The sequence below is a fragment of the Stegodyphus dumicola genome, chromosome 5 (genome assembly GCF_044657685.1).
Source record: "Stegodyphus dumicola isolate Sdum_Otavi_A_Nest chromosome 5, ASM4465768v1".
Classification (NCBI taxonomy): domain Eukaryota; kingdom Metazoa; phylum Arthropoda; class Arachnida; order Araneae; family Eresidae; genus Stegodyphus; species Stegodyphus dumicola.
The window spans coordinates 2,910,411-3,054,589 of record NC_140772.1 but is presented as its reverse complement, the minus strand read 5'-3'; positions in this window follow the sequence as shown (position 1 = coordinate 3,054,589).

The window sequence follows — 144,179 nt, the reverse complement described above, 5'->3', positions numbered from 1 at the left end:
AAGCTTCTGTGATGATCCTCCTTGGAGCAGTTGGAACTACATTTCATATATCAGAACAGCGAAAACCTATTGACTCTAATACTGGTGCCCGAACAAAAAGGTTGTGTAAATAATTAGGCGGTTAAGGTTGGAAGATATCCTCCCTGGAGCAGTTATTGACTCTAACTCTGGCGCCCGAACTAAAAGGGTTTGTATAATAATTGGGCTAGCACCTTCGAAAGGTTTGTGATGTCTTCTCTGTAGCGGTTGGAACCACATTTCATATATCAGAACAGCAGAAAGTTATTGACTATAACACTGGCGCCCGAACTAAAAGGGTTTCTATAATAATTGTGTTTGTATTCTATAATATTTGGGTAAGGTTTGTGATGTCTTCTGTGGAGCGGTTGCAACCACATTTCATATATCAGAGCAGCAGAAAGTTATTGAATATAACACTGGCGCCCGAACTAAAAGTGTTTCTATCATAATTGGGCCAGCACTTTCGAAAAGTTTGTGATGTCCTATGTGGAGAAATTGGAACTACATTTCATATATCAGAACAGCAAAAACCTATAGACTCTAGCACTGGCGCCCGAAATAAAAGGTTGTGGATAACAATTAGGCTACTACCTTCGAAGGAAAAGCTTCTGTGATGATCCTCCTTGGAGCAGTTGGAACTACATTTCATATATCAGAACAGCAAAAACCTATTGACTCTAATACTGGTGCCCGAACTAAAAGGTTGTGTAAATAATTAGGCGGTTAAGGTTGTAAGATATCCTCCCTGGAGCAGTTATTGACTCTAACTCTGGCGCCCGAATTAAAAGGGTTTGTATAATAATTGGGCTAGCACCTTCGAAAGGTTTGTGATGTCTTCTGTGGAGCGGTTGGAACCACATTTCATATATCAGAACAGCAGAAATTTATTGACTATAACACTGGCGCCCGAACTAAAAGGGTTTCTATAATAATTGGGTTTGTGTTCTATAATATTTGGGTAAGGTTTGTGATGTCTTCTCTGGAGCGGTTGGAACCACATTTCATATATCAGAACAGCAGAATTATTGACTATAACACTGGAGCCCGAACTAAAAGGGTTTCTATAATAATTGCGCTAGCACCTTCGAAAGGTTTGTGATGTCCTATGTGGAGCAGTTGGAACTACATTTCATATATCAGAACAGCAAAAACCTATTGACTCTAATGCTGGCGGCCGAACTAAAAGGTTGTGGAAAATAATTAGGCGGTTAAGGTTGTAAGATATCCTCCCTGGAGCAGTTATTGACTTTAACTCTGGCGCCCGAACTAAAAGGGTTTGTATAATAATTGGGCTAGCACATTCGAAATGTTTGTGATTTCTTCTCTGGAGCGGTTGGAACCACATTTCATATATCAGAACAGCAGAAAGTTATTGACTATAACACTGGCGCCCGAACTAAAAGGGTTTCTATAATAATTGGGTTTGTGTTCTATAATATTTGGGTAAGGTTTGTGATGTCTTCTCTGGAGCGGTTGGAACCACATTTCATATATCAGAACAGCAGAATTATTGACTAAAACACTGGCGCCCGAACTAAAAGGGTTTCTATAATAATTGTGCTAGCACCTTCGAAAGGTTTGTGATGTCCTATGTGGAGCAGTTGGAACTACATTTCATATATCAGAACAGCAAAAACCTATTGACTCTAATACTGGCGCCAGAACTAAAAGGTTGTGGCAAATAATTAGGCGGAAAAGGTTGTAAGGTATCCTCCCTCGAGCAGTTATTGACTCTAACTCTGGCGCCCGAAATAAAAGGTTTTGTATAATAATTGGGCTAGCACCTTCGAAAGGTTTGTGATGTCCTATGTGGAGCAGTTGGAACTACATTTCATATATCAGAACAGCAAAAACCTATAGACTCTAGCACTGGCGCCCGAAATAAAAGGTTGCGGATAAATATTAGGCTACTACCTTCAAAGGAAAAGCTTCTGTGATGATCCTCCTTGGAGCAGTAGGAATTACATTTCATATATCAGAACAGCAAAAACCTATTGACTCTAATACTTGCTCCCGAACTAAAAGGTTCTGGAAAATAATTAGGCGGAAAAGGTTGTAAGATATCCTCCTTGGAGCAGATATTGACTCTAACTCTGGCGCCCGAACTAAAAGGGTTTGTATAATAATTGGATTAGCACCTTCGAAAGGTTTGTGAGGTCTTCTCTGGAGCGGTTGGAACCACATTTCATATATCAGAACAGCAGAAAGTTATTGACTATAACACTGGCGCCCGAACTAAAAGGGTTTCTATAATAATTGTGCTAGCACCTTCGAAAGGTTTGTGATGTCCTATGGGGAGCAGTTGGAACTACATTTCATATATCAGAACAGCAAAAACCTATTGACTCTAATACTGGCGCCCGAACTGAAAGGTTCTGGAAAATAATTAGGCGGAAAAGCTTGTAAGATATCCTCCCTGGAGCAGTTATTGACTCTAACTCTGGCGCCCGAACTAAAAGGGTTTGTATAATAATTGGATTAGCACCTTCGAAAGGTTTCTGATGTCCTATGTGGAGCAGTTGGAACTACATTTCATATATCAGAACAGCAAAAACCTAGAGACTCTAGCACTGGCGCCCGAAATAAAAGGTTGTGGATAACAATTAGGCTACTACCTTCGAAGGAAAAGCTTCTGTGATGATCCTCCTTGGAGCAGTTGGAACTACATTTCATATATGAGAACAGCAAAAACCTATTGACTCTAATACTGGCGCCCGAACTGAAAGGTTGTGGAAAATAATTAGGCGGAAAAGCTTGTAAGATATCCTCCCTGGAGCAGTTATTGACTCTAACTCTGGCGCCCGAACTAAAAGGGTTTGTATAATAATTGGATTAGCACCTTCGAAAGGTTTGTGATGTCCTATGTGGAGCAGTTGGAACTACATTTCATATATCAGAACAGCAAAAACCTATAGACTCTAGCACTGGCGCCCGAAATAAAAGGTTGTGGATAACAATTATGCTACTACCTTCGAAGGAAAAGCTTCTGTGATGATCCTCCTTGGAGCAGTTGGAACTACATTTCATATATCAGAACAGCAAAAACCTATTGACTCTAATACTGGCGCCCGAACTAAAAGGTTGTGGAAAATAATTAGGCGGTTAAGGTTGTAAGATATCCTCCCTGGAGCAGATATTGACTCTAACTCTGGCGCCCGAATTAAAAGGGTTTGTATAATAATTGGTCTAGCACCTTCGAAATGTTTGTGATTTCTTCTGTGGAGCGGTTGGAACCACATTTCATATATCAGAACAGCAGAAAGTTATTGATTATAACACTGGCGCCCGAACTAAAAGGTTTTCTATAATAATTGGGTTTGTGTTCTATAATATTTGGGTAAGGTTTGTGGTGTCTTCTGTGGAGCGGTTGCAACCACATTTCATATATCAGAGCAGCAGAAAGTTATTGACTATAACACTGGCGCCCGAACTAAAAGTGTTTCTATCATAATTGGGCCAGCACCTTCGAAAAGTTTGTGATGTCCTATGTGGAGCAGTTGGAACTACATTTCATATATCAGAACAGCAAAAACCTATAGACTCTAGCACTGGCGCCCGAAATAAAAGGTTGTGGATAACAATTAGGCTACTACCTTCGAAGGAAAAGCTTCTGTGATGATCCTCCTTGGAGCAGTTGGAACTACATTTCATATATCCGAACAGCAAAAACCTATTGACTCTAATACTGGCGCCCGAACTAAAAGGTTGTGGAAAATAATTAGGCGGAAAAGGTTGTAAGATATCCTCCCTGGAGCAGTTATTGACTCTAACTCTGGCGCTGAACTAAAAGGGTTTGTATAATTAGGCTAGCACATTCGAAAGGTTTGTGATGTCCTATGTGGAGCAGTTGGAACTACATTTCATATAACAGAACAGCAAAAACCTATAGACTCTAGCACTGGCGCCCGAAATAAAAGGTTGCGGATAACAATTAAGCTACTACCTTCGAAGGAAAAGCTTCTGTGATGATCCTCCTTGGAGCAGTTGGAACTACATTTCATATATCAGAACAGCAAAAACCTATTGACTCTAATACTGGCGCCCGAACTGAAAGGTCGTGGAAAATAATTAGGCGGAAAAGCTTGTAAGATATCCTCCCTGGAGCAGTTATTAACTCTAACTCTGGCGCCCGAACTAAAAGGGTTTGTATAATAATTGGATTAGCACCTTCGAAAGGTTTGTGATGATGCTCCATGGAGCAGTTGGAACTACATTTCATATAACAGAACAGCAAAAACCTATAGACTCTAGCACTGGCGCCCGAAATAAAAGGTTGTGGATAACAATTAGGCTACTACCTTCGAAGGAAAAGCTTCTGTGATGTTCCTCCTTGGAGCAGTTGGAACTACATTTCATATATCAGAACAGCAAAAACGTATTGACTCTAATACTGGCGCCCGAACTAAAAGGTTGTGGAAAATAATTAGGCGGAAAAGGTTGTAAGATATCCTCCCTGGAGCAGTTATTGACTCTAACTCTGGTGCTGAACTAAAAGGGTTTGTATAATTAGGCTAGCACATTCGAAAGTTTTGTGATGTCCTATGTGGAGCAGTTGGAACTACTTTTCATGTAACAGAACAGCAAAAACCTATAGACTCTAGCACTGGCGCCCGAAATAAAACGTTGCGGATAACAATTAAGCTACTACCTTCAAAGGAAAAGCTTCTGTGATGATCTTCCTTGGAGCAGTTGGAAATACATTTCATATATCAGAACAGCAAAAACCTATTGACTCTAATACTGGTGCCCGAACTAAAAGGTTGTGTAAATAATTAGGCGGTTAAGGTTGTAAGATATCCTCCCTGGAGCAGTTATTGACTCTAACTCTGGCGCCCGAACTAAAAGGGTTTGTATAATAATTGGGCTAGCACCTTCGAAAGGTTTGTGATGTCTTCTCTGTAGCGGTTGGAACCACATTTCATATATCATAACAGCAGAAAGTTATTGACTATAACACTGGCGCCCGAACTAAAAGGGTTTCTATAATAATTGGGTTTGTATTCCATAATATTTGGGTAAGGTTTGTGATGTCTTCTGTGGAGCGGTTGCAACCACATTTCATATATCAGAACAGCAAAAAGTTTTTGACTATAACACTGGCGCCCGAACTAAAAGGGTTTCTATAATAATTGGGCTAGCACCTTCGAAAGGTTTATGATGTCCTATGTGGAGCAGTTGGAACTACATTTCATATATCAGAACAGCAAAAACCTATAGACTCTAGCACTGGCGCCCGAAATAAAAGGTTGTGGATAACAATTAGGCTACTACCTTCGAAGGAAAAGCTTCTGTGATGATCCTCCTTGGAGCAGATGGAACTATATTTCATATATCAGAACAGCAAAAACCTATTGACTCTAATACTGGTGCCAGAACTAAAAGGTTGTGGAAAATAATTAGGCGGAAAAGCTTGTAAGATATCCTCCCTGGAGCAGTTATTGACTCTAACTCTGGCGCCCGAACTAAAAGGGTTTGTATAATAATTGGATTAGCACCTTCGAAAGGTTTGTGATGTCTTCTCTGGAGCGGTTGGAACCACATTTCATATATCAGAACAGCAGAAAGTTATTGACTATAACACTGGCGCCCGAACTAAAAGGGTTTCTATAATAATTGGGCTAGCACCTTCTAAAGGTTTATGATGTCCTATGTGGAGCAGTTCGAACTACATTTCATATATCAGAACAGCAAAAACCTATAGACTCTAGCACTGGCGCCCGAAATAAAAGGTTGCGGATAACAATTAGGCTACTACCTTCGAAGGAAAAGCTTCTGTGATGATACTCCTTGGAGCAGTAGGAACTACATTTCATATATCAGAACAGCAAAAACCTATTGACTCTAATACTTGCTCCCGAACTAAAAGGTTCTGGAAAATAATTAGGCGGAAAAGGTTGTAAGATATCCTCCATGGAGCAGATATTGACTCTAACTCTGGCGCCCGAACTAAAAGGGTTTGTATAATAATTGGATTAGCACCTTCGAAAGGTTTGTGATGTCTTCTCTGGAGCGGTTGGAACCACATTTCATATATCAGAACAGCAGAAAGTTATTGACTATAACACTGGCGCCCGAACTAAAAGGGTTTGTATAATAATTGGATTAGCACCTTCGAAAGGTTTGTGATGTCCTATGTGGAGCAGTAGGAACTACATTTCATATATCAGAACAGCAAAAACCTATAGACTCTAGCACTGGCGCCCGAAATAAAAGGTTGTGGATAACAATTAGGCTACTACCTTCGAAGGAAAACCTTCTGTGATGATCCTCCTTGGAGCAGTTGGAACTACATTTCATATATCAGAACAGCAAAAACCTATTGACTCTAATACTGGCGCCCGAACTGAAAGGTTGTGGAAAATAATTAGGCGGAAAAGCTTGTAAGATATCCTTCCTGGAGCAGTTATTGACTCTAACTCTGGCGCCCGAACTAAAAGGGTTTGTATAATAATTGGATTAGCACCTTCGAAAGGTTTGTGATGTCCTATGTGGAGCAGTTGGAACTACATTTCATATATCAGAACAGCAAAAACCTATAGACTCTAGCACTGGCGCCCGAAATAAAAGGTTGTGGATAACAATTAGGCTACTACCTTCGAAGGAAAAGCTTCTGTGATGATCCTCCTTGGAGCAGTTGGAACTACATTTCGTATATCAGAACAGCAAAAACCTAATGACTCTAATACTGGCGCCCGAACTAAAAGGTTGTGGAAAATAATTAGGCGGAAAAGGTTGTAAGATATCCTCCCTGGAGCAGTTATTGACTCTAACTCTGGCGCTGAACAAAAAGGGTTTGTATAATTAGGCTAGCACATTCGAAAGTTTTGTGATGTCCTATGTGGAGCAGTTGGAACTACATTTCATATAACAGAACAGCAAAAACCTATAGACTCTAGCACTGGCGCCCGAAATAAAAGGTTGCGGATAACAATTAAGCTACTACCTTCAAAGGAAAAGCTTCTGTGATGATCCTCCTTGGAGCAGTTGGAACTACATTTCATATATCAGAACAGCAAAAACCTATTGACTCTAATACTGGTGCCCGAACTAAAAGGTTGTGTAAATAATTAGGCGGTTAAGGTTGTAAGATATCCTCCCTGGAGCAGTTATTGACTCTAACTCTGGCGCCCGAACTAAAAGGGTTTGTATAATAATTGGGCTAGCACCTTCGAAAGGTTTGTGATGTCTTCTCTGTAGCGGTTGGAACCACATTTCATATATCAGAACAGCAGAAAGTTATTGACTATAACACTGGCGCCCGAACTAAAAGGGTTTCTATAATAATTGGGTTTGTATTCTATAATATTTGGTTAAGGTTTGTGATGTCTTCTGTGGAGCGGTTGCAACCACATTTCATATATCAGAGCAGCAGAAAGTTATTGAATATAACACTGGCGCCCGAACTAAAAGTGTTTCTATCATAATTGGGCCAGCACCTTCGAAAAGTTTGTGATGTCCTATGTGGAGAAATTGGAACTACATTTCATATATCAGAACAGCAAAAACCTATAGACTCTAGCACTGGCGCCCGAAATAAAAGGTTGTGGATAACAATTAGGCTACTACCTTCGAAGGAAAAGCTTCTGTGATGATCCTCCTTGGAGCAGTTGGAACTACATTTCATATATCAGAACAGCAAAAACCTATTGACTCTAATACTGGTGCCCGAACTAAAAGGTTGTGTAAATAATTAGGCGGTTAAGGTTGTAAGATATCCTCCCTGGAGCAGTTATTGACTCTAACTCTGGCGCCCGAATTAAAAGGGTTTGTATAATAATTGGGCTAGCACCTTCGAAAGGTTTGTGATGTCTTCTGTGGAGCGGTTGGAACCACATTTCATATATCAGAACAGCAGAAATTTATTGACTATAACACTGGCGCCCGAACTAAAAGGGTTTCTATAATAATTGGGTTTGTGTTCTATAATATTTGGGTAAGGTTTGTGATGTCTTCTCTGGAGCGGTTGGAACCACATTTCATATATCAGAACAGCAGAATTATTGACTAAAACACTGGCGCCCGAACTAAAAGGGTTTCTATAATAATTGTGCTAGCACCTTCGAAAGGTTTGTGATGTCCTATGTGGAGCAGTTGGAACTACATTTCATATATCAGAACAGCAAAAACCTATTGACTCTAGCACTGGCGCCCGAAATAAAAGGTTGCGGATAACAATTAGGCTACTACCTTCGAAGGAAAAGCTTCTGTGATGATCCTCCTTGGAGCAGTAGGAATTACATTTCATATATCAGAACAGCAAAAACCTATTGACTCTAATACTTGCTCCCGAACTAAAAGGTTCTGGAAAATAATTAGGCGGAAAAGGTTGTAAGATATCCTCCTTGGAGCAGATATTGACTCTAACTCTGGCGCCCGAACTAAAAGGGTTTGTATAATAATTGGATTAGCACCTTCGAAAGGTTTGTGATGTCCTATGTGGAGCAGTTGGAACTACATTTCATATATCAGAACAGCAAAAACCTATAGACTCTAGCACTGGCGCCCGAAATAAAAGGTTGCGGATAACAATTAGGCTACTACCTTCGAAGGAAAAGCTTCTGTGATGATCCTCCTTGGAGCAGTAGGAACTACATTTCATATATCAGAACAGCAAAAACCTATTGTCTCTAATACTTGCTCCCGAACTAAAAGGTTCTGGAAAATAATTAGGCGGAAAAGGTTGTAAGTTATCCTCCTTGGAGCAGATATTGACTCTAACTCTGGCGCCCGAACTAAAAGGGTTTGTATAATAATTGGATTAGCACCTTCGAAAGGTTTGTGATGTCTTCTCTGGAGCGGTTGGAACCACATTTCATATATCAGAACAGCAGAAAGTTATTGACTATAACACTGGCGCCCGAACTAAAAGGGTTTCTATAATAATTGTGCTAGCACCTTCGAAAGGTTTGTGATGTCCTATGGGGAGCAGTTGGAACTACATTTCATATATCAGAACAGCAAAAACCTATTGACTCTAATACTGGCGCCCGAACTGAAAGGTTGTGGAAAATAATTAGGCGGAAAAGCTTGTAAGATATCCTCCCTGGAGCAGTTATTGACTCTAACTCTGGCGCCCGAACTAAAAGGGTTTGTATAATAATTGGATTAGCACCTTCGAAAGGTTTGTGATGTCCTATGTGGAGCAGTTGGAACTACATTTCATATATCAGAACAGCAAAAATCTATAGACTCTAGCACTGGCGCCCGAAATAAAAGGTTGTGGATAACAATTAGGCTACTACCTTCGAAGGAAAAGCTTCTGTGATGATCCTCCTTGGAGCAGTTGGAACTACATTTCATATATGAGAACAGCAAAAACCTATTGACCCTAATACTGGCGCCCGAACTGAAAGGTTGTGGAAAATAATTAGGCGGAAAAGCTTGTAAGATATCCTCCGTGGAGCAGTTATTGACTCTAACTCTGGCGCCCGAACTAAAAGGGTTTGTATAATAATTGGATTAGCACCTTCGAAAGGTTTGTGATGTCCTATGTGGAGCAGTTGGAACTACATTTCATATATCAGAACAGCAAAAACCTATAGACTCTAGCACTGGCGCCCGAAATAAAAGGTTGTGGATAACAATTATGCTACTACCTTCGAAGGAAAAGCTTCTGTGATGATCCTCCTTGGAGCAGTTGGAACTACCTTTCATATATCAGAACAGCAAAAACCTATTGACTCTAATACTGGCGCCCGAACTAAAAGGTTGTGGAAAATAATTAGGCGGTTAAGGTTGTAAGATATCCTCCCTGGAGCAGATATTGACTCTAACTCTGGCGCCCGAAATAAAAGGGTTTGTATAATAATTGGTCTAGCACCTTCGAAATGTTTGTGATGTCTTCTGTGGAGCGGTTGGAACCACATTTCATATATCAGAACAGCAGAAAGTTATTGATTATAACACTGGCGCCCGAACTAAAAGGTTTTCTATAATAATTGGGTTTGTGTTCTATAATATTTGGGAAAGGTTTGTGATGTCTTCTGTGGAGCGGTTGCAACCACATTTCATATATCAGAGCAGCAGAAAGTTATTGACTATAACACTGGCGCCCGAACTAAAAGGGTTTCTATAATAATTGGGCTAGCACCTTCGAAAGGTTTGTGATGTCCTATGGGGAGCAGTTGGAACTACATTTCATATATCAGAACAGCAAAAACCTATTGACTCTAATACTGGCGCCCGAACTGAAAGGTTGTGGAAAATAATTAGGCGGAAAAGCTTGTAAGATATCCTCCCTGGAGCAGTTATTGACTCTAACTCTGGCGCCCGAACTAAAAGGGTTTGTATAATTAGGCTAGCACATTCGAAAGGTTTGTGATGTCCTATGTGGAGCAGTTGGAACTTCATTTCATATAACAGAACAGCAAAAACCTATAGACTCTAGCACTGGCGCCCGAAATAAAAGGTTGCGGATAACAATTAAGCTACTACCTTCGAAGGAAAAGCTTCTGTGATGATCCTCCTTGGAGCAGTTGGAACTACATTTCATATATCCGAACAGGAAAAACCTATTGACTGTAATACTGGCGCCCGAACTAAAAGGTTGTGGAAAATAATTAGGCGGAAAAGGTTGTAAGATATCCTCCCTGGAGCAGTTATTGACTCTAACTCTGGCGCTGAACTAAAAGGGTTTGTATAATTAGGCTAGCACATTCGAAAGGTTTGTGATGTCCTATGTGGAGCAGTTGGAACTTCATTTCATATAACAGAACAGCAAAAACCTATAGACTCTAGCACTGGCGCCCGAAATAAAAGGTTGCGGATAACAATTAAGCTACTACCTTCGAAGGAAAAGCTTCTGTGATGATCCTCCTTGGAGCAGTTGGAACTACATTTCATATATCAGAACAGCAAAAACCTATTGACTCTAATACTGGTGCCCGAACTAAAAGGTTGTGTAAATAATTAGGCGGTTAAGGTTGTAAGATGTCCTCCCTGGAGCAGTTATTGACTCTAACTCTGGCGCCCGAACTAAAAGGGTTTGTATAATAATTGGGCTAGCACCTTCGAAAGGTTTGTGATGTCTTCTCTGTAGCGGTTGGAACCACATTTCTTATATCAGAACAGCAGAAAGTTATTGACTATAACACTGGCGCCCGAACTAAAAGGGTTTCTATAATAATTGGGTTTGTATTCAATAATATTTGGGTAAGGTTTGTGATGTCTTCTGTGGAGCGGTTGCAACCACATTTCATATATCAGAACAGCAAAAAGTTATTGACTATAACACTGGCGCCCGAACTAAAAGGGTTTCTATAATAATTGGGCTAGCACCTTCGAAAGGTTTATGATGTCCTATGTGGAGCAGTTGGAACTACATTTCATATATCAGAACAGCAAAAACCTATAGACTCTAGCACTGGCGCCCGAAATAAAAGGTTGTGGATAACAATTAGGCTACTACCTTCGAAGGAAAAGCTTCTGTGATGATCCTCCTTGGAGCAGATGGAACTATATTTCATATATCAGAACAGCAAAAACCTATTGACTCTAATACTGGTGCCAGAACTAAAAGGTTGTGGAAAATAATTAGGCGGAAAAGCTTGTAAGATATCCTCCCTGGAGCAGTTATTGACTCTAACTCTGGCGCCCGAACTAAAAGGGTTTGTATAATAATTGGATTAGCACCTTCGAAAGGTTTGTGATGTCTTCTGTGGAGCGGTTGGAACCACATTTCATATATCAGAACAGCAGAAATTTATTGACTATAACCCTGGCGCCCGAACTAAAAGGGTTTCTATAATAATTGAGTTTGTGTTCTATAATATTTGGGTAAGGTTTGTGATGTCTTCTCTGGAGCGGTTGGAACCACATTTCATATATCAGAACAGCAGAATTATTGACTATAACACTGGCGCCCGAACTAAAAGGGTTTCTATAATAATTGTGCTAGCACCTTCGAAAGGTTTGTGATGTCCTATGTGGAGCAGTTGGAACTACATTTCATATATCAGAACAGTAAAAACCTATTGACTCTAATGCTGGCGCCCGAACTAAAAGGTTGTGGAAAATAATTAGGCGGTTAAGGTTGTAAGATATCCTCCCTGGAGCAGTTATTGACTTTAACTCTGGCGCCCGAACTAAAAGGGTTTGTATAATAATTGGGCTAGCACCTTCGAAATGTCTGTGATGTCTTCTCTGGAGCGGTTGGAACCACATTTCATATATCAGAACTGCAGAACGTTATTGACTATAACACTGGCGCCCGAACTAAAAGGGTTTCTATAATAATTGTGTTTGTGTTCTATAATATTTAGGTAAGGTTTGTGATGTCTTCTCTGGAGCGGTTGAAACCACATTTCATATATCAGAACAGCAGAATTATTGACTAAAACACTGGCGCCCGAAATAAAAGGGTTTCTATAATAATTGTGCTAGCACCTTCGAAAGGTTTGTGATGTCCTATGTGGAGCAGTTGGAACTACATTTCATATATCAGAACAGCAAAAACCTATTGGCTCTAATACTGGCGCCAGAACTAAAAGGTTGTGGCAAATAATTAGGCGGAAAATGTTGTAAGATATCCTCCCTGGAGCAGTTATTGACTCTAACTCTGGCGCCCGAACTAAAAGGGTTTGTATAATAATTGGTCTAGCACCTTCGAAAGGTTTGTGATGTCTTCTGTGGAGCGGTTGGAACCACATTTCATATATCGGAACAGCAGAAAGTTATTGACTATAACACTGGCGCCCGAACTAAAAGGGTTTCTATAATAATTGTGCTAGCACCTTCGAAAGGTTTGTGATGTCCTATGGGGAGCAGTTGGAACTACATTTCATATATCAGAACAGCAAAAACCTATTGACTCTAATACTGGCGCCCGAACTGAAAGGTTCTGGAAAATAATTAGGCGGAAAAGCTTGTAAGATATCCTCCCTGGAGCAGTTATTGACTCTAACTCTGGCGCCCGAACTAAAAGGGTTTGTATAATAATTGGTCTAGCACCTTCGAAAGGTTTGTGATGTCTTCTGTGGAGCGGTTGGAACCTTATTTCATATATCGGAACAGCAGAAAGTTATTGACTATAACACTGGCGCCCGAACTAAAAGGGTTTCTATAATAATTGTGCTAGCACCTTCGAAAGGTTTGTGATGTCCTATGGGGAGCAGTTGGAACTACATTTCATATATCAGAACAGCAAAAACCTATTGACTCTAATACTGGCGCCCGAACTGAAAGGTTGTGGAAAATAATTAGGCGGAAAAGCTTGTAAGATATCCTCCCTGGAGCAGTTATTGACTCTAACTCTGGCGCCCGAACTAAAAGTTTTTGTATAATAATTGGATTAGCACCTTCGAAAGGTTTGTGATGTCCTATGTGGAGCAGTTGGAACTACATTTCATATATCAGAAAAGCAAAAACCTATAGACTCTAGCACTGGCGCCCGAAATAAAAGGTTGTGGATAACAATTATGCTACTACCTTCGAAGGAAAACCTTCTGTGATGATCCTCCTTGGAGCAGTTGGAACTACATTTCATATATCAGAACAGCAAAAACCTATTGACTCTAATACTGGCGCCCGAACTGAAAGGTTGTGGAAAATAATTAGGCGGAAAAGCTTGTAAGATATCCTCCCTGGAGCAGTTATTGACTCAAACTCTGGCGCCCGAACTACAAGGGTTTGTATAATAATTGGATTAGCAGCTTCGAAAGGTTTGTGATGTCCTATGTGGAGCAGTTGGAAGTACATTTCATATATCAGAACAGCAAAAACCTATAGACTCTAGCACTGGCGCCCGAAATAAAAGGTTGTGGATAACAATTAGGCTACTACCTTCGAAGGAAAAGCTTCTGTGATGATCCTCCTTGGAGCAGTTGGAACTACATTTCATATATCAGAACAGCAAAAACCTATTGACTCTAATACTGGCGCCCGAACTAAAAGGTTGTGGAAAATAATTAGGCGGAAAAGGTTGTAAGATATCCTCCCTGGAGCAGTTATTGACTCTAACTCTGGCGCTGAACTAAAAGGGTTTGTATAATTAGGCTAGCACATTCGAAAGTTTTGTGATGTCCTATGTGGAGCAGTTGGAACTACTTTTCATATAACAGAACAGCAAAAACCTATAGACTCTAGCACTGGCGCCCGAAATAAAACGTTGCGGATAACAATTAAGCTACTACCTTCGAAGGAAAAGCTTCTGTGATGATCTTCCTTGGAGCAGTTGGAACTACATTTCATATATCAGAACAGAAAAACCTATTGACTCTAATACTGGTGCCCGAACTAAAAGGTTGTGTAAATAATTAGGCGGTTAATGTTGTAAGATATCCTCCCTGGAGCAGTTATTGACTCTAACTCTGGCGCCCGAACTAAAAGTGTTTGCATAATAATTGGGCTAGCACCTTCGAGAGGTTTGTGATGTCTTCTCTGTAGCGGTTGGAACCACATTTCATATATCAGAACAGCAGAAAGTTATTGACTATAACACTGGCGCCCGAACTAAAAGGGTTTCTATAATAATTGGGTTTGTATTCTATAATATTTGGGTAAGGTTTGTGATGTCTTCTGTGGAGCGGTTGCAACCATATTTCATATATCAGAACAGCAAAAAGTTATTGACTATAACACTGGCGCCCGAACTAAAAGGGTTTCTATAATAATTGGGCTAGCACCTTCGAAAGGTTTATGATGTCCTATGTGGAGCAGTTGGAACTACATTTCATATATCAGAACAGCAAAAACCTATAGACTCTAGCACTGGCGCCCGAAATAAAAGGTTGTGGATAACAATTAGGCTACTACCTTCGAAGGAAAAGCTTCTGTGATGATCCTCCTTGGAGCAGATGGAACTATATTTCATATATCAGAACAGCAAAAACCTATTGACTCTAATACTTGCTCCCGAACTAAAAGGTTCTGGAATATAATTAGGCGGAAAAGGTTGTAAGATATCCTCCATGGAGCAGATATTGACTCTAACTCTGACGCCCGAACTAAAAGGGTTTGTATAATAATTGGATTAGCACCTTCGAAAGGTTTGTGATGTCTTCTCTGGAGCGGTTGGAACCACATTTCATATATCAGAACAGCAGAAAGTTATTGACTATAACACTGGCGCCCGAACTAAAAGGGTTTGTATAATAATTGGATTAGCACCTTCGAAAGGTTTGTGATGTCCTATGTGGAGCAGTAGGAACTACATTTCATATATCAGAACAGCAAAAACCTATAGACTCTAGCACTGGCGCCCGAAATAAAAGGTTGTGGATAACAATTAGGCTACTACCTTCGAAGGAAAACCTTCTGTGATGATCCTCCTTGGAGCAGTTGGAACTACATTTCGTATATCAGAACAGCAAAAACCTATTGACTCTAATACTGGCGCCCGAACTGAAAGGTTGTGGAAAATAATTAGGCGGAAAAGCTTGTAAGATATCCTCCCTGGAGCAGTTATTGACTCTAACTCTGGCGCCCGAACTAAAAGGGTTTGTATAATAATTGGATTAGCACCTTCGAAAGGTTTGTGATGTCCTATGTGGAGCAGTTGGAACTACATTTCATATATCAGAACAGCAAAAACCTATAGACTCTAGCACTGGCGCCCGAAATAAAAGGTTGTGGATAACAATTAGGCTACTACCTTCGAAGGAAAAGCTTCTGTGATGATCCTCCTTGGAGCAGTTGGAACTACATTTCATATATCAGAACAGCAAAAACCTATTGACTCTAATACTGGCGCCCGAACTAAAAGGTTGTGGAAAATAATTAGGCGGTTAAGGTTGTAAGATATCATCCCTGGAGAAGATATTGACTCTAACTCTGGCGCCCGAACTAAAAGGGTTTGTATAATAATTGGTCTAGCACCTTCGAAAGGTTTGTGATGTCTTCTGTGGAGCGGTTGGAACCACATTTCATATATCAGAACAGCAGAAAGTTATTGATTATAACACTGGCGCCCGAACTAAAAGGTTTTCTATAATAATTGGGTTTGTGTTCTATAATATTTGGGTAAGGTTTGTGATGTCTTCTGAGGAGCGGTTGCAACCACATTTCATATATCAGAGCAGCAGAAAGTTATTGACTATAACACTGGCGCCCGAACTAAAAGTGTTTCTATCATAATTGGGCCAGCACCTTCGAAAAGTTTGTGATGTCCTATGTGGAGAAATTGGAACTACATTTCATATATCAGAACAGCAAAAACCTATAGACTCTAGCACTGGCGCCCGAAATAAAAGGTTGCGGATAACAATTAAGCTACTACCTTCAAAGGAAAAGCTTCTGTGATGATCCTCCTTGGAGCAGTTGGAACTACATTTCATATATCAGAACAGCAAAAACCTATTGACTCTAATACTGGTGCCCGAACTAAAAGGTTGTGTAAATAATTAGGCGGTTAAGGTTGTAAGATATCCTCCCTGGAGCAGTTATTGACTCTAACTCTGGCGCCCGAACTAAAAGGGTTTGTATAATAATTGGGCTAGCACCTTCGAAAGGTTTGTGATGTCTTCTCTGTAGCGGTTGGAACCACATTTCATATATCAGAACAGCAGAAAGGTATTGACTATAACACTGGCGCCCGAACTAAAAGGGTTTCTATAATAATTGGGTTTGTATTCTATAATATTTGGGTAAGGTTTGTGATGTCTTCTGTGGAGCGGTTGCAACCACATTTCATATATCAGAGCAGCAGAAAGTTATTGAATATAACACTGGCGCCCGAACTAAAAGTGTTTCTATCATAATTGGGCCAGCACCTTCGAAAAGTTTGTGATGTCCTATGTGGAGAAATTGGAACTACATTTCATATATCAGAACAGCAAAAACCTATAGACTCTAGCACTGGCGCCCGAAATAAAAGGTTGTGGATAACAATTAGGCTACTACCTTCGAAGGAAAAGCTTCTGTGATGATCCTCCTTGGAGCAGTTGGAACTACATTTCATATATCAGAACAGCAAAAACCTATTGACTCTAATACTGGTGCCCGAACTAAAAGGTTGTGTAAATAATTAGGCGGTTAAGGTTGTAAGATATCCTCCCTGGAGCAGTTATTGACTCTAACTCTGGCGCCCGAATTAAAAGGGTTTGTATAATAATTGGGCTAGCACCTTCGAAATGTTTGTGATTTCTTCTCTGGAGCGGTTGGAACCACATTTCATATATCAGAACAGCAGAAAGTTATTGACTATAACACTGGCGCCCGAACTAAAAGGGTTTCTATAATAATTGGGTTTGTGTTCTATAATATTTGGGTAAGGTTTGTGATGTCTTCTCTGGAGCGGTTGGAACCACATTTCATATATCAGAACAGCAGAATTATTGACTAAAACACTGGCGCCCGAACTAAAAGGGTTTCTATAATAATTGTGCTAGCACCTTCGAAAGGTTTGTGATGTCCTATGTGGAGCAGTTGGAACTACATTTCATATATCAGAACAGCAAAAACCTATTGACTCTAATACTGGCGCCAGAACTAAAAGGTTGTGGCAAATAATTAGGCGGAAAAGGTTGTAAGATATCCTCCCTGGAGCAGTTATTGACTCTAACTCTGGCGCCCGAAATAAAAGGTTTTGTATAATAATTGGGCTAGCACCTTCGAAAGGTTTGTGATGTCCTATGTGGAGCAGTTGGAACTACATTTCATATATCAGAACAGCAAAAACCTATAGACTCTAGCACTGGCGCCCGAAATAAAAGGTTGTGGATAACAATTATGCTACTACCTTCGAAGGAAAAGCTTCTGTGATGATCCTCCTTGGAGCAGTTGGAACTACATTTCATATATCAGAACAGCAAAAACCTATTGACTCTAATACTGGCGCCCGAACTAAAAGGTTGTGGAAAATAATTAGGCGGTTAAGGTTGTAAGATATCCTCCCTGGAGCAGATATTGACTCTAACTCTGGCGCCCGAATTAAAAGGGTTTGTATAATAATTGGTCTAGCACCTTCGAAATGTTTGTGATTTCTTCTGTGGAGCGGTTGGAACCACATTTCATATATCAGAACAGCAGAAAGTTATTGATTATAACACTGGCGCCCGAACTAAAAGGTTTTCTATAATAATTGGGTTTGTGTTCTATAATATTTGGGTAAGGTTTGTGATGTCTTCTGTGGAGCGGTTGCAACCACATTTCATATATCAGAGCAGCAGAAAGTTATTGACTATAACACTGGCGCCCGAACTAAAAGTGTTTCTATCATAATTGGGCCAGCACCTTCGAAAAGTTTGTGATGTCCTATGTGGAGCAGTTGGAACTACATTTCATATATCAGAACAGCAAAAACCTATAGACTCTAGCACTGGCGCCCGAAATAAAAGGTTGTGGATAACAATTAGGCTACTACCTTCGAAGGAAAAGCTTCTGTGATGATCCTCCTTGGAGCAGTTGGAACTACATTTCATATATCCGAACAGCAAAAACCTATTGACTCTAATACTGGCGCCCGAACTAAAAGGTTGTGGAAAATAATTAGGCGGAAAAGGTTGTAAGATATCCTCCCTGGAGCAGTTACTGACTCTAACTCTGGCGCTGAACTAAAAGGGTTTGTATAATTAGGCTAGCACATTCGAAAGGTTTGTGATGGCCTATGTGGAGCAGTTGGAACTACATTTCATATAACAGAACAGCAAAAACCTATAGACTCTAGCACTGGCGCCCGAAATAAAAGGTTGCGGATAACAATTAAGCTACTACCTTCGAAGGAAAAGCTTCTGTGATGATCCTCCTTGGAGCAGTTGGAACTACATTTCATATATCAGAACAGCAAAAACCTATTGACTCTAATACTGGCGCCCGAACTGAAAGGTCGTGGAAAATAATTAGGCGGAAAAGCTTGTAAGATATCCTCCCTGGAGCAGTTATTAACTCTAACTCTGGCGCCCGAACTAAAAGGGTTTGTATAATAATTGGATTAGCACCTTCGAAAGGTTTGTGATGATCCTACATGGAGCAGTTGGAACTACATTTCATATAACAGAACAGCAAAAACCTATAGACTCTAGCACTGGCGCCCGAAATAAAAGGTTGTGGATAACAATTAGGCTACTACCTTCGAAGGAAAAGCTTCTGTGATGATCCTCCTTGGAGCAGTTGGAACTACATTTCATATATCCGAACAGCAAAAACCTATTGACTCTAATACTGGCGCCCGAACTAAACGGTTGTGGAAAATAATTAGGCGGAAAAGGTTGTAAGATATCCTCCCTGGAGCAGTTACTGACTCTAACTCTGGCGCTGAACTAAAAGGGTTTGTATAATTAGGCTAGCACATTCGAAAGGTTTGTGATGGCCTATGTGGAGCAGTTGGAACTACATTTCATATAACAGAACAGCAAAAACCTATAGACTCTAGCACTGGCGCCCGAAATAAAAGGTTGCGGATAACAATTAAGCTACTACCTTCGAAGGAAAAGCTTCTGTGATGATCCTCCTTGGAGCAGTTGGAACTACATTTCATATATCAGAACAGCAAAAACCTATTGACTCTAATACTGGCGCCCGAACTGAAAGGTCGTGGAAAATAATTAGGCGGAAAAGCTTGTAAGATATCCTCCCTGGAGCAGTTATTAACTCTAACTCTGGCGCCCGAACTAAAAGGGTTTGTATAATAATTGGATTAGCACCTTCGAAAGGTTTGTGATGATCCTACATGGAGCAGTTGGAACTACATTTCATATAACAGAACAGCAAAAACCTATAGACTCTAGCACTGGCGCCCGAAATAAAAGGTTGTGGATAACAATTAGGCTACTACCTTCGAAGGAAAAGCTTCTGTGATGATCCTCCTTGGAGCAGTTGGAACTACATTTCATATATCAGAACAGCAAAAACCTATTGACTCTAATACTGGCGCCCGAACTAAAAGGTTGTGGAAAATAATTAGGCGGAAAAGGTTGTAAGATATCCTCCCTGGAGCAGTTATTGACTCTAACTCTGGCGCTGATCTAAAAGGGTTTGTATAATTAGGCTAGCACATTCGAAAGTTTTGTGATGTCCTATGTGGAGCAGTTGGAACTACTTTTCATATAACAGAACAGCAAAAACCTATAGACTCTAGCACTGGCGCCCGAAATAAAACGTTGCGGATAACAATTAAGCTACTACCTTCAAAGGAAAAGCTTCTGTGATGATCTTCCTTGGAGCAGTTGGAACTACATTTCATATATCAGAACAGCAAAAACCTATTGACTCTAATACTGGTGCCCGAACTAAAAGGTTGTGTAAATAATTAGGCGGTTAAGGTTGTAAGATATCCTCCCTGGAGCAGTTATTGACTCTAACTCTGGCGCCCGAACTAAAAGGGTTTGTATAATAATTGGGCTAGCACCTTCGAAAGGTTTGTGATGTCTTCTCTGTAGCGGTTGGAACCACATTTCATATATCAGAACAGCAGAAAGTTATTGACTATAACACTGGCGCCCGAACTAAAAGGGTTTCTATAATAATTGGGTTTGTATTCTATAATATTTGGGTAAGGTTTGTGATGTCTTCTGTGGAGCGGTTGCAACCACATTTCATATATCAGAACAGCAAAAAGTTATTGACTATAACACTGGCGCCCGAACTAAAAGGGTTTCTATAATAATTGGGCTAGCACCTTCGAAAGGTTTATGATGTCCTATGTGGAGCAGTTGGAACTACATTTCATATATCAGAACAGCAAAAACCTATAGACTCTAGCACTGGCGCCCGAAATAAAAGGTTGTGGATAACAATTAGGCTACTACCTTCGAAGGAAAAGCTTCTGTGATGATCCTCCTTGGAGCAGATGGAACTATATTTCATATATCAGAACAGCAAAAACCTATTGACTCTAATACTGGTGCCAGAACTAAAAGGTTGTGGAAAATAATTAGGCGGAAAAGCTTGTAAGATATCCTCCCTGGAGCAGTTATTGACTCTAACTCTGGCGCCCGAACTAAAAGGGTTTGTATAATAATTGGATTAGCACCTTCGAAAGGTTTGTGATGTCTTCTCTGGAGCGGTTGGAACCACATTTCATATATCAGAACAGCAGAAAGTTATTGACTATAACACTGGCGCCCGAACTAAAAGGGTTTGTATAATAATTGGATTAGCACCTTCGAAAGGTTTGTGATGTCCTATGTGGAGCAGTAGGAACTACATTTCATATATCAGAACAGCAAAAACCTATAGACTCTAGCACTGGCGCCCGAAATAAAAGGTTGTGGATAACAATTAGGCTACTACCTTTGAAGGAAAACCTTCTGTGATGATCCTCCTTGGAGCAGTTGGAACTACATTTCATATATCAGAACAGCAAAAACCTATTGACTCTAATACTGGCGCCCGAACTGAAAGGTTGTGGAAAATAATTAGGCGGAAAAGCTTGTAAGATATCCTTCCTGGAGCAGTTATTGACTCTAACTCTGGCGCCCGAACTAAAAGGGTTTGTATAATAATTGGATTAGCACCTTCGAAAGGTTTGTGATGTCCTATGTGGAGCAGTTGGAACTACATTTCATATATCAGAACAGCAAAAACCTATAGACTCTAGCACTGGCGCCCGAAATAAAAGGTTGTGGATAACAATTAGGCTACTACCTTCGAAGGAAAAGCTTCTGTGATGATCCTCCTTGGAGCAGTTGGAACTACATTTCATATATCAGAACAGCAAAAACCTATTGACTCTAATACTGGCGCCCGAACTAAAAGGTTGTGGAAAATAATTAGGCGGTTAAGGTTGTAAGATATCATCCCTGGAGCAGATATTGACTCTAACTCTGGCGCCCGAACTAAAAGGGTTTGTATAATAATTGGTCTAGCACCTTCGAAAGGTTTGTGATGTCTTCTGTGGAGCGGTTGGAACCACATTTCATATATCAGAACAGCAGAAAGTTATTGATTATAACACTGGCGCCCGAACTAAAAGGTTTTCTATAATAATTGGGTTTGTGTTCTATAATATTTGGGTAAGGTTTGTGATGTCTTCTGAGGAGCGGTTGCAACCACATTTCATATATCAGAGCAGCAGAAAGTTATTGACTATAACACTGGCGCCCGAACTAAAAGTGTTTCTATCATAATTGGGCCAGCACCTTCGAAAAGTTTGTGATGTCCTATGTGGAGAAATTGGAACTACATTTCATATATCAGAACAGCAAAAACCTATAGACTCTAGCACTGGCGCCCGAAATAAAAGGTTGTGGATAACAATTAAGCTACTACCTTCGAAGGAAAAGCTTCTGTGATGATCCTCCTTGGAGCAGTTGGAACTACATTTCATATATCAGAACAGCAAAAACCTAATGACTCTAATACTGGCGCCCGAACTAAAAGGTTGTGGAAAATAATTAGGCGGAAAAGGTTGTAAGATATCCTCCCTGGAGCAGTTATTGACTCTAACTCTGGCGCTGAACAAAAAGGGTTTGTATAATTAGGCTAGCACATTCGAAAGTTTTGTGATGTCCTATGTGGAGCAGTTGGAACTACATTTCATATAACAGAACAGCAAAAACCTATAGACTCTAGCACTGGCGCCCGAAATATAAGGTTGCGGATAACAATTAAGCTACTACCTTCAAAGGAAAAGTTTCTGTGATGATCCTCCTTGGAGCAGTTGGAACTACATTTCATATATCAGAACAGCAAAAACCTATTGACTCTAATACTGGTGCCCGAACTAAAAGGTTGTGTAAATAATTAGGCGGTTAAGGTTGTAAGATATCCTCCCTGGAGCAGTTATTGACTCTAACTCTGGCGCCCGAACTAAAAGGGTTTGTATAATAATTGGGCTAGCACCTTCGAAAGGTTTGTGATGTCTTCTCTGTAGCGGTTGGAACCACATTTCATATATCAGAACAGCAGAAAGTTATTGACTATAACACTGGCGCCCGAACTAAAAGGGTTTCTATAATAATTGGGTTTGTATTCTATAATATTTGGGTAAGGTTTGTGATGTCTTCTGTGGAGCGGTTGCAACCACATTTCATATATCAGAGCAGCAGAAAGTTATTGAATATAACACTGGCGCCCGAACTAAAAGTGTTTCTATCATAATTAGGCCAGCACCTTCGAAAAGTTTGTGATGTCCTATGTGGAGAAATTGGAACTACATTTCATATATCAGAACAGCAAAAACCTATAGACTCTAGCACTGGCGCCCGAAATAAAAGGTTGTGGATAACAATTAGGCTACTACCTTCGAAGGAAAAGCTTCTGTGATGATCCTCCTTGGAGCAGTTGGAACTACATTTCATATATCAGAACAGCAAAAACCTATTGACTCTAATACTGGTGCCCGAACTAAAAGGTTGTGTAAATAATTAGGCGGTTAAGGTTGTAAGATATCCTCCCTGGAGCAGTTATTGACTCTAACTCTGGCGCCCGAATTAAAAGGGTTTGTATAATAATTGGGCTAGCACCTTCGAAAGGTTTGTGATGTCTTCTGTGGAGCGGTTGGAACCACATTTCATATATCAGAACAGCAGAAATTTATTGACTATAACACTGGCGCCCGAACTAAAAGGGTTTCTATAATAATTGGGTTTGTGTTCTATAATATTTGGGTAAGGTTTGTGATGTCTTCTCTGGAGCGGTTGGAACCACATTTCATATATCAGAACAGCAGAATTATTGACTATAACACTGGCGCCCGAACTAAAAGGGTTTCTATAATAATTGCGCTAGCACCTTCGAAAGGTTAATGATGTCCTATGTGGAGCAGTTGGAACTACATTTCATATATCAGAACAGCAAAAACCTATTGACTCTAATGCTGGCGGCCGAACTAAAAGGTTGTGGAAAATAATTAGGCGGTTAAGGTTGTAAGATATCCTCCCTGGAGCAGTTATTGACTTTAACTCTGGCGCCCGAACTAAAAGGGTTTGTATAATAATTGGGCTAGCACCTTCGAAATGTTTGTGATTTCTTCTCTGGAGCGGTTGGAACCACATTTCATATATCAGAACAGCAGAAAGTTATTGACTATAACACTGGCGCCCGAACTAAAAGGGTTTCTATAATAATTGGGTTTGTGTTCTATAATATTTGGGTAAGGTTTGTGATGTCTTCTCTGGAGCGGTTGGAACCACATTTCATATATCAGAACAGCAGAATTATTGACTAAAACACTGGCGCCCGAACTAAAAGGTTGTGGAAAATAATTAGGCGGAAAAGCTTGTAAGATATCCTCCCTGGAGCAGTTATTGACTCTAACTCTGGCGCCCGAACTAAAAGGGTTTGTATAATAATTGGATTAGCACCTTCGAAAGGTTTGTGATGTCTTCTCTGGAGCGGTTGGAACCACATTTCATATATCAGAACAGCAGAAAGTTATTGACTATAACACTGGCGCCCGAACTAAAAGGGTTTGTATAATAATTGGATTAGCACCTTCGAAAGGTTTGTGATGTCCTATGTGGAGCAGTAGGAACTACATTTCATATATCAGAACAGCAAAAACCTATAGACTCTAGCACTGGCGCCCGAAATAAAAGGTTGTGGATAACAATTAGGCTACTACCTTCGAAGGAAAACCTTCTGTGATGATCCTCCTTGGAGCAGTTGGAACTACATTTCATATATCAGAACAGCAAAAACCTATTGACTCTAATACTGGCGCCCGAACTGAAAGGTTGTGGAAAATAATTAGGCGGAAAAGCTTGTAAGATATCCTTCCTGGAGCAGTTATTGACTCTAACTCTGGCGCCCGAACTAAAAGGGTTTGTATAATAATTGGATTAGCACCTTCGAAAGGTTTGTGATGTCCTATGTGGAGCAGTTGGAACTACATTCCATATATCAGAACAGCAAAAACCTATAGACTCTAGCACTGGCGCCCGAAATAAAAGGTTGTGGATAACAATTAGGCTACTACCTTCGAAGGAAAAGCTTCTGTGATGATCCTCCTTGGAGCAGTTGGAACTACATTTCATATATCAGAACAGCAAAAACCTATTGACTCTAATACTGGTGCCCGAACTAAAAGGTTGTGTAAATAATTAGGCGGTTAAGGTTGTAAGATATCCTCCCTGGAGCAGTTATTGACTCTAACTCTGGCGCCCGAATTAAAAGGGTTTGTATAATAATTGGGCTAGCACCTTCGAAAGGTTTGTGATGTCTTCTGTGGAGCGGTTGGAACCACATTTCATATATCAGAACAGCAGAAATTTATTGACTATAACACTGGCGCCCGAACTAAAAGGGTTTCTATAATAATTGGGTTTGTGTTCTATAATATTTGGGTAAGGTTTGTGATGTCTTCTCTGGAGCGGTTGGAACCACATTTCATATATCAGAACAGCAGAATTATTGACTATAACACTGGCGCCCGAACTAAAAGGGTTTCTATAATAATTGCGCTAGCACCTTCGAAAGGTTAATGATGTCCTATGTGGAGCAGTTGGAACTACATTTCATATATCAGAACAGCAAAAACCTATTGACTCTAATGCTGGCGGCCGAACTAAAAGGTTGTGGAAAATAATTAGGCGGTTAAGGTTGTAAGATATCCTCCCTGGAGCAGTTATTGACTTTAACTCTGGCGCCCGAACTAAAAGGGTTTGTATAATAATTGGGCAAGCACCTTCGAAATGTTTGTGATTTCTTCTCTGGAGCGGTTGGAACCACATTTCATATATCAGAACAGCAGAAAGTTATTGACTATAACACTGGCGCCCGAACTAAAAGGGTTTCTATAATAATTGGGTTTGTGTTCTATAATATTTGGGTAAGGTTTGTGATGTCTTCTCTGGAGCGGTTGGAACCACATTTCATATATCAGAACAGCAGAATTATTGACTAAAACACTGGCGCCCGAACTAAAAGGTTGTGGAAAATAATTAGGCGGAAAAGCTTGTAAGATATCCTCCCTGGAGCAGTTATTGACTCTAACTCTGGCGCCCGAACTAAAAGGGTTTGTATAATAATTGGATTAGCACCTTCGAAAGGTTTGTGATGTCTTCTCTGGAGCGGTTGGAACCACATTTCATATATCAGAACAGCAGAAAGTTATTGACTATAACACTGGCGCCCGAACTAAAAGGGTTTGTATAATAATTGGATTAGCACCTTCGAAAGGTTTGTGATGTCCTATGTGGAGCAGTAGGAACTATATTTCATATATCAGAACAGCAAAAACCTATAGACTCTAGCACTGGCGCCCGAAATAAAAGGTTGTGGATAACAATTAGGCTACTACCTTCGAAGGAAAACCTTCTGTGATGATCCTCCTTGGAGCAGTTGGAACTACATTTCATATATCAGAACAGCAAAAACCTATTGACTCTAATACTGGCGCCCGAACTGAAAGGTTGTGGAAAATAATTAGGCGGAAAAGCTTGTAAGATATCCTTCCTGGAGCAGTTATTGACTCTAACTCTGGCGCCCGAACTAAAAGGGTTTGTATAATAATTGGATTAGCACCTTCGAAAGGTTTGTGATGTCCTATGTGGAGCAGTTGGAACTACATTTCATATATCAGAACAGCAAAAACCTATAGACTCTAGCACTGGCGCCCGAAATAAAAGATTGTGGATAACAATTAGGCTACTACCTTCGAAGGAAAAGCTTCTGTGATGATCCTCCTTGGAGCAGTTGGAACTACATTTCATATATCAGAACAGCAAAAACCTATTGACTTTAATACTGGCGCCCGAACTAAAAGGTTGTGGAAAATAATTAGGCGGTTAAGGTTGTAAGATATCATCCCTGGAGCAGATATTGACTCTAACTCTGGCGCCCGAACTAAAAGGGTTTGTATAATAATTGGTCTAGCACCTTCGAGAGGTTTGTGATGTCTTCTGTGGAGCGGTTGGAACCACATTTCATATATCAGAACAGCAGAAAGTTATTGATTATAACACTGGCGCCCGAACTAAAAGGTTTTCTATAATAATTGGGTTTGTGTTCTATAATATTTGGGTAAGGTTTGTGATGTCTTCTGAGGAGCGGTTGCAACCACATTTCATATATCAGAGCAGCAGAAAGTTATTGACTATAACACTGGCGCCCGAACTAAAAGTGTTTCTATCATAATTGGGCCAGCACCTTCGAAAAGTTTGTGATGTCCTATGTGGAGAAATTGGAACTACATTTCATATATCAGAACAGCAAAAACCTATAGACTCTAGCACTGGCGCCCGAAATAAAAGGTTGTGGATAACAATTAAGCTACTACCTTCGAAGGAAAAGCTTCTGTGATGATCCTCCTTGGAGCAGTTGGAACTACATTTCATATATCAGAACAGCAAAAACCTAATGACTCTAATACTGGCGCCCGAACTAAAAGGTTGTGGAAAATAATTAGGCGGAAAAGGTTGTAAGATATCCTCCCTGGAGCAGTTATTGACTCTAACTCTGGCGCTGAACAAAAAGGGTTTGTATAATTAGGCTAGCACATTCGAAAGTTTTGTGATGTCCTATGTGGAGCAGTTGGAACTACATTTCATATAACAGAACAGCAAAAACCTATAGACTCTAGCACTGGCGCCCGAAATATAAGGTTGCGGATAACAATTAAGCTACTACCTTCAAAGGAAAAGTTTCTGTGATGATCCTCCTTGGAGCAGTTGGAACTACATTTCATATATCAGAACAGCAAAAACCTATTGACTCTAATACTGGTGCCCGAACTAAATGGTTGTGTAAATAATTAGGCGGTTAAGGTTGTAAGATATCCTCCCTGGAGCAGTTATTGACTCTAACTCTGGCGCCCGAACTAAAAGGGTTTGTATAATAATTGGTCTAGCACCTTCGAAAGGTTTGTGATGTCTTCTCTGTAGCGGTTGGAACCACATTTCATATATCAGAACAGCAGAAAGTTATTGACTATAACACTGGCGCCCGAACTAAAAGGGTTTCTATAATAATTGGGTTTGTATTCTATAATATTTGGGTAAGGTTTGTGATGTCTTCTGTGGAGCGGTTGCAACCACATTTCATATATCAGAGCAGCAGAAAGTTATTGAATATAACACTGGCGCCCGAACTAAAAGTGTTTCTATCATAATTGGGCCAGCACCTTCGAAAAGTTTGTGATGTCCTATGTGGAGAAATTGGAACTACATTTCATATATCAGAACAGCAAAAACCTATAGACTCTAGCACTGGCGCCCGAAATAAAAGGTTGTGGATAACAATTAGGCTACTACCTTCGAAGGAAAAGCTTCTGTGATGATCCTCCTTGGAGCAGTTGGAACTACATTTCATATATCAGAACAGCAAAAACCTATTGACTCTAATACTGGTGCCCGAACTAAAAGGTTGTGTAAATAATTAGGCGGTTAAGGTTGTAAGATATCCTCCCTGGAGCAGTTATTGACTCTAACTCTGGCGCCCGAATTAAAAGGGTTTGTATAATAATTGGGCTAGCACCTTCGAAAGGTTTGTGATGTCTTCTGTGGAGCGGTTGGAACCACATTTCATATATCAGAACAGCAGAAATTTATTGACTATAACACTGGCGCCCGAACTAAAAGGGTTTCTATAATAATTGGGTTTGTGTTCTATAATATTTGGGTAAGGTTTGTGATGTCTTCTCTGGAGCGGTTGGAACCACATTTCATATATCAGAACAGCAGAATTATTGACTATAACACTGGCGCCCGAACTAAAAGGGTTTCTATAATAATTGCGCTAGCACCTTCGAAAGGTTAATGATGTCCTATGTGGAGCAGTTGGAACTACATTTCATATATCAGAACAGCAAAAACCTATTGACTCTAATGCTGGCGGCCGAACTAAAAGGTTGTGGAAAATAATTAGGCGGTTAAGGTTGTAAGATATCCTCCCTGGAGCAGTTATTGACTTTAACTCTGGCGCCCGAACTAAAAGGGTTTGTATAATAATTGGGCTAGCACCTTCGAAATGTTTGTGATTTCTTCTCTGGAGCGGTTGGAACCACATTTCATATATCAGAACAGCAGAAAGTTATTGACTATAACACTGGCGCCCGAACTAAAAGGGTTTCTATCATAATTGGGTTTGTGTTCTATAATATTTGGGTAAGGTTTGTGATGTCTTCTCTGGAGCGGTTGGAACCACATTTCATATATCAGAACAGCAGAATTATTGACTAAAACACTGGCGCCCGAACTAAAAGGGTTTCTATAATAATTGTGCTAGCACCTTCGAAAGGTTTGTGATGTCCTATGTGGAGCAGTTGGAACTACATTTCATATATCAGAACAGCAAAAACCTATAGACTCTAGCACTGGCGCCCGAAATAAAAGGTTGCGGATAACAATTAGGCTACTACCTTCGAAGGAAAAGCTTCTGTGATGATCCTCCTTGGAGCAGTAGGAATTACATTTCATATATCAGAACAGCAAAAACCTATTGACTCTAATACTTGCTCCCGAACTAAAAGGTTCTGGAAAATAATTAGGCGGAAAAGGTTGTAAGATATCCTCCTTGGAGCAGATATTGACTCTAACTCTGGCGCCCGAACTAAAAGGGTTTGTATAATAATTGGATTAGCACCTTCGAAAGGTTTGTGATGTCCTATGTGGAGCAGTTGGAACTACATTTCATATATCAGAACAGCAAAAACCTATAGACTCTAGCACTGGCGCCCGAAATAAAAGGTTGTGGATAACAATTATGCTACTACCATCGAAGGAAAAGCTTCTGTGATGATCCTCCTTGGAGCAGTTGGAACTACATTTCATATATCAGAACAGCAAAAACCTATTGACTCTAATACTGGCGCCCGAACTAAAAGGTTGTGGAAAATAATTAGGCGGTTAAGGTTGTAAGATATCATCCCTGGAGCAGATATTGACTCTAACTCTGGCGCCCGAACTAAAAGGGTTTGTATAATAATTGGTCTAGCACCTTCGAAAGGTTTGTGATGTCTTCTGTGGAGCGGTTGGAACCACATTTCATATATCAGAACAGCAGAAAGTTATTGATTATAACACTGGCGCCCGAACTAAAAGGTTTTCTATAATAATTGGGTTTGTGTTCTATAATATTTGGGTAAGGTTTGTGATGTCTTCTGAGGAGCGGTTGCAACCACATTTCATATATCAGAGCAGCAGAAAGTTATTGACTATAACACTGGCGCCCGAACTAAAAGTGTTTCTATCATAATTGGGCCAGCACCTTCGAAAAGTTTGTGATGTCCTATGTGGAGAAATTGGAACTACATTTCATATATCAGAACAGCAAAAACCTATAGACTCTAGCACTGGCGCCCGAAATAAAAGGTTGTGGATAACAATTAAGCTACTATCTTCGAAGGAAAAGCTTCTGTGATGATCCTCCTTGGAGCAGTTGGAACTACATTTCATATATCAGAACAGCAAAAACCTAATGACTCTAATACTGGCGCCCGAACTAAAAGGTTGTGGAAAATAATTAGGCGGAAAAGGTTGTAAGATATCCTCCCTGGAGCAGTTATTGACTCTAACTCTGGCGCTGAACAAAAAGGGTTTGTATAATTAGGCTAGCACATTCGAAAGTTTTGTGATGTCCTATGTGGAGCAGTTGGAACTACATTTCATATAATAGAACAGCAAAAACCTATAGACTCTAGCACTGGCGCCCGAAATATAAGGTTGCGGATAACAATTAAGCTACTACCTTCAAAGGAAAAGTTTCTGTGATGATCCTCCTTGGAGCAGTTGGAACTACATTTCATATATCAGAACAGCAAAAACCTATTGACTCTAATACTGGTGCCCGAACTAAAAGGTTGTGTAAATAATTAGGCGGTTAAGGTTGTAAGATATCCTCCCTGGAGCAGTTATTGACTCTAACTCTGGCGCCCGAACTAAAAGGGTTTGTATAATAATTGGGCTAGCACCTTCGAAAGGTTTGTGATGTCTTCTCTGTAGCGGTTGGAACCACATTTCATATATCAGAACAGCAGAAAGTTATTGACTATAACACTGGCGCCCGAACTAAAAGGGTTTCTATAATAATTGGGTTTGTATTCTATAATATTTGGGTAAGGTTTGTGATGTCTTCTGTGGAGCGGTTGCAACCACATTTCATATATCAGAGCAGCAGAAAGTTATTGAATATAACACTGGCGCCCGAACTAAAAGTGTTTCTATCATAATTGGGCCAGCACCTTCGAAAAGTTTGTGATGTCCTATGTGGAAAAATTGGAACTACATTTCATATATCAGAACAGCAAAAACCTATAGACTCTAGCACTGGCGCCCGAAATAAAAGGTTGTGGATAACAATTAGGCTACTACCTTCGAAGGAAAGGCTTCTGTGATGATCCTCCTTGGAGCAGTTGGAACTACATTTCATATATCAGAACAGCAAAAACCTATTGACTCTAATACTGGTGCCCGAACTAAAAGGTTGTGTAAATAATTAGGCGGTTAAGGTTGTAAGATATCCTCCCTGGAGCAGTTATTGACTCTAACTCTGGCGCCCGAATTAAAAGGGTTTGTATAATAATTGGGCTAGCACCTTCGAAAGGTTTGTGATGTCTTCTGTGGAGCGGTTGGAACCACATTTCATATATCAGAACAGCAAAAACCTATAGACTCTAGCACTGGCGCCCGAAATAAAAGGTTGCGGATAACAATTAGGCTACTACCTTCGAAGGAAAAGCTTCTGTGATGATCCTCCTTGGAGCAGTAGGAATTACATTTCATATATCAGAACAGCAAAAACCTATTGACTCTAATACTTGCTCCCGAACTAAAAGGTTCTGGAAAATAATTAGGCGCAAAAGGTTGTAAGATATCCTCCTTGGAGCAGATATTGACTCTAACTCTGGCGCCCGAACTAAAAGGGTTTGTATAATAATTGGATTAGCACCTTCGAAAGGTTTGTGATGTCTTCTCTGGAGCGGTTGGAACCACATTTCATATATCAGAACAGCAGAAAGTTATTGACTATAACACTGGCTCCCGAACTAAAAGGGTTTCTATAATAATTGTGCTAGCACCTTCGAAAGGTTTGTGATGTCCTATGGGGAGCAGTTGGAACTACATTTCATATATCAGAACAGCAAAAACCTATTGACTCTAATACTGGCGCCCGAACTGAAAGGTTCTGGAAAATAATTAGGCGGAAAAGCTTGTAAGATATCCTACCTGGAGCAGTTATTGACTCTAACTCTGGCGCCCGAACTAAAAGGGTTTGTATAATAATTGGATTAGCACCTTCGAAAGGTTTCTGATGTCCTATGTGGAGCAGTTGGAACTACATTTCATATATCAGAACAGCAAAAACCTATAGACTCTAGCACTGGCGCCCGAAATAAAAGGTTGTGGATAACAATTAGGCTACTACCTTCGAAATAAAAGCTTCTGTGATGATCCTCCTTGGAGCAGTTGGAACTACATTTCATATATGAGAACAGCAAAAACCTATTGACTCTAATACTGGCGCCCGAACTGAAAGGTTGTGGAAAATAATTAGGCGGAAAAGCTTGTAAGATATCCTCCCTGGAGCAGTTATTGACTCTAACTCTGGCGCCCGAACTAAAAGGGTTTGTATAATAATTGGATTAGCACCTTCGAAAGGTTTGTGATGTCCTATGTGGAGCAGTTGGAACTACATTTCATATATCAGAACAGCAAAAACCTATAGACTCTAGCACTGGCGCCCGAAATAAAAGGTTGTGGATAACAATTATGCTACTACCATCGAAGGAAAAGCTTCTGTGATGATCCTCCTTGGAGCAGTTGGAACTACATTTCATATATCAGAACAGCAAAAACCTATTGACTCTAATACTGGCGCCCGAACTAAAAGGTTGTGGAAAATAATTAGGCGGTTAAGGTTGTAAGATATCCTCCCTGGAGCAGATATTGACTCTAACTCTGGCGCCCGAATTAAAAGGGTTTGTATAATAATTGGTCTAGCACCTTCGAAATGTTTGTGATTTCTTCTGTGGAGCGGTTGGAACCACATTTCATATATCAGAACAGCAGAAAGTTATTGATTATAACACTGGCGCCCGAACTAAAAGGTTTTCTATAATAATTGGGTTTGTGTTCTATAATATTTGGGTAAGGTTTGTGATGTCTTCTGTGGAGCGGTTGCAACCACATTTCATATATCAGAGCAGCAGAAAGTTATTGACTATAACACTGGCGCCCGAACTAAAAGTGTTTCTATCATAATTGGGCCAGCACCTTCGAAAAGTTTGTGATGTCCTATGTGGAGCAGTTGGAACTACATTTCATATATCAGAACAGCAAAAACCTATAGACTCTAGCACTGGCGCCCGAAATAAAAGGTTGTGGATAACAATTAGGCTACTACCTACGAAGGAAAAGCTTCTGTGATGATCCTCCTTGGAGCAGTTGGAACTACATTTCATATATCCGAACAGCAAAAACCTATTGACTCTAATACTGGCGCCCGAACTAAAAGGTTGTGGAAAATAATTAGGCGGAAAAGGTTGTAAGATATCCTCCCTGGAGCAGTTATTGACTCTAACTCTGGCGCTGAACTAAAAGGGTTTGTATAATTAGGCTAGCACATTCGAAAGGTTTGTGATGTCCTATGTGGAGCAGTTGGAACTACATTTCATATAACAGAACAGCAAAAACCTATAGACTCTAGCACTGGCGCCCGAAATAAAAGGTTGCGGATAACAATTAAGCTACTACCTTCGAAGGAAAAGCTTCTGTGATGATCCTCCTTGGAGCAGTTGGAACTACATTTCATATATCAGAACAGCAAAAACCTATTGACTCTAATACTGGCGCCCGAACTGAAAGGTCGTGGAAAATAATTAGGCGGAAAAGCTTGTAAGATATCCTCCCTGGAGCAGTTATTAACTCTAACTCTGGCGCCCGAACTAAAAGGGTTTGTATAATAATTGGATTAGCACCTTCGAAAGGTTTGTGATGATCCTCCATGGAGCAGTTGGAACTACATTTCATATAACAGAACAGCAAAAACCTATAGACTCTAGCACTGGCGCCCGAAATAAAAGGTTGTGGATAACAATTAGGCTACTACCTTCGAAGGAAAAGCTTCTGTGATGATCCTCCTTGGAGCAGTTGGAACTACATTTCATATATCAGAACAGCAAAAACCTATTGACTCTAATACTGGCGCCCGAACTAAAAGGTTGTGGAAAATAATTAGGCGGAAAAGGTTGTAAGATATCCTCCCTGGAGCAGTCATTGACTCTAACTCTGGCGCTGAACTAAAAGGGTTTGTATAATTAGGCTAGCACATTCGAAAGGTTTGTGATGTCCTATGTGGAGCAATTGGAACTACATTTTATATAACAGAACAGCAAAAACCTATAGACTCTAGCACTGGCGCCCGAAATAAAAGGTTGCGGATAACAATTAAGCTACTACCTTCGAAGGAAAAGCTTCTGTGATGATCCTCCTTGAAGCAGTTGGAACTACATTTCATATATCAGAACAGCAAAAACCTATTGACTCTAATACTGGTGCCCGAACTAAAAGGTTGTGTAAATAATTAGGCGGTTAAGGTTGTAAGATATCCTCCCTGGAGAAGTTATTGACTCTAACTCTGGGGCCCGAACTAAAAGGGTTTGTATAATAATTGGGCTAGCACCTTCGAAAGGTTTGTGATGTCTTCTCTGTAGCGGTTGGACCCACATTTCATATATCAGAACAGCAGAAAGTTATTGACTATAACACTGGCGCCCGAACTAAAAGGGTTTCTATAATAATTGGGTTTGTATTCTATAATATTTGGGTAAGGTTTGTGATGTCTTCTGTGGAGCGGTTGCAACCACATTTCATATATCAGAACAGCAGAAAGTTATTGACTATAACACTGGCGCCCGAACTAAAAGGGTTTCTATAATAATTGGGCTAGCACCTTCGAAAGGTTTGTGATGTCCTATGTGGAGCAGTTGGAACTACATTTCATATACCAGAACAGCAGAAAGTTATTGACTATAAGACTGGCGCCCGAACTAAAAGTGTTTCTATAATAATTGGGCTAGCACCTTCGAAAGGTTTATGATGTCCTATGTGGAGCAGTTGGAACTACATTTCATATATCAGAACAGCAAGAACCTATAGACTCTAGCACTGGCGCCCGAAATAAAAGGTTGTGGATAACAATTAGGCTACTACCTTCGAAGGAAAAGCTTCTGTGATGATCCTCCTTGGAGCAGTTGGAACTACATTTCATATATCAGAACAGCAAAAACCTATTGACTACTGGCGCCCGAAATAAAAGGTTGTGGAAAATAATTAGGCGGAAAAGGTTGTAAGATATCCTCCCTGAAGCAGTTATTGACTCTAACTCTGGCGCTGAACTAAAAGGGTTTGTATAATTGGGCTAGCACATTCGAAAGGTTTGTGATGTCCTATGTGGAGCAGTTGGAACTACATTTCATATATCAGAACAGCAAAAACCTATAGACTCTAGCACTGGCGCCCGAAATAAAAGGTTGTGGATAACAATTAGGCTACTACCTTCGAAGGAAAAGCTTCTGTGATGATCCTCCTTGGAGCAGTTGGAACTACATTTCATATATCAAAACAGCAAAAACCTATTGACTCTAATACTGGCGCCCGAACTAAAAGGTTGTGGAAAATAATTAGGTGGAAAAGGTTGTAAGATATCCTCCCTGAAGCAGTTATTGACACTAACTCTGGCGCCCGAACTAAAAGTGTTTGTATAATAATTGGGCCAGCACCTTCGAAAGTTTTGTGATGTCCTATGTGGAGCAGTTGGAACTACATTTCATATATCAGAACAGCAAAAACCTATAGACTCTAGCACTGGCGCCCGAAATAAAAGGTTGTGGATAACAATTAGGCAACTACCTTCGAAGGAAAAGCTTCTGTGATGATCCTCCTTGGAGCAGTTGGAACTACATTTCATATATCAGAACAGCAAAAACCTATTGACTCTAATACTGGTGCCCGAACTAAAAGGTTGTGTAAATAATTAGGCGGTTAAGGTTGTAAGATATCCTCCCTGGAGCAGTTATTGACTCTAACTCTGGGGCCCGAACTAAAAGGGTTTGTATAATAATTGGGCTAGCACCTTCGAAAGGTTTGTGATGTCTTCTCTGTAGCGGTTGGACCCACATTTCATATATCAGAACAGCAGAAAGTTATTGACTATAACACTGGCGCCCGAACTAAAAGGGTTTCTATAATAATTGGGTTTGTATTCTATAATATTTGGGTAAGGTTTGTGATGTCTTCTGTGGAGCGGTTGCAACCACATTTCATATATCAGAACAGCAGAAAGTTATTGACTATAACACTGGCGCCCGAACTAAAAGGGTTTCTATAATAATTGGGCTAGCACCTTCGAAAGGTTTGTGATGTCCTATGTGGAGCAGTTGGAACTACATTTCATATATCAGAACAGCAGAAAGTTATTGACTATAAGACTGGCGCCCGAACTAAAAGTGTTTCTATAATAATTGGGCTAGCACCTTCGAAAGGTTTATGATGTCCTATGTGGAGAAATTGGAACTACATTTCATATATCAGAACAGCAAAAACCTATAGACTCTAGCACTGGCGCCCGAAATAAAAGGTTGTGGATAACAATTAGGCTACTACCTTCGAAGGAAAAGCTTCTGTGATGATCCTCCTTGGAGCAGTTGGAACTACATTTCATATATCAGAACAGCAAAAACCTAATGACTCTAATACTGGCGCCCGAACTAAAAGGTTGTGGAAAATAATTAGGCGGAAAAGGTTGTAAGATATAGTCCCTGGAGCAGTTATTGACTCTAACTCTGGCGCTGAACAAAAAGGGTTTGTATAATTAGGCTAGCACATTCGAAAGTTTTGTGATGTCCTATGTGGAGCAGTTGGAACTACATTTCATATAACAGAACAGCAAAAACCTATAGACTCTAGCACTGGCGCCCGAAATAAAAGGTTGCGGATAACAATTAAGCTACTACCTTCAAAGGAAAAGCTTCTGTGATGATCCTCCTTGGAGCAGTTGGAACTACATTTCATATATCAGAACAGCAAAAACCTATTGACTCTAATACTGGTGCCCGAACTAAAAGGTTGTGTAAATAATTAGCCGGTTAAGGTTGTAAGATATCCTCCCTGGAGCAGTTATTGACTCTAACTCTGGCGCCCGAACTAAAAGCGTTTGTATAATAATTGGGCTAGCACCTTCGAAAGGTTTGTGATGTCTTCTCTGTAGCGGTTGGAACCACATTTCATATATCAGAACAGCAGAAAGTTATTGACTATAACACTGGCGCCCGAACTAAAAGGGTTTCTATAATAATTGGGTTTGTATTCTATAATATTTGGGTAAGGTTTGTGATGTCTTCTGTGGAGCGGTTGCAACCACATTTCATATATCAGAGCAGCAGAAAGTTATTGAATATAACACTGGCGCCCGAACTAAAAGTGTTTCTATCATAATTGGGCCAGCACCTTCGAAAAGTTTGTGATGTCGTATGTGGAGAAATTGGAACTACATTTCATATATCAGAACAGCAAAAACCTATAGACTCTAGCACTGGCGCCCGAAATAAAAGGTTGTGGATAACAATTAGGCTACTACCTTCGAAGGAAAAGCTTCTGTGATGATCCTCCTTGGAGCAGTTGGAACTACATTTCATATATCAGAACAGCAAAAACCTATTGACTCTAATACTGGTGCCCGAACTAAAAGGTTGTGTAAATAATTAGGCGGTTAAGGTTGTAAGATTTCCTCCCTGGAGCAGTTATTGACTCTAACTCTGGCGCCCGAACTAAAAGGGTTTGTATAATAATTGGGCTAGCACCTTCGAAAGGTTTGTGATGTCTTCTGTGGAGCGGTTGGAACCACATTTCATATATCAGAACAGCAGAAATTTATTGACTATAACACTGGCGCCCGAACTAAAAGGGTTTCTATAATAATTGGGTTTGTGTTCTATAATATTTGGGTAAGGTTTGTGATGTCTTCTCTGGAGCGGTTGGAACCACATTTCATATATCAGAACAGCAGAATTATTGACTAAAACACTGGCGCCCGAACTAAAAGGGTTTCTATAATAATTGTGCTAGCACCTTCGAAAGGTTTGTGATGTCCTATGTGGAGCAGTTGGAACTACATTTCATATATCAGAACAGCAAAAACCTATTGACTCTAATACTGGCGCCAGAACTAAAAGGTTGTGGCAAATAATTAGGCGGAAAAGGTTGTAAGATATCCTCCCTGGAGCAGTTATTGACTCTAACTCTGGCGCCCGAAATAAAAGGTTTTGTATAATAATTGGGCTAGCACCTTCGAAAGGTTTGTGATGTCCTATGTGGAGCAGTTGGAACTACATTTCATATATCAGAACAGCAAAAACCTATAGACTCTAGCACTGGCGCCCGAAATAAAAGGTTGCGGATAACAATTAGGCTACTACCTTCGAAGGAAAAGCTTCTGTGATGATCCTCCTTGGAGCAGTAAGAATTACATTTCATATATCAGAACAGCAAAAACCTATTGACTCTAATACTTGCTCCCGAACTAAAAGGTTCTGGAAAATAATTAGGCGGAAAAGGTTGTAAGATATCCTCCTTGGAGCAGATATTGACTCTAACTCTGGCGCCCGAACTAAAAGGGTTTGTATAATAATTGGATTAGCACCTTCGAAAGTTTTGTGATGTCCTATGTGGAGCAGTTGGAACTACATTTCATATATCAGAACAGCAAAAACCTATAGACTCTAGCACTGGCGCCCGAAATAAAAGGTTGTGGATAACAATTAGGCTACTACCTTCGAAGGAAAAGCTTCTGTGATGATCCTCCTTGGAGCAGTTGGAACTACATTTCATATATGAGAACAGCAAAAACCTATTGACTCTAATACTGGTGCCCGAACTAAAAGGTTGTGGAAAATAATTAGGCGGTTAAGGTTGTAAGATATCATCCCTGGAGCAGATATTGACTCTAACTCTGGCGCCCGAACTAAAAGGGTTTGTATAATAATTGGTCTAGCACCTTCGAAAGGTTTGTGATGTCTTCTGTGGAGCGGTTGGAACCACATTTCATATATCAGAACAGCAGAAAGTTATTGATTATAACACTGGCGCCCGAACTAAAAGGTTTTCTATAATAATTGGGTTTGTGTTCTATAATATTTGGGTAAGGTTTGTGATGTCTTCTGAGGAGCGGTTGCAACCACATTTCATATATCAGAGCAGCAGAAAGTTATTGACTATAACACTGGCGCCCGAACTAAAAGTGTTTCTATCATAATTGGGCCAGCACCTTCGAAAAGTTTGTGATGTCCTATGTGGAGAAATTGGAACTACATTTCATATATCAGAACAGCAAAAACCTATAGACTCTAGCACTGGCGCCCGAAATAAAAGGTTGTGGATAACAATTAGGCTACTACCTTCGAAGGAAAAGCTTCTGTGATGATCCTCCTTGGAGCAGTTGGAACTACATTTCATATATCAGAACAGCAAAAACCTAATGACTCTAATACTGGCGCCCGAACTAAAAGGTTGTGGAAAATAATTAGGCGGAAAAGGTTGTAAGATATCCTCCCTGGAGCAGTTATTGACTCTAACTCTGGCGCTGAACAAAAAGGGTTTGTATAATTAGGCTAGCACATTCGAAAGTTTTGTGATGTCCTATGTGGAGCAGTTGGAACTACATTTCATATAACAGAACAGCAAAAACCTATAGACTCTAGCACTGGCGCCCGAAATAAAAGGTTGCGGATAACAATAAAGCTACTACCTTCAAAGGAAAAGCTTCTGTGATGATCCTCCTTGGAGCAGTTGGAACTACATTTCATATATCAGAACAGCAAAAACCTATTGACTCTAATACTGGTGCCCGAATTAAAAGGTTGTGTAAATAATTAGCCGGTTAAGGTTGTAAGATATCCTCCCTGGAGCAGTTATTGACTCTAACTCTGGCGCCCGAACTAAAAGGGTTTGTATAATAATTGGGCTAGCACCTTCGAAAGGTTTGTGATGTCTTCTCTGTAGCGGTTGGAACCACATTTCATATATCAGAACAGCAGAAAGTTATTGACTATAACACTTGCGCCCGAACTAAAAGGGTTTCTATAATAATTGGGTTTGTGTTCTATAATATTTGGGTAAGGTTTGTGATGTCTTCTCTGGAGCGGTTGGAACCACATTTCATATATCAGAACAGCAGAATTATTGACTAAAACACTGGCGCCCGAACTAAAAGGGTTTCTATAATAATTGTGCTAGCACCTTCGAAAGGTTTGTGATGTCCTATGTGGAGCAGTTGGAACTACATTTCATATATCAGAACAGCAAAAACCTATTGACTCTAATACTGGCGCCAGAACTAAAAGGTTGTGGCAAATAATTAGGCGGAAAAGGTTGTAAGATATCCTCCCTGGAGCAGTTATTGACTCTAACTCTGGCGCCCGAAATAAAAGGTTTTGTATAATAATTGGGCTAGCACCTTCGAAAGGTTTGTGATGTCCTATGTGGAGCAGTTGGAACTACATTTCATATATCAGAACAGCAAAAACCTATAGACTCTAGCACTGGCGCCCGAAATAAAACGTTGCGGATAACAATTAGGCTACTACCTTCGAAGGAAAAGCTTCTGTGATGATCCTCCTTGGAGCAGTAGGAATTACATTTCATATATCAGAACAGCAAAAACCTATTGACTCTAATACTTGCTCCCGAACTAATAGGTTCTGGAAAATAATTAGGCGGAAAAGGTTGTAAGATATCCTCCTTGGAGCAGATATTGACTCTAACTCTGGCGCCCGAACTAAAAGGGTTTGTATAATAATTGGATTAGCACCTTCGAAAGGTTTGTGATGTCTTCTCTGGAGCGGTTGGAACCACATTTCATATATCAGAACAGCAGAAAGTTATTGACTATAACACTGGCGCCCGAACTAAAAGGGTTTCTATAATAATTGTGCTAGCACCTTCGAAAGGTTTGTGATGTCCTATGGGGAGCAGTTGGAACTACATTTCATATATCAGAACAGCAAAAACCTATTGACTCTAATACTGGCGCCCGAACTGAAAGGTTCTGGAAAATAATTAGGCGGAAAAGCTTGTAAGATATCCTCCCTGGAGCAGTTATTGACTCTAACTCTGGCGCCCGAACTAAAAGGGTTTGTATAATAATTGGATTAGCACCTTCGAAAGGTTTGTGATGTCCTATGTGGAGCAGTTGGAACTACATTTCATATATCAGAACAGCAAAAACCTATAGACTCTAGCACTGGCGCCCGAAATAAAAGGTTGTGGATAACAATTAGGCTACTACCTTCGAAGGAAAAGCTTCTGTGATGATCCTCCTTGGAGCAGTTGGAACTACATTTCATATATGAGAACAGCAAAAACCTATTGACTCTAATACTGGTGCCCGAACTAAAAGGTTGTGGAAAATAATTAGGCGGTTAAGGTTGTAAGATATCATCCCTGGAGCAGATATTGACTCTAACTCTGGCGCCCGAACTAAAAGGGTTTGTATAATAATTGGTCTAGCACCTTCGAAAGGTTTGTGATGTCTTCTGTGGAGCGGTTGGAACCACATTTCATATATCAGAACAGCAGAAAGTTATTGATTATAACACTGGCGCCCGAACTAAAAGGTTTTCTATAATAATTGGGTTTGTGTTCTATAATATTTGGGTAAGGTTTGTGATGTCTTCTGAGGAGCGGTTGCAACCACATTTCATATATCAGAGCAGCAGAAAGTTATTGACTATAACACTGGCGCCCGAACTAAAAGTGTTTCTATCATAATTGGGCCAGCACCTTCGAAAAGTTTGTGATGTCCTATGTGGAGAAATTGGAACTACATTTCATATATCAGAACAGCAAAAACCTATAGACTCTAGCACTGGCGCCCGAAATAAAAGGTTGTGGATAACAATTAGGCTACTACCTTCGAAGGAAAAGCTTCTGTGATGATCCTCCTTGGAGCAGTTGGAACTACATTTCATATATCAGAACAGCAAAAACCTAATGACTCTAATACTGGCGCCCGAACTAAAAGGTTGTGGAAAATAATTAGGCGGAAAAGGTTGTAAGATATCCTCCCTGGAGCAGTTATTGACTCTAACTCTGGCGCTGAACAAAAAGGGTTTGTATAATTAGGCTAGCACATTCGAAAGTTTTGTGATGTCCTATGTGGAGCAGTTGGAACTACATTTCATATAACAGAACAGCAAAAACCTATAGACTCTAGCACTGGCGCCCGAAATAAAAGGTTGCGGATAACAATAAAGCTACTACCTTCAAAGGAAAAGCTTCTGTGATGATCCTCCTTGGAGCAGTTGGAACTACATTTCATATATCAGAACAGCAAAAACCTATTGACTCTAATACTGGTGCCCGAACTAAAAGGTTGTGTAAATAAATAGCCGGTTAAGGTTGTAAGATATCCTCCCTGGAGCAGTTATTGACTCTAACTCTGGCGCCCGAACTAAAAGGGTTTGTATAATAATTGGGCTAGCACCTTCGAAAGGTTTGTGATGTCTTCTCTGTAGCGGTTGGAACCACATTTCATATATCAGAACAGCAGAAAGTTATTGACTATAACACTGGCGCCCGAACTAAAAGGGTTTCTATAATAATTGGGTTTGTGTTCTATAATATTTGGGTAAGGTTTGTGATGTCTTCTCTGGAGCGGTTGGAACCACATTTCATATATCAGAACAGCAGAATTATTGACTAAAACACTGGCGCCCGAACTAAAAGGGTTTCTATAATAATTGTGCTAGCACCTTCGAAAGGTTTGTGATGTCCTATGTGGAGCAGTTGGAACTACATTTCATATATCAGAACAGCAAAAACCTATTGACTCTAATACTGGCGCCAGAACTAAAAGGTTGTGGCAAATAATTAGGCGGAAAAGGTTGTAAGATATCCTCCCTGGAGCAGTTATTGACTCTAACTCTGGCGCCCGAAATAAAAGGTTTTGTATAATAATTGGGCTAGCACCTTCGAAAGGTTTGTGATGTCCTATGTGGAGCAGTTGGAACTACATTTCATATATCAGAACAGCAAAAACCTATAGACTCTAGCACTGGCGCCCGAAATAAAAGGTTGCGGATAACAATTAGGCTACTACCTTCGAAGGAAAAGCTTCTGTGATGATCCTCCTTGGAGCAGTAGGAATTACATTTCATATATCAGAACAGCAAAAACCTATTGACTCTAATACTTGCTCCCGAACTAAAAGGTTCTGGAAAATAATTAGGCGGAAAAGGTTGTAAGATATCCTCCTTGGAGCAGATATTGACTCTAACTCTGGCGCCCGAACTAAAAGGGTTTGTATAATAATTGGATTAGCACCTTCGAAAGGTTTGTGATGTCTTCTCTGGAGCGGTTGGAACCACATTTCATATATCAGAACAGCAGAAAGTTATTGACTATAACACTGGCGCCCGAACTAAAAGGGTTTCTATAATAATTGTGCTAGCACCTTCGAAAGGTTTGTGATGTCCTATGGGGAGCAGTTGGAACTACATTTCATATATCAGAACAGCAAAAACCTATTGACTCTAATACTGGCGCCCGAACTGAAAGGTTCTGGAAAATAATTAGGCGGAAAAGCTTGTAAGATATCCTCCCTGGAGCAGTTATTGACTCTAACTCTGGCGCCCGAACTAAAAGGGTTTGTATAATAATTGGATTAGCACCTTCGAAAGGTTTCTGATGTCCTATGTGGAGCAGTTGGAACTACATTTCATATATCAGAACAGCAAAAACCTATAGACTCTAGCACTGGCGCCCGAAATAAAAGGTTGTGGATAACAATTAGGCTACTACCTTCGAAGGAAAAGCTTCTGTGATGATCCTCCTTGGAGCAGTTGGAACTACATTTCATATATGAGAACAGCAAAAACCTATTGACTCTAATACTGGCGCCCGAACTGAAAGGTTGTGGAAAATAATTAGGCGGAAAAGCTTGTAAGATATCCTCCCTGGAGCAGTTATTGACTCTAACTCTGGCGCCCGAACTAAAAGGGTTTGTATAATAATTGGATTAGCACCTTCGAAAGGTTTGTGATGTCCTATGTGGAGCAGTTGGAACTACATTTCATATATCAGAACAGCAAAAACCTATAGACTCTAGCACTGGCGCCCGAAATAAAAGGTTGTGGATAACAATTATGCTACTACCTTCGAAGGAAAAGCTTCTGTGATGATCCTCCTTGGAGCAGTTGGAACTACATTTCATATATCAGAACAGCAAAAACCTATTGACTCTAATACTGGCGCCCGAACTAAAAGGTTGTGGAAAATAATTAGGCGGTTAAGGTTGTAAGATATCCTCCCTGGAGCAGATATTGACTCTAAATCTGGCGCCCGAATTAAAAGGGTTTGTATAATAATTGGTCTAGCACCTTCGAAATGTTTGTGATTTCTTCTGTGGAGCGGTTGGAACCACATTTCATATATCAGAACAGCAGAAAGTTATTGATTATAACACTGGCGCCCGAACTAAAAGGTTTTCTATAATAATTGGGTTTGTGTTCTATAATATTTGGGTAAGGTTTGTGATGTCTTCTGTGGAGCGGTTGCAACCACATTTCATATATCAGAGCAGCAGAAAGTTATTGACTATAACACTGGCGCCCGAACTAAAAGTGTTTCTATCATAATTGGGCCAGCACCTTCGAAAAGTTTGTGATGTCCTATGTGGAGCAGTTGGAACTACATTTCATATATCAGAACAGCAAAAACCTATAGACTCTAGCACTGGCGCCCGAAATAAAAGGTTGTGGATAACAATTAGGCTACTACCTTCGAAGGAAAAGCTTCTGTGATGATCCTCCTTGGAGCAGTTGGAACTACATTTCATATATCCGAACAGCAAAAACCTATTGACTCTAATACTGGCGCCCGAACTAAAAGGTTGTGGAAAATAATTAGGCGGAAAAGGTTGTAAGATATCCTCCCTGGAGCAGTTATTGACTCTAACTCTGGCGCTGAACTAAAAGGGTTTGTATAATTAGGCTAGCACATTCGAAAGGTTTGTGATGCCCTATGTGGAGCAGTTGGAACTACATTTCATATAACAGAACAGCAAAAACATATAGACTCTAGCACTGGCGCCCGAAATAAAAGGTTGCGGATAACAATTAAGCTACTACCTTCGAAGGAAAAGCTTCTGTGATGATCCTCCTTGGAGCAGTTGGAACTACATTTCATATATCAGAACAGCAAAAACCTATTGACTCTAATACTGGCGCCCGAACTGAAAGGTCGTGGAAAATAATTAGGCGGAAAAGCTTGTAAGATATCCTCCCTGGAGCAGTTATTAACTCTAACTCTGGCGCCCGAACTAAAAGGGTTTGTATAATAATTGGATTAGCACCTTCGAAAGGTTTGTGATGATCCTCCATGGAGCAGTTGGAACTACATTTCATATAACAGAACAGCAAAAACCTATAGACTCTAGCACTGGCGCCCGAAATAAAAGGTTGTGGATAACAATTAGGCTACTACCTTCGAAGGAAAAGCTTCTGTGATGATCCTCCTTGGAGCAGTTGGAACTACATTTCATATATCAGAACAGCAAAAACCTATTGACTCTAATACTGGCGCCCGAACTAAAAGGTTGTGGAAAATAATTAGGCGGAAAAGGTTGTAAGATATCCTCCCTGGAGCAGTTATTGACTCTAACTCTGGCGCTGAACTAAAAGGGTTTGTATAATTAGGCTAGCACATTCGAAAGGTTTGTGATGTCCTATGTGGAGCAGTTGGAACTACATTTCTTATAACAGAACAGCTAAAACCTATAGACTCTAGCACTGGCGCCCGAAATAAAAGGTTGCGGATAACAATTAAGCTACTACCTTCGAAGGAAAAGCTTCTGTGATGATCTTCCTTGGAGCAGTTGGAACTACATTTCATATATCAGAACAGCAAAAACCTATTGACTCTAATACTGGTGCCCGAACTAAAAGGTTGTGTAAATAATTAGGCGGTTAAGGTTGTAAGATATCCTCCCTGGAGCAGTTATTGACTCTAACTCTGGCGCCCGAACTAAAAGGGTTTGTATAATAATTGGGCTAGCACCTTCGAAAGGTTTGTGATGTCTTCTCTGTAGCGGTTGGAACCACATTTCATATATCAGAACAGCAGAAAGTTATTGACTATAACACTGGCGCCCGAACTAAAAGGGTTTCTATAATAATTGGGTTTGTATTCTATAATATTTGGGTAAGGTTTGTGATGTCTTCTGTGGAGCGGTTGCAACCACATTTCATATATCAGAACAGCAGAAAGTTATTGACTATAACACTGGCGGCCGAACTAAAAGGGTTTCTATAATAATTGGGCTAGCACCTTCGAAAGGTTTATGATGTCCTATGTGGAGCAGTTGGAACTACATTTCATATATCAGAACAGCAAAAACCTATACACTCTAGCACTGGCGCCCGAAATAAAAGGTTGTGGATAACAATTAGGCTACTACCTTCGAAGGAAAAGCTTCTGTGATGATCCTCCTTGGAGCAGTTGGAACTACATTTCATATATCAGAACAGCAAAAACCTATTGACTCTAATACTGGCGCCCGAACTAAAAGGTTGTGGAAAATAATTAGGCGGAAAAGGTTGTAAGATATCCTCCCTGGAGCAGTCATTGACTCTAACTCTGGCGCTGAACTAAAAGGGTTTGTATAATTAGGCTAGCACATTCGAAAGGTTTGTGATGTCCTATGTGGAGCAATTGGAACTACATTTTATATAACAGAACAGCAAAAACCTATAGACTCTAGCACTGGCGCCCGAAATAAAAGGTTGCGGATAACAATTAAGCTACTACCTTCGAAGGAAAAGCTTCTGTGATGATCCTCCTTGGAGCAGTTGGAACACATTTCATATATCAGAACAGCAAAAACCTATTGACTCTAATACTGGTGCCCGAACTAAAAGGTTGTGTAAATAATTAGGCGGTTAAGGTTGTAAGATATCCTCCCTGGAGCAGTTATTGACTCTAACTCTGGGGCCCGAACTAAAAGGGTTTGTATAATAATTGGGCTAGCACCTTCGAAAGGTTTGTGATGTCTTCTCTGTAGCGGTTGGACCCACATTTCATATATCAGAACAGCAGAAAGTTATTGACTATATCACTGGCGCCCGAACTAAAAGGGTTTCTATAATAATTGGGTTTGTATTCTATAATATTTGGGTAAGGTTTGTGATGTCTTCTGTGGAGCGGTTGCAACCACATTTCATATATCAGAACAGAAGAAAGTTATTGACTATAACACTGGCGCCCGAACTAAAAGGGTTTCTATAATAATTGGGCTAGCACCTTCGAAAGGTTTGTGATGTCCTATGTGGAGCAGTTGGAACTACATTTCATATATCAGAACAGCAGAAAGTTATTGACTATAAGACTGGCGCCCGAACTAAAAGTGTTTCTATAATAATTGGGCTAGCACCTTCGAAAGGTTTATGATGTCCTATGTGGAGCAGTTGGAACTACATTTCATATATCAGAACAGCAAGAACCTATAGACTCTAGCACTGGCGCCCGAAATAAAAGGTTGTGGATAACAATTAGGCTACTACCTTCGAAGGAAAAGCTTCTGTGATGATCCTCCTTGGAGCAGTTGGAACTACATTTCATATATCAGAACAGCAAAAACCTATTGACTACTGGCGCCCGAAATAAAAGGTTGTGGAAAATAATTAGGCGGAAAAGGTTGTAAGATATCCTCCCTGGAGCAGTTATTGACTCTAACTCTGGCGCTGAACTAAAAGGGTTTGTATAATTGGGCTAGCACATTCGAAAGGTTTGTGATGTCCTATGTGGAGCAGTTGGAACTACATTTCATATATCAGAACAGCAAAAACCTATAGACTCTAGCACTGGCGCCCGAAATAAAAGGTTGTGGATAACAATTAGGCTACTACCTTCGAAGGAAAAGCTTCTGTGATGATCCTCCTTGGAGCAGTTGGAACTACATTTCATATATCAAAACAGCAAAAACCTATTGACTCTAATACTGGCGCCCGAACTAAAAGGTTGTGGAAAATAATTAGGTGGAAAAGGTTGTAAGATATCCTCCCTGAAGCAGTTATTGACACTAACTCTGGCGCCCGAACTAAAAGTGTTTGTATAATAATTGGGCCAGCACCTTCGAAAGTTTTGTGATGTCCTATGTGGAGCAGTTGGAACTACATTTCATATATCAGAACAGCAAAAACCTATAGACTCTAGCACTGGCGCCCGAAATAAAAGGTTGTGGATAACAATTAGGCAACTACCTTCGAAGGAAAAGCTTCTGTGATGATCCTCCTTGGAGCAGTTGGAACTACATTTCATATATCAGAACAGCAAAAACCTATTGACTCTAATACTGGTGCCCGAACTAAAAGGTTGTGTAAATAATTAGGCGGTTAAGGTTGTAAGATATCCTCCCTGGAGCAGTTATTGACTCTAACTCTGGCGCCCGAATTAAAAGGGTTTGTATAATAATTGGGCTAGCACCTTCGAAAGGTTTGTGATGTCTTCTGTGGAGCGGTTGGAACCACATTTCATATATCAGAACAGCAGAAATTTATTGACTATAACACTGGCGCCCGAACTAAAAGGGTTTCTATAATAATTGCGCTAGCACCTTCGAAAGGTTTGTGATGTCCTATGTGGAGCAGTTGGAACTACATTTCATATATCAGAACAGCAAAAACCTATTGACTCTAATGCTGGCGGCCGAACTAAAAGGTTGTGGAAAATAATTAGGCGGTTAAGGTTGTAAGATATCCTCCCTGGAGCAGTTATTGACTTTAACTCTGGCGCCCGAACTAAAAGGGTTTGTATAATAATTGGGCCAGCACCTTCGAAATGTTTGTGATTTCTTCTCTGGAGCGGTTGGAACCACATTTCATATATCAGAACAGCAGAAAGTTATTGACTATAACACTGGCGCCCGAACTAAAAGGGTTTCTATAATAATTGGGCTAGCACCTTCGAAAGGTTTGTGATGTCCTATGTGGAGCAGTTGGAACTACATTTCATATATCAGAACAGCAGAAAGTTATTGACTATAAGACTGGCGCCCGAACTAAAAGTGTTTCTATAATAATTGGGCTAGCACCTTCGAAAGGTTTATGATGTCCTATGTGGAGCAGTTGGAACTACATTTCATATATCAGAACAGCAAGAACCTATAGACTCTAGCACTGGCGCCCGAAATAAAAGGTTGTGGATAACAATTAGGCTACTACCTTCGAAGGAAAAGCTTCTGTGATGATCCTCCTTGGAGCAGTTGGAACTACATTTCATATATCAGAACAGCAAAAACCTATTGACTACTGGCGCCCGAAATAAAAGGTTGTGGAAAATAATTAGGCGGAAAAGGTTGTAAGATATCCTCCCTGGAGCAGTTATTGACTCTAACTCTGGCGCTGAACTAAAAGGGTTTGTATAATTGGGCTAGCACATTCGAAAGGTTTGTGATGTCCTATGTGGAGCAGTTGGAACTACATTTCATATATCAGAACAGCAAAAACCTATAGACTCTAGCACTGGCGCCCGAAATAAAAGGTTGTGGATAACAATTAGGCTACTACCTTCGAAGGAAAAGCTTCTGTGATGATCCTCCTTGGAGCAGTTGGAACTACATTTCATATATCAAAACAGCAAAAACCTATTGACTCTAATACTGGCGCCCGAACTAAAAGGTTGTGGAAAATAATTAGGTGGAAAAGGTTGTAAGATATCCTCCCTGAAGCAGTTATTGACACTAACTCTGGCGCCCGAACTAAAAGTGTTTGTATAATAATTGGGCCAGCACCTTCGAAAGTTTTGTGATGTCCTATGTGGAGCAGTTGGAACTACATTTCATATATCAGAACAGCAAAAACCTATAGACTCTAGCACTGGCGCCCGAAATAAAAGGTTGTGGATAACAATTAGGCAACTACCTTCGAAGGAAAAGCTTCTGTGATGATCCTCCTTGGAGCAGTTGGAACTACATTTCATATATCAGAACAGCAAAAACCTATTGACTCTAATACTGGTGCCCGAACTAAAAGGTTGTGTAAATAATTAGGCGGTTAAGGTTGTAAGATATCCTCCCTGGAGCAGTTATTGACTCTAACTCTGGCGCCCGAATTAAAAGGGTTTGTATAATAATTGGGCTAGCACCTTCGAAAGGTTTGTGATGTCTTCTGTGGAGCGGTTGGAACCACATTTCATATATCAGAACAGCAGAAATTTATTGACTATAACACTGGCGCCCGAACTAAAAGGGTTTCTATAATAATTGCGCTAGCACCTTCGAAAGGTTTGTGATGTCCTATGTGGAGCAGTTGGAACTACATTTCATATATCAGAACAGCAAAAACCTATTGACTCTAATGCTGGCGGCCGAACTAAAAGGTTGTGGAAAATAATTAGGCGGTTAAGGTTGTAAGATATCCTCCCTGGAGCAGTTATTGACTTTAACTCTGGCGCCCGAACTAAAAGGGTTTGTATAATAATTGGGCCAGCACCTTCGAAATGTTTGTGATTTCTTCTCTGGAGCGGTTGGAACCACATTTCATATATCAGAACAGCAGAAAGTTATTGACTATAACACTGGCGCCCGAACTAAAAGGGTTTCTATAATAATTGGGTTTGTGTTCTATAATATTTGGGTAAGGTTTGTGATGTCTTCTCTGGAGCGGTTGGAACCACATTTCATATATCAGAACAGCAGAATTATTGACTAAAACACTGGCGCCCGAACTAAAAGGGTTTCTATAATAATTGTGCTAGCACCTTCGAAAGGTTTGTGATGTCCTATGTGGAGCAGTTGGAACTACATTTCATATATCAGAACAGCAAAAACCTATTGACTCTAATACTGGCGCCAGAACTAAAAGGTTGTGGCAAATAATTAGGCGGAAAAGGTTGTAAGATATCCTCCCTGGAGCAGTTATTGACTCTAACTCTGGCGCCCGAAATAAAAGGTTTTGTATAATAATTGGGCTAGCACCTTCGAAAGGTTTGTGATGTCCTATGTGGAGCAGTTGGAACTACATTTCATATATCAGAACAGCAAAAACCTATAGACTCTAGCACTGGCGCCCGAAATAAAAGGTTGCGGATAACAATTAGGCTACTACCTTCGAAGGAAAAGCTTCTGTGATGATCCTCCTTGGAGCAGTAGGAATTACATTTCATATATCAGAACAGCAAAAACCTATTGACTCTAATACTTGCTCCCGAACTAAAAGGTTCTGGAAAATAATTAGGCGGAAAAGGTTGTAAGATATCCTCCTTGGAGCAGATATTGACTCTAACTCTGGCGCCCGAACTAAAAGGGTTTGTATAATAATTGGATTAGCACCTTCGAAAGGTTTGTGATGTCTTCTCTGGAGCGGTTGGAACCACATTTCATATATCAGAACAGCAGAAAGTTATTGACTATAACACTGGCGCCCGAACTAAAAGGGTTTCTATAATAATTGTGCTAGCACCTTCGAAAGGTTTGTGATGTCCTATGGGGAGCAGTTGGAACTACATTTCATATATCAGAACAGCAAAAACCTATTGACTCTAATACTGGCGCCCGAACTGAAAGGTTCTGGAAAATAATTAGGCGGAAAAGCTTGTAAGATATCCTCCCTGGAGCAGTTATTGACTCTAACTCTGGCGCCCGAACTAAAAGGGTTTGTATAATAATTGGATTAGCACCTTCGAAAGGTTTCTGATGTCCTATGTGGAGCAGTTGGAACTACATTTCATATATCAGAACAGCAAAAACCTATAGACTCTAGCACTGGCGCCCGAAATAAAAGGTTGTGGATAACAATTAGGCTACTACCTTCGAAGGAAAAGCTTCTGTGATGATCCTCCTTGGAGCAGTTGGAACTACATTTCATATATGAGAACAGCAAAAACCTATTGACTCTAATACTGGCGCCCGAACTGAAAGGTTGTGGAAAATAATTAGGCGGAAAAGCTTGTAAGATATCCTCCCTGGAGCAGTTATTGACTCTAACTCTGGCGCCCGAACTAAAAGGGTTTGTATAATAATTGGATTAGCACCTTCGAAAGGTTTGTGATGTCCTATGTGGAGCAGTTGGAACTACATTTCATATATCAGAACAGCAAAAACCTATAGACTCTAGCACTGGCGCCCGAAATAAAAGGTTGTGGATAACAATTATGCTACTACCTTCGAAGGAAAAGCTTCTGTGATGATCCTCCTTGGAGCAGTTGGAACTACATTTCATATATCAGAACAGCAAAAACCTATTGACTCTAATACTGGCGCCCGAACTAAAAGGTTGTGGAAAATAATTAGGCGGTTAAGGTTGTAAGATATCCTCCCTGGAGCAGATATTGACTCTAAATCTGGCGCCCGAATTAAAAGGGTTTGTATAATAATTGGTCTAGCACCTTCGAAATGTTTGTGATTTCTTCTGTGGAGCGGTTGGAACCACATTTCATATATCAGAACAGCAGAAAGTTATTGATTATAACACTGGCGCCCGAACTAAAAGGTTTTCTATAATAATTGGGTTTGTGTTCTATAATATTTGGGTAAGGTTTGTGATGTCTTCTGTGGAGCGGTTGCAACCACATTTCATATATCAGAGCAGCAGAAAGTTATTGACTATAACACTGGCGCCCGAACTAAAAGTGTTTCTATCATAATTGGGCCAGCACCTTCGAAAAGTTTGTGATGTCCTATGTGGAGCAGTTGGAACTACATTTCATATATCAGAACAGCAAAAACCTATAGACTCTAGCACTGGCGCCCGAAATAAAAGGTTGTGGATAACAATTAGGCTACTACCTTCGAAGGAAAAGCTTCTGTGATGATCCTCCTTGGAGCAGTTGGAACTACATTTCATATATCCGAACAGCAAAAACCTATTGACTCTAATACTGGCGCCCGAACTAAAAGGTTGTGGAAAATAATTAGGCGGAAAAGGTTGTAAGATATCCTCCCTGGAGCAGTTATTGACTCTAACTCTGGCGCTGAACTAAAAGGGTTTGTATAATTAGGCTAGCACATTCGAAAGGTTTGTGATGCCCTATGTGGAGCAGTTGGAACTACATTTCATATAACAGAACAGCAAAAACCTATAGACTCTAGCACTGGCGCCCGAAATAAAAGGTTGTGGATAACAATTAGGCTACTACCTTCGAAGGAAAAGCTTCTGTGATGATCCTCCTTGGAGCAGTTGGAACTACATTTCATATATCAGAACAGCAAAAACCTATTGACTCTAATACTGGCGCCCGAACTAAAAGGTTGTGGAAAATAATTAGGCGGAAAAGGTTGTAAGATATCCTCCCTGGAGCAGTTATTGACTCTAACTCTGGCGCTGAACTAAAAGGGTTTGTATAATTAGGCTAGCACATTCGAAAGGTTTGTGATGTCCTATGTGGAGCAGTTGGAACTACATTTCTTATAACAGAACAGCTAAAACCTATAGACTCTAGCACTGGCGCCCGAAATAAAAGGTTGCGGATAACAATTAAGCTACTACCTTCGAAGGAAAAGCTTCTGTGATGATCTTCCTTGGAGCAGTTGGAACTACATTTCATATATCAGAACAGCAAAAACCTATTGACTCTAATACTGGTGCCCGAACTAAAAGGTTGTGTAAATAATTAGGCGGTTAAGGTTGTAAGATATCCTCCCTGGAGCAGTTATTGACTCTAACTCTGGCGCCCGAACTAAAAGGGTTTGTATAATAATTGGGCCAGCACCTTCGAAAGTTTTGTGATGTCCTATGTGGAGCAGTTGGAACTACATTTCATATATCAGAACAGCAAAAACCTATAGACTCTAGCACTGGCGCCCGAAATAAAAGGTTGTGGATAACAATTAGGCAACTACCTTCGAAGGAAAAGCTTCTGTGATGATCCTCCTTGGAGCAGTTGGAACTACATTTCATATATCAGAACAGCAAAAACCTATTGACTCTAATACTGGTGCCCGAACTAAAAGGTTGTGTAAATAATTAGGCGGTTAAGGTTGTAAGATATCCTCCCTGGAGCAGTTATTGACTCTAACTCTGGCGCCCGAATTAAAAGGGTTTGTATAATAATTGGGCTAGCACCTTCGAAAGGTTTGTGATGTCTTCTGTGGAGCGGTTGGAACCACATTTCATATATCAGAACAGCAGAAATTTATTGACTATAACACTGGCGCCCGAACTAAAAGGGTTTCTATAATAATTGCGCTAGCACCTTCGAAAGGTTTGTGATGTCCTATGTGGAGCAGTTGGAACTACATTTCATATATCAGAACAGCAAAAACCTATTGACTCTAATGCTGGCGGCCGAACTAAAAGGTTGTGGAAAATAATTAGGCGGTTAAGGTTGTAAGATATCCTCCCTGGAGCAGTTATTGACTTTAACTCTGGCGCCCGAACTAAAAGGGTTTGTATAATAATTGGGCCAGCACCTTCGAAATGTTTGTGATTTCTTCTCTGGAGCGGTTGGAACCACATTTCATATATCAGAACAGCAGAAAGTTATTGACTATAACACTGGCGCCCGAACTAAAAGGGTTTCTATAATAATTGGGCTAGCACCTTCGAAAGGTTTGTGATGTCCTATGTGGAGCAGTTGGAACTACATTTCATATATCAGAACAGCAGAAAGTTATTGACTATAAGACTGGCGCCCGAACTAAAAGTGTTTCTATAATAATTGGGCTAGCACCTTCGAAAGGTTTATGATGTCCTATGTGGAGCAGTTGGAACTACATTTCATATATCAGAACAGCAAGAACCTATAGACTCTAGCACTGGCGCCCGAAATAAAAGGTTGTGGATAACAATTAGGCTACTACCTTCGAAGGAAAAGCTTCTGTGATGATCCTCCTTGGAGCAGTTGGAACTACATTTCATATATCAGAACAGCAAAAACCTATTGACTACTGGCGCCCGAAATAAAAGGTTGTGGAAAATAATTAGGCGGAAAAGGTTGTAAGATATCCTCCCTGGAGCAGTTATTGACTCTAACTCTGGCGCTGAACTAAAAGGGTTTGTATAATTGGGCTAGCACATTCGAAAGGTTTGTGATGTCCTATGTGGAGCAGTTGGAACTACATTTCATATATCAGAACAGCAAAAACCTATAGACTCTAGCACTGGCGCCCGAAATAAAAGGTTGTGGATAACAATTAGGCTACTACCTTCGAAGGAAAAGCTTCTGTGATGATCCTCCTTGGAGCAGTTGGAACTACATTTCATATATCAAAACAGCAAAAACCTATTGACTCTAATACTGGCGCCCGAACTAAAAGGTTGTGGAAAATAATTAGGTGGAAAAGGTTGTAAGATATCCTCCCTGAAGCAGTTATTGACACTAACTCTGGCGCCCGAACTAAAAGTGTTTGTATAATAATTGGGCCAGCACCTTCGAAAGTTTTGTGATGTCCTATGTGGAGCAGTTGGAACTACATTTCATATATCAGAACAGCAAAAACCTATAGACTCTAGCACTGGCGCCCGAAATAAAAGGTTGTGGATAACAATTAGGCAACTACCTTCGAAGGAAAAGCTTCTGTGATGATCCTCCTTGGAGCAGTTGGAACTACATTTCATATATCAGAACAGCAAAAACCTATTGACTCTAATACTGGTGCCCGAACTAAAAGGTTGTGTAAATAATTAGGCGGTTAAGGTTGTAAGATATCCTCCCTGGAGCAGTTATTGACTCTAACTCTGGCGCCCGAATTAAAAGGGTTTGTATAATAATTGGGCTAGCACCTTCGAAAGGTTTGTGATGTCTTCTGTGGAGCGGTTGGAACCACATTTCATATATCAGAACAGCAGAAATTTATTGACTATAACACTGGCGCCCGAACTAAAAGGGTTTCTATAATAATTGCGCTAGCACCTTCGAAAGGTTTGTGATGTCCTATGTGGAGCAGTTGGAACTACATTTCATATATCAGAACAGCAAAAACCTATTGACTCTAATGCTGGCGGCCGAACTAAAAGGTTGTGGAAAATAATTAGGCGGTTAAGGTTGTAAGATATCCTCCCTGGAGCAGTTATTGACTTTAACTCTGGCGCCCGAACTAAAAGGGTTTGTATAATAATTGGGCCAGCACCTTCGAAATGTTTGTGATTTCTTCTCTGGAGCGGTTGGAACCACATTTCATATATCAGAACAGCAGAAAGTTATTGACTATAACACTGGCGCCCGAACTAAAAGGGTTTCTATAATAATTGGGTTTGTGTTCTATAATATTTGGGTAAGGTTTGTGATGTCTTCTCTGGAGCGGTTGGAACCACATTTCATATATCAGAACAGCAGAATTATTGACTAAAACACTGGCGCCCGAACTAAAAGGGTTTCTATAATAATTGTGCTAGCACCTTCGAAAGGTTTGTGATGTCCTATGTGGAGCAGTTGGAACTACATTTCATATATCAGAACAGCAAAAACCTATTGACTCTAATACTGGCGCCAGAACTAAAAGGTTGTGGCAAATAATTAGGCGGAAAAGGTTGTAAGATATCCTCCCTGGAGCAGTTATTGACTCTAACTCTGGCGCCCGAAATAAAAGGTTTTGTATAATAATTGGGCTAGCACCTTCGAAAGGTTTGTGATGTCCTATGTGGAGCAGTTGGAACTACATTTCATATATCAGAACAGCAAAAACCTATAGACTCTAGCACTGGCGCCCGAAATAAAAGGTTGCGGATAACAATTAGGCTACTACCTTCGAAGGAAAAGCTTCTGTGATGATCCTCCTTGGAGCAGTAGGAATTACATTTCATATATCAGAACAGCAAAAACCTATTGACTCTAATACTTGCTCCCGAACTAAAAGGTTCTGGAAAATAATTAGGCGGAAAAGGTTGTAAGATATCCTCCTTGGAGCAGATATTGACTCTAACTCTGGCGCCCGAACTAAAAGGGTTTGTATAATAATTGGATTAGCACCTTCGAAAGGTTTGTGATGTCTTCTCTGGAGCGGTTGGAACCACATTTCATATATCAGAACAGCAGAAAGTTATTGACTATAACACTGGCGCCCGAACTAAAAGGGTTTCTATAATAATTGTGCTAGCACCTTCGAAAGGTTTGTGATGTCCTATGGGGAGCAGTTGGAACTACATTTCATATATCAGAACAGCAAAAACCTATTGACTCTAATACTGGCGCCCGAACTGAAAGGTTGTGGAAAATAATTAGGCGGAAAAGCTTGTAAGATATCCTCCCTGGAGCAGTTATTGACTCTAACTCTGGCGCCCGAACTAAAAGGGTTTGTATAATAATTGGATTAGCACCTTCGAAAGGTTTCTGATGTCCTATGTGGAGCAGTTGGAACTACATTTCATATATCAGAACAGCAAAAACCTATAGACTCTAGCACTGGCGCCCGAAATAAAAGGTTGTGGATAACAATTAGGCTACTACCTTCGAAGGAAAAGCTTCTGTGATGATCCTCCTTGGAGCAGTTGGAACTACATTTCATATATGAGAACAGCAAAAACCTATTGACTCTAATACTGGCGCCCGAACTGAAAGGTTGTGGAAAATAATTAGGCGGAAAAGCTTGTAAGATATCCTCCCTGGAGCAGTTATTGACTCTAACTCTGGCGCCCGAACTAAAAGGGTTTGTATAATAATTGGATTAGCACCTTCGAAAGGTTTGTGATGTCCTATGTGGAGCAGTTGGAACTACATTTCATATATCAGAACAGCAAAAACCTATAGACTCTAGCACTGGCGCCCGAAATAAAAGGTTGTGGATAACAATTATGCTACTAGCTTCGAAGGAAAAGCTTCTGTGATGATCCTCCTTGGAGCAGTTGGAACTACATTTCATATATCAGAACAGCAAAAACCTATTGACTCTAATACTGGCGCCCGAACTAAAAGGTTGTGGAAAATAATTAAGCGGTTAAGGTTGTAAGATATCCTCCCTGGAGCAGATATTGACTCTAAATCTGGCGCCCGAATTAAAAGGGTTTGTATAATAATTGGTCTAGCACCTTCGAAATGTTTGTGATTTCTTCTGTGGAGCGGTTGGAACCACATTTCATATATCAGAACAGCAGAAAGTTATTGATTATAACACTGGCGCCCGAACTAAAAGGTTTTCTATAATAATTGGGTTTGTGTTCTATAATATTTGGGTAAGGTTTGTGATGTCTTCTGTGGAGCGGTTGCAACCACATTTCATATATCAGAGCAGCAGAAAGTTATTGACTATAACACTGGCGCCCGAACTAAAAGTGTTTCTATCATAATTGGGCCAGCACCTTCGAAAAGTTTGTGATGTCCTATGTGGAGCAGTTGGAACTACATTTCATATATCAGAACAGCAAAAACCTATAGACTCTAGCACTGGCGCCCGAAATAAAAGGTTGTGGATAACAATTAGGCTACTACCTTCGAAGGAAAAGCTTCTGTGATGATCCTCCTTGGAGCAGTTGGAACTACATTTCATATATCCGAACAGCAAAAACCTATTGACTCTAATACTGGCGCCCGAACTAAAAGGTTGTGGAAAATAATTAGGCGGAAAAGGTTGTAAGATATCCTCCCTGGAGCAGTTATTGACTCTAACTCTGGCGCTGAACTAAAAGGGTTTGTATAATTAGGCTAGCACATTCGAAAGTTTGTGATGCCCTATGTGGAGCAGTTGGAACTACATTTCATATAACAGAACAGCAAAAACCTATAGACTCTAGCACTGGCGCCCGAAATAAAAGGTTGTGGATAACAATTAGGCTACTACCTTCGAAGGAAAAGCTTCTGTGATGATCCTCCTTGGAGCAGTTGGAACTACATTTCATATATCAGAACAGCAAAAACCTATTGACTCTAATACTGGCGCCCGAACTAAAAGGTTGTGGAAAATAATTAGGCGGAAAAGGTTGTAAGATATCCTCCCTGGAGCAGTTATTGACTCTAACTCTGGCGCTGAACTAAAAGGGTTTGTATAATTAGGCTAGCACATTCGAAAGGTTTGTGATGTCCTATGTGGAGCAGTTGGAACTACATTTCTTATAACAGAACAGCTAAAACCTATAGACTCTAGCACTGGCGCCCGAAATAAAAGGTTGCGGATAACAATTAAGCTACTACCTTCGAAGGAAAAGCTTCTGTGATGATCTTCCTTGGAGCAGTTGGAACTACATTTCATATATCAGAACAGCAAAAACCTATTGACTCTAATACTGGTGCCCGAACTAAAAGGTTGTGTAAATAATTAGGCGGTTAAGGTTGTAAGATATCCTCCCTGGAGCAGTTATTGACTCTAACTCTGGCGCCCGAACTAAAAGGGTTTGTATAATAATTGGGCTAGCACCTTCGAAAGGTTTGTGATGTCTTCTCTGTAGCGGTTGGAACCACATTTCATATATCAGAACAGCAGAAAGTTATTGACTATAACACTGGCGCCCGAACTAAAAGGGTTTCTATAATAATTGGGTTTGTATTCTATAATATTTGGGTAAGGTTTGTGATGTCTTCTGTGGAGCGGTTGCAACCACATTTCATATATCAGAACAGCAGAAAGTTATTGACTATAACACTGGCGGCCGAACTAAAAGGGTTTCTATAATAATTGGGCTAGCACCTTCGAAAGGTTTATGATGTCCTATGTGGAGCAGTTGGAACTACATTTCATATATCAGAACAGCAAAAACCTATACACTCTAGCACTGGCGCCCGAAATAAAAGGTTGTGGATAACAATTAGGCTACTACCTTCGAAGGAAAAGCTTCTGTGATGATCCTCCTTGGAGCAGTTGGAACTACATTTCATATATCAGAACAGCAAAAACCTATTGACTCTAATACTGGCGCCCGAACTAAAAGGTTGTGGAAAATAATTAGGCGGAAAAGGTTGTAAGATATCCTCCCTGGAGCAGTCATTGACTCTAACTCTGGCGCTGAACTAAAAGGGTTTGTATAATTAGGCTAGCACATTCGAAAGGTTTGTGATGTCCTATGTGGAGCAATTGGAACTACATTTTATATAACAGAACAGCAAAAACCTATAGACTCTAGCACTGGCGCCCGAAATAAAAGGTTGCGGATAACAATTAAGCTACTACCTTCGAAGGAAAAGCTTCTGTGATGATCCTCCTTGGAGCAGTTGGAACACATTTCATATATCAGAACAGCAAAAACCTATTGACTCTAATACTGGTGCCCGAACTAAAAGGTTGTGTAAATAATTAGGCGGTTAAGGTTGTAAGATATCCTCCCTGGAGCAGTTATTGACTCTAACTCTGGGGCCCGAACTAAAAGGGTTTGTATAATAATTGGGCTAGCACCTTCGAAAGGTTTGTGATGTCTTCTCTGTAGCGGTTGGACCCACATTTCATATATCAGAACAGCAGAAAGTTATTGACTATATCACTGGCGCCCGAACTAAAAGGGTTTCTATAATAATTGGGTTTGTATTCTATAATATTTGGGTAAGGTTTGTGATGTCTTCTGTGGAGCGGTTGCAACCACATTTCATATATCAGAACAGAAGAAAGTTATTGACTATAACACTGGCGCCCGAACTAAAAGGGTTTCTATAATAATTGGGCTAGCACCTTCGAAAGGTTTGTGATGTCCTATGTGGAGCAGTTGGAACTACATTTCATATATCAGAACAGCAGAAAGTTATTGACTATAAGACTGGCGCCCGAACTAAAAGTGTTTCTATAATAATTGGGCTAGCACCTTCGAAAGGTTTATGATGTCCTATGTGGAGCAGTTGGAACTACATTTCATATATCAGAACAGCAAGAACCTATAGACTCTAGCACTGGCGCCCGAAATAAAAGGTTGTGGATAACAATTAGGCTACTACCTTCGAAGGAAAAGCTTCTGTGATGATCCTCCTTGGAGCAGTTGGAACTACATTTCATATATCAGAACTGCAAAAACCTATTGACTACTGGCGCCCGAAATAAAAGGTTGTGGAAAATAATTAGGCGGAAAAGGTTGTAAGATATCCTCCCTGGAGCAGTTATTGACTCTAACTCTGGCGCTGAACTAAAAGGGTTTGTATAATTGGGCTAGCACATTCGAAAGGTTTGTGATGTCCTATGTGGAGCAGTTGGAACTACATTTCATATATCAGAACAGCAAAAACCTATAGACTCTAGCACTGGCGCCCGAAATAAAAGGTTGTGGATAACAATTAGGCTACTACCTTCGAAGGAAAAGCTTCTGTGATGATCCTCCTTGGAGCAGTTGGAACTACATTTCATATATCAAAACAGCAAAAACCTATTGACTCTAATACTGGCGCCCGAACTAAAAGGTTGTGGAAAATAATTAGGTGGAAAAGGTTGTAAGATATCCTCCCTGAAGCAGTTATTGACACTAACTCTGGCGCCCGAACTAAAAGTGTTTGTATAATAATTGGGCCAGCACCTTCGAAAGTTTTGTGATGTCCTATGTGGAGCAGTTGGAACTACATTTCATATATCAGAACAGCAAAAACCTATAGACTCTAGCACTGGCGCCCGAAATAAAAGGTTGTGGATAACAATTAGGCAACTACCTTCGAAGGAAAAGCTTCTGTGATGATCCTCCTTGGAGCAGTTGGAACTACATTTCATATATCAGAACAGCAAAAACCTATTGACTCTAATACTGGTGCCCGAACTAAAAGGTTGTGTAAATAATTAGGCGGTTAAGGTTGTAAGATATCCTCCCTGGAGCAGTTATTGACTCTAACTCTGGCGCCCGAATTAAAAGGGTTTGTATAATAATTGGGCTAGCACCTTCGAAAGGTTTGTGATGTCTTCTGTGGAGCGGTTGGAACCACATTTCATATATCAGAACAGCAGAAATTTATTGACTATAACACTGGCGCCCGAACTAAAAGGGTTTCTATAATAATTGCGCTAGCACCTTCGAAAGGTTTGTGATGTCCTATGTGGAGCAGTTGGAACTACATTTCATATATCAGAACAGCAAAAACCTATTGACTCTAATGCTGGCGGCCGAACTAAAAGGTTGTGGAAAATAATTAGGCGGTTAAGGTTGTAAGATATCCTCCCTGGAGCAGTTATTGACTTTAACTCTGGCGCCCGAACTAAAAGGGTTTGTATAATAATTGGGCCAGCACCTTCGAAATGTTTGTGATTTCTTCTCTGGAGCGGTTGGAACCACATTTCATATATCAGAACAGCAGAAAGTTATTGACTATAACACTGGCGCCCGAACTAAAAGGGTTTCTATAATAATTGGGCTAGCACCTTCGAAAGGTTTGTGATGTCCTATGTGGAGCAGTTGGAACTACATTTCATATATCAGAACAGCAGAAAGTTATTGACTATAAGACTGGCGCCCGAACTAAAAGTGTTTCTATAATAATTGGGCTAGCACCTTCGAAAGGTTTATGATGTCCTATGTGGAGCAGTTGGAACTACATTTCATATATCAGAACAGCAAGAACCTATAGACTCTAGCACTGGCGCCCGAAATAAAAGGTTGTGGATAACAATTAGGCTACTACCTTCGAAGGAAAAGCTTCTGTGATGATCCTCCTTGGAGCAGTTGGAACTACATTTCATATATCAGAACAGCAAAAACCTATTGACTACTGGCGCCCGAAATAAAAGGTTGTGGAAAATAATTAGGCGGAAAAGGTTGTAAGATATCCTCCCTGGAGCAGTTATTGACTCTAACTCTGGCGCTGAACTAAAAGGGTTTGTATAATTGGGCTAGCACATTCGAAAGGTTTGTGATGTCCTATGTGGAGCAGTTGGAACTACATTTCATATATCAGAACAGCAAAAACCTATAGACTCTAGCACTGGCGCCCGAAATAAAAGGTTGTGGATAACAATTAGGCTACTACCTTCGAAGGAAAAGCTTCTGTGATGATCCTCCTTGGAGCAGTTGGAACTACATTTCATATATCAAAACAGCAAAAACCTATTGACTCTAATACTGGCGCCCGAACTAAAAGGTTGTGGAAAATAATTAGGTGGAAAAGGTTGTAAGATATCCTCCCTGAAGCAGTTATTGACACTAACTCTGGCGCCCGAACTAAAAGTGTTTGTATAATAATTGGGCCAGCACCTTCGAAAGTTTTGTGATGTCCTATGTGGAGCAGTTGGAACTACATTTCATATATCAGAACAGCAAAAACCTATAGACTCTAGCACTGGCGCCCGAAATAAAAGGTTGTGGATAACAATTAGGCAACTACCTTCGAAGGAAAAGCTTCTGTGATGATCCTCCTTGGAGCAGTTGGAACTACATTTCATATATCAGAACAGCAAAAACCTATTGACTCTAATACTGGTGCCCGAACTAAAAGGTTGTGTAAATAATTAGGCGGTTAAGGTTGTAAGATATCCTCCCTGGAGCAGTTATTGACTCTAACTCTGGCGCCCGAATTAAAAGGGTTTGTATAATAATTGGGCTAGCACCTTCGAAAGGTTTGTGATGTCTTCTGTGGAGCGGTTGGAACCACATTTCATATATCAGAACAGCAGAAATTTATTGACTATAACACTGGCGCCCGAACTAAAAGGGTTTCTATAATAATTGCGCTAGCACCTTCGAAAGGTTTGTGATGTCCTATGTGGAGCAGTTGGAACTACATTTCATATATCAGAACAGCAAAAACCTATTGACTCTAATGCTGGCGGCCGAACTAAAAGGTTGTGGAAAATAATTAGGCGGTTAAGGTTGTAAGATATCCTCCCTGGAGCAGTTATTGACTTTAACTCTGGCGCCCGAACTAAAAGGGTTTGTATAATAATTGGGCCAGCACCTTCGAAATGTTTGTGATTTCTTCTCTGGAGCGGTTGGAACCACATTTCATATATCAGAACAGCAGAAAGTTATTGACTATAACACTGGCGCCCGAACTAAAAGGGTTTCTATAATAATTGGGTTTGTGTTCTATAATATTTGGGTAAGGTTTGTGATGTCTTCTCTGGAGCGGTTGGAACCACATTTCATATATCAGAACAGCAGAATTATTGACTAAAACACTGGCGCCCGAACTAAAAGGGTTTCTATAATAATTGTGCTAGCACCTTCGAAAGGTTTGTGATGTCCTATGTGGAGCAGTTGGAACTACATTTCATATATCAGAACAGCAAAAACCTATTGACTCTAATACTGGCGCCAGAACTAAAAGGTTGTGGCAAATAATTAGGCGGAAAAGGTTGTAAGATATCCTCCCTGGAGCAGTTATTGACTCTAACTCTGGCGCCCGAAATAAAAGGTTTTGTATAATAATTGGGCTAGCACCTTCGAAAGGTTTGTGATGTCCTATGTGGAGCAGTTGGAACTACATTTCATATATCAGAACAGCAAAAACCTATAGACTCTAGCACTGGCGCCCGAAATAAAAGGTTGCGGATAACAATTAGGCTACTACCTTCGAAGGAAAAGCTTCTGTGATGATCCTCCTTGGAGCAGTAGGAATTACATTTCATATATCAGAACAGCAAAAACCTATTGACTCTAATACTTGCTCCCGAACTAAAAGGTTCTGGAAAATAATTAGGCGGAAAAGGTTGTAAGATATCCTCCTTGGAGCAGATATTGACTCTAACTCTGGCGCCCGAACTAAAAGGGTTTGTATAATAATTGGATTAGCACCTTCGAAAGGTTTGTGATGTCTTCTCTGGAGCGGTTGGAACCACATTTCATATATCAGAACAGCAGAAAGTTATTGACTATAACACTGGCGCCCGAACTAAAAGGGTTTCTATAATAATTGTGCTAGCACCTTCGAAAGGTTTGTGATGTCCTATGGGGAGCAGTTGGAACTACATTTCATATATCAGAACAGCAAAAACCTATTGACTCTAATACTGGCGCCCGAACTGAAAGGTTCTGGAAAATAATTAGGCGGAAAAGCTTGTAAGATATCCTCCCTGGAGCAGTTATTGACTCTAACTCTGGCGCCCGAACTAAAAGGGTTTGTATAATAATTGGATTAGCACCTTCGAAAGGTTTCTGATGTCCTATGTGGAGCAGTTGGAACTACATTTCATATATCAGAACAGCAAAAACCTATAGACTCTAGCACTGGCGCCCGAAATAAAAGGTTGTGGATAACAATTAGGCTACTACCTTCGAAGGAAAAGCTTCTGTGATGATCCTCCTTGGAGCAGTTGGAACTACATTTCATATATGAGAACAGCAAAAACCTATTGACTCTAATACTGGCGCCCGAACTGAAAGGTTGTGGAAAATAATTAGGCGGAAAAGCTTGTAAGATATCCTCCCTGGAGCAGTTATTGACTCTAACTCTGGCGCCCGAACTAAAAGGGTTTGTATAATAATTGGATTAGCACCTTCGAAAGGTTTGTGATGTCCTATGTGGAGCAGTTGGAACTACATTTCATATATCAGAACAGCAAAAACCTATAGACTCTAGCACTGGCGCCCGAAATAAAAGGTTGTGGATAACAATTATGCTACTACCTTCGAAGGAAAAGCTTCTGTGATGATCCTCCTTGGAGCAGTTGGAACTACATTTCATATATCAGAACAGCAAAAACCTATTGACTCTAATACTGGCGCCCGAACTAAAAGGTTGTGGAAAATAATTAGGCGGTTAAGGTTGTAAGATATCCTCCCTGGAGCAGATATTGACTCTAAATCTGGCGCCCGAATTAAAAGGGTTTGTATAATAATTGGTCTAGCACCTTCGAAATGTTTGTGATTTCTTCTGTGGAGCGGTTGGAACCACATTTCATATATCAGAACAGCAGAAAGTTATTGATTATAACACTGGCGCCCGAACTAAAAGGTTTTCTATAATAATTGGGTTTGTGTTCTATAATATTTGGGTAAGGTTTGTGATGTCTTCTGTGGAGCGGTTGCAACCACATTTCATATATCAGAGCAGCAGAAAGTTATTGACTATAACACTGGCGCCCGAACTAAAAGTGTTTCTATCATAATTGGGCCAGCACCTTCGAAAAGTTTGTGATGTCCTATGTGGAGCAGTTGGAACTACATTTCATATATCAGAACAGCAAAAACCTATAGACTCTAGCACTGGCGCCCGAAATAAAAGGTTGTGGATAACAATTAGGCTACTACCTTCGAAGGAAAAGCTTCTGTGATGATCCTCCTTGGAGCAGTTGGAACTACATTTCATATATCCGAACAGCAAAAACCTATTGACTCTAATACTGGCGCCCGAACTAAAAGGTTGTGGAAAATAATTAGGCGGAAAAGGTTGTAAGATATCCTCCCTGGAGCAGTTATTGACTCTAACTCTGGCGCTGAACTAAAAGGGTTTGTATAATTAGGCTAGCACATTCGAAAGGTTTGTGATGCCCTATGTGGAGCAGTTGGAACTACATTTCATATAACAGAACAGCAAAAACATATAGACTCTAGCACTGGCGCCCGAAATAAAAGGTTGCGGATAACAATTAAGCTACTACCTTCGAAGGAAAAGCTTCTGTGATGATCCTCCTTGGAGCAGTTGGAACTACATTTCATATATCAGAACAGCAAAAACCTATTGACTCTAATACTGGCGCCCGAACTGAAAGGTCGTGGAAAATAATTAGGCGGAAAAGCTTGTAAGATATCCTCCCTGGAGCAGTTATTAACTCTAACTCTGGCGCCCGAACTAAAAGGGTTTGTATAATAATTGGATTAGCACCTTCGAAAGGTTTGTGATGATCCTCCATGGAGCAGTTGGAACTACATTTCATATAACAGAACAGCAAAAACCTATAGACTCTAGCACTGGCGCCCGAAATAAAAGGTTGTGGATAACAATTAGGCTACTACCTTCGAAGGAAAAGCTTCTGTGATGATCCTCCTTGGAGCAGTTGGAACTACATTTCATATATCAGAACAGCAAAAACCTATTGACTCTAATACTGGCGCCCGAACTAAAAGGTTGTGGAAAATAATTAGGCGGAAAAGGTTGTAAGATATCCTCCCTGGAGCAGTTATTGACTCTAACTCTGGCGCTGAACTAAAAGGGTTTGTATAATTAGGCTAGCACATTCGAAAGGTTTGTGATGTCCTATGTGGAGCAGTTGGAACTACATTTCTTATAACAGAACAGCTAAAACCTATAGACTCTAGCACTGGCGCCCGAAATAAAAGGTTGCGGATAACAATTAAGCTACTACCTTCGAAGGAAAAGCTTCTGTGATGATCTTCCTTGGAGCAGTTGGAACTACATTTCATATATCAGAACAGCAAAAACCTATTGACTCTAATACTGGTGCCCGAACTAAAAGGTTGTGTAAATAATTAGGCGGTTAAGGTTGTAAGATATCCTCCCTGGAGCAGTTATTGACTCTAACTCTGGCGCCCGAACTAAAAGGGTTTGTATAATAATTGGGCTAGCACCTTCGAAAGGTTTGTGATGTCTTCTCTGTAGCGGTTGGAACCACATTTCATATATCAGAACAGCAGAAAGTTATTGACTATAACACTGGCGCCCGAACTAAAAGGGTTTCTATAATAATTGGGTTTGTATTCTATAATATTTGGGTAAGGTTTGTGATGTCTTCTGTGGAGCGGTTGCAACCACATTTCATATATCAGAACAGCAGAAAGTTATTGACTATAACACTGGCGGCCGAACTAAAAGGGTTTCTATAATAATTGGGCTAGCACCTTCGAAAGGTTTATGATGTCCTATGTGGAGCAGTTGGAACTACATTTCATATATCAGAACAGCAAAAACCTATACACTCTAGCACTGGCGCCCGAAATAAAAGGTTGTGGATAACAATTAGGCTACTACCTTCGAAGGAAAAGCTTCTGTGATGATCCTCCTTGGAGCAGTTGGAACTACATTTCATATATCAGAACAGCAAAAACCTATTGACTCTAATACTGGCGCCCGAACTAAAAGGTTGTGGAAAATAATTAGGCGGAAAAGGTTGTAAGATATCCTCCCTGGAGCAGTCATTGACTCTAACTCTGGCGCTGAACTAAAAGGGTTTGTATAATTAGGCTAGCACATTCGAAAGGTTTGTGATGTCCTATGTGGAGCAATTGGAACTACATTTTATATAACAGAACAGCAAAAACCTATAGACTCTAGCACTGGCGCCCGAAATAAAAGGTTGCGGATAACAATTAAGCTACTACCTTCGAAGGAAAAGCTTCTGTGATGATCCTCCTTGGAGCAGTTGGAACACATTTCATATATCAGAACAGCAAAAACCTATTGACTCTAATACTGGTGCCCGAACTAAAAGGTTGTGTAAATAATTAGGCGGTTAAGGTTGTAAGATATCCTCCCTGGAGCAGTTATTGACTCTAACTCTGGGGCCCGAACTAAAAGGGTTTGTATAATAATTGGGCTAGCACCTTCGAAAGGTTTGTGATGTCTTCTCTGTAGCGGTTGGACCCACATTTCATATATCAGAACAGCAGAAAGTTATTGACTATATCACTGGCGCCCGAACTAAAAGGGTTTCTATAATAATTGGGTTTGTATTCTATAATATTTGGGTAAGGTTTGTGATGTCTTCTGTGGAGCGGTTGCAACCACATTTCATATATCAGAACAGAAGAAAGTTATTGACTATAACACTGGCGCCCGAACTAAAAGGGTTTCTATAATAATTGGGCTAGCACCTTCGAAAGGTTTGTGATGTCCTATGTGGAGCAGTTGGAACTACATTTCATATATCAGAACAGCAGAAAGTTATTGACTATAAGACTGGCGCCCGAACTAAAAGTGTTTCTATAATAATTGGGCTAGCACCTTCGAAAGGTTTATGATGTCCTATGTGGAGCAGTTGGAACTACATTTCATATATCAGAACAGCAAGAACCTATAGACTCTAGCACTGGCGCCCGAAATAAAAGGTTGTGGATAACAATTAGGCTACTACCTTCGAAGGAAAAGCTTCTGTGATGATCCTCCTTGGAGCAGTTGGAACTACATTTCATATATCAGAACAGCAAAAACCTATTGACTACTGGCGCCCGAAATAAAAGGTTGTGGAAAATAATTAGGCGGAAAAGGTTGTAAGATATCCTCCCTGGAGCAGTTATTGACTCTAACTCTGGCGCTGAACTAAAAGGGTTTGTATAATTGGGCTAGCACATTCGAAAGGTTTGTGATGTCCTATGTGGAGCAGTTGGAACTACATTTCATATATCAGAACAGCAAAAACCTATAGACTCTAGCACTGGCGCCCGAAATAAAAGGTTGTGGATAACAATTAGGCTACTACCTTCGAAGGAAAAGCTTCTGTGATGATCCTCCTTGGAGCAGTTGGAACTACATTTCATATATCAAAACAGCAAAAACCTATTGACTCTAATACTGGCGCCCGAACTAAAAGGTTGTGGAAAATAATTAGGTGGAAAAGGTTGTAAGATATCCTCCCTGAAGCAGTTATTGACACTAACTCTGGCGCCCGAACTAAAAGTGTTTGTATAATAATTGGGCCAGCACCTTCGAAAGTTTTGTGATGTCCTATGTGGAGCAGTTGGAACTACATTTCATATATCAGAACAGCAAAAACCTATAGACTCTAGCACTGGCGCCCGAAATAAAAGGTTGTGGATAACAATTAGGCAACTACCTTCGAAGGAAAAGCTTCTGTGATGATCCTCCTTGGAGCAGTTGGAACTACATTTCATATATCAGAACAGCAAAAACCTATTGACTCTAATACTGGTGCCCGAACTAAAAGGTTGTGTAAATAATTAGGCGGTTAAGGTTGTAAGATATCCTCCCTGGAGCAGTTATTGACTCTAACTCTGGGGCCCGAACTAAAAGGGTTTGTATAATAATTGGGCTAGCACCTTCGAAAGGTTTGTGATGTCTTCTCTGTAGCGGTTGGACCCACATTTCATATATCAGAACAGCAGAAAGTTATTGACTATAACACTGGCGCCCGAACTAAAAGGGTTTCTATAATAATTGGGTTTGTATTCTATAATATTTGGGTAAGGTTTGTGATGTCTTCTGTGGAGCGGTTGCAACCACATTTCATATATCAGAACAGCAGAAAGTTATTGACTATAACACTGGCGCCCGAACTAAAAGGGTTTCTATAATAATTGGGCTAGCACCTTCGAAAGGTTTCTGATGTCCTATGTGGAGCAGTTGGAACTACATTTCATATATCAGAACAGCAGAAAGTTATTGACTATAAGACTGGCGCCCGAACTAAAAGTGTTTCTATAATAATTGGGCTAGCACCTTCGAAAGGTTTATGATGTCCTATGTGGAGAAATTGGAACTACATTTCATATATCAGAACAGCAAAAACCTATAGACTCTAGCACTGGCGCCCGAAATAAAAGGTTGTGGATAACAATTAGGCTACTACCTTCGAAGGAAAACCTTCTGTGATGATCCTCCTTGGAGCAGTTGGAACTACATTTCATATATCAGAACAGCAAAAACCTAATGACTCTAATACTGGCGCCCGAACTAAAAGGTTGTGTAAATAATTAGGCGGTTAAGGTTGTAAGATATCCTCCCTGGAGCAGTTATTGACTCTAACTCTGGCGCTGAACAAAAAGGGTTTGTATAATTAGGCTAGCACATTCGAAAGTTTTGTGATGTCCTATGTGGAGCAGTTGGAACTACATTTCATATAACAGAACAGCAAAAACCTATAGACTCTAGCACTGGCGCCCGAAATAAAAGGTTGCGGATAACAATTAAGCTACTACCTTCAAAGTAAAAGCTTCTGTGATGATCCTCCTTGGAGCAGTTGGAACTACATTTCATATATCAGAACAGCAAAAACCTATTGACTCTAATATTGGTGCCCGAACTAAAAGGTTGTGTAAATAATTAGGCGGTTAAGGTTGTAAGATATCCTCCCTGGAGCAGTTATTGACTCTAACTCTGGCGCCCGAACTAAAAGGGTTTGTATAATAATTGGGCTAGCACCTTCGAAAGGTTTGTGATGTCTTCTCTGTAGCGGTTGGAACCACATTTCATATATCAGAACAGCAGAAAGTTATTGACTATAACACTGGCGCGCGAACTAAAAGGGTTTCTATAATAATTGGGTTTGTATTCTATAATATTTGGGTAAGGTTTGTGATGTCTTCTGTGGAGCGGTTGCAACCACATTTCATATATCAGAGCAGCAGAAAGTTATTGAATATAACACTGGCGCCCGAACTAAAAGTGTTTCTATCATAATTGGGCCAGCACCTTCGAAAAGTTTGTGATGTCCTATGTGGAGAAATTGGAACTACATTTCATATATCAGAACAGCAAAAACCTATAGACTCTAGCACTGGCGCCCGAAATAAAAGGTTGTGGATAACAATTAGGCTACTACCTTCGAAGGAAAAGCTTCTGTGATGATCCTCCTTGGAGCAGTTGGAACTACATTTCATATATCAGAACAGCAAAAACCTATTGACTCTAATACTGGTGCCCGAACTAAAAGGTTGTGTAAATAATTAGGCGGTTAAGGTTGTAAGATATCCTCCCTGGAGCAGTTATTGACTCTAACTCTGGCGCCCGAACTAAAAGGGTTTGTATAATAATTGGGCTAGCACCTTCGAAAGGTTTGTGATGTCTTCTGTGGAGCGGTTAGAACCACATTTCATATATCAGAACAGCAGAAATTTATTGACTATAACACTGGCGCCCGAACTAAAAGGGTTTCTATAATAATTGGGTTTGTGTTCTATAATATTTGGGTAAGGTTTGTGATGTCTTCTCTGGAGCGGTTGGAACCACATTTCATATATCAGAACAGCAGAATTATTGACTAAAACACTGGCGCCCGAACTAAAAGGGTTTCTATAATAATTGTGCTAGCACCTTCGAAAGGTTTGTGATGTCCTATGTGGAGCAGTTGGAACTACATTTCATATATCAGAACAGCAAAAACCTATTGACTCTAATACTGGCGCCAGAACTAAAAGGTTGTGGCAAATAATTAGGCGGAAAAGGTTGTAAGATATCCTCCCTGGAGCAGTTATTGACTCTAACTCTGGCGCCCGAACTAAAAGGGTTTATATAATAATTGGGCTAGCACCTTCGAAAGGTTTGTGATGTCTTGTCTGTAGCGGTTGGAACCACATTTCATATATCAGAACAGCAGAAAGTTATTGACTATAACACTGGCGCCCGAACTAAAAGGGTTTCTATAATAATTGGGTTTGTGTTCTATAATATTTGGGTAAGGTTTGTGATGTCTTCTCTGGAGCGGTTGGAACCACATTTCATATATCAGAACAGCAGAATTATTGACTAAAACACTGGCGCCCGAAATAAAAGGTTTTGTATAATAATTGGGCTAGCACCTTCGAAAGGTCTGTGATGTCCTATGTGGAGCAGTTGGAACTACATTTCATATATCAGAACAGCAAAAACCTATAGACTCTAGCACTGGCGCCCGAAATAAAAGGTTGCGGATAACAATTAGGCTACTACCTTCGAAGGAAAAGCTTCTGTGATGATCCTCCTTGGAGCAGTAGGAATTACATTTCATATATCAGAACAGCAAAAACCTATTGACTCTAATACTTGCTCCCGAACTAAAAGGTTCTGGAAAATAATTAGGCGGAAAAGGTTGTAAGATATCCTCCTTGGAGCAGATATTGACTCTAACTCTGGCGCCCGAACTAAAAGGGTTTGTATAATAATTGGATTAGCACCTTCAAAAGGTTTGTGATGTCTTCTCTGGAGCGGTTGGAACCACATTTCATATATCAGAACAGCAGAAAGTTATTGACTATAACACTGGCGCCCGAACTAAAAGGGTTTCTATAATAATTGTGCTAGCACCTTCGAAAGGTTTGTGATGTCCTATGGGGAGCAGTTGGAACTACATTTCATATATCAGAACAGCAAAAACCTATTGACTCTAATACTGGCGCCCGAACTGAAAGGTTCTGGAAAATAATTAGGCGGAAAAGCTTGTAAGATATCCTCCCTGGAGCAGTTATTGACTCTAACTCTGGCGCCCGAACTAAAAGGGTTTGTATAATAATTGGATTAGCACCTTCGAAAGGTTTGTGATGTCCTATGTGGAGCAGTTGGAACTACATTTCATATATCAGAACAGCAAAAACCTATAGACTCTAGCACTGGCGCCCGAAATAAAAGGTTGTGGATAACAATTAGGCTACTACCTTCGAAGGAAAAGCTTCTGTGATGATCCTCCTTGGAGCAGTTGGAACTACATTTCATATATGAGAACAGCAAAAACCTATTGACTCTAATACTGGCGCCCGAACTGAAAGGTTGTGGAAAATAATTAGGCGGAAAAGCTTGTAAGATATCCTCCCTGGAGCAGTTATTGACTCTAACTCTGGCGCCCGAACTAAAAGGGTTTGTATAATAATTGGATTAGCACCTTCGAAAGGTTTGTGATGTCCTATGTGGAGCAGTTGGAACTACATTTCGTATATCAGAACAGCAAAAACCTATAGACTCTAGCACTGGCGCCCGAAATAAAAGGTTGCGGATAACAATTAAGCTACTACCTTCGAAGGAAAAGCTTCTGTGATGATCCTCCTTGGAGCAGTTGGAACTACATTTCATATATCAGAACAGCAAAAACCTATTGACTCTAATACTGGTGCCCGAACTAAAAGGTTGTGTAAATAATTAGGCGGTTAAGGTTGTAAGATATCCTCCCTGGAGCAGTTATTGACTCTAACTCTGGCGCCCGAACTAAAAGGGTTTGTATAATAATTGGGCTAGCACCTTCGAAAGGTTTGTGATGTCTTCTCTGTAGCGGTTGGAACCACATTTCATATATCAGAACAGCAGAAAGTTATTGACTATAACACTGGCGCCCGAACTAAAAGGGTTTCTATAATAATTGGGTTTGTATTCTATAATATTTGGGTAAGGTTTGTGATGTCTTCTGTGGAGCGGTTGCAACCACATTTCATATATCAGAACAGCAGAAAGTTATTGACTATAACACTGGCGCCCGAACTAAAAGGGTTTCTATAATAATTGGGCTAGCACCTTCGAAAGGTTTATGATGTCCTATGTGGAGCAGTTGGAACTACATTTCATATATCAGAACAGCAAAAACCTATAGACTCTAGCACTGGCGCCCGAAATAAAAGGTTGTGGATAACAATTAGGCTACTACCTTCGAAGGAAAAGCTTCTGTGATGATCCTCCTTGGAGCAGTTGGAACTACATTTCATATATCAGAACAGCAAAAACCTATTGACTCTAATACTGGCGCCCGAACTAAAAGGTTGTGGAAAATAATTAGGCGGAAAAGGTTGTAAGATATCCTCCCTGGAGCAGTCATTGACTCTAACTCTGGCGCTGAACTAAAAGGGTTTGTATAATTAGGCTAGCACATTCGAAAGGTTTGTGATGTCCTATGTGGAGCAGTTGGAACTACATTTTATATAACAGAACAGCAAAAACCTATAGACTCTAGCACTGGCGCCCGAAATAAAAGGTTGCGGATAACAATTAAGCTACTACCTTCGAAGGAAAAGCTTCTGTGATGATCCTCCTTGGAGCAGTTGGAACTACATTTCATATATCAGAACAGCAAAAACCTATTGACTCTAATACTGGTGCCCGAACTAAAAGGTTGTGTAAATAATTAGGCGGTTAAGGTTGTAAGATATCCTCCCTGGAGCAGTTATTGACTCTAACTCTGGGGCCCGAACTAAAAGGGTTTGTATAATAATTGGGCTAGCATCTTCGAAAGGTTTGTGATGTCTTCTCTGTAGCGGTTGGACCCACATTTCATATATCAGAACAGCAGAAATTTATTGACTATAACACTGGCGCCCGAACTAAAAGGGTTTCTATAATAATTGGGTTTGTATTCTATAATATTTGGGTAAGGTTTGTGATGTCTTCTGTGGAGCGGTTGCAACCACATTTCATATATCAGAACAGCAGAAAGTTATTGACTATAACACTGGCGCCCGAACTAAAAGGGTTTCTATAATAATTGGGCTAGCACCTTCGAAAGGTTTGTGATGTCCTATGTGGAGCAGTTGGAACTACATTTCATATATCAGAACAGCAGAAAGTTATTGACTATAAGACTGGCGCCCGAACTAAAAGTGTTTCTATAATAATTGGGCTAGCACCTTCGAAAGGTTTATGATGTCCTATGTGGAGCAGTTGGAACTACATTTCATATATCAGAACAGCAAGAACCTATAGACTCTAGCACTGGCGCCCGAAATAAAAGGTTGTGGATAACAATTAGGCTACTACCTTCGAAGGAAAAGCTTCTGTGATGATCCTCCTTGGAGCAGTTGGAACTACATTTCATATATCAGAACAGCAAAAACCTATTGACTGCTGGCGCCCGAAATAAAAGGTTGTGGAAAATAATTAGGCGGAAAAGGTTGTAAGATATCCTCCCTGGAGCAGTTATTGACTCTAACTCTGGCGCTGAACTAAACGGGTTTGTATAATTGGGCTAGCACATTCGAAAGGTTTGTGATGTCCTATGTGGAGCAGTTGGAACTACATTTCATATATCAGAACAGCAAAAACCTATAGACTCTAGCACTGGCGCCCGAAATAAAAGGTTGTGGATAACAATTAGGCTACTACCTTCGAAGGAAAAGCTTCTGTGATGATCCTCCTTGGAGCAGTTGGAACTACATTTCATATATCAAAACAGCAAAAACCTATTGACTCTAATACTGGCGCCCGAACTAAAAGGTTGTGGAAAATAATTAGGTGGAAAAGGTTGTAAGATATCCTCCCTGAAGCAGTTATTGACACTAACTCTGGCGCCCGAACTAAAAGTGTTTGTATAATAATTGGGCCAGCACCTTCGAAAGTTTTGTGATGTCCTATGTGGAGCAGTTGGAACTACATTTCATATATCAGAACAGCAAAAACCTATAGACTCTAGCACTGGCGCCCGAAATAAAAGGTTGTGGATAACAATTAGGCAACTACCTTCGAAGGAAAAGCTTCTGTGATGATCCTCCTTGGAGCAGTTGGAACTACATTTCATATATCAGAACAGCAAAAACCTATTGACTCTAATACTGGTGCCCGAACTAAAAGGTTGTGTAAATAATTAGGCGGTTAAGGTTGTAAGATATCCTCCCTGGAGCAGTTATTGACTCTAACTCTGGGGCCCGAACTAAAAGGGTTTGTATAATAATTGGGCTAGCACCTTCGAAAGGTTTGTGATGTCTTCTCTGTAGCGGTTGGACCCACATTTCATATATCAGAACAGCAGAAAGTTATTGACTATAACACTGGCGCCCGAACTAAAAGGGTTTCTATAATAATTGGGTTTGTATTCTATAATATTTGGGTAAGGTTTGTGATGTCTTCTGTGGAGCGGTTGCAACCACATTTCATATATCAGAACAGCAGAAAGTTATTGACTATAACACTGGCGCCCGAACTAAAAGGGTTTCTATAATAATTGGGCTAGCACCTTCGAAAGGTTTGTGATGTCCTATGTGGAGCAGTTGGAACTACATTTCATATATCAGAACAGCAGAAAGTTATTGACTATAAGACTGGCGCCCGAACTAAAAGTGTTTCTATAATAATTGGGCTAGCACCTTCGAAAGGTTTATGATGTCCTATGTGGAGCAGTTGGAACTACATTTCATATATCAGAACAGCAAGAACCTATAGACTCTAGCACTGGCGCCCGAAATAAAAGGTTGTGGATAACAATTAGGCTACTACCTTCGAAGGAAAAGCTTCTGTGATGATCCTCCTTGGAGCAGTTGGAACTACATTTCATATATCAGAACAGCAAAAACCTATTGACTACTGGCGCCCGAAATAAAAGGTTGTGGAAAATAATTAGGCGGAAAAGGTTGTAAGATATCCTCCCTGGAGCAGTTATTGACTCTAACTCTGGCGCTGAACTAAAAGGGTTTGTATAATTGGGCTAGCACATTCGAAAGGTTTGTGATGTCCTATGTGGAGCAGTTGGAACTACATTTCATATATCAGAACAGCAAAAACCTATAGACTCTAGCACTGGCGCCCGAAATAAAAGGTTGTGGATAACAATTAGGCTACTACCTTCGAAGGAAAAGCTTCTGTGATGATCCTCCTTGGAGCAGTTGGAACTACATTTCATATATCAAAACAGCAAAAACCTATTGACTCTAATACTGGCGCCCGAACTAAAAGGTTGTGGAAAATAATTAGGTGGAAAAGGTTGTAAGATATCCTCCCTGGAGCAGTTATTGACTCTAACTCTGGCGCTGAACTAAAAGGGTTTGTATAATTGGGCTAGCACATTCGAAAGGTTTGTGATGTCCTATGTGGAGCAGTTGGAACTACATTTCATATATCAGAACAGCAAAAACCTATAGACTCTAGCACTGGCGCCCGAAATAAAAGGTTGTGGATAACAATTAGGCTACTACCTTCGAAGGAAAAGCTTCTGTGATGATCCTCCTTGGAGCAGTTGGAACTACATTTCATATATCAAAACAGCAAAAACCTATTGACTCTAATACTGGCGCCCGAACTAAAAGGTTGTGGAAAATAATTAGGTGGAAAAGGTTGTAAGATATCCTCCCTGGAGCAGTTATTGACACTAAATCTGGCGCCCGAACTAAAAGTGTTTGTATAATAATTGGGCTAGCACCTTCGAAAGTTTTGTGATGTCCTATGTGGAGCAGTTGGAACTACATTTCATATATCAGAACAGCAGAAAGTTATTGACTATAAGACTGGCGCCCGAACTAAAAGTGTTTCTATAATAATTGGGCTAGCACCTTCGAAAGGTTTATGATGTTATATGTGGAGCAGTTGGAACTACATTTCATATATCAGAACAGCAAAAACCTATAGACTCTAGCACTGGCGCCCGAAATAAAAGGTTGTGGATAACAATTAGGCTACTACCTTCGAAGGAAAAGCTTCTGTGATGATCCTCCTTGGAGCAGATGGAACTATATTTCATATATCAGAACAGCAAAAACCTATTGACTCTAATACTGGTGCCAGAACTAAAAGGTTGTGGAAAATAATTAGGCGGAAAAGCTTGTAAGATATCCTCCCTGGAGCAGTTATTGACTCTAACTCTGGCGCCCGAACTAAAAGGGTTTGTATAATAATTGGATTAGCACCTTCGAAAGGTTTGTGATGTCTTCTGTGGAGCGTTTGGAACCACCTTTCATATATCAGAACAGCAGAAATTTATTGACTATAACACTGGCGCCCGAACTAAAAGGGTTTCTATAATAAATGTGCTAGCACCTTCGAAAGGTTTGTGATGTCCTATGTGGAGCAGTTGGAACTACATTTCATATATCAGAACAGCAAAAACCTATTGACTCTAATACTGGCGCCAGAAATAAAAGCTTGTGGAAAATAATTAGGCGGAAAAGGTTGTAAGATATCCTCCCTGGAGCAGTTATTGACTCTAACTCTGGCGCCCGAACTAAAAGGGTTTGTATAATAATTGGGCTAGCACCTTCGAAAGGTTTGTGATGTCTTCTGTGGAGCGGTTAGAACCACATTTCATATATCAGAACAGCAGAAAGTTATTGACTATAACACTGGCGCCCGAACTAAAAGGGTTTCTATAATAATTGGGTTTGTGTTCTATAATATTTGGGTAAGGTTTGTGATGTCTTCTCTGGAGCGGTTGGAACCACATTTCATATATCAGAACAGCAGAATTATTGACTAAAACACTGGCGCCCGAACTAAAAGGGTTTCTATAATAATTGTGCTAGCACCTTCGAAAGGTTTGTGATGTCCTATGTGGAGCAGTTGGAACTACATTTCATATATCAGAACAGCAAAAACCTATTGACTCTAATACTGGCGCCAGAACTAAAAGGTTGTGGCAAATAATTAGGCGGAAAAGGTTGTAAGATATCCTCCCTGGAGCAGTTATTGACTCTAACTCTGGCGCCCGAACTAAAAGGGTTTGTATAATAATTGGGCTAGCACCTTCGAAAGGTTTGTGATGTCTTGTCTGTAGCGGTTGGAACCACATTTCATATATCAGAACAGCAGAAAGTTATTGACTATAACACTGGCGCCCGAACTAAAAGGGTTTCTATAATAATTGGGTTTGTGTTCTATAATATTTGGGTAAGGTTTGTGATGTCTTCTCTGGAGCGGTTGGAACCACATTTCATATATCAGAACAGCAGAATTATTGACTAAAACACTGGCGCCCGAAATAAAAGGTTTTGTATAATAATTGGGCTAGCACCTTCGAAAGGTTTGTGATGTCCTATGTGGAGCAGTTGGAACTACATTTCATATATCAGAACAGCAAAAACCTATAGACTCTAGCACTGGCGCCCGAAATAAAAGGTTGCGGATAACAATTAGGCTACTACCTTCGAAGGAAAAGCTTCTGTGATGATCCTCCTTGGAGCAGTAGGAATTACATTTCATATATCAGAACAGCAAAAACCTATTGACTCTAATACTTGCTCCCGAACTAAAAGGTTCTGGAAAATAATTAGGCGGAAAAGGTTGTAAGATATCCTCCTTGGAGCAGATATTGACTCTAACTCTGGCGCCCGAACTAAAAGGGTTTGTATAATAATTGGATTAGCACCTTCAAAAGGTTTGTGATGTCTTCTCTGGAGCGGTTGGAACCACATTTCATATATCAGAACAGCAGAAAGTTATTGACTATAACACTGGCGCCCGAACTAAAAGGGTTTCTATAATAATTGTGCTAGCACCTTCGAAAGGTTTGTGATGTCCTATGGGGAGCAGTTGGAACTACATTTCATATATCAGAACAGCAAAAACCTATTGACTCTAATACTGGCGCCCGAACTGAAAGGTTCTGGAAAATAATTAGGCGGAAAAGCTTGTAAGATATCCTCCCTGGAGCAGTTATTGACTCTAACTCTGGCGCCCGAACTAAAAGGGTTTGTATAATAATTGGATTAGCACCTTCGAAAGGTTTGTGATGTCCTATGTGGAGCAGTTGGAACTACATTTCATATATCAGAACAGCAAAAACCTATAGACTCTAGCACTGGCGCCCGAAATAAAAGGTTGTGGATAACAATTAGGCTACTACCTTCGAAGGAAAAGCTTCTGTGATGATCCTCCTTGGAGCAGTTGGAACTACATTTCATATATCAAAACAGCAAAAACCTATTGACTCTAATACTGGCGCCCGAACTAAAAGGTTGTGGAAAATAATTAGGTGGAAAAGGTTGTAAGATATCCTCCCTGGAGCAGTTATTGACTCTAACTCTGGCGCTGAACTAAAAGGGTTTGTATAATTGGGCTAGCACATTCGAAAGGTTTGTGATGTCCTATGTGGAGCAGTTGGAACTACATTTCATATATCAGAACAGCAAAAACCTATAGACTCTAGCACTGGCGCCCGAAATAAAAGGTTGTGGATAACAATTAGGCTACTACCTTCGAAGGAAAAGCTTCTGTGATGATCCTCCTTGGAGCAGTTGGAACTACATTTCATATATCAAAACAGCAAAAACCTATTGACTCTAATACTGGCGCCCGAACTAAAAGGTTGTGGAAAATAATTAGGTGGAAAAGGTTGTAAGATATCCTCCCTGGAGCAGTTATTGACACTAAATCTGGCGCCCGAACTAAAAGTGTTTGTATAATAATTGGGCTAGCACCTTCGAAAGTTTTGTGATGTCCTATGTGGAGCAGTTGGAACTACATTTCATATATCAGAACAGCAGAAAGTTATTGACTATAAGACTGGCGCCCGAACTAAAAGTGTTTCTATAATAATTGGGCTAGCACCTTCGAAAGGTTTATGATGTTATATGTGGAGCAGTTGGAACTACATTTCATATATCAGAACAGCAAAAACCTATAGACTCTAGCACTGGCGCCCGAAATAAAAGGTTGTGGATAACAATTAGGCTACTACCTTCGAAGGAAAAGCTTCTGTGATGATCCTCCTTGGAGCAGATGGAACTATATTTCATATATCAGAACAGCAAAAACCTATTGACTCTAATACTGGTGCCAGAACTAAAAGGTTGTGGAAAATAATTAGGCGGAAAAGCTTGTAAGATATCCTCCCTGGAGCAGTTATTGACTCTAACTCTGGCGCCCGAACTAAAAGGGTTTGTATAATAATTGGATTAGCACCTTCGAAAGGTTTGTGATGTCTTCTGTGGAGCGGTTGGAACCACCTTTCATATATCAGAACAGCAGAAATTTATTGACTATAACACTGGCGCCCGAACTAAAAGGGTTTCTATAATAAATGTGCTAGCACCTTCGAAAGGTTTGTGATGTCCTATGTGGAGCAGTTGGAACTACATTTCATATATCAGAACAGCAAAAACCTATTGACTCTAATACTGGCGCCAGAAATAAAAGCTTGTGGAAAATAATTAGGCGGAAAAGGTTGTAAGATATCCTCCCTGGAGCAGTTATTGACTCTAACTCTGGCGCCCGAACTAAAAGGGTTTGTATAATAATTGGGCTAGCACCTTCGAAAGGTTTGTGATGTCTTCTGTGGAGCGGTTAGAACCACATTTCATATATCAGAACAGCAGAAAGTTATTGACTATAACACTGGCGCCCGAACTAAAAGGGTTTCTATAATAATTGGGTTTGTGTTCTATAATATTTGGGTAAGGTTTGTGATGTCTTCTCTGGAGCGGTTGGAACCACATTTCATATATCAGAACAGCAGAATTATTGACTAAAACACTGGCGCCCGAACTAAAAGGGTTTCTATAATAATTGTGCTAGCACCTTCGAAAGGTTTGTGATGTCCTATGTGGAGCAGTTGGAACTACATTTCATATATCAGAACAGCAAAAACCTATTGACTCTAATACTGGCGCCAGAACTAAAAGGTTGTGGCAAATAATTAGGCGGAAAAGGTTGTAAGATATCCTCCCTGGAGCAGTTATTGACTCTAACTCTGGCGCCCGAACTAAAAGGGTTTGTATAATAATTGGGCTAGCACCTTCGAAAGGTTTGTGATGTCTTGTCTGTAGCGGTTGGAACCACATTTCATATATCAGAACAGCAGAAAGTTATTGACTATAACACTGGCGCCCGAACTAAAAGGGTTTCTATAATAATTGGGTTTGTGTTCTATAATATTTGGGTAAGGTTTGTGATGTCTTCTCTGGAGCGGTTGGAACCACATTTCATATATCAGAACAGCAGAATTATTGACTAAAACACTGGCGCCCGAAATAAAAGGTTTTGTATAATAATTGGGCTAGCACCTTCGAAAGGTTTGTGATGTCCTATGTGGAGCAGTTGGAACTACATTTCATATATCAGAACAGCAAAAACCTATAGACTCTAGCACTGGCGCCCGAAATAAAAGGTTGCGGATAACAATTAGGCTACTACCTTCGAAGGAAAAGCTTCTGTGATGATCCTCCTTGGAGCAGTAGGAATTACATTTCATATATCAGAACAGCAAAAACCTATTGACTCTAATACTTGCTCCCGAACTAAAAGGTTCTGGAAAATAATTAGGCGGAAAAGGTTGTAAGATATCCTCCTTGGAGCAGATATTGACTCTAACTCTGGCGCCCGAACTAAAAGGGTTTGTATAATAATTGGATTAGCACCTTCAAAAGGTTTGTGATGTCTTCTCTGGAGCGGTTGGAACCACATTTCATATATCAGAACAGCAGAAAGTTATTGACTATAACACTGGCGCCCGAACTAAAAGGGTTTCTATAATAATTGTGCTAGCACCTTCGAAAGGTTTGTGATGTCCTATGGGGAGCAGTTGGAACTACATTTCATATATCAGAACAGCAAAAACCTATTGACTCTAATACTGGCGCCCGAACTGAAAGGTTCTGGAAAATAATTAGGCGGAAAAGCTTGTAAGATATCCTCCCTGGAGCAGTTATTGACTCTAACTCTGGCGCCCGAACTAAAAGGGTTTGTATAATAATTGGATTAGCACCTTCGAAAGGTTTGTGATGTCCTATGTGGAGCAGTTGGAACTACATTTCATATATCAGAACAGCAAAAACCTATAGACTCTAGCACTGGCGCCCGAAATAAAAGGTTGTGGATAACAATTAGGCTACTACCTTCGAAGGAAAAGCTTCTGTGATGATCCTCCTTGGAGCAGTTGGAACTACATTTCATATATGAGAACAGCAAAAACCTATTGACTCTAATACTGGCGCCCGAACTGAAAGGTTGTGGAAAATAATTAGGCGGAAAAGCTTGTAAGATATCCTCCCTGGAGCAGTTATTGACTCTAACTCTGGCGCCCGAACTAAAAGGGTTTGTATAATAATTGGATTAGCACCTTCGAAAGGTTTGTGATGTCCTATGTGGAGCAGTTGGAACTACATTTCGTATATCAGAACAGCAAAAACCTATAGACTCTAGCACTGGCGCCCGAAATAAAAGGTTGCGGATAACAATTAAGCTACTACCTTCGAAGGAAAAGCTTCTGTGATGATCCTCCTTGGAGCAGTTGGAACTACATTACATATATCAGAACAGCAAAAACCTATTGACTCTAATACTGGTGCCCGAACTAAAAGGTTGTGTAAATAATTAGGCGGTTAAGGTTGTAAGATATCCTCCCTGGAGCAGTTATTGACTCTAACTCTGGCGCCCGAACTAAAAGGGTTTGTATAATAATTGGGCTAGCACCTTCGAAAGGTTTGTGATGTCTTCTCTGTAGCGGTTGGAACCACATTTCATATATCAGAACAGCAGAAAGTTATTGACTATAACACTGGCGCCCGAACTAAAAGGGTTTCTATAATAATTGGGTTTGTATTCTATAATATTTGGGTAAGGTTTGTGATGTCTTCTGTGGAGCGGTTGCAACCACATTTCATATATCAGAACAGCAGAAAGTTATTGACTATAACACTGGCGCCCGAACTAAAAGGGTTTCTATAATAATTGGGCTAGCACCTTCGAAAGGTTTATGATGTCCTATGTGGAGCAGTTGGAACTACATTTCATATATCAGAACAGCAAAAACCTATAGACTCTAGCACTGGCGCCCGAAATAAAAGGTTGTGGATAACAATTAGGCTACTACCTTCGAAGGAAAAGCTTCTGTGATGATCCTCTTTGGAGCAGTTGGAACTACATTTCATATATCAGAACAGCAAAAACCTATTGACTCTAATACTGGCGCCCGAACTAAAAGGTTGTGGAAAATAATTAGGCGGAAAAGGTTGTAAGATATCCTCCCTGGAGCAGTCATTGACTCTAACTCTGGCGCTGAACTAAAAGGGTTTGTATAATTAGGCTAGCACATTCGAAATGTTTGTGATGTCCTATGTGGAGCAGTTGGAACTACATTTTATATAACAGAACAGCAAAAACCTATAGACTCTAGCACTGGCGCCCGAAATAAAAGGTTGCGGATAACAATTAAGCTACTACCTTCGAAGGAAAAGCTTCTGTGATGATCCTCCTTGGAGCAGTTGGAACTACATTTCATATATCAGAACAGCAAAAACCTATTGACTCTAATACTGGTGCCCGAACTAAAAGGTTGTGTAAATAATTAGGCGGTTAAGGTTGTAAGATATCCTCCCTGGAGCAGTTATTGACTCTAACTCTGGGGCCCGAACTAAAAGGGTTTGTATAATAATTGGGCTAGCATCTTCGAAAGGTTTGTGATGTCTTCTCTGTAGCGGTTGGACCCACATTTCATATATCAGAACAGCAGAAATTTATTGACTATAACACTGGCGCCCGAACTAAAAGGGTTTCTATAATAATGGGGTTTGTATTCTATAATATTTGGGTAAGGTTTGTGATGTCTTCTGTGGAGCGGTTGCAACCACATTTCATATATCAGAACAGCAGAAAGTTATTGACTATAACACTGGCGCCCGAACTAAAAGGGTTTCTATAATAATTGGGCTAGCACCTTCGAAAGGTTTGTGATGTCCTATGTGGAGCAGTTGGAACTACATTTCATATATCAGAACAGCAGAAAGTTATTGACTATAAGACTGGCGCCCGAACTAAAAGTGTTTCTATAATAATTGGGCTAGCACCTTCGAAAGGTTTATGATGTCCTATGTGGAGCAGTTGGAACTACATTTCATATATCAGAACAGCAAGAACCTATAGACTCTAGCACTGGCGCCCGAAATAAAAGGTTGTGGATAACAATTAGGCTACTACCTTCGAAGGAAAAGCTTCTGTGATGATCCTCCTTGGAGCAGTTGGAACTACATTTCATATATCAGAACAGCAAAAACCTATTGACTGCTGGCGCCCGAAATAAAAGGTTGTGGAAAATAATTAGGCGGAAAAGGTTGTAAGATATCCTCCCTGGAGCAGTTATTGACTCTAACTCTGGCGCTGAACTAAACGGGTTTGTATAATTGGGCTAGCACATTCGAAAGGTTTGTGATGTCCTATGTGGAGCAGTTGGAACTACATTTCATATATCAGAACAGCAAAAACCTATAGACTCTAGCACTGGCGCCCGAAATAAAAGGTTGTGGATAACAATTAGGCTACTACCTTCGAAGGAAAAGCTTCTGTGATGATCCTCCTTGGAGCAGTTGGAACTACATTTCATATATCAAAACAGCAAAAACCTATTGACTCTAATACTGGCGCCCGAACTAAAAGGTTGTGGAAAATAATTAGGTGGAAAAGGTTGTAAGATATCCTCCCTGAAGCAGTTATTGACACTAACTCTGGCGCCCGAACTAAAAGTGTTTGTATAATAATTGGGCCAGCACCTTCGAAAGTTTTGTGATGTCCTATGTGGAGCAGTTGGAACTACATTTCATATATCAGAACAGCAAAAACCTATAGACTCTAGCACTGGCGCCCGAAATAAAAGGTTGTGGATAACAATTAGGCAACTACCTTCGAAGGAAAAGCTTCTGTGATGATCCTCCTTGGAGCAGTTGGAACTACATTTCATATATCAGAACAGCAAAAACCTATTGACTCTAATACTGGTGCCCAAACTAAAAGGTTGTGTAAATAATTAGGCGGTTAAGGTTGTAAGATATCCTCCCTGGAGCAGTTATTGACTCTAACTCTGGGGCCCGAACTAAAAGGGTTTGTATAATAATTGGGCTAGCACCTTCGAAAGGTTTGTGATGTCTTCTCTGTAGCGGTTGGACCCACATTTCATATATCAGAACAGCAGAAAGTTATTGACTATAACACTGGCGCCCGAACTAAAAGGGTTTCTATAATAATTGGGTTTGTATTCTATAATATTTGGGTAAGGTTTGTGATGTCTTCTGTGGAGCGGTTGCAACCACATTTCATATAACAGAACAGCAGAAAGTTATTGACTATAACACTGGCGCCCGAACTAAAAGGGTTTCTATAATAATTGGGCTAGCACCTTCGAAAGGTTTGTGATGTCCTATGTGGAGCAGTTGGAACTACATTTCATATATCAGAACAGCAGAAAGTTATTGACTATAAGACTGGCGCCCGAACTAAAAGTGTTTCTATAATAATTGGGCTAGCACCTTCGAAAGGTTTATGATGTCCTATGTGGAGCAGTTGGAACTACATTTCATATATCAGAACAGCAAGAACCTATAGACTCTAGCACTGGCGCCCGAAATAAAAGGTTGTGGATAACAATTAGGCTACTACCTTCGAAGGAAAAGCTTCTGTGATGATCCTCCTTGGAGCAGTTGGAACTACATTTCATATATCAGAACAGCAAAAACCTATTGACTACTGGCGCCCGAAATAAAAGGTTGTGGAAAATAATTAGGCGGAAAAGGTTGTAAGATATCCTCCCTGGAGCAGTTATTGACTCTAACTCTGGCGCTGAACTAAAAGGGTTTGTATAATTGGGCTAGCACATTCGAAAGGTTTGTGATGTCCTATGTGGAGCAGTTGGAACTACATTTCATATATCAGAACAGTAAAAACCTATAGACTCTAGCACTGGCGCCCGAAATAAAAGGTTGTGGATAACAATTAGGCTACTACCTTCGAAGGAAAAGCTTCTGTGATGATCCTCCTTGGAGCAGTTGGAACTACATTTCATATATCAAAACAGCAAAAACCTATTGACTCTAATACTGGCGCCCGAACTAAAAGGTTGTGGAAAATAATTAGGTGGAAAAGGTTGTAAGATATCCTCCCTGGAGCAGTTATTTACACTAACTCTGGCGCCCGAACTAAAAGTGTTTGTATAATAATTGGGCTAGCACCTTCGAAAGTTTTGTGATGTCCTATGTGGAGCAGTTGGAACTACATTTCATATATCAGAACAGCAAAAACCTATAGACTCTAGCACTGGCGCCCGAAATAAAAGGATGTGGATAACAATTAGGCAACTACCTTCGAAGGAAAAGCTTCTGTGATGATCCTCCTTGGAGCAGTTGGAACTACATTTCATATATCAGAACAGCAAAAACCTATTGACTCTAATACTGGTGCCCGAACTAAAAGGTTGTGTAAATAATTAGGCGGTTAAGGTTGTAAGATATCCTCCCTGGAGCAGTTATTGACTCTAACTCTGGGGCCCGAACTAAAAGGGTTTGTATAATAATTGGGCTAGCACCTTCGAAAGGTTTGTGATGTCTTCTCTGTAGCGGTTGGACCCACATTTCATATATCAGAACAGCAGAAAGTTATTGACTATAACACTGGCGCCCGAACTAAAAGGGTTTCTATAATAATTGGGTTTGTATTCTATAATATTTGGGTAAGGTTTGTGATGTCTTCTGTGGAGCGGTTGCAACCACATTTCATATATCAGAACAGCAGAAAGTTATTGACTATAACACTGGCGCCCGAACTAAAAGGGTTTCTATAATAATTGGGCTAGCACCTTCGAAAGGTTTGTGATGTCCTATGTGGAGCAGTTGGAACTACATTTCATATATCAGAACAGCAGAAAGTTATTGACTATAAGACTGGCGCCCGAACTAAAAGTGTTTCTATAATAATTGGGCTAGCACCTTCGAAAGGTTTATGATGTCCTATGTGGAGCAGTTGGAACTACATTTCATATATCAGAACAGCAAGAACCTATAGACTCTAGCACTGGCGCCCGAAATAAAAGGTTGTGGATAACAATTAGGCTACTACCTTCGAAGGAAAAGCTTCTGTGATGATCCTCCTTGGAGCAGATGGAACTACATTTCATATATCAGAACAGCAAAAACCTATTGACTACTGGCGCCCGAAATAAAAGGTTGTGGAAAATAATTAGGCGGAAAAGGTTGTAAGATATCCTCCCTGGAGCAGTTATTGACTCTAACTCTGGCGCTGAACTAAAAGGGTTTGTATAATTGGGCTAGCACATTCGAAAGGTTTGTGATGTCCTATGTGGAGCAGTTGGAACTACATTTCATATATCAGAACAGCAAAAACCTATAGACTCTAGCACTGGCGCCCGAAATAAAAGGTTGTGGATAACAATTAGGCTACTACCTTCGAAGGAAAAGCTTCTGTGATGATCCTCCTTGGAGCAGTTGGAACTACATTTCATATATCAAAACAGCAAAAACCTATTGACTCTAATACTGGCGCCCGAACTAAAAGGTTGTGGAAAATAATTAGGTGGAAAAGGTTGTAAGATATCCTCCCTGGAGCAGATATTGACACTAAATCTGGCGCCCGAACTAAAAGTGTTTGTATAATAATTGGGCTAGCACCTTCGAAAGTTTTGTGATGTCCTATGTGGAGCAGTTGGAACTACATTTCATATATCAGAACAGCAAAAACCTATAGACTCTAGCACTGGCGCCCGAAATAAAAGGTTGTGGATAACAATTAGGCAACTACCTTCGAAGGAAAAGCTTCTGTGATGATCCTCCTTGGAGCAGTTGGAACTACATTTCATATATCAGAACAGCAAAAACCTATTGACTCTAATACTGGTGCCCGAACTAAAAGGTTGTGTAAATAATTAGGCGGTTAAGGTTGTAAGATATCCTCCCTGGAGCAGTTATTGACTCTAACTCTGGCGCCCGAACTAAAATGGTTTGTATAATAATTGGGCTAGCACCTTCGAAAGGTTTGTGATGTCTTCTCTGTAGCGGTTGGAACCACATTTCATATATCAGAACAGCAGAAAGGTTTTGACTATAACACTGGCGCCCGAACTAAAAGGGTTTCTATAATAATTGTGTTTGTATTCTATAATATTTGGGTAAGGTTTGTGATGTCTTCTGTGGAGCGGTTGCAACCACATTTCATATATCAGAACAGCAGAAAGTTATTGACTATAACACTGGCGCCCGAACTAAAAGGGTTTCTATAATAATTGGGCTAGCACCTTCGAAAGGTTTGTGATGTCCTATGTGGAGCAGTTGGAACTACATTTCATATATCAGAACAGCAGAAAGTTATTGACTATAAGACTGGCGCCCGAACTAAAAGTGTTTCTATAATAATTGGGCTAGCACCTTCGAAAGGTTTATGATGTTATATGTGGAGCAGTTGGAACTACATTTCATATATCAGAACAGCAAAAACCTATAGACTCTAGCACTGGCGCCCGAAATAAAAGGTTGTGGATAACAATTAGGCTACTACCTTCGAAGGAAAAGCTTCTGTGATGATCCTCCTTGGAGCAGATGGAACTATATTTCATATATCAGAACAGCAAAAACCTATTGACTCTAATACTGGTGCCAGAACTAAAAGGTTGTGGAAAATAATTAGGCGGAAAAGCTTGTAAGATATCCTCCCTGGAGCAGTTATTGACTCTAACTCTGGCGCCCGAACTAAAAGGGTTTGTATAATAATTGGATTAGCACCTTCGAAAGGTTTGTGATGTCTTCTGTGGAGCGGTTGGAACCACATTTCATATATCAGAACAGCAGAAATTTATTGACTATAACACTGGCGCCCGAACTAAAAGGGTTTCTATAATAATTGGGTTTGTGTTCTATAATATTTGGGTAAGGTTTGTGATGTCTTCTCTGGATCGGTTGGAACCACACTTCATATATCAGAACAGCAGAATTATTGACTATAACACTGGCGCCCGAACTAAAAGGGTTTCTATAATAAATGTGCTAGCACCTTCGAAAGGTTTGTGATGTCCTATGTGGAGCAGTTGGAACTACATTTCATATATCAGAACAGCAAAAACCTATTGACTCTAATACTGGCGCCAGAAATAAAAGCTTGTGGAAAATAATTAGGCGGAAAAGGTTGTAAGATATCCTCCCTGGAGCAGTTATTGACTCTAACTCTGGCGCCCGAAATAAAAGGTTTTGTATAATAATTGGGCTAGCACCTTCGACAGTTTTGTAATGTTTTCTGTGGAGCGGTTGGAACCACATTTCATATATCAGAACAGCAGAAAGTTATTGACTATAACACTGGCGCCCGAACTAAAGGGGTTTCTATAATAATTGGGCTAGCACCTTCGAAAGGTTTGTGATGTCCTATGTGGAGCAGTTGGAACTACACTTCATATATCAGAACAGCAAAAACCTATTGACTCTAATACTGGCCCCGGACTGAAAGGTTGTGGAAAATAATTAGGCGGAAAAGCTTGTAAGATATCCTCCCTGGAGCAGTTATTAACTCTAACTCTGGCGCCCGAAATAAAAGGGTTTGTATAATAATTGGATTAGCACCTTCGAAAGGTTTGTCATGTCCTATGTGGAGCAGTTGGAACTACATTTCATATATCAGAACAGCAAAAACCTATAGACTCTAGCACTGGCGCCCGAAATAAAAGGTTGTGGATAACAATTAGGCTACTACCTTCGAAGGAAAAGCTTCTCTGATGACCCTCCTTGGAGCAGTTGGAACTACATTTCATATATCAGAACAGCAAAAAGCTATTGACTCTAATACTGGCGCCCGAACTAAAAGGTTGTGGAAAATAATTAGGCGGTTAAGGTTGTAAGATATCCTCCCTGGAGCAGATATTGACTCTAACTCTGGCGCCCGAACTAAAAGGGTTTGTATAATAATTGGTCTAGCACCTTCGAAAGGTTTGTGATGTCTTCTGTGAAGCGGTTGGAACCACATTTCATATATCAGAACAGCAAAACCTATAGACTCTAGCACTGGCGCCCGAAATAAAAGGTTGTGGATAACAATTAGGCTACTACCTTCGAAGGAAAAGCTTCTGTGATGATCCTCCTTGGAGCAGTTGGAACTACATTTCATATATCAGAACAGCAAAAACCTATTGACTACTGGCGCCCGAAATAAAAGGTTGTGGAAAATAATTAGGCGGAAAAGGTTGTAAGATATCCTCCCTGGAGCAGTTATTGACTCTAACTCTGGCGCTGAACTAAAAGGGTTTGTATAATTGGGCTAGCACATTCGAAAGGTTTGTGATGTCCTATGTGGAGCAGTTGGAACTACATTTCATATATCAGAAATGCAAAATTCTATAGACTCTAGCACTGGCGCCCGAAATAAAAGGTTGTGGATAACAATTAGGCTACTACCTTCGAAGGAAAAGCTTCTGTGATGATCCTCCTTGGAGCAGTTGGAACTACATTTCATATATCAAAACAGCAAAAACCTATTGACTCAAATACTGGCGCCCGAACTAAAAGGTTGTGGAAAATAATTAGATGGAAAAGGTTGTAAGATATCCTCCCTGGAGCAGTTATTGACACTAACTCTGGCGCCCGAAATAAAAGTGTTTGTATAATAATTGGGCTAGCACCTTCGAAAGTTTTGTGATGTCCTATGTGGAGCAGTTGGAACTACATTTCATATATCAGAACAGCAGAAAGTTATTGACTATAAGACTGGCGCCCGAACTAAAAGTGTTTCTATAATAATTGGGCTAGCACCTTCGAAAGGTTTGTGATGTCCTAAGTGGAGCAGTTGGATCTACATTTCATATATCAGAACAGGAAAAACCTATAGACTGTAGCACTGGCGCCCGAAATAAAAGGTTGTGGATAACAATTAGGCTACTACCTTCGAAGGAAAAGCTTCTGTGATGATCCTCCTTGGAGCAGATGGAACTACATTTCATATATCAGAACAGCAAAAACCTATTGACTCTAATACTGGTGCCAGAACTAAAAGGTTGTGGAAAATAATTAGGCGGAAAAGCTTGTAAGATATCCTCCTTGGAGCAGTTATTGACTCTAACTCTGGCGCCCGAACTAAAAGGGTTTATATAATAATTGGATTAGCACCTTCGAAAGGTTTGTGATGTCCTATGTGGAGCAGTTGGAACTACATTTCATATATCAGAACAGCAAAAACCTATAGACTCTAGCACTGGCGCCCGAAATAAAAGGTTGTGGATAACAATTATGCTACTACCTTCGAAGGAAAAGCTTCTGTGATGATCCTTCTTGGAGCAGTTGGAACTACATTTCATATACCAGAACAGCAAAAACCTATTGACTCTAATACTGGCGCCCGAACTAAAAGGTTGTGGAAAATAATTAGGCGGTTAAGGTTGTAAGATATCCTCCCTGGAGCAGATATTGACTCTAACTCTGGCGCCCGAACTAAAAGGGTTTGTATAATAATTGGTCTAGCACCTTCGAAATGTTTGTGATGTCTTCTGTGGAGCGGTTGGAACCACATTTCATATATCAGAACAGCAGAAAGTTATTGATTATAACACTGGCGCCCGAACTAAAAGGTTTTCTATAATAATTGGGTTTGTGTTCTATAATATTTGGGTAAGGTTTGTGATGTCTTCTGTGGAGCGGTTGCAACCACATTTCATATATCTGAGCAGCAGAAAGTTATTGACTATAACACTGGCGCCCGAACTAAAAGTGTTTCTATCATAATTGGGCCAGCACCTTCGAAAAGTTTGTGATGTCCTATGTGGAGCAGTTGGAACTACATTTCATATATCAGAACAGCAAAAACCTATAGACTCTAGCACTGGCGCCCGAAATAAAAGGTTGTGGATAACAATTAGGCTACTACCTTCGAAGGAAAAGCTTCTGTGATGATCCTCCTTGGAGCAGTTGGAACTACATTTCATATATCCGAACAGCAAAAACCTATTGACTCTAATACTGGCGCCCGAACTAAAAGGTTGTGGAAAATAATTAGGCGGAAAAGCTTGTAAGATATCCTCCCTGGAGCAGTTATTAACTCTAACTCTGGCGCCCGAACTAAAAGGGTTTGTATAATAATTGGATTAGCACCTTCGAAAGGTTTGTGATGATCCTCCATGGAGCAGTTGGAACTACATTTCATATAACAGAACAGCAAAAACCTATAGACTCTAGCACTGGCGCCCGAAATAAAAGGTTGTGGATAACAATTAGGCTACTACCTTCGAAGGAAAAGCTTCTGTGATGATCCTCGTTGGAGCAGTTGGAACTACATTTCATATATCAGAACAGCAAAAACCTATTGACTCTAATACTGGCGCCCGAACTAAAAGGTTGTGGAAAATAATTAGGCGGAAAAGGTTGTAAGATATCCTCCCTGGAGCAGTTATTGACTCTAACTCTGGCGCTGAACTAAAAGGGTTTGTATAATTAGGCTAGCACATTCGAAAGGTTTGTGTTGTCCTATGTGGAGCAGTTGGAACTACATTTCATATAACAGAACAGCTAAAACCTATAGACTCTAGCACTGGCGCCCGAAATAAAAGGTTGCGGATAACAATTAAGCTACTACCTTCGAAGGAAAAGCTTCTGTGATGATCCTCCTTGGAGCAGTTGGAACTACATTTCATATATCAGAACAGCAAAAACCTATTGACTCTAATACTGGTGCCCGAACTAAAAGGTTGTGTAAATAATTAGGCGGTTAAGGTTGTAAGATATCCTCCCTGGAGCAGTTATTGACTCTAACTCTGGCGCCCGAACTAAAAGGGTTTGTATAATAATTGGGCTAGCACCTTCGAAAGGTTTGTGATGTCTTCTCTGTAGCGGTTGGAACCACATTTCATATATCAGAACAGCAGAAAGTTATTGACTATAACACTGGCGCCCGAACTAAAAGGGTTTCTATAATAATTGGGCTAGCACCTTCGAAAGGTTTATGATGTGCTATGTGGAGCAGTTGGAACTACATTTCATATATCAGAACAGCAAAAACCTATAGACTCTAGCACTGGCGCCCGAAATAAAAGGTTGTGGATAACAATTAGGCTACTACCTTCGAAGGAAAAGCTTCTGTGATGATCCTCCTTGGAGCAGTTGGAACTACATTTCATATATCAGAACAGCAAAAACCTATTGACTCTAATACTGGCGCCCGAACTAAAAGGTTGTGGAAAATAATTAGGCGGAAAAGGTTGTAAGATATCCTCCCTGGAGCAGTTATTGACTCTAACTCTGGCGCTGAACTAAAAGGGTTTGTATAATTAGGCTAGCACATTCGAAATGTTTGTGATGTCCTATGTGGAGCAGTTGGAACTACATTTCATATAACAGAACAGCAAAAACCTATAGACTCTAGCACTGGCGCCCGAAATAAAAGGTTGCGGATAACAATTAAGCTACTACCTTCGAAGGAAAAGCTTCTGTGATGATCCTCCTTGGAGCAGTTTGAACTACATTTCATATATCAGAACAGCAAAAACCTATTGACTCTAATACTGGTGCCCGAACTAAAAGGTTGTGTAAATAATTAGGCGGTTAAGGTTGTAAGATATCCTCCCTGGAGCAGTTATTGACTCTAACTCTGGGGCCCGAACTAAAAGGGTTTGTATAATAATTGGGCTAGCACCTTCGAAAGGTTTGTGATGTCTTCTCTGTAGCGGTTGGACCCACATTTCATATATCAGAACAGCAGAAAGTTATCGACTATAACACTGGCGCCCGAACTAAAAGGGTTTCTATAATAATTGGGTTTGTATTCTATAATATTTGGGTAAGGTTTGTGATGTCTTCTGTGGAGCGGTTGCAACCACATTTCATATATCAGAACAGCAGAAAGTTATTGACTATAACACTGGCGCCCGAACTAAAAGGGTTTCTATAATAATTGGGCTAGCACCTTCGAAAGGTTTGTGATGTCCTATGTGGAGCAGTTGGAACTACATTTCATATATCAGAACAGCAGAAAGTTATTGAGTATAAGACTGGCGCCCGAACTAAAAGTGTTTCTATAATAATTGGGCTAGCACCTTCGAAAGGTTTATGATGTCCTATGTGGAGCAGTTGGAACTACATTTCATATATCAGAACAGCAAGAACCTATAGACTCTAGCACTGGCGCCCGAAATAAAAGGTTGTGGATAACAATTAGGCTACTACCTTCGAAGGAAAAGCTTCTGTGATGATCCTCCTTGGAGCAGTTGGAACTACATTTCATATATCAGAACAGCAAAAACCTATTGACTACTGGCGCCCGAAATAAAAGGTTGTGGAAAATAATTAGGCGGAAAAGGTTGTAAGATATCCTGCCTGGAGCAGTTATTGACTCTAACTCTGGCGCTGAACTAAAAGGGTTTGTATAATTGGGTTAGCACATTCGAAAGGTTTGTGATGTCCTATGTGGAGCAGTTGGAACTACATTTCATATATCAGAACAGCAAAAACCTATAGACTCTAGCACTGGCGCCCGAAATAAAAGGTTGTGGATAACAATTAGGCTACTACCTTCGAAGGAAAAGCTTCTGTGATGAACCTCCTTGGAGCAGTTGGAACTACATTTCATATATCAAAACAGCAAAAACCTATTGACTCTAATACTGGCGCCCGAACTAAAAGGTTGTGGAAAATAATTAGGTGGAAAAGGTTGTAAGATATCCTCCCTGGAGCAGTTATTGACACTAACTCTGGCGCCCGAACTAAAAGTGTTTGTATAATAATTGGGCTAGCAAATTCGAAAGTTTTGTGATGTCCTATGTGGAGCAGTTGGAACTACATTTCATATATCAGAACAGCAAAAACCTATAGACTCTAGCACTGGCGCCCGAAATAAAAGGTTGTGGAAAATAATTAGGCGGTTAAGGTTGTAAGATATCCTCCCTGGAGCAGATATTGACTCTAACTCTGGCGCCCGAACTAAAAGGGTTTGTATAATAATTGGTCTAGCACCTTCGAAATGTTTGTGATGTCTTCTGTGGAGCGGTTGGAACCACATTTCATATATCAGAACAGCAGAAAGTTATTGATTATAACACTGGCGCCCGAACTAAAAGGTTTTCTATAATAATTGGGTTTGTGTTCTATAATATTTGGGTAAGGTTTGTGATGTCTTCTGTGGAGCGGTTGCAACCACATTTCATATATCTGAGCAGCAGAAAGTTATTGACTATAACACTGGCGCCCGAACTAAAAGTGTTTCTATCATAATTGGGCCAGCACCTTCGAAAAGTTTGTGATGTCCTATGTGGAGCAGTTGGAACTACATTTCATATATCAGAACAGCAAAAACCTATAGACTCTAGCACTGGCGCCCGAAATAAAAGGTTGTGGATAACAATTAGGCTACTACCTTCGAAGGAAAAGCTTCTGTGATGATCCTCCTTGGAGCAGTTGGAACTACATTTCATATATCAGAACAGCAAAAACCTATTGACTCTAATACTGGCGCCCGAACTAAAAGGTTGTGGAAAATAATTAGGCGGAAAAGGTTGTAAGATATCCTCCCTGGAGCAGTTATTGCCTCTAACTCTGGCGCTGAACTAAAAGGGTTTGTATAATTAGGCTAGCACATTCGAAAGGTTTGTGATGTCCTATGTGGAGCAGTTGGAACTACATTTCATATAACAGAACAGCAAAAACCTATAGATTCTAGCACTGGCGCCCGAAATAAAAGGTTGCGGATAACAATTAAGCTACTACCTTCGAAGGAAAAGCTTCTGTGATGATCCTCCTTGGAGCAGTTTGAACTACATTTCATATATCAGAACAGCAAAAACCTATTGACTCTAATACTGGCGCCCGAACTAAAAGGTTGTGGAAAATAATTAGGTGGAAAAGGTTGTAAGATATCCTCCCTGGAGCAGTTATTGACACTAACTCTGGCGCCCGAACTAAAAGTGTTTGTATAATAATTGGGCTAGCAAATTCGAAAGTTTTGTGATGTCCTATGTGGAGCAGTTGGAACTACATTTCATATATCAGAACAGCAAAAACCTATAGACTCTAGCACTGGCGCCCGAAATAAAAGGTTGTGGAAAATAATTAGGCGGTTAAGGTTGTAAGATATCCTCCCTGGAGCAGATATTGACTCTAACTCTGGCGCCCGAACTAAAAGGGTTTGTATAATAATTGGTCTAGCACCTTCGAAATGTTTGTGATGTCTTCTGTGGAGCGGTTGGAACCACATTTCATATATCAGAACAGCAGAAAGTTATTGATTATAACACTGGCGCCCGAACTAAAAGGTTTTCTATAATAATTGGGTTTGTGTTCTATAATATTTGGGTAAGGTTTGTGATGTCTTCTGTGGAGCGGTTGCAACCACATTTCATATATCTGAGCAGCAGAAAGTTATTGACTATAACACTGGCGCCCGAACTAAAAGTGTTTCTATCATAATTGGGCCAGCACCTTCGAAAAGTTTGTGATGTCCTATGTGGAGCAGTTGGAACTACATTTCATATATCAGAACAGCAAAAACCTATAGACTCTAGCACTGGCGCCCGAAATAAAAGGTTGTGGATAACAATTAGGCTACTACCTTCGAAGGAAAAGCTTCTGTGATGATCCTCCTTGGAGCAGTTGGAACTACATTTCATATATCAGAACAGCAAAAACCTATTGACTCTAATACTGGCGCCCGAACTAAAAGGTTGTGGAAAATAATTAGGCGGAAAAGGTTGTAAGATATCCTCCCTGGAGCAGTTATTGCCTCTAACTCTGGCGCTGAACTAAAAGGGTTTGTATAATTAGGCTAGCACATTCGAAAGGTTTGTGATGTCCTATGTGGAGCAGTTGGAACTACATTTCATATAACAGAACAGCAAAAACCTATAGACTCTAGCACTGGCGCCCGAAATAAAAGGTTGCGGATAACAATTAAGCTACTACCTTCGAAGGAAAAGCTTCTGTGATGATCCTCCTTGGAGCAGTTTGAACTACATTTCATATATCAGAACAGCAAAAACCTATTGACTCTAATACTGGTGCCCGAACTAAAAGGTTGTGTAAATAATTAGGCGGTTAAGGTTGTAAGATATCCTCCCTGGAGCAGTTATTGACTCTAACTCTGGGGCCCGAACTAAAAGGGTTTGTATAATAATTGGGCTAGCACCTTCGAAAGGTTTGTGATGTCTTCTCTGTAGCGGTTGGACCCACATTTCATATATCAGAACAGCAGAAAGTTATTGACTATAACACTGGCGCCCGAACTAAAAGGGTTTCTATAATAATTGGGTTTGTATTCTATAATATTTGGGTAAGGTTTGTGATGTCTTCTGTGGAGCGGTTGCAACCACATTTCATATATCAGAACAGCAGAAAGTTATTGACTATAACACTGGCGCCCGAACTAAAAGGGTTTCTATAATAATTGGGCTAGCACCTTCGAAAGGTTTGTGATGTCCTATGTGGAGCAGTTGGAACTACATTTCATATATCAGAACAGCAGAAAGTTATTGACTATAAGACTGGCGCCCGAACTAAAAGTGTTTCTATAATAATTGGGCTAGCACCTTCGAAAGGTTTATGATGTCCTATGTGGAGCAGTTGGAACTACATTTCATATATCAGAACAGCAAGAACCTATAGACTCTAGCACTGGCGCCCGAAATAAAAGGTTGTGGATAACAATTAGGCTACTACCTTCGAAGGAAAAGCTTCTGTCATGATCCTCCTTGGAGCAGTTGGAACTACATTTCATATATCAGAACAGCAAAAACCTATTGACTACTGGCGCCCGAAATAAAAGGTTGTGGAAAATAATTAGGCGGAAACGGTTGTAAGATATCCTGCCTGGAGCAGTTATTGACTCTAACTCTGCGGCTGAACTAAAAGGGTTTGTATAATTGGGCTAGCACATTCGAAAGGTTTGTGATGTCCTATGTGGAGCAGTTGGAACTACATTTCATATATCAGAACAGCAAAAACCTATAGACTCTAGCACTGGCGCCCGAAATAAAAGGTTGTGGATAACAATTAGGCTACTACCTTCGAAGGAAAAGCTTCTGTGATGATCCTCCTTGGAGCAGTTGGAACTACATTTCATATATCAAAACAGCAAAAACCTATTGACTCTAATACTGGCGCCCGAACTAAAAGGTTGTGGAAAATAATTAGGTGGAAAAGGTTGTAAGATATCCTCCCTGGAGCAGTTATTGACACTAACTCTGGCGCCCGAACTAAAAGTGTTTGTATAATAATTGGGCTAGCAAATTCGAAAGTTTTGTGATGTCCTATGTGGAGCAGTTGGAACTACATTTCATATATCAGAACAGCAAAAACCTATAGACTCTAGCACTGGCGCCCGAAATAAAAGGTTGTGGATAACAATTAGGCAACTACCTTCGAAGGAAAAGCTTCTGTGATGATCCTCCTTGGAGCAGTTGGAACTACATTTCATATATCAGAACAGCAAAAACCTATTGACTCTAATACTGGCGCCCGAACTAAAAGGTTGTGGAAAATAATTAGGCGGTTAAGGTTGTAAGATATCCTCCCTGGAGCAGATATTGACTCTAACTCTGGCGCCCGAACTAAAAGGGTTTGTATAATAATTGGTCTAGCACCTTCGAAATGTTTGTGATGTCTTCTGTGGAGCGGTTGGAACCACATTTCATATATCAGAACAGCAGAAAGTTATTGATTATAACACTGGCGCCCGAACTAAAAGGTTTTCTATAATAATTGGGTTTGTGTTCTATAATATTTGGGTAAGGTTTGTGATGTCTTCTGTGGAGCGGTTGCAACCACATTTCATATATCTGAGCAGCAGAAAGTTATTGACTATAACACTGGCGCCCGAACTAAAAGTGTTTCTATCATAATTGGGCCAGCACCTTCGAAAAGTTTGTGATGTCCTATGTGGAGCAGTTGGAACTACATTTCATATATCAGAACAGCAAAAACCTATAGACTCTAGCACTGGCGCCCGAAATAAAAGGTTGTGGATAACAATTAGGCTACTACCTTCGAAGGAAAAGCTTCTGTGATGATCCTCCTTGGAGCAGTTGGAACTACATTTCATATATCCGAACAGCAAAAACCTATTGACTCTAATACTGGCGCCCGAACTAAAAGGTTGTGGAAAATAATTAGGCGGAAAAGGTTGTAAGATATCCTCCCTGGAGCAGTTATTGACTCTAACTCTGGCGCTGAACTAAAAGGGTTTGTATAATTAGGCTAGCACATTCGAAAGGTTTGTGATGTCCTATGTGGAGCAGTTGGAACTACATTTCATATAACAGAACAGCAAAAACCTATAGACTCTAGCACTGGCGCCCGAAATAAAAGGTTGCGGATAACAATTAAGCTACTACCTTCGAAGGAAAAGCTTCTGTGATGATCCTCCTTGGAGCAGTTGGAACTACATTTCATATATCAGAACAGCAAAAACCTATTGACTCTAATACTGGCGCCCGAACTGAAAGGTCGTGGAAAATAATTAGGCGGAAAAGCTTGTAAGATATCCTCCCTGGAGCAGTTATTAACTCTAACTCTGGCGCCCGAACTAAAAGGGTTTGTATAATAATTGGATTAGCACCTTCGAAAGGTTTGTGATGATCCTCCATGGAGCAGTTGGAACTACATTTCATATAACAGAACAGCAAAAACCTATAGACTCTAGCACTGGCGCCCGAAATAAAAGGTTGTGGATAACAATTAGGCTACTACCTTCGAAGGAAAAGCTTCTGTGATGATCCTCCTTGGAGCAGTTGGAACTACATTTCATATATCAGAACAGCAAAAACCTATTGACTCTAATACTGGGGCCCGAACTAAAAGGTTGTGTAAATAATTAGGCGGTTAAGGTTGTAAGATATCCTCCCTGGAGCAGTTATTGACTCTAACTCTGGCGCCCGAACTAAAAGGGTTTGTATAATAATTGGGCTAGCACCTTCGAAAGGTTTGTGATGTCTTCTCTGTAGCGGTTGGAACCACATTTCATATATCAGAACAGCAGAAAGTTATTGACTATAACACTGGCGCCCGAACTAAAAGGGTTTCTATAATAATTGGGCTAGCACCTTCGAAAGGTTTATGATGTCCTATGTGGAGCAGTTGGAACTACATTTCATATATCAGAACAGCAAAAACCTATAGACTCTAGCACTGGCGCCCGAAATAAAAGGTTGTGGATAACAATTAGGCTACTACCTTCGAAGGAAAAGCTTCTGTGATGATCCTCCTTGGAGCAGTTGGAACTACATTTCATATATCAGAACAGCAAAAACCTATTGACTCTAATACTGGCGCCCGAACTAAAAGGTTGTGGAAAATAATTAGGCGGAAAAGGTTGTAAGATATCCTCCCTGGAGCAGTTATTGACTCTAACTCTGGCGCTGAACTAAAAGGGTTTGTATAATTAGGCTAGCACATTCGAAAGGTTTGTGATGTCCTATGTGGAGCAGTTGGAACTACATTTCATATAACAGAACAGCAAAAACCTATAGACTCTAGCACTGGCGCCCGAAATAAAAGGTTGCGGATAACAATTAAGCTACTATCTTCGAAGGAAAAGCTTCTGTGATGATCCTCCTTGGAGCAGTTTGAACTACATTTCATATATCAGAACAGCAAAAACCTATTGACTCTAATACTGGTGCCCGAACTAAAAGGTTGTGTAAATAATTAGGCGGTTAAGGTTGTAAGATATCCTCCCTGGAGCAGTTATTGACTCTAACTCTGGGGCCCGAACTAAAAGGGTTTGTATAATAATTGGGCTAGCACCTTCGAAAGGTTTGTGATGTCTTCTCTGTAGCGGTTGGACCCACATTTCATATATCAGAACAGCAGAAAGTTATTGACTATAACACTGGCGCCCGAACTAAAAGGGTTTCTATAATAATTGGGTTTGTATTCTATAATATTTGGGTAAGGTTTGTGATGTCTTCTGTGGAGCGGTTGCAACCACATTTCATATATCAGAACAGCAGAAAGTTATTGACTATAACACTGGCGCCCGAACTAAAAGGGTTTCTATAATAATTGGGCTAGCACCTTCGAAAGGTTTGTGATGTCGTATGTGGAGCAGTTGGAACTACATTTCATATATCAGAACAGCAGAAAGTTATTGACTATAAGACTGGCGCCCGAACTAAAAGTGTTTCTATAATAATTGGGCTAGCACCTTCGAAAGGTTTATGATGTCCTATGTGGAGCAGTTGGAACTACATTTCATATATCAGAACAGCAAGAACCTATAGACTCTAGCACTGGCGCCCGAAATAAAAGGTTGTGGATAACAATTAGGCTACTACCTTCGAAGGAAAAGCTTCTGTGATGATCCTCCTTGGAGCAGTTGGAACTACATTTCATATATCAGAACAGCAAAAACCTATTGACTACTGGCGCCCGAAATAAAAGGTTGTGGAAAATAATTAGGCGGAAAAGGTTGTAAGATATCCTGCCTGGAGCAGTTATTGACTCTAACTCTGGCGCTGAACTAAAAGGGTTTGTATAATTGGGCTAGCACATTCGAAAGGTTTGTGATGTCCTATGTGGAGCAGTTGGAACTACATTTCATATATCAGAACAGCAAAAACCTATAGACTCTAGCACTGGCGCCCGAAATAATAGGTTGTGGATAACAATTAGGCTACTACCTTCGAAGGAAAAGCTTCTGTGATGATCCTCCTTGGAGCAGTTGGAACTACATTTCATATATCAAAACAGCAAAAACCTATTGACTCTAATACTGGCGCCCGAACTAAAAGGTTGTGGAAAATAATTAGGTGGAAAAGGTTGAAAGATATCCTCCCTGGAGCAGTTATTGACACTAACTCTGGCGCCCGAACTAAAAGTGTTTGTATAATAATTGGGCTAGCAAATTCGAAAGTTTTGTGATGTCCTATGTGGAGCAGTTGGAACTACATTTCATATATCAGAACAGCAAAAACCTATAGACTCTAGCACTGGCGCCCGAAATAAAAGGTTGTGGATAACAATTAGGCAACTACCTTCGAAGGAAAAGCTTCTGTGATGATCCTCCTTGGAGCAGTTGGAACTACATTTCATATATCAGAACAGCAAAAACCTATTGACTCTAATACTGGTGCCCGAACGAAAAGGTTGTGTAAATAATTATTCGGTTAAGGTTGTAAGATATCCTCCCTGGAGCAGTTATTGACTCTAACTCTGGGGCCCGAACTAAAAGGGTTTGTATAATAATTGGGCAAGCACCTTCGAAAGGTTTGTGATGTCTTCTCTGTAGCGGTTGGACCCACATTTCATATATCAGAACAGCAGAAAGTTATTGACTATAACACTGGCGCCCGAACTAAAAGGGTTTCTATAATAATTGGGTTTGTATTCTATAATATTTGGGTAAGGTTTGTGATGTCTTCTGTGGAGCGGTTGCAACCACATTTCATATATCAGAACAGCAGAAAGTTATTGACTATAACACTGGCGCCCGAACTAAAAGGGTTTCTATAATAATTGGGCTAGCACCTTCGAAAGGTTTGTGATGTCCTATGTGGAGCAGTTGGAACTACATTTCATATATCAGAACAGCAGAAAGTTATTGACTATAAGACTGGCGCCCGAACTAAAAGTGTTTCTATAATAATTGGGCTAGCACCTTCGAAAGGTTTATGATGTTATATGTGGAGCAGTTGGAACTACATTTCATATATCAGAACAGCAAAAACCTATAGACTCTAGCACTGGCGCCCGAAATAAAAGGTTGTGGATAACAATTAGGCTACTACCTTCGAAGGAAAAGCTTCTGTGATGACCCTCCTTGGAGCAGATGGAACTATATTTCATATATCAGAACAGCAAAAACCTATTGACTCTAATACTGGTGCCAGAACTAAAAGGTTGTGGAAAATAATTAGGCGGAAAAGCTTGTAAGATATCCTCCCTGGAGCAGTTATTGACTCTAACTCTGGCGCCCGAACTAAAAGGGTTTGTATAATAATTGGATTAGCACCTTCGAAAGGTTTGTGATGTCTTCTGTGGAGCGGTTGGAAACACATTTCATATATCAGAACAGCAGAAATTTATTGACTATAACACTGGCGCCCGAACTAAAAGGGTTTCTATAATAATTGGGTTTGTGTTCTATAATATTTGGGTAAGGTTTGTGATGTCTTCTCTGGATCGGTTGGAACCACACTTCATATATCAGAACAGCAGAATTATAGACTATAACACTGGCGCCCGAACTAAAAGGGTTTCTATAATAAATGTGCTAGCACCTTCGAAAGGTTTGTGATGTCCTATGTGGAGCAGTTGGAACTACATTTCATGTATCAGAACAGCAAAACCCTATTGACTCTAAAGCTGGCGCCCGAACTAAAAGGTTGTGGAAAATAATTAGGCGGTTAAGGTTGTAAAATATCCTCCCTGGAGCAGTTATTGACTCTAACTCTGGCGCCCGAACTAAAAGGGTTTGTATAATAATTGGGCTAGCACCTTCGAAATGTTTGTGATGTCTTCTCTGGAGCGGTTGTAACCACATTTCATATATCAGAACAGCAGAAAGTTATTGACTATAACACTGGCGCCCGAACTAAAAGGGTTTCTATAATAATTGGGTTTGTGTTCTATAATATTTGGGTAAGGTTTGTGATGTCTTCTCTGGAGCGGTTGTAACCACATTTCATATATCAGAACAGCAGAAAGTTATTGACTATAACACTGGCGCCCGAACTAAAAGGGTTTCTATAATAATTGGGTTTGTGTTCTATAATATTTGGGTAAGGTTTGTGATGTCTTCTCTGGAGCGGTTGGAACCACATTTCATATATCAGAACAGCAGAATTATTGACTATAACACTGGCGCCCGAACTAAAAGGGGTTCTATAATAATTGTGCTAGCACCTTCGAAAGGTTTGTGATGTCCTATGTGGAGCAGTTGGAACTACATTTCATATATCAGAACAGCAAAAACCTATTGACTCTAATACTGGCGCCAGAACTAAAAGGTTGTGGAAAATAATTAGGCGGAAAAGGTTGTAAGATATCCTCCCTGGAGCAGTTATTGACTCTAACTCTGGCGCCAGAACTAAAAGGTTGTGGAAAATAATTAGGCGGAAAAGGTTGTAAGATATCCTCCCTGGAGCAGTTATTGACTCTAACTCTGGCGCCCGAAATAAAAGGTTTTGTATAATAATTGGGCTAGCACCTTCGAAAGTTTTGTAATGTTTTCTGTGGAGCGGTTGGAACCACATTTCATATATCAGAACAGCAAAAAGTTATTGACTATAACACTGGCGCCCGAACTAAAGGGGTTTCTATAATAATTGGGCTAGCACCTTCGAAAGGTTTGTGATGTCCTATGTGGAGCAGTTGGAACTACATTTCATATATCAGAACAGCAAAAACCTATTGACTCTAATACTGGCGCCCGAACTGAAAGGTTGTGGAAAATAATTAGGCAGAAAAGCTTGTAAGATATCCTCCCTGGAGCAGTTATTAACTCTAACTCTGGCGCCCGAAATAAAAGGGTTTGTATAATAATTGGATTAGCACCTTCGAAAGGTTTGTCATGTCCTATGTGGAGCAGTTGGAACTACATTTCATATATCAGAACAGCAAAAACCTATAGACTCTAGCACTGGCGCCCGAAATAAAAGGTTGTGGATAACAATTAGGCTACTACCTTCGAAGGAAAAGCTTCTGTGATGATCCTCCTTGGAGCAGTTGGAACTACATTTCATATATCAGAACAGCAAAAACCTATTGACTCTAATACTGGTGCCCGAACTAAAAGGTTGTGTAAATAATTAGGCGGTTAAGGTTGTAAGATATCCTCCCTGGAGCAGTTATTGACTCTAACTCTGGGGCCCGAACTAAAAGGGTTTGTATAATAATTGGGCTAGCACCTTCGAAAGGTTTGTGATGTCTTCTCTGTAGCGGTTGGACCCACATTTCATATATCAGAACAGCAGAAAGTTATTGACTATAACACTGGCGCCCGAACTAAAAGGGTTTCTATAATAATTGGGTTTGTATTCTATAATATTTGGGTAAGGTTTGTGATGTCTTCTGTGGAGCGGTTGCAACCACATTTCATATATCAGAACAGCAGAAAGTTATTGACTATAACACTGGCGCCCGAACTAAAAGGGTTTCTATAATAATTGGGCTAGCACCTTCGAAAGGTTTGTGATGTCCTATGTGGAGCAGTTGGAACTACATTTCATATATCAGAACAGCAGAAAGTTATTGACTATAAGACTGGCGCCCGAACTAAAAGTGTTTCTATAATAATTGGGCTAGCACCTTCGAAAGGTTTATGATGTCCTATGTGGAGCAGTTGGAACTACATTTCATATATCAGAACAGCAAGAACCTATAGACTCTAGCACTGGCGCCCGAAATAAAAGGTTGTGGATAACAATTAGGCTACTACCTTCGAAGGAAAAGCTTCTGTGATGATCCTCCTTGGAGCAGTTGGAACTACATTTCATATATCAGAACAGCAAAAACCTATTGACTACTGGCGCCCGAAATAAAAGGTTGTGGAAAATAATTAGGCGGAAAAGGTTGTAAGATATCCTGCCTGGAGCAGTTATTGACTCTAACTCTGGCGCTGAACTAAAAGGGTTTGTATAATTGGGCTAGCACATTCGAAAGGTTTGTGATGTCCTATGTGGAGCAGTTGGAACTACATTTCATATATCAGAACAGCAAAAACCTATAGACTCTAGCACTGGCGCCCGAAATAAAAGGTTGTGGATAACAATTAGGCTACTACCTTCGAAGGAAAAGCTTCTGTGATGATCCTCCTTGGAGCAGTTGGAACTACATTTCATATATCAAAACAGCAAAAACCTATTGACTCTAATACTGGCGCCCGAACTAAAAGGTTGTGGAAAATAATTAGGTGGAAAAGGTTGTAAGATATCCTCCCTGGAGCAGTTATTGACACTAACTCTGGCGCCCGAACTAAAAGTGTTTGTATAATAATTGGGCTAGCAAATTCGAAAGTTTTGTGATGTCCTATGTGGAGCAGTTGGAACTACATTTCATATATCAGAACAGCAAAAACCTATAGACTCTAGCACTGGCGCCCGAAATAAAAGGTTGTGGATAACAATTAGGCAACTACCTTCGAAGGAAAAGCTTCTGTGATGATCCTCCTTGGAGCAGTTGGAACTACATTTCATATATCAGAACAGCAAAAACCTATTGACTCTAATACTGGTGCCCGAACGAAAAGGTTGTGTAAATAATTATTCGGTTAAGGTTGTAAGATATCCTCCCTGGAGCAGTTATTGACTCTAACTCTGGGGCCCGAACTAAAAGGGTTTGTATAATAATTGGGCTAGCACCTTCGAAAGGTTTGTGATGTCTTCTCTGTAGCGGTTGGACCCACATTTCATATATCAGAACAGCAGAAAGTTATTGACTATAACACTGGCGCCCGAACTAAAAGGGTTTCTATAATAATTGGGTTTGTATTCTATAATATTTGGGTAAGGTTTGTGATGTCTTCTGTGGAGCGGTTGCAACCACATTTCATATATCAGAACAGCAGAAAGTTATTGACTATAACACTGGCGCCCGAACTAAAAGGGTTTCTATAATAATTGGGCTAGCACCTTCGAAAGGTTTGTGATGTCCTATGTGGAGCAGTTGGAACTACATTTCATATATCAGAACAGCAGAAAGTTATTGACTATAAGACTGGCGCCCGAACTAAAAGTGTTTCTATAATAATTGGGCTAGCACCTTCGAAAGGTTTATGATGTTATATGTGGAGCAGTTGGAACTACATTTCATATATCAGAACAGCAAAAACCTATAGACCCTAGCACTGGCGCCCGAAATAAAAGGTTGTGGATAACAATTAGGCTACTACCTTCGAAGGAAAAGCTTCTGTGATGACCCTCCTTGGAGCAGATGGAATTATATTTCATATATCAGAACAGCAAAAACCTATTGACTCTAATACTGGTGCCAGAACTAAAAGGTTGTGGAAAATAATTAGGCGGAAAAGCTTGTAAGATATCCTCCCTGGAGCAGTTATTGACTCTAACTCTGGCGCCCGAACTAAAAGGGTTTGTATAATAATTGGATTAGCACCTTCGAAAGGTTTGTGATGTCTTCTGTGGAGCGGTTGGAAACACATTTCATATATCAGAACAGCAGAAATTTATTGACTATAACACTGGCGCCCGAACTAAAAGGGTTTCTATAATAATTGGGTTTGTGTTCTATAATATTTGGGTAAGGTTTGTGATGTCTTCTCTGGATCGGTTGGAACCACACTTCATATATCAGAACAGCAGAATTATTGACTATAACACTGGCGCCCGAACTAAAAGGGTTTCTATAATAAATGTGCTAGCACCTTCGAAAGGTTTGTGAAGTCCTATGTGGAGCAGTTGGAACTACATTTCATGTATCAGAACAGCAAAAACCTATTGACTCTAAAGCTGGCGCCCGAACTAAAAGGTTGTGGAAAATAATTAGGCGGTTAAGGTTGTAAAATATCCTCCCTGGAGCAGTTATTGACTCTAACTCTGGCGCCCGAACTAAAAGGGTTTGTATAATAATTGGGCTAGCACCTTCGAAATGTTTGTGATGTCTTCTCTGGAGCGGTTGTAACCACATTTCATATATCAGAACAGCAGAAAGTTATTGACTATAACACTGGCGCCCGAACTAAAAGGGTTTCTATAATAATTGGGTTTGTGTTCTATAATATTTGGGTAAGGTTTGTGATGTCTTCTCTGGAGCGGTTGTAACCACATTTCATATATCAGAACAGCAGAAAGTTATTGACTCTAAAGCTGGCGCCCGAACTAAAAGGTTGTGGAAAATAATTAGGCGGTTAAGGTTGTAAAATATCCTCCCTGGAGCAGTTATTGACTCTAACTCTGGCGCCCGAACTAAAAGGGTTTGTATAATAATTGGATTAGCACCTTCGAAAGGTTTGTCATGTCCTATGTGGAGCAGTTGGAACTACATTTCATATATCAGAACAGCAAGAACCTATAGACTCTAGCACTGGCGCCCGAAATAAAAGGTTGTGGATAACAATTAGGCTACTACCTTCGAAGGAAAAGCTTCTGTGATGATCCTCCTTGGAGCAGTTGGAACTACATTTCATATATCAGAACAGCAAAAACCTATTGACTCTAATACTGGCGCCCGAACTAAAAGGTTGTGGAAAATAATTAGGCGCTTAAGGTTGTAAGATATCCTTCCTGGAGCAGATATTGACTCTAACTCTGGCGCCCGAACTAAAAGGGTTTGTATAATAATTGGTCTAGCACCTTCGAAAGGTTTGTGATGTCTTCTGTGGAGCGGTTGGAACCACATTTCATATATCAGAACAGCAAAAACCTATAGACTCTAGCACTGGCGCCCGAAATAAAAGGTTGTGGATAACAATTAGGCTACTACCTTCGAAGGAAAAGCTTCTGTGATGATCCTCCTTGGAGCAGTTGGAACTACATTTCATATATCAGAACAGCAAAAACCTATTGACTCTAATACTGGCGCCCGAACTAAAAGGTTGTGGAAAATAATTAGGTGGAAAAGGTTGTAAGATATCCTCCCTGGAGCAGATATTGACACTAACTCTGGCGCCCGAAATAAAAGTGTTTGTATAATAATTGGGCTAGCACCTTCGAAAGTTTTGTGATGTCCTATGTGGAGCAGTTGGAACTACATTTCATATATCAGAACAGCAGAAAGTTATTGACTATAAGACTGGCGCCCGAACTAAAAGTGTTTCTATAATAATTGGGCTAGCACCTTCGAAAGGTTTGTGATGTCCTAAGTGGAGCAGTTGGAACTACATTTCATATATCAGAACAGGAAAAACCTATAGACTGTAGCACTGGCGCCCGAAATAAAAGGTTGTGGATAACAATTAGGCTACTACCTTCGAAGGAAAAGCTTCTGTGATGATCCTCCTTGGAGCAGATGGAACTACATTTCATATATCAGAACAGCAATAACCTATTGACTCTAATACTGGTGCCAGAACTAAAAGGTTGTGGAAAATAATTAGGCGGAAAAGCTTGTAAGATATCCTCCCTGGAGCAGTTATTGACTCTAACTCTGGCGCCCGAACTAAAAGGGTTTGTATAATAATTGGATTAGCACCTTCGAAAGGTTTGTGATATCTTCTGTGGAGCGGTTGGAACCACATTTCATATATCAGAACAGCAGAAATTTATTGACTATAACACTGGCGCCCGAACTAAAAGGGTTTCTATAATAATTGGGTTTGTGTTCTATAATATTTGGGTAAGGTTTGTGATGTCTTCTCTGGAGCGGTTGGAACCACATTTCATATATCAGAACAGCAGAATTATTGACTATAACACTGGCGCCCGAACTAAAAGGGTTTCTATAATAAATGTGCTAGCACCTTCGAAACGTTTGTGATGTCCTATGTGGAGCAGTTGGAACTACATTTCATGTATCAGAACAGCAAAAACCTATTGACTCTAATGCTGGCGCCCGAACTAAAAGGTTGTGGAAAATAATTAGGCGGTTAAGGTTGTAAATTATCCTCCCTGGAGCAGTTATTGACTCTAACTCTGGCGCCCGAACTAAAAGGGTTTGTATAATAATTGGGCTAGCACCTTCGAAATGTTTGTGATGTCTTCTCTGGAGCGGTTGTAACCACATTTCATATATCAGAACAGCAGAAAGTTATTGACTATAACACTGGCGCCCGAACTAAAAGGGTTTCTATAATAATTGGGTTTGTGTTCTATAATATTTGGGTAAGGTTTGTGATGTCTTCTCTGGAGCGGTTGGAACCACATTTCATATATCAGAACAGCAGAATTATTGACTATAACACTGGCGCCCGAACTAAAAGGGGTTCTATAATAATTGTGCTAGCACCTTCGAAAGGTTTGTGATTTCCTATGTGGAGCAGTTGGAACTACATTTCATATATCAGAACAGCAAAAACCTATTGACTCTAATACTGGCGCCAGAACTAAAAGGTTGTGGAAAATAATTAGGCGGAAAAGGTTGTAAGATATCCTCCCTGGAGCAGTTATTGACTCTAACTCTGGCGCCCGAAATAAAAGGTTTTGTATAATAATTGGGCTAGCACCTTCGAAAGTTTTGTAATGTTTTCTGTGGAGCGGTTGGAACCACATTTCATATATCAGAACAGCAAAAAGTTATTGACTATAACACTGGCGCCCGAACTAAAGGGGTTTCTATAATAATTGGGCTAGCACCTTCGAAAGGTTTGTGATGTCCTATGTGGAGCAGTTGGAACTACATTTTATATATCAGAACAGCAAAAACCTATTGACTCTAATACTGGCGCCCGAACTGAAAGGTTGTGGAAAATAATTAGGCGGAAAAGCTTGTAAGATATCCTCCCTGGAGCAGTTATTAACTCTAACTCTGGCGCCCGAAATAAAAGGGTTTGTATAATAATTGGATTAGCACCTTCGAAAGGTTTGTCATGTCCTATGTGGAGCAGTTGGAACTACATTTCATATATCAGAACAGCAAAAACCTATAGACTCTAGCACTGGCGCCCGAAATAAAAGGTTGTGGATAACAATTAGGCTACTACCTTCGAAGGAAAAGCTTCTGTGATGATCCTCCTTGGAGCAGTTGGAACTACATTTCATATATCAGAACAGCAAAAACCTATTGACTCTAATACTGGCGCCCGAACTAAAAGGTTGTGGAAAATAATTAGGCGGTTAAGGTTGTAAGATATCCTTCCTGGAGCAGATATTGACTCTAACTCTGGCGCCCGAACTAAAAGGGTTTGTATAATAATTGGTCTAGCACCTTCGAAAGGTTTGTGATGTCTTCTGTGGAGCGGTTGGAACCACATTTCATATATCAGAACAGCAAAAACCTATAGACTCTAGCACTGGCGCCCGAAATAAAAGGTTGTGGATAACAATTAGGCTACTACCTTCGAAGGAAAAGCTTCTGTGATGATCCTCCTTGGAGCAGTTGGAACTACATTTCATATATCAGAACAGCAAAAACCTATTGACTACTGGCGCCCGAAATAAAAGGTTGTGGAAAATAATTAGGCGGAAAAGGTTGTAAGATATCCTCCCTGGAGCAGTTATTGACTCTAACTCTGGCGCTGAAGTAAAAGGGTTTGTATAATTGGGCTAGCACATTCGAGAGGTTTGTGATGTCCTATGTGGAGCAGTTGGAACTACATTTGATATATCAGAACAGCAAAAACCTATAGACTCTAGCACTGGTGCCCGAAATAAAAGGTTGTGGATAACAATTAGGCTACTACCTTCGAAGGAAAAGCTTCTGTGATGATCCTCCTTGGAGCAGTTGGAACTACATTTCATATATCAAAACAGCAAAAACCTATTGACTCTAATACTGGCGCCCGAACTAAAAGGTTGTGGAAAATAATTAGGTGGAAAAGGTTGTTAGATATCCTCCCTGGAGCAGATATTGACACTAACTCTGGCGCCCGAAATAAAAGTGTTTGTATAATAATTGGGTTAGCACCTTCGAAAGTTTTGTGATGTCCTATGTGGAGCAGTTGGAACTACATTTCATATATCAGAACAGCAGAAAGTTATTGACTATAAGACTGGCGCCCGAACTAAAAGTGTTTCTATAATAATTGGGCTAGCACCTTCGAAAGGTTTGTGATGTCCTAAGTGGAGCAGTTGGAACTACATTTCATATATCAGAACAGGAAAAACCTATAGACTGTAGCACTGGCGCCCGAAATAAAAGGTTGTGGATAACAATTAGGCTACTACCTTCGAAGGAAAAGCTTCTGTGATGATCCTCCTTGGAGCAGATGGAACTACATTTCATATATCAGAACAGCAATAACCTATTGACTCTAATACTGGTGCCAGAACTAAAAGGTTGTGGAAAATAATTAGGCGGAAAAGCTTGTAAGATATCCTCCCTGAAGCAGTTATTGACTCTAACTCTGGCGCCCGAACTAAAAGGGTTTGTATAATAATTGGATTAGCACCTTCGAAAGGTTTGTGATATCTTCTGTGGAGCGGTTGGAACCACATTTCATATATCAGAACAGCAGAAATTTATTGACTATAACACTGGCGCCCGAACTAAAAGGGTTTCTATAATAATTGGGTTTGTGTTCTATAATATTTGGGTAAGGTTTGTGATGTCTTCTCTGGAGCGGTTGGAACCACATTTCATATATCAGAACAGCAGAATTATTGACTATAACACTGGCGCCCGAACTAAAAGGGTTTCTATAATAAATGTGCTAGCACCTTCGAAACGTTTGTGATGTCCTATGTGGAGCAGTTGGAACTACATTTCATGTATCAGAACAGCAAAAACCTATTGACTCTAATGCTGGCGCCCGAACTAAAAGGTTGTGGAAAATAATTAGGCGGTTAAGGTTGTAAAATATCCTCCCTGGAGCAGTTATTGACTCTAACTCTGGCGCCCGAACTAAAAGGGTTTGTATAATAATTGGGCTAGCACCTTCGAAATGTTTGTGATGTCTTCTCTGGAGCGGTTGTAACCACATTTCATATATCAGAACAGCAGAAAGTTATTGACTATAACACTGGCGCCCGAACTAAAAGGGTTTCTATAATAATTGGGTTTGTGTTCTATAATATTTGGGTAAGGTTTGTGATGTCTTCTCTGGAGCGGTTGGAACCACATTTCATATATCAGAACAGCAGAATTATTGACTATAACACTAGCGCCCGAACTAAAAGGGGTTCTATAATAATTGTGCTAGCACCTTCGAAAGGTTTGTGATGTCCTATGTGGAGCAGTTGGAACTACATTTCATATATCAGAACAGCAAAAACCTATTGATTCTAATACTGGCGCCAGAACTAAAAGGTTGTGGAAAATAATTAGGCGGAAAAGGTTGTAAGATATCCTCCCTGGAGCAGTTATTGACTCTAACTCTGGCGCCCGAAATAAAAGGTTTTGTATAATAATTGGGCTAGCACCTTCGAAAGTTTTGTAATGTTTTCTGTGGAGCGGTTGGAATCACATTTCATATATCAGAACAGCAGAAAGTTATTGACTATAACACTGGCGCCCGAACTAAAGGGGTTTCTATAATAATTGGGCTAGCACCTTCGAAAGGTTTGTGATGTCCTATGTGGAGCAGTTGGAACTACATTTCATATATCAGAACAGCAAAAACCTATTGACTCTAATACTGGCGCCCGAACTGAAAGGTTGTGGAAAATAATTAGGCGGAAAAGCTTGTAAGATATCCTCCCTGGAGCAGTTATTAACTCTAACTCTGGCGCCCGAAATAAAAGGGTTTGTATAATAATTGGATTAGCACCTTCGAAAGGTTTGTCATGTCCTATGTGGAGCAGTTGGAACTACATTTCATATATCAGAACAGCAAAAACCTATAGACTCTAGCACTGGCGCCCGAAATAAAAGGTTGTGGATAACAATTAGGCTACTACCTTCGAAGGAAAAGCTTCTGTGATGATCCTCCTTGGAGCAGTTGGAACTACATTTCATATATCAGAACAGCAAAAAGCTATTGACTCTAATACTGGCGCCCGAACTAAAAGGTTGTGGAAAATAATTAGGCGGTTAAGGTTGTAAGATATACTCCCTGGAGCAGATATTGACTCTAACTCTGGCGCCCGAACTAAAAGGGTTTGTATAATAATTGGTCTAGCACCTTCGAAAGGTTTGTGATGTCTTCTGTGGAGCAGTTGGAACTACATTTCATATATCAGAACAGGAAAAACCTATAGACTGTAGCACTGGCGCACGAAATAAAAGGTTGTGGATAACAATTAGGCTACTACCTTCGAAGGAAAAGCTTCTGTGATGATCCTCCTTGGAGCAGTTGGAACTACATTTCATATATCAGAACAGCAAAAACCTATTGACTCTAATACTGGCGCCAGAACTAAAAGGTTGTGGAAAATAATTAGGCGGAAAAGGATGTAAGATATCGTCCCTGGAGCAGTTATTGACTCTAACTCTGGCGCCCGAACGAAAAGGGTTTGTATAATAATTGGATTAGCACCTTCGAAAGGTTTGTGATGTCTTCTGTGGACCGGTTGGAACCACATTTCATATATCAGAACAGCAGAAAGTTATTGACTATAAGACTGGCGCCCGAACTAAAAGTGTTTCTATAATAATTGGGCTAGCACCTTCGAAAGGTTTATGATGTCCTATGTGGAGCAGTTGGAACTACATTTCATATATCAGAACAGCAAAAACCTATAGACTCTAGCACTGGCGCCCGAAATAAAAGGTTGTGGATAACAATTAGGCTACTACCTTCGAAGGAAAAGCTTCTGTGATGATACTCCTTGGAGCAGATGGAACTACATTTCATATATCAGAACAGCAAAAACCTATTGACTGTAATACTAGTGCCAGAACTAAAAGGTTGTGGAAAATAATTAGGCGGAAAAGCTTGTAAGATATCCTCCCTGGAGCAGTTATTGACTCTAACTCTGGCGCCCGAACTAAAAGGGTTTGTATAATAGTTGGATTAGCACCTTCGAAAGGTTTGTGATATCTTCTGTGGAGCGGTTGGAACCACATTTCATATATCAGAACAGTAGAAATTTATTGACTATAACACTGGCGCCCGAACTAAAAGGTTTTCTATAATAATTGGGTTTGTGTTCTATAATATTTGGGTAAGGTTTGTGATGTCTTCTCTGGAGCGGTTGGAACCACATTTCATATATCAGAACAGCAGAATTATTGACTATAACACTGGCGCCCGAACTAAAAGGGTTTCTATAATAATTGTGCTAGCACCTTCGAAAGGTTTGTAATGTCCTATGTGGAGCAGTCGGAACTACATTTCATATATCAGAACAGCAAAAACCTATTGACTCTAATACTGGCGCCCGAACTAAAAGGTTGTGGAAAATAATTAGGCGGTTAAGGTTGTAAGATATCCTCCCTGGAGCAGTTATTGACTCTAACTCTGGCGCCCGAACTAAAAGGGTTTGTATAATAATTGGGCTAGCACCTTCGAAATGTTTGTGATGTCTTCTCTGGAGCGGTTGGAACCACATTTCATATATCAGAACAGCAGAAATTAATTGACTATACACTGGCGCCCGAACTAAAAGGGTTTCTATAATAATTGGGTTTGTGTTCTATAATATTTGGGTAAGGTTTGTGATGTCTTCTGTGGAGCGGTTGCAACCACATTTCATATATCAGAACAGCAGAAAGTTATTGACTATAACACTGGCGCCCGATCTAAAAGTGTTTCTAGAATAATTGGGCTAGCACCTTCGAAAGGTTTGTGATGTCCTATGTGGAGCAGTTGGAACTACATTTCATATATCAGAACAGCAGAAAGTTATTGACTATAAGACTGGCGCCCGAACTAAAAGTGTTTCTATAATAATTGGGCTAGCACCTTCGAAAGGTTTATGATGTCCTATGTGGAGCAGTTGGAACTACATTTCATATATCAGAACAGCAAGAACCTATAGACTCTAGCACTGGCGCCCGAAATAAAAGGTTGTGGATAACAATTAGGCTACTACCTTCGAAGGAAAAGCTTCTGTGATGATCCTCCTTGGAGCAGTTGGAACTACATTTCATATATCAGAACAGCAAAAACCTATTGACTCTAATACTGGTGCCCGAACTAAAAGGTTGTGTAAATAATTAGGCGGTTAAGGTTGTAAGATATCCTCCCTGGAGCAGTTATTGACTCTAACTCTGGAGCCCGAACTAAAAGGGTTTGTATAATAATTGGGCTAGCACCTTCGAAAGGTTTGTGATGTCTTCTCTGTAGCGGTTGGACCCACATTTCATATATCAGAACAGCAGAAAGTTATTGACTATAACACTGGCGCCCGAACTAAAAGGGTTTCTATAATAATTGGGTTTGTATTCTATAATATTTGGGTAAGGTTTGTGATGTCTTCTGTGGAGCGGTTGCAACCACATTTCATATATCAGAACAGCAGAAAGTTATTGACTATAACACTGGCGCCCGAACTAAAAGGGTTTCTATAATAATTGGGCTAGCACCTTCGAAAGGTTTGTGATGTCCTATGTGGAGCAGTTGGAACTACATTTCATATATCAGAACAGCAGAAAGTTATTGACTATAAGACTGGCGCCCGAACTAAAAGTGTTTCTATAATAATTGGGCTAGCACCTTCGAAAGGTTTATGATGTCCTATGTGGAGCAGTTGGAACTACATTTCATATATCAGAACAGCAAGAACCTATAGACTCTAGCACTGGCGCCCGAAATAAAAGGTTGTGGATAACAATTAGGCTACTACCTTCGAAGGAAAAGCTTCTGTGATGATCCTCCTTGGAGCAGTTGGAACTACATTTCATATATCAGAACAGCAAAAACCTATTGACTACTGGCGCCCGAAATAAAAGGTTGTGGAAAATAATTAGGCGGAAAAGGTTGTAAGATATCCTGCCTGGAGCAGTTATTGACTCTAACTCTGGCGCTGAACTAAAAGGGTTTGTATAATTGGGCTAGCACATTCGAAAGGTTTGTGATGTCCTATGTGGAGCAGTTGGAACTACATTTCATATATCAGAACAGCAAAAACCTATAGACTCTAGCACTGGCGCCCGAAATAAAAGGTTGTGGATAACAATTAGGCTACTACCTTCGAAGGAAAAGCTTCTGTGATGATCCTCCTTGGAGCAGTTGGAACTACATTTCATATATCAAAACAGCAAAAACCTATTGACTCTAATACTGGCGCCCGAACTAAAAGGTTGTGGAAAATAATTAGGTGGAAAAGGTTGTAAGATATCCTCCCTGGAGCAGTTATTGACACTAACTCTGGCGCCCGAACTAAAAGTGTTTGTATAATAATTGGGCTAGCAAATTCGAAAGTTTTGTGATGTCCTATGTGGAGCAGTTGGAACTACATTTCATATATCAGAACAGCAAAAACCTATAGACTCTAGCACTGGCGCCCGAAATAAAAGGTTGTGGATAACAATTAGGCAACTACCTTCGAAGGAAAAGCTTCTGTGATGATCCTCCTTGGAGCAGTTGGAACTACATTTCATATATCAGAACAGCAAAAACCTATTGACTCTAATACTGGTGCCCGAACGAAAAGGTTGTGTAAATAATTATTCGGTTAAGGTTGTAAGATATCCTCCCTGGAGCAGTTATTGACTCTAACTCTGGGGCCCGAACTAAAAGGGTTTGTATAATAATTGGGCTAGCACCTTCGAAAGGTTTGTGATGTCTTCTCTGTAGCGGTTGGACCCACATTTCATATATCAGAACAGCAGAAAGTTATTGACTATAACACTGGCGCCCGAACTAAAAGGGTTTCTATAATAATTGGGTTTGTATTCTATAATATTTGGGTAAGGTTTGTGATGTCTTCTGTGGAGCGGTTGCAACCACATTTCATATATCAGAACAGCAGAAAGTTATTGACTATAACACTGGCGCCCGAACTAAAAGGGTTTCTATAATAATTGGGCTAGCACCTTCGAAAGGTTTGTGATGTCCTATGTGGAGCAGTTGGAACTACATTTCATATATCAGAACAGCAGAAAGTTATTGACTATAAGACTGGCGCCCGAACTAAAAGTGTTTCTATAATAATTGGGCTAGCACCTTCGAAAGGTTTATGATGTTATATGTGGAGCAGTTGGAACTACATTTCATATATCAGAACAGCAAAAACCTATAGACTCTAGCACTGGCGCCCGAAATAAAAGGTTGTGGATAACAATTAGGCTACTACCTTCGAAGGAAAAGCTTCTGTGATGACCCTCCTTGGAGCAGATGGAATTATATTTCATATATCAGAACAGCAAAAACCTATTGACTCTAATACTGGTGCCAGAACTAAAAGGTTGTGGAAAATAATTAGGCGGAAAAGCTTGTAAGATATCCTCCCTGGAGCAGTTATTGACTCTAACTCTGGCGCCCGAACTAAAAGGGTTTGTATAATAATTGGATTAGCACCTTCGAAAGGTTTGTGATGTCTTCTGTGGAGCGGTTGGAAACACATTTCATATATCAGAACAGCAGAAATTTATTGACTATAACACTGGCGCCCGAACTAAAAGGGTTTCTATAATAATTGGGTTTGTGTTCTATAATATTTGGGTAAGGTTTGTGATGTCTTCTCTGGATCGGTTGGAACCACACTTCATATATCAGAACAGCAGAATTATTGACTATAACACTGGCGCCCGAACTAAAAGGGTTTCTATAATAAATGTGCTAGCACCTTCGAAAGGTTTGTGATGTCCTATGTGGAGCAGTTGGAACTACATTTCATGTATCAGAACAGCAAAAACCTATTGACTCTAAAGCTGGCGCCCGAACTAAAAGGTTGTGGAAAATAATTAGGCGGTTAAGGTTGTAAAATATCCTCCCTGGAGCAGTTATTGACTCTAACTCTGGCGCCCGAACTAAAAGGGTTTGTATAATAATTGGGCTAGCACCTTCGAAATGTTTGTGATGTCTTCTCTGGAGCGGTTGTAACCACATTTCATATATCAGAACAGCAGAAAGTTATTGACTAAAACACTGGCGCCCGAACTAAAAGGGTTTCTATAATAATTGGGTTTGTGTTCTATAATATTTGGGTAAGGTTTGTGATGTCTTCTCTGGAGCGGTTGTAACCACATTTCATATATCAGAACAGCAGAAAGTTATTGACTATAACACTGGCGCCCGAACTAAAAGGGTTTCTATAATAATTGGGTTTGTGTTCTATAATATTTGGGTAAGGTTTGTGATGTCTTCTCTGGAGCGGTTGGAACCACATTTCATATAACAGAACAGCAGAATTATTGACTATAACACTGGCGCCCGAACTAAAAGGGGTTCTATAATAATTGTGCTAGCACCTTCGAAAGGTTTGTGATGTCCTATGTGGAGCAGTTGGAACTACATTTCATATATCAGAACAGCAAAAACCTATTGACTCTAATACTGGTGCCAGAACTAAAAGGTTGTGGAAAATAATTAGGCGGAAAAGGTTGTAAGATATCCTCCCTGGAGCAGTTATTGACTCTAACTCTGGCGCCCGAAATAAAAGGTTTTGTATAATAATTGGGCTAGCACCTTCGAAAGTTTTGTAATGTTTTCTGTGGAGCGGTTGGAACCACATTTCATATATCAGAACAGCAAAAAGTTATTGACTATAACACTGGCGCCCGAACTAAAGGGGTTTCTATAATAATTGGGCTAGCACCTTCGAAAGGTTTGTGATGTCCTATGTGGAGCAGTTGGAACTACATTTCATATATCAGAACAGCAAAAACCTATTGACTCTAATACTGGCGCCCGAACTGAAAGGTTGTGGAAAATAATTAGGCGGAAAAGCTTGTAAGATATCCTCCCTGGAGCAGTTATTAACTCTAACTCTGGCGCCCGAAATAAAAGGGTTTGTATAATAATTGGATTAGCACCTTCGAAAGGTTTGTCATGTCCTATGTGGAGCAGTTGGAACTACATTTCATATATCAGAACAGCAAGAACCTATAGACTCTAGCACTGGCGCCCGAAATAAAAGGTTGTGGATAACAATTAGGCTACTACCTTCGAAGGAAAAGCTTCTGTGATGATCCTCCTTGGAGCAGTTGGAACTACATTTCATATATCAGAACAGCAAAAACCTATTGACTCTAATACTGGCGCCCGAACTAAAAGGTTGTGGAAAATAATTAGGCGGTTAAGGTTGTAAGATATCCTTCCTGGAGCAGATATTGACTCTAACTCTGGCGCCCGAACTAAAAGGGTTTGTATAATAATTGGTCTAGCACCTTCGAAAGGTTTGTGATGTCTTCTGTGGAGCGGTTGGAACCACATTTCATATATCAGAACAGCAAAAACCTATAGACTCTAGCACTGGCGCCCGAAATAAAAGGTTGTGGATAACAATTAGGCTACTACCTTCGAAGGAAAAGCTTCTGTGATGATCCTCCTTGGAGCAGTTGGAACTACATTTCATATATCAGAACAGCAAAAACCTATTGACTCTAATACTGGCGCCCGAACTAAAAGGTTGTGGAAAATAATTAGGTGGAAAAGGTTGTAAGATATCCTCCCTGGAGCAGATATTGACACTAACTCTGGCGCCCGAAATAAAAGTGTTTGTATAATAATTGGGCTAGCACCTTCGAAAGTTTTGTGATGTCCTATGTGGAGCAGTTGGAACTACATTTCATATATCAGAACAGCAGAAAGTTATTGACTATAAGACTGGCGCCCGAACTAAAAGTGTTTCTATAATAATTGGGCTAGCACCTTCGAAAGGTTTGTGATGTCCTAAGTGGAGCAGTTGGAACTACATTTCATATATCAGAACAGGAAAAACCTATAGACTGTAGCACTGGCGCCCGAAATAAAAGGTTGTGGATAACAATTAGGCTACTACCTTCGAAGGAAAAGCTTCTGTGATGATCCTCCTTGGAGCAGATGGAACTACATTTCATATATCAGAACAGCAATAACCTATTGACTCTAATACTGGTGCCAGAACTAAAAGGTTGTGGAAAATAATTAGGCGGAAAAGCTTGTAAGATATCCTCCCTGAAGCAGTTATTGACTCTAACTCTGGCGCCCGAACTAAAAGGGTTTGTATAATAATTGGATTAGCACCTTCGAAAGGTTTGTGATATCTTCTGTGGAGCGGTTGGAACCACATTTCATATATCAGAACAGCAGAAATTTATTGACTATAACACTGGCGCCCGAACTAAAAGGGTTTCTATAATAATTGGGTTTGTGTTCTATAATATTTGGGTAAGGTTTGTGATGTCTTCTCTGGAGCGGTTGGAACCACATTTCATATATCAGAACAGCAGAATTATTGACTATAACACTGGCGCCCGAACTAAAAGGGTTTCTATAATAAATGTGCTAGCACCTTCGAAACGTTTGTGATGTCCTATGTGGAGCAGTTGGAACTACATTTCATGTATCAGAACAGCAAAAACCTATTGACTCTAATGCTGGCGCCCGAACTAAAAGGTTGTGGAAAATAATTAGGCGGTTAAGGTTGTAAATTATCCTCCCTGGAGCAGTTATTGACTCTAACTCTGGCGCCCGAACTAAAAGGGTTTGTATAATAATTGGGCTAGCACCTTCGAAATGTTTGTGATGTCTTCTCTGGAGCGGTTGTAACCACATTTCATATATCAGAACAGCAGAAAGTTATTGACTATAACACTGGCGCCCGAACTAAAAGGGTTTCTATAATAATTGGGTTTGTGTTCTATAATATTTGGGTAAGGTTTGTGATGTCTTCTCTGGAGCGGTTGGAACCACATTTCATATATCAGAACAGCAGAATTATTGACTATAACACTGGCGCCCGAACTAAAAGGGGTTCTATAATAATTGTGCTAGCACCTTCGAAAGGTTTGTGATGTCCTATGTGGAGCAGTTGGAACTACATTTCATATATCAGAACAGCAAAAACCTATTGACTCTAATACTGGCGCCAGAACTAAAAGGTTGTGGAAAATAATTAGGCGGAAAAGGTTGTAAGATATCCTCCCTGGAGCAGTTATTGACTCTAACTCTGGCGCCCGAAATAAAAGGTTTTGTATAATAATTGGGCTAGCACCTTCGAAAGTTTTGTAATGTTTTCTGTGGAGCGGTTGGAACCACATTTCATATATCAGAACAGCAAAAAGTTATTGACTATAACACTGGCGCCCGAACTAAAGGGGTTTCTATAATAATTGGGCTAGCACCTTCGAAAGGTTTGTGATGTCCTATGTGGAGCAGTTGGAACTACATTTTATATATCAGAACAGCAAAAACCTATTGACTCTAATACTGGCGCCCGAACTGAAAGGTTGTGGAAAATAATTAGGCGGAAAAGCTTGTAAGATATCCTCCCTGGAGCAGTTATTAACTCTAACTCTGGCGCCCGAAATAAAAGGGTTTGTATAATAATTGGATTAGTACCTTCGAAAGGTTTGTCATGTCCTATGTGGAGCAGTTGGAACTACATTTCATATATCAGAACAGCAAAAACCTATAGACTCTAGCACTGGCGCCCGAAATAAAAGGTTGTGGATAACAATTAGGCTACTACCTTCGAAGGAAAAGCTTCTGTGATGATCCTCCTTGGAGCAGTTGGAACTACATTTCATATATCAGAACAGCAAAAACCTATTGACTACTGGCGCCCGAAATAAAAGGTTGTGGAAAATAATTAGGCGGAAAAGGTTGTAAGATATCCTCCCTGGAGCAGTTATTGACTCTAACTCTGGCGCTGAAGTAAAAGGGTTTGTATAATTGGGCTAGCACATTCGAGAAGTTTGTGATGTCCTATGTGGAGCAGTTGGAACTACATTTGATATATCAGAACAGCAAAAACCTATAGACTCTAGCACTGGCGCCCGAAATAAAAGGTTGTGGATAACAATTAGGCTACTACCTTCGAAGGAAAAGCTTCTGTGATGATCCTCCTTGGAGCAGTTGGAACTACATTTCATATATCAAAACAGCAAAAACCTATTGACTCTAATACTGGCGCCCGAACTAAAAGGTTGTGGAAAATAATTAGGTGGAAAAGGTTGTAAGATATCCTCCCTGGAGCAGATATTGACACTAACTCTGGCGCCCGAAATAAAAGTGTTTGTATAATAATTGGGTTAGCACCTTCGAAAGTTTTGTGATGTCCTATGTGGAGCAGTTGGAACTACATTTCATATATCAGAACAGCAGAAAGTTATTGACTATAAGACTGGCGCCCGAACTAAAAGTGTTTCTATAATAATTGGGCTAGCACCTTCGAAAGGTTTGTGATGTCCTAAGTGGAGCAGTTGGAACTACATTTCATATATCAGAACAGGAAAAACCTATAGACTGTAGCACTGGCGCCCGAAATAAAAGGTTGTGGATAACAATTAGGCTACTACCTTCGAAGGAAAAGCTTCTGTGATGATCCTCCTTGGAGCAGATGGAACTACATTTCATATATCAGAACAGCAATAACCTATTGACTCTAATACTGGTGCCAGAACTAAAAGGTTGTGGAAAATAATTAGGCGGAAAAGCTTGTAAGATATCCTCCCTGAAGCAGTTATTGACTCTAACTCTGGCGCCCGAACTAAAAGGGTTTGTATAATAATTGGATTAGCACCTTCGAAAGGTTTGTGATATCTTCTGTGGAGCGGTTGGAACCACATTTCATATATCAGAACAGCAGAAATTTATTGACTATAACACTGGCGCCCGAACTAAAAGGGTTTCTATAATAATTGGGTTTGTGTTCTATAATATTTGGGTAAGGTTTGTGATGTCTTCTCTGGAGCGGTTGGAACCACATTTCATATATCAGAACAGCAGAATTATTGACTATAACACTGGCGCCCGAACTAAAAGGGTTTCTATAATAAATGTGCTAGCACCTTCGAAACGTTTGTGATGTCCTATGTGGAGCAGTTGGAACTACATTTCATGTATCAGAACAGCAAAAACCTATTGACTCTAATGCTGGCGCCCGAACTAAAAGGTTGTGGAAAATAATTAGGCGGTTAAGGTTGTAAAATATCCTCCCTGGAGCAGTTATTGACTCTAACTCTGGCGCCCGAACTAAAAGGGTTTGTATAATAATTGGGCTAGCACCTTCGAAATGTTTGTGATGTCTTCTCTGGAGCGGTTGTAACCACATTTCATATATCAGAACAGCAGAAAGTTATTGACTATAACACTGGCGCCCGAACTAAAAGGGTTTCTATAATAATTGGGTTTGTGTTCTATAATATTTGGGTAAGGTTTGTGATGTCTTCTCTGGAGCGGTTGGAACCACATTTCATATATCAGAACAGCAGAATTATTGACTATAACACTAGCGCCCGAACTAAAAGGGGTTCTATAATAATTGTGCTAGCACCTTCGAAAGGTTTGTGATGTCCTATGTGGAGCAGTTGGAACTACATTTCATATATCAGAACAGCAAAAACCTATTGATTCTAATACTGGCGCCAGAACTAAAAGGTTGTGGAAAATAATTAGGCGGAAAAGGTTGTAAGATATCCTCCCTGGAGCAGTTATTGACTCTAACTCTGGCGCCCGAAATAAAAGGTTTTGTATAATAATTGGGCTAGCACCTTCGAAAGTTTTGTAATGTTTTCTGTGGAGCGGTTGGAATCACATTTCATATATCAGAACAGCAGAAAGTTATTGACTATAACACTGGCGCCCGAACTAAAGGGGTTTCTATAATAATTGGGCTAGCACCTTCGAAAGGTTTGTGATGTCCTATGTGGAGCAGTTGGAACTACATTTCATATATCAGAACAGCAAAAACCTATTGACTCTAATACTGGCGCCCGAACTGAAAGGTTGTGGAAAATAATTAGGCGGAAAAGCTTGTAAGATATCCTCCCTGGAGCAGTTATTAACTCTAACTCTGGCGCCCGAAATAAAAGGGTTTGTATAATAATTGGATTAGCACCTTCGAAAGGTTTGTCATGTCCTATGTGGAGCAGTTGGAACTACATTTCATATATCAGAACAGCAAAAACCTATAGACTCTAGCACTGGCGCCCGAAATAAAAGGTTGTGGATAACAATTAGGCTACTACCTTCGAAGGAAAAGCTTCTGTGATGATCCTCCTTGGAGCAGTTGGAACTACATTTCATATATCAGAACAGCAAAAAGCTATTGACTCTAATACTGGCGCCCGAACTAAAAGGTTGTGGAAAATAATTAGGCGGTTAAGGTTGTAAGATATACTCCCTGGAGCAGATATTGACTCTAACTCTGGCGCCCGAACTAAAAGGGTTTGTATAATAATTGGTCTAGCACCTTCGAAAGGTTTGTGATGTCTTCTGTGGAGCAGTTGGAACTACATTTCATATATCAGAACAGGAAAAACCTATAGACTGTAGCACTGGCGCACGAAATAAAAGGTTGTGGATAACAATTAGGCTACTACCTTCGAAGGAAAAGCTTCTGTGATGATCCTCCTTGGAGCAGTTGGAACTACATTTCATATATCAGAACAGCAAAAACCTATTGACTCTAATACTGGCGCCAGAACTAAAAGGTTGTGGAAAATAATTAGGCGGAAAAGGATGTAAGATATCGTCCCTGGAGCAGTTATTGACTCTAACTCTGGCGCCCGAACGAAAAGGGTTTGTATAATAATTGGATTAGCACCTTCGAAAGGTTTGTGATGTCTTCTGTGGACCGGTTGGAACCACATTTCATATATCAGAACAGCAGAAAGTTATTCACTATAAGACTGGCGCCCGAACTAAAAGTGTTTCTATAATAATTGGGCTAGCACCTTCGAAAGGTTTATGATGTCCTATGTGGAGCAGTTGGAACTACATTTCATATATCAGAACAGCAAAAACCTATAGACTCTAGCACTGGCGCCCGAAATAAAAGGTTGTGGATAACAATTAGGCTACTACCTTCGAAGGAAAAGCTTCTGTGATGATCCTCCTTGGAGCAGTTGGAACTACATTTCATATATCAGAACAGCAAAAACCTATTGACTCTAATACTGGCGCCAGAACTAAAAGGTTGTGGAAAATAATTAGGCGGAAAAGGTTGTAAGATACCCTCCCTGGAGCAGTTATTGACTCTAACTCTGGCGCCCGAAATAAAAGGGTTTGTATAATAATTGGGCTAGCACCTTCGAAATGTTTGTGATGTCTTCTGTGGAGCGGTTGGAACCACATTTCATATATCAGAACAGCAGAAAGTTTTTGACTATAACACTGGCGCCCGATCTAAAAGGGTTTCTATAATAATTGGGCTAGCACCTTCGAAAGGTTTGTGATGTCCTATGTGGAGCAGTTGGAACTACATTTCATATATCAGAACAGCAAAAACCTATAGACTCTAGCACTGGCGCCCGAAATAAAAGGTTGTGGATAACAATTAGGCTACTACCTTCGAAGGAAAAGCTTCTGTGATGATGCTTCTTGGAGCAGTTGGAACTACATTTCATATATCAGAACAGCAAAAACCTATTGACTCTAATACTGGTGCCCGAACTAAAAGGTTGTGGAAAATAATTAGGCGGAAAAGGTTGTAAGATATCCTTCCTGGAGCAGTTATTGACTCTAACTATCTCTGGCGCCCGAACTAAAAGGGATGTATAATAATTGGGCTAGCACATTCGAAAGGTTTGTGATGTCCTATGTGGAGCAGTTGCAACTACATTTCATATATCAGAACAGCAAAAACCTATAGACTCTAGCACTGGCGCCCGAAATAAAAGGTTGTGGATAACAATTAGGCGACTACCTTCGAAGGAAAAGCTTCTGTGATGATCCTCCTTGGAGCAGTTGGAACTACATTTCATATATCAGAACAGCAAAAACCTATTGACTCTAATACTGGCGCCCGAACTAAAAGGTTGTGGAAAATATTTAGGCGGTTAAGGTTGTAAGATATCCTCCCTGGAGCAGATATTGACTCTAACTCTGGCGCCCGAACTAAAAGGGTTTGTATAATAATTGGTCTAGCACCTTCGAAAGGTTTGTCATGTCTTCTGTGGAGCGGTTGGAACCACATTTCATATATCAGAACAGCAGAAAGTTATTGATTATAACACTGGCGCCCGAACTAAAAGGTTTTCTATAATAATTGGGTTTGTGTTCTATAATATTTGGGTAAGGTTTGTGATGTCTTCTGTGGAGCGGTTGCAAGCACATTTCATATATCAGAGCAGCAGAAAGTCATTGACTATAACACTGGCGCCCGAACTAAAAGTGTTTCTATCATAATTGGGCTAGCACCTTCGAAAGGTTTGTGATGTCCTATGTGGAGCAGTTGGAACTACATTTCATATATCAGAACAGCAAAAACCTATAGACTCTAGCACTGGCGCCCGAAATAAAAGGTTGTGGTTAACAATTAGGCAACTACCTTCGAAGGAAAAGCTTCTGTGATGATCATCCTTGGAGCAGTTGGAACTACATTTCATATATCAGAACAGCAAAAACCTATTGACTCTAATACAGGCGCCCGAACTAAAAGGTTGTGGAAAATAATTAGGCGGAAAAGGTTGTAAGATATCCTCCCTGGAGCAGTTATTGACTCTAACTCTGGCGCTGAACTAAAAGGGTTTGTATAATTGGGCTAGCACATTCGATAGGTTTGTGATGTCCTACGTGGAGCAGTTGGAACTACATTTCATATAACAGAACAGCAAAAACCTATAGACTCTAGCACTGGCGCCCGAAATAAAAGGTTGCGGATAACAATTAAGCTACTACCTTCGAAGGAAAAGCTTCTGTGATGATCCTCCTTGGAGCAGTTGGAACTACATTTCATATATCAGAACAGCAAAAACCTATTGACTCTAATACTGGTGCCCGAACTAAAAGGTTGTGTAAATAATTAGGCGGTTAAGGTTGTAAGATATCCTCCCTGGAGCAGTTATTAACTCTAAATCTGGCGCCCGAACTAAAAGGGTTTGTATAATAATTGGGCTAGCACCTTCGAAAGGTTTGTGATGTCTTCTCTGTAGCGGTTGGAACCACATTTCATATATCAGAACAGCAGAAAGTTATTGACTATAACACTGGCGCCCGAACTAAAAGCGTTTCTATAATAATTGGGTTTGTATTCTATAATATTTGGGTAAGGTTTGTGATGTCTTCTGTGGAGCGGTTGCAACCACATTTCATATATCAGAACAGCAGAAAGTTATTGACTATAACACTGGCGCCCGAACTAAAAGGGTTTCTATAATAATTGGGCTAGCACCTTCGAAAGGTTTGTGATGTCCTATGTCGAGCAGTTGGAACTACATTTCATATATCAGAACAGCAAAAACCTATAGACTCTAACACTGGCGCCCGAAATAAAAGGTTGTGGATAACAATTAGGCTACTACCTTCGAAGGAAAAGCTTCTGTGATGATCCTCCTTGGAGCAGTTGGAACTACATTTCATATGTCAGAACAGCAAAAACCTATTGACTCTAATACTGGCGCCAGAACTAAAAGGTTGTGGAAAATAATTAGGCGGAAAAGGTTGTAAGATATCCTCCCTGGAGCAGTTATTGACTCTAACTCTGGCGCCCGAACTAAAAGAGTTTGTATAATAATTGGATTTGCACCTTCGAAAGGTTTGTGATATCTTCTGTGGAGCGGTTGGAACCACATTTCATATATCAGAACAGCAGAAAGTTATTGACTATAACACTGGCGCCCGAACTAAAAGGGTTTCTATAATAATTGGGCTAGCACCTTCGAAAGGTTTGTGATGTCCTATGTGGAGCAGTTGGAACTACATTTCATATATCAGAACAGCAGAAAGTTATTGATTATAACACTGGCGCCCGAACTAAAAGGTTTTCTATAATAATTGGGTTTGTGTTCTATAATATTTGGGTAAGGTTTGTGATGTCTTCTGTGGAGCGGTTGCAAGCACATTTCATATATCAGAGCAGCAGAAAGTCATTGACTATAACACTGGCGCCCGAACTAAAAGTGTTTCTATCATAATTGGGCTAGCACCTTCGAAAGGTTTGTGATGTCCTATGTGGAGCAGTTGGAACTACATTTCATATATCAGAACAGCAAAAACCTATAGACTCTAGCACTGGCGCCCGAAATAAAAGGTTGTGGTTAACAATTAGGCAACTACCTTCGAAGGAAAAGCTTCTGTGATGATCATCCTTGGAGCAGTTGGAACTACATTTCATATATCAGAACAGCAAAAACCTATTGACTCTAATACAGGCGCCCGAACTAAAAGGTTGTGGAAAATAATTAGGCGGAAAAGGTTGTAAGATATCCTCCCTGGAGCAGTTATTGACTCTAACTCTGGCGCTGAACTAAAAGGGTTTGTATAATTGGGCTAGCACCTTCGAAAGGTTTGTGATGTCCTATGTGGAGCAGTTGGAACTACATTTCATATATCAGAACAGCAAAAACCTATAGACTCTAGCACTGGCGCCCGAAATAAAAGGTTGCGGATAACAATTAAGCTACTACCTTCGAAGGAAAAGCTTCTGTGATGATCCTCCTTGGAGCAGTTGGAACTACATTTCATATATCAGAACAGCAAAAACCTATTGACTCTAATACTGGTGCCCGAACTAAAAGGTTGTGTAAATAATTAGGCGGTTAAGGTTGTAAGATATCCTCCCTGGAGCAGTTATTAACTCTAAATCTGGCGCCCGAACTAAAAGGGTTTGTATAATAATTGGGCTAGCACCTTCGAAAGGTTTGTGATGTCTTCTCTGTAGCGGTTGGAACCACATTTCATATATCAGAACAGCAGAAAGTTATTGACTATAACACTGGCGCCCGAACTAAAAGCGTTTCTATAATAATTGGGTTTGTATTCTATAATATTTGGGTAAGGTTTGTGATGTCTTCTGTGGAGCGGTTGCAACCACATTTCATATATCAGAACAGCAGAAAGTTATTGACTATAACACTGGCGCCCGAACTAAAAGGGTTTCTATAATAATTGGGCTAGCACCTTCGAAAGGTTTGTGATGTCCTATGTCGAGCAGTTGGAACTACATTTCATATATCAGAACAGCAAAAACCTATAGACTCTAACACTGGCGCCCGAAATAAAAGGTTGTGGATAACAATTAGGCTACTACCTTCGAAGGAAAAGCTTCTGTGATGATCCTCCTTGGAGCAGTTGGAACTACATTTCATATGTCAGAACAGCAAAAACCTATTGACTCTAATACTGGCGCCAGAACTAAAAGGTTGTGGAAAATAATTAGGCGGAAAAGGTTGTAAGATATCCTCCCTGGAGCAGTTATTGACTCTAACTCTGGCGCCCGAACTAAAAGAGTTTGTATAATAATTGGATTTGCACCTTCGAAAGGTTTGTGATATCTTCTGTGGAGCGGTTGGAACCACATTTCATATATCAGAACAGCAGAAAGTTATTGACTATAACACTGGCGCCCGAACTAAAAGGGTTTCTATAATAATTGGGCTAGCACCTTCGAAAGGTTTGTGATGTCCTATGTGGAGCAGTTGGAACTACATTTCATATATCAGAACAGCAAAAACCTATAGACTCTAGCACTGGCGCCCGAAATAAAAGGTTGTGGATAACAATTAGGCTACTACCTTCGAAGGAAAAGCTTCTGTGATGATGCTCCTTGGAGCAGTTGGAACTACATTTCATATATCAGAACAGCAAAAACCTATTGACTCTAATACTGGTGCCCGAACTAAAAGGTTGTGGAAAATAATTAGGCGGTTAAGGTTGTAAGATATCCTCCCTGGAGCAGATATTGACTCTAACTCTGGCGCCCGAACTAAAAGGGTTTGTATAATAATTGGTCTAGCACCTTCGAAAGGTTTGTGATGTCTTCTGTGGAGCGGTTGGAACCACATTTCATATATCAGAACAGCAGAAAGTTATTGATTATAACACTGGCGCCCGAACTAAAAGGTTTTCTATAATAATTGGGTTTGTGTTCTATAATATTTGGGTAAGGTTTGTGATGTCTTCTGTGGAGCGGTTGCAACCACATTTCATATATCAGAGCAGCAGAAAGTCATTGATTATAACACTGGCGCCCGAACTAAAAGTGTTTCTATCATAATTGGGCTAGCACCTTCGAAAGGTTTGTGATGTCCTATATGGAGCAGTTGGAACTACATTTCATATATCAGAACAGCAAAAACCTATAGACTCTAGCACTGGCGCCCGAAATAAAAGGTTGTGGATAACAATTAGGCAACTACCTTCGAAGGAAAAGCTTCTGTGATGATCCTCCTTGGAGCAGTTGGAACTACATTTCATATATCAGAACAGCAAAAACCTATTGACTCTAATACTGGCGCCCGAACTAAAAGGTTGTGGAAAATTATTAGGCGGAAAAGGTTGTAAGATATCCTCCCTGGAGCAGTTATTGACTCTAACTCTGGCGCTGAACTAAAAGGGTTTGTATAATTGGGCTAGCACTTTCGAAAGGTTTGTGATGTCCTACGTGGAGCAGTTGGAACTACATTTCATATATCAGAACAGGAAAAACCTATACACTCTAGCACTGGCGCCCGAAATAAAAGGTTGTGGATAACAATTAGGCTACTACCTTCGAAGGAAAAGCTTCTGTGATGATCCTCCTTGGAGCAGTTGGAACTATATTTCATATATCAGAACAGCAAAAACCTATTGACTCTAATACTGGCGCCCGAACTAAAAGGTTGTGGAAAATAATTAGGCGGAAAAGGTTGTAAGATATCCTCCCTGGAGCAGTTATTGACTCTAACTCTGGCGCTGAACTAAAAGGGTTTGTATAATTGGGCTAGAACATTCGAAAGGTTTGTGATGTCCTACGTGGAGCAGTTGGAACTACATTTCATATAACAGAACAGCAAAAACCTATAGACTCTAGCACTGGCGCCCGAAATAAAAGGTTGCGGATAACAATTAAGCTACTACCTTCGAAGGAAAAGCTTCTGTGATGATCCTCCTTGGAGCAGTTGGAACTACATTTCATATATCAGAACAGCAAAAACCTATTGACTCTAATACTGGTGCCCGAACTAAAAGGTTGTGTAAATAATTAGGCGTTTAAGGTTGTAAGATATCCTCCCTGGAGCAGTTATTAACTCTAACTCTGGCGCCCGAAATAAAAGGGTTTGTATAATAATTGGGCTAGCACCTTCGAAAGGTTTGTGATGTCTTCTCTGTAGCGGTTGGAACCACATTTCATATATCAGAACAGCAGAAAGTTATTGACTATAACACTGGCGCCCGAACTAAAAGCGTTTCTATAATAATTGGGTTTGCATTCTATAATATTTGGGTAAGGTTTGTGATGTCTTCTGTGGAGCGGTTGCAACCACATTTCATATATCAGAACAGCAGAAAGTTATTGACTATAACACTCGCGCCCGAACTAAAAGGGTTTCTATAATAATTGGGCTAGCACCTTCGAAAGGTTTGTGATGTACTATGTGGAGCAGTTGGAACTACATTTCATATATCAGAACAGCAAAAACCTATAGACTCTAGCACTGGCGCCCGAAATAAAAGGTTGTGGATAACAATTAGGCTACTACCTTCGAAGGAAAAGCTTCTGTGATGATCCTCCTTGGAGCAGTTGGAACTACATTTCATATATCAGAACAGCAAAAACCTATTGACTCTAATACTGGCGCCAGAACTAAAAGGTTGTGGAAAATAATTAGGCGGAAAAGGTTGTAAGATACCCTCCCTGGAGCAGTTATTGACTCTAACTCTGGCGCCCGAAATAAAAGGGTTTGTATAATAATTGGGCTAGCACCTTCGAAATGTTTGTGATGTCTTCTGTGGAGCGGTTGGAACCACATTTCATATATCAGAACAGCAGAAAGTTTTTGACTATAACACTGGCGCCCGATCTAAAAGGGTTTCTATAATAATTGGGCTAGCACCTTCGAAAGGTTTGTGATGTCCTATGTGGAGCAGTTGGAACTACATTTCATATATCAGAACAGCAAAAACCTATAGACTCTAGCACTGGCGCCCGAAATAAAAGGTTGTGGATAACAATTAGGCTACTACCTTCGAAGGAAAAGCTTCTGTGATGATGCTTCTTGGAGCAGTTGGAACTACATTTCATATATCAGAACAGCAAAAACCTATTGACTCTAATACTGGTGCCCGAACTAAAAGGTTGTGGAAAATAATTAGGCGGAAAAGGTTGTAAGATATCCTTCCTGGAGCAGTTATTGACTCTAACTATCTCTGGCGCCCGAACTAAAAGGGATGTATAATAATTGGGCTAGCACATTCGAAAGGTTTGTGATGTCCTATGTGGAGCAGTTGCAACTACATTTCATATATCAGAACAGCAAAAACCTATAGACTCTAGCACTGGCGCCCGAAATAAAAGGTTGTGGATAACAATTAGGCGACTACCTTCGAAGGAAAAGCTTCTGTGATGATCCTCCTTGGAGCAGTTGGAACTACATTTCATATATCAGAACAGCAAAAACCTATTGACTCTAATACTGGCGCCCGAACTAAAAGGTTGTGGAAAATATTTAGGCGGTTAAGGTTGTAAGATATCCTCCCTGGAGCAGATATTGACTCTAACTCTGGCGCCCGAACTAAAAGGGTTTGTATAATAATTGGTCTAGCACCTTCGAAAGGTTTGTCATGTCTTCTGTGGAGCGGTTGGAACCACATTTCATATATCAGAACAGCAGAAAGTTATTGATTATAACACTGGCGCCCGAACTAAAAGGTTTTCTATAATAATTGGGTTTGTGTTCTATAATATTTGGGTAAGGTTTGTGATGTCTTCTGTGGAGCGGTTGCAAGCACATTTCATATATCAGAGCAGCAGAAAGTCATTGACTATAACACTGGCGCCCGAACTAAAAGTGTTTCTATCATAATTGGGCTAGCACCTTCGAAAGGTTTGTGATGTCCTATGTGGAGCAGTTGGAACTACATTTCATATATCAGAACAGCAAAAACCTATAGACTCTAGCACTGGCGCCCGAAATAAAAGGTTGTGGTTAACAATTAGGCAACTACCTTCGAAGGAAAAGCTTCTGTGATGATCATCCTTGGAGCAGTTGGAACTACATTTCATATATCAGAACAGCAAAAACCTATTGACTCTAATACAGGCGCCCGAACTAAAAGGTTGTGGAAAATAATTAGGCGGAAAAGGTTGTAAGATATCCTCCCTGGAGCAGTTATTGACTCTAACTCTGGCGCTGAACTAAAAGGGTTTGTATAATTGGGCTAGCACATTCGATAGGTTTGTGATGTCCTACGTGGAGCAGTTGGAACTACATTTCATATAACAGAACAGCAAAAACCTATAGACTCTAGCACTGGCGCCCGAAATAAAAGGTTGCGGATAACAATTAAGCTACTACCTTCGAAGGAAAAGCTTCTGTGATGATCCTCCTTGGAGCAGTTGGAACTACATTTCATATATCAGAACAGCAAAAACCTATTGACTCTAATACTGGTGCCCGAACTAAAAGGTTGTGTAAATAATTAGGCGGTTAAGGTTGTAAGATATCCTCCCTGGAGCAGTTATTAACTCTAAATCTGGCGCCCGAACTAAAAGGGTTTGTATAATAATTGGGCTAGCACCTTCGAAAGGTTTGTGATGTCTTCTCTGTAGCGGTTGGAACCACATTTCATATATCAGAACAGCAGAAAGTTATTGACTATAACACTGGCGCCCGAACTAAAAGCGTTTCTATAATAATTGGGTTTGTATTCTATAATATTTGGGTAAGGTTTGTGATGTCTTCTGTGGAGCGGTTGCAACCACATTTCATATATCAGAACAGCAGAAAGTTATTGACTATAACACTGGCGCCCGAACTAAAAGGGTTTCTATAATAATTGGGCTAGCACCTTCGAAAGGTTTGTGATGTCCTATGTCGAGCAGTTGGAACTACATTTCATATATCAGAACAGCAAAAACCTATAGACTCTAACACTGGCGCCCGAAATAAAAGGTTGTGGATAACAATTAGGCTACTACCTTCGAAGGAAAAGCTTCTGTGATGATCCTCCTTGGAGCAGTTGGAACTACATTTCATATGTCAGAACAGCAAAAACCTATTGACTCTAATACTGGCGCCAGAACTAAAAGGTTGTGGAAAATAATTAGGCGGAAAAGGTTGTAAGATATCCTCCCTGGAGCAGTTATTGACTCTAACTCTGGCGCCCGAACTAAAAGAGTTTGTATAATAATTGGATTTGCACCTTCGAAAGGTTTGTGATATCTTCTGTGGAGCGGTTGGAACCACATTTCATATATCAGAACAGCAGAAAGTTATTGACTATAACACTGGCGCCCGAACTAAAAGGGTTTCTATAATAATTGGGCTAGCACCTTCGAAAGGTTTGTGATGTCCTATGTGGAGCAGTTGGAACTACATTTCATATATCAGAACAGCAGAAAGTTATTGATTATAACACTGGCGCCCGAACTAAAAGGTTTTCTATAATAATTGGGTTTGTGTTCTATAATATTTGGGTAAGGTTTGTGATGTCTTCTGTGGAGCGGTTGCAAGCACATTTCATATATCAGAGCAGCAGAAAGTCATTGACTATAACACTGGCGCCCGAACTAAAAGTGTTTCTATCATAATTGGGCTAGCACCTTCGAAAGGTTTGTGATGTCCTATGTGGAGCAGTTGGAACTACATTTCATATATCAGAACAGCAAAAACCTATAGACTCTAGCACTGGCGCCCGAAATAAAAGGTTGTGGTTAACAATTAGGCAACTACCTTCGAAGGAAAAGCTTCTGTGATGATCATCCTTGGAGCAGTTGGAACTACATTTCATATATCAGAACAGCAAAAACCTATTGACTCTAATACAGGCGCCCGAACTAAAAGGTTGTGGAAAATAATTAGGCGGAAAAGGTTGTAAGATATCCTCCCTGGAGCAGTTATTGACTCTAACTCTGGCGCTGAACTAAAAGGGTTTGTATAATTGGGCTAGCACCTTCGAAAGGTTTGTGATGTCCTATGTGGAGCAGTTGGAACTACATTTCATATATCAGAACAGCAAAAACCTATAGACTCTAGCACTGGCGCCCGAAATAAAAGGTTGCGGATAACAATTAAGCTACTACCTTCGAAGGAAAAGCTTCTGTGATGATCCTCCTTGGAGCAGTTGGAACTACATTTCATATATCAGAACAGCAAAAACCTATTGACTCTAATACTGGTGCCCGAACTAAAAGGTTGTGTAAATAATTAGGCGGTTAAGGTTGTAAGATATCCTCCCTGGAGCAGTTATTAACTCTAAATCTGGCGCCCGAACTAAAAGGGTTTGTATAATAATTGGGCTAGCACCTTCGAAAGGTTTGTGATGTCTTCTCTGTAGCGGTTGGAACCACATTTCATATATCAGAACAGCAGAAAGTTATTGACTATAACACTGGCGCCCGAACTAAAAGCGTTTCTATAATAATTGGGTTTGTATTCTATAATATTTGGGTAAGGTTTGTGATGTCTTCTGTGGAGCGGTTGCAACCACATTTCATATATCAGAACAGCAGAAAGTTATTGACTATAACACTGGCGCCCGAACTAAAAGGGTTTCTATAATAATTGGGCTAGCACCTTCGAAAGGTTTGTGATGTCCTATGTCGAGCAGTTGGAACTACATTTCATATATCAGAACAGCAAAAACCTATAGACTCTAACACTGGCGCCCGAAATAAAAGGTTGTGGATAACAATTAGGCTACTACCTTCGAAGGAAAAGCTTCTGTGATGATCCTCCTTGGAGCAGTTGGAACTACATTTCATATGTCAGAACAGCAAAAACCTATTGACTCTAATACTGGCGCCAGAACTAAAAGGTTGTGGAAAATAATTAGGCGGAAAAGGTTGTAAGATATCCTCCCTGGAGCAGTTATTGACTCTAACTCTGGCGCCCGAACTAAAAGAGTTTGTATAATAATTGGATTTGCACCTTCGAAAGGTTTGTGATATCTTCTGTGGAGCGGTTGGAACCACATTTCATATATCAGAACAGCAGAAAGTTATTGACTATAACACTGGCGCCCGAACTAAAAGGGTTTCTATAATAATTGGGCTAGCACCTTCGAAAGGTTTGTGATGTCCTATGTGGAGCAGTTGGAACTACATTTCATATATCAGAACAGCAAAAACCTATAGACTCTAGCACTGGCGCCCGAAATAAAAGGTTGTGGATAACAATTAGGCTACTACCTTCGAAGGAAAAGCTTCTGTGATGATGCTCCTTGGAGCAGTTGGAACTACATTTCATATATCAGAACAGCAAAAACCTATTGACTCTAATACTGGTGCCCGAACTAAAAGGTTGTGGAAAATAATTAGGCGGTTAAGGTTGTAAGATATCCTCCCTGGAGCAGATATTGACTCTAACTCTGGCGCCCGAACTAAAAGGGTTTGTATAATAATTGGTCTAGCACCTTCGAAAGGTTTGTGATGTCTTCTGTGGAGCGGTTGGAACCACATTTCATATATCAGAACAGCAGAAAGTTATTGATTATAACACTGGCGCCCGAACTAAAAGGTTTTCTATAATAATTGGGTTTGTGTTCTATAATATTTGGGTAAGGTTTGTGATGTCTTCTGTGGAGCGGTTGCAACCACATTTCATATATCAGAGCAGCAGAAAGTCATTGATTATAACACTGGCGCCCGAACTAAAAGTGTTTCTATCATAATTGGGCTAGCACCTTCGAAAGGTTTGTGATGTCCTATATGGAGCAGTTGGAACTACATTTCATATATCAGAACAGCAAAAACCTATAGACTCTAGCACTGGCGCCCGAAATAAAAGGTTGTGGATAACAATTAGGCAACTACCTTCGAAGGAAAAGCTTCTGTGATGATCCTCCTTGGAGCAGTTGGAACTACATTTCATATATCAGAACAGCAAAAACCTATTGACTCTAATACTGGCGCCCGAACTAAAAGGTTGTGGAAAATTATTAGGCGGAAAAGGTTGTAAGATATCCTCCCTGGAGCAGTTATTGACTCTAACTCTGGCGCTGAACTAAAAGGGTTTGTATAATTGGGCTAGCACTTTCGAAAGGTTTGTGATGTCCTACGTGGAGCAGTTGGAACTACATTTCATATATCAGAACAGGAAAAACCTATACACTCTAGCACTGGCGCCCGAAATAAAAGGTTGTGGATAACAATTAGGCTACTACCTTCGAAGGAAAAGCTTCTGTGATGATCCTCCTTGGAGCAGTTGGAACTATATTTCATATATCAGAACAGCAAAAACCTATTGACTCTAATACTGGCGCCCGAACTAAAAGGTTGTGGAAAATAATTAGGCGGAAAAGGTTGTAAGATATCCTCCCTGGAGCAGTTATTGACTCTAACTCTGGCGCTGAACTAAAAGGGTTTGTATAATTGGGCTAGAACATTCGAAAGGTTTGTGATGTCCTACGTGGAGCAGTTGGAACTACATTTCATATAACAGAACAGCAAAAACCTATAGACTCTAGCACTGGCGCCCGAAATAAAAGGTTGCGGATAACAATTAAGCTACTACCTTCGAAGGAAAAGCTTCTGTGATGATCCTCCTTGGAGCAGTTGGAACTACATTTCATATATCAGAACAGCAAAAACCTATTGACTCTAATACTGGTGCCCGAACTAAAAGGTTGTGTAAATAATTAGGCGGTTAAGGTTGTAAGATATCCTCCCTGGAGCAGTTATTAACTCTAACTCTGGCGCCCGAAATAAAAGGGTTTGTATAATAATTGGGCTAGCACCTTCGAAAGGTTTGTGATGTCTTCTCTGTAGCGGTTGGAACCACATTTCATATATCAGAACAGCAGAAAGTTATTGACTATAACACTGGCGCCCGAACTAAAAGCGTTTCTATAATAATTGGGTTTGCATTCTATAATATTTGGGTAAGGTTTGTGATGTCTTCTGTGGAGCGGTTGCAACCACATTTCATATATCAGAACAGCAGAAAGTTATTGACTATAACACTCGCGCCCGAACTAAAAGGGTTTCTATAATAATTGGGCTAGCACCTTCGAAAGGTTTGTGATGTACTATGTGGAGCAGTTGGAACTACATTTCATATATCAGAACAGCAAAAACCTATAGACTCTAGCACTGGCGCCCGAAATAAAAGGTTGTGGATAACAATTAGGCTACTACCTTCGAAGGAAAAGCTTCTGTGATGATCCTCCTTGGAGCAGTTGGAACTACATTTCATATATCAGAACAGCAAAAACCTATTCACTCTAATACTGGCGCCAGAACTAAAAGGTTGTGGAAAATAATTAGGCGGAAAAGGTTGTAAGATATCCTCCCTGGAGCAGTTATTGACTCTAACTCTGGCGCCCGAACGAAAAGAGTTTGTATAATAATTGGATTAGCACCTTCGAAAGGTTTGTGATGTCTTCTGTGGAGCGGTTGGAACCACATTTCATATATCAGAACAGCAGAAATTTATTGACTATAAGACTGGCGCCCGAACTAAAAGTGTTTCTATAATAATTGGGCTAGCACCTTCGAAAGGTTTGTGATGTCCTAAGTGGAGCAGTTGGAACTACATTTCATATATCAGAACAGGAAAAACCTATAGACTCTAGCACTGGCGCCCGAAAAATAAGGTTGTGGATAACAATTAGGCTACTACCTTCGAAGGAAAAGCTTCTGTGATGATCCTCCTTGGAGCAGTTGGAACTATATTTCATATATCAGAACAGCAAAAATCTATTGACTCTAATACTGGCGCCCGAACTAAACGTTTGTGGAAAATAATTAGGCGGAAAAGGTTGTAAGATATCCTCCCTGGAGCAGTTATTGACTCTAACTCTGGCGCTGAACTAAAAGGGTTTGTATATTTGGGCTAGCACATTCGAAAGGTTTGTGATGTCCTATGTGGAGCAGTTGGAACTACATTTCATATAACAGAACAGCAAAAACCTATAGACTCTAGCACTGGCGCCCGAAATAAAAGGTTGCGGATAACAATTAAGCTACTACCTTCAAAGGAAAAGCTTCTGTGATGATCCTCCTTGGAGCAGTTGGAACTACATTTCATATATCAGAACAGCAAAAACCTATTGACTCTAATACTGGTGCCCGAACTAAAAGGTTGTGGAAAATAATTAGGCGGAAAAGCTTGTAAGATATCCTCCCTGGAGCAGTTATTGACTCTAACTCTGGCGCCCGAACTAAAAGGGTTTGTATAATAATTGGGCTAGCACCTTCGAAAGGTTTGTGATATCTTCTCTGTGGAGCGGTTGGAACCACATTTCATATATCAGAACAGCAGAAAGTTATTGACTATAACACTGGCGCCCAAACTAAAAGGGTTTCTATAATAATTGGGTTTGTGTTCTATAATATTTGGGTAAGATTTGTGATGTCTTCTGTGGAGCGGTTGCAACCACATTTCATATATCAGAACAGCAGAAAGTTATTGACTATAACACTGGCGCCCGAACTAAAAGGGTTTCTATAATAATTGGGCTAGCACCTTCGAAAGGTTTGTGATGTCCTATGTGGAGCAGTTGGAACTACATTTCATATATCAGAACAGCAAAAACCTATACACTCTAGCACTGGCGCCCGAAATAAAAGGTTGTGGATAACAATTAGGCTACTACCTTCGAAGGAAAAGCTTTTGTGATGATCCTCCTTGGAGCAGTTGGAACTACATTTCATATATCAGAACAGCAAAAACCTATTGACTCTAATACTGGCGCCAGAACTAAAAGGTTGTGGAAAATAATTAGGCGGAAAAGGTTGTAAGATATCCTCCCTGGAGTAGTTATTGACTCTAACTCTGGCGCCCGAAATAAAAGGTTTTGTATAATAATTGGGCTAGCACCTTCGAAAGTTTTGTAATGTTTTCTGTGGAGCGGTTGGAACCACATTTCATATATCTGAACAGCAGAAATTTATTGACTATAACACTGGCGCCCGAACAAAAAGGGTTTCTATAATAATTGGGCTAGCACCTTCGAAAGGTTTGTGATGTCCTATGTGGAGCAGTTGGAACTACGTTTCATATATCAGAACTGGAAAAAACTATTGACTCTAATACTGGCGCCAGAACTAAAAGGTTGTGGAAAATAATTAGGCGGAAAAGGTTGTAAGATATCCTCCCTGGAGCAGTTATTGACTCTAACTCTGTCGCCCAAAATAAAAGGTTTTGTATAATAATTGGGCTAGCACCTTCGAATGTTTTGTAATGTTTTCTGTGGAGCGGTTGGAACCACATTTCATATATCAGAACAGCAGAAATTTATTGACTATAACACTGGCGCCCGAACTAAAAGGGTTTCTATAATAATTGGGCTAGCACCTTCGAAAGGTTTGTGATGTCCTATGTGGAGCAGTTGGAACTACATTTCATATATCAGAACAGGAAAAACCTATAGACTCTAGCACTGGCGCCCGAAATAAAAGGTTGTGGATAACAATTAGGCTACTACCTTCGAAGGAAAAGCTTCTGTGATGATCCTCCTTGGAGCAGTTGGAACTACATTGCATATATCAGAATAGCAAAAACCTATTGACTCTAATACTGGCGCCAAAACTAAAAGGTTGTGGAAAATAATAAGGCGGAAAAGGTTGTAAGATATCCTCAAAAGTGTTTGTATAATAATTGCGCTAGCACCTTCGAAAGGTTTGTGATGTCCTCTGTGGAGCGGTTGGAACCACATTTCATATATCAGAACAGCAGAAAGTTATTGATTATAACACTGGCGCCCAAACTAAAAGGGTTTCTATAATAATTGGGTTTGTGTTCTATAATATTTGGGTAAGATTTGTGATGTCCTCTGTGGAGCGGTTGGAACCACATTTCATATATCAGAACAGCAGAAAGTTATTGACTATAGCACTGGCGCCCGATCTAAAAGTGTTTCTAGAATAATTGGGCTAGCACCTTCGAAAGGTTTGTGATGTCCTATGTGGAGCAGTTGGAACTACATTTCATATATCAGAACAGCAAAAACCTATAGACTCTAGCACTGGCGCCCGAAATAAAAGGTTGTGGATAACAATTAGGCTACTACCTTCGAAGGAAAAGCTTCTGTGATGATCCTCGTTTGAGCAGTTGGAACTACATTTTATATATCAGAACAGCAAAAACCTATTGACTCTAATACTGGCGCCCGAACTAAAAGGTTGTGGAAAATAATTAGGCGGAAAAGGTTGTAAAATATCCTCCCTGGAGCAGTTATTGACTCTAACACTGGCGCCCGAACTAAAAGTTTTGTATAATAATTGGATTAGCACCTTCGAAAGGTTTGTGATGTCTTCTCTGGAGCGGTTGGAACCACATTTCATATATCAGAACAGCAGAAAGTTATTGACTATAACACTGGCGCCCGAACTAAAAGGGTTTCTATAATAATTGGGCTAGCACCTTCGAAAGGTTTGTGATGTCTTATGTGGAGCAGTTGGAACTACATTTCATATAACAGAACAGCAAAAACCTATAGACTCTAGCACTGACGCCCGAAATAAAAGGTTGTGGATAACAATTAGGCTACTACCTTCGAAGGAAAAGCTTCTGTGATGATCCTCCTTGGAGCAGTTGGAACTACATTTCATATATCAGAACAGCAAAAACCTATTGACTCTAATACTGGCGCCAGAACTAAAAGGTTGTGGAAAATAATTAGGCGGAAAAGGTTGTAAGATACCCTCCCTGGAGCAGTTATTGACTCTAACTCTGGCGCCCGAAATAAAAGGGTTTGTATAATAATTGGGCTAGCACCTTCGAAATGTTTGTGATGTCTTCTGTGGAGCGGTTGGAACCACATTTCATATATCAGAACAGCAGAAAGTTATTGACTATAACACTGGCGCCCGAACTAAAAGGGTTTCTATAATAATTGGGTTTGTGTTCTATAATATTTGGGTAAGATTTGTGATGTCTTCTGTGGAGCGGTTGGAACCACATTTCATGTATCAGAACAGTAGAAAGTTATTGACTATAACACTGGCGCCCGATCTAAAAGGGTTTCTATAATAATTGGGCTAGCACCTTCGAAAGGTTTGTGATGTCCTATGTGGAGCAGTTGGAACTACATTTCATATATCAGAACAGCAAAAACCTATTGACTCTAATACTGGTGCCCGAACTAAAAGGTTGTGGAAAATAATTAGGCGGAAAAGGTTGTAAGATATCCTTCCTGGAGCAGTTATTGACTCTAACTATCTCTGGCGCCCGAACTAAAAGGGATGTATAATAATTGGGCTAGCACATTCGAAAAGTTTGTGATGTCCTATGTGGAGCAGTTGCAACTACATTTCATATATCAGAACAGCAAAAACCTATAGACTCTAGCACTGGCGTCCGAAATAAAAGGTTGCGGATAACAATTAGGCGACTACCTTCGAAGGAAAAGCTTCTGTGATGATCCTCCTTGGAGCAGTTGGAACTACATTTCATATATCAGAACAGCAAAAACCTATTGACTCTAATACTGGCGCCCGAACTAAAAGTTTGTGGAAAATAATTAGGCGGTTAAGGTTGTAAGATATCCTCCCTGGAGCAGATATTGACTCTAACTCTGGCGCCCGAACTAAAAGGGTTTGTATAATAATTGGTCTAGCACCTTCGAAAGAATTGTGATGTCTTCTGTGGAGCGGTTGGAACCACATTTCATATATCAGAACAGCAGAAAGTTATTGATTATAACACTGGCGCCCGAACTAAAAGGTTTTCTATAATAATTGGGTTTGTGTTCTATAATATTTGGGTAAGGTGTGTGATGTCTTCTCTGGAGCGGTTGCAACCACATTTCATATATCAGAGCAGCAGAAAGTCATTGACTATAACACTGGCGCCCGAACTAAAAGTGTTTCTATCATAATTGGGCTAGCACCTTCGAAAGGTTTGTGATGTCCTATGTGGAGCAGTTGGAACTACATTTCATATATCAGAACAGCAAAAACCTATAGACTCTAGCACTGGCGCCCGAAATAAAAGGTTGTGGATAACAATTAGGCAACTACCTTCGAAGGAAAAGCTTCTGTAATAATCCTCCTTGAAGCAGTTGGAACTACATTTCATATATCAGAACAGCAAAAACCTATTGACTCTAATACTGGCGCCCGAACTAAAAGTTTGTGGAAAATAATTAGGCGGTTAAGGTTGTAAGATATCCTCCCTGGAGCAGATATTGACTCTAACTCTGGCGCCCGAACTAAAAGGGTTTGTATAATAATTGGTCTAGCACCTTCGAAAGAATTGTGATGTC